The sequence below is a fragment of the Pipra filicauda genome, unplaced genomic scaffold (assembly GCF_003945595.2).
Source record: "Pipra filicauda isolate LSUMZ 115617 unplaced genomic scaffold, ASM394559v2 scaffold120_size2142806_pilon, whole genome shotgun sequence".
NCBI lineage: Eukaryota > Metazoa > Chordata > Aves > Passeriformes > Pipridae > Pipra > Pipra filicauda.
Window position 1 is genome coordinate 273,050 of NW_024103663.1, and position 119,905 is coordinate 392,954.

The 119,905-nt window shown below is 46.4% G+C and overlaps 1 protein-coding gene and 1 long non-coding RNA gene across 3 annotated transcripts; one reads left to right on the forward strand and one right to left on the reverse strand.

Moving 5' to 3' along the window:
• Window positions 1–18,969: 18,969 nt before the first annotated feature.
• On the reverse strand, window positions 18,970–45,582 carry WSCD1 (WSC domain containing 1). Of its 2 annotated transcripts, none has more exons than XM_027751654.2 (9): window positions 44,916–45,582; window positions 36,607–37,292; window positions 32,796–32,910; window positions 32,131–32,315; window positions 29,352–29,473; window positions 24,120–24,285; window positions 22,529–22,693; window positions 21,732–21,932; window positions 18,970–20,697 (listed from the first exon to the last, which is right to left on the reverse strand). In XM_027751654.2, the coding sequence occupies exons 2-9, from the start codon at window positions 37,031–37,033 to the stop codon at window positions 20,345–20,347; spliced, it is 1,734 nt and encodes a 577-aa protein (XP_027607455.1). In that variant the 5' UTR covers window positions 37,034–37,292; window positions 44,916–45,582; the 3' UTR covers window positions 18,970–20,344. The 2 variants fall into 2 exon arrangements, with proteins under 2 accessions (XP_027607455.1, XP_027607454.1); XM_027751653.2 differs by having other exon boundaries at window positions 44,866–45,582.
• A 26,881-nt stretch (window positions 45,583–72,463) lies between these two features.
• LOC114004050 lies at window positions 72,464–118,579 on the forward strand. The gene is made up of 5 exons (XR_003546438.2): window positions 72,464–72,484; window positions 72,735–72,778; window positions 104,832–105,104; window positions 110,133–110,424; window positions 115,287–118,579. It is a non-coding gene; the product is annotated as an uncharacterized LOC114004050 (long non-coding RNA).
• The last annotated feature ends 1,326 nt before the right edge of the window (window positions 118,580–119,905 follow it).

The following is a 119,905-nucleotide window of genomic DNA, read 5'->3' on the forward strand; positions in this document are numbered from 1 at the left end:
CCTGTGGTGCTGGGCTTGTTGGGTGGCCCTTGTCAGGTTCTCTAAGACTTTGCTTGGTACCCTGGCTGATGGTGTCACACTCACGGCACAAATGGTCCCTGTGGTCTGCAGTCAGACAGACCTGTGTGTGAGGATTTTCCCTCCCTCTCTCCTGCACAGTGGGGGTTGACCAGTATTTGCCAGCGTTTGGCAACACAGGACCATCTTGAATGCATTTTCTGGTATGAAAAGCATGTTTTCTTCTGTGGGCTGTGAATCAGGCTCTAATAGTTTCAGATTCAGTCAGAAGTGGAGAAGGAGGCCATTTGGAGAGGGGAAGCAGGTCTGTGTTTTTAATATCTTTATGCTAAATATATATAAAACCCTCTTTGCTATTCTAATTGAAGTGTACGCAACATGATAACACGGAGCTGTGCCTGGCCATCTCCTGATCATGCTGCTGCAGGGAAGCTTTAATTTAACCTTTTGCTATTATGAGTGTCACATAAGGACTGTTTCTGCTGGAATCTGTAACAGTTTTCTATCACTAAATTTTCCTAACAAGCCTGTGCTCTCATAAGAAGCTAAAAGCTTGGGTTCCCCCTGAGTTTTAGTGCATCACTGCCAGTCAGTAACCTGTCAGGTGCCACTGACGGTGCTCAGCTAAATCAGTCGATAGAGCCTGTGCTGGTATGTGACCAAGGGATGTAGAGAGAGCTCTGAGCCCAGTTCTGTGCAAGGAAAGGGGAGATGGTGCTGCCTGCAGGTGCTGAGGCTCTCGAGGCCAGGGCTGGGGTCCATAATGCTGCCCAGGGCAGCCCCTGCTGCCCAGCTCACCCCTGCGGGTGCCAGTAGCAGGAGACTCCCTCTTGTTTGGGTGCTCTGTGCTCACACCAGTGGTGCACAAGAAGAGACCATCCAATTCAAAATACCTACTAGGCCCAGAGGAAATACTACCCAGAGAGATGAAATCAAATTAAATTTGAAATTCACCACTGTCAGAATAACTTAGAACTCACTCCAGGACATAATTTAATTGAGATAACTGTAACAGCGTAGACGGTTTTTCTCTTGGATAATACTCTTCTTTTGCAATTCCTTTCCTCCAGTCTTGCAGTGTTTTGCAAATATGGGGAGACGCAGCAGAAGGGAGGAAAGCAAAGGGACAGCGTGGATCAGCCCCTGCAGAGCTGGTGCTGGTCTTTGGCAGGCTGGACTACTTTGTGTGCAGGTCACTGGCTCTGCCCACTCCTGGGTCCGGGTGGTGCTCAGGAACAGCAGCTGGAGTTGTGGGTGCTGCCATGGGTGTCAGCTCGCTCCAGGCAATGGATCCAGGGAGAATGGTGAGGAATGGCAGGAGACAGGGCAGGCTTGTGATTGATGGAGATAAGCCCATCTTCTCTCTGTTGCCCAAATCTGCCTGCAGCTGTGGGCCAGCTTTACTGACACAGTGACAGAGCTCAGATGGGACTATGCTTATGTGCTGGCTGACCTGTGCAAGCTGCTACAATCCACTGGGAGAACAGGGACAGAGAGCAAAATCAGCACATGAAAAAGGACTGTCCATGACTTTTCAGCTATTTTAAATCCTGGAAAGATGATAATTGGCAAAGACTTTTAAGCCCATGTTCACAGAAAATCCATGAAGGTCACATAAGACTTAGACCCAGGTCACGATGGTAACAGAGAGCAATGTCACAGTGCAAGTGACAGTAACTGGTTCTTTGCTTTTGCAGAAAACAGGAGACTGAAATTGCAGAGACAGGATTATGGTACAGTTGCAGTATCATGATCATTACTTATTCCTTTAGCATTCATTATTTTTAGATGAATCATAATGAACTCATCTTGCATTAATATAAATGTAAAATGCAAATCCATGCAAATTCCCCTGTAATTCAGCATCATTTAATGTACTGTTAAACTTCTTCATGAGCCTCCCCTGAACTGAGTGCTCTCTTCAAAAGAATCCGGCCATTCTTGAAGAATAAAGAAGCAATAATTTGGCTGTTGAGCACCCTATGGGACTAGCAGAAGGCAACAGTTAGTTGCCATGAGTGACTACTAGGAAGTGAAAATTTTAATTCAGAAATTAAAGCAGGGCACTTTGAGGACATGACACAATTCCAGCACCAATTAAAGGTCATTTGTTCTCTTTCACTGCTCAGTAACTGTGCCAGATCTGGGCTGGTTTAATTGAAGGTCCATTTACTGTTTCTTCTATTTTCTTGAGCTGTCGATGCAATTTTGAGATGCAGCTTCTTCAGGAGAAAGAGACAGAAACTCATTGGGCTCTCTTCCAGTCTTGCAAACCTGCTTTCAGATGCCCTTCCCCTTCCTGGGCAGCTGGGATGTGATGATGCTCAGAGTGAAACAGATTCAGTGCTGACATTTCTGCTGTTATTTCTGTTATTTTATCCAACTCTGCCTGGTTGTGACCTCAAGCAGTGGTCCTGGTTTAGCCAAAGTTCCCATGAAAGAAAAACCAACAAGCAGTGTCCTGTTCACAGGAATCCATAAAGTGCTGGCACCAAAACACGTGACTGAAGAGATTTTTTTCCCTTTTCATTCACAGATGTACATGGGATACTTTAGTGGAAGATGAATGTGTGGTTTCCACTGCTCAGTAAGACCCAGCTGTTAAGCATGGCCTGAAATTGCCTAATTTAAATTCAAAGCAAAATGTGATGGTTTGGTCCTAATTGGAAGAACCTACTTTAAATTGTGGAAAGGCTTCTGAAATGGAAATTGCCTTTCCCATCCCTGAGGTAAAGGTGCACTGAGAACTGCTTGGCATTTCTTCATGATATAAGATAACTTTCCTGCTTCTTTCACCTTTCAAAATCGCAGAGAAGCACCTGCCCGAGGGTTCACCAGAGCCTGTCCTTCCCAGAGGAGCAGCCTGTTGGCAGGGGAGGGGGCCATGGTCAGAACCTGTTATTTGCTTGTAGTAATTCACAAGTCTGTAATAGAGCTGTAATTCATTATTTACTGTCCTTCCAATCCAAAGCAGTGCAGAACAAAAGAAAAAATTATTTCCCTTCAGGAGGCAATGTCTTGGAAATCAAACCCCATGTCTTGGTTTAAAGACTGTATTCAGGTGGGAACTCAAATGAAATGAACCCATTGCCCTTTTATAGAGACCAAAAATGCAGGGAGATTTAAGTGAAAAAGAATAACAATTTTAGTAAAAGAAAATAACAATAAATACAAAAATACAGGGGAAACGGTTTACCCACAAAAGAGGGATCCACCAACCATGTGACCTCCCCCCACCCCTGGGAACAAAAGGAAAACAAAGGTGGTGGAGAGTCTTCCCCGCTGAAGCAATCCTCATGGCACTGGTCCTGCCTGTTGGGCAGCCTGCCTGACCTGCTGCCCTGGTGTGCCCTTCATCCTCCCTGCAGAGAGGCATTTACCACCAGGGCAGAGCCTGCCTCCCTGTGTCATTAATCATCCCTCCCTTAGGGAAGTGGGAGGCTATTTGAATGTGTTCTGAGCAGAGCCAAATTATAGTCAAAACATACTGTTCAAACCCTGCCTCTCACAAACCAGGCAGGATCCTCAGCTGTTGTAGGCACCCTTTTGATTATACATGTGGAAACAGATCCCCAGACTTCATCTGGTTTTCTTCACTTATGTCTAGAAACCTAGAATTACAATCAGCACTAAATTGTAGCTGGGATTGTATTAAACAATTGCTTAGATCCTTGGTGCTGCTTCTGAATTTTCATTTTCTACTTTCTTTCCTGAGGATGTGATATGTAGTGCTCAGATATATTCCTATAGCTGCAGGGTGAATATCACCTTCTCTAATACAATTTAAGGGGACTTTCTTTCTTTTCCTAGTCCTATGGAAATAGGAGTTGGGCTGGATAAGATCACACATGACTGTTACCATAATTTTGCTCTGTGTCAGATATGATCTCATCAGAGCTTGACAGTCTCACTAATTTGATAAAAGGGCACAAACATTAGAGCTGAGATACGCACCCTTTAGCAATCCTTCAGTTTGTGGGAAAGGTCTCTGAAATGGAAATCATTGGGCATTATGCTGAGAAACGTTCCAATAACTTTTGTTCTGCAAAATTATGTGACTGTCAGAATTGAGGTCACTTCTACTCCTCCTCCTCACCCTGCTTCTTTGCAGCAGACTACAAATCTGAAACACTGCTTGTAAGGGAAAGATGAATGCCATTAGTATTCCAATGGATTTCCTTTTCCATATGACAAATGAAGGCTTCATTTAAAAAGTAATTTTACGTTAAGTTACCTACTTATGGTGGGTCCTGCACTCAGCTTGTATGAAGCAGATGTATAAATATTCTTTCTAAGCAAGGGCTAAATCTTGGTCCTGGCTCTGAGATGGTGCATAGGGAATAGGTCCATGTGACTGGATAAAATGCCAACAGAGGAATTACTTCTCTGTTTTATTGGGTCCGTGGGGGTACCTAACTTCTGACAACTTTGGGAACTGAGAGGTAGAGCATTACCAAGCAATCCCAGGTACAATGTCTCCAGCTGGACACACAAAAGCCAAGGTATTTGAAATTGCACCTCATTTTTAGACAACACAGTCTGTAAAATAATTTCTTCAGCAGCTTGAGCCTATTGGATAAATCCCTCTTTGGCTGTGGTAGTTGCTGGCAATGCTTAGAGCTCTACATCTCTGGCCTGTGCTTTGGTTCATATTGTTTGTTGCACAATGCAGTCCTCTCAGGCATCTCTCCCAGCTTCCCCTCGGACCAAAGGAGGCTTCAGTCTTTCCCTGAAGAGTTCCAACAGCACCCTGAGCTTCACTGGAAGCAACACTGTGCCACGTGCGATGGGAGGTGTTTGCCCTCGAGCTCTGCAGAGTCCCACTCACTCCCCACTTGGGCCAGGCATGGTGGGCATGTCCCTCCTGGGCAATAAACCAGGATTTGCAGAAGGGCCTAAAGGACTTGTGATCCCAAATCCTATTGAGTTGTGTGTGGGATTCCCGGTGCTGATTTCCTGGGCTCCTGAGAGCCTCCAGTATTTGCTCCATGGGGGGCAGGTACCCCATCATGGCTCTGGACCTTCTATCTCCCAAGTGCTGTCCAAAAGGATGGGAAGGCTTTTTTGTTTCTTTCTCTCCTCAGGGAAACCAGCACTATAGAAAAGTTAATAGAGTTTATGGAAGTGGCTAAACATGATTGAAAGGGCACTTGTAAATGTGGGTAGAACTTGTCAGTGGCTCTTTAAAAGTGAGTAATACCATTTTAATTGTTATCCTTACTGTTATAGATCACAATAAGGTTATGTTGATGGAACCATCAAGCATAGTAAATGCTCTAAGTACAGTATGTTAGTACTAATTATAGTGTAATTTAACAACAGTATATATGGAGAGGGCAATTTTGCATGCCAATTCACTGTAGCAAATTTAATTGTATGGAAGAAGGGGAAGGCAAAATATTTTCAATAAAGAGTAAAATGATAGACACTGGGTGGCTTTTCCAGTCCTGGTGGTATTCCTGACTCCTTTTGGAAGGGTTGCTGCCACCTCGCCTCCCTGAGCATCCGTCTGGTATGTGAATATTCACAGGGCAAGGGAGATTCTGGGCAGATTTTGGCAACAGCTCTGAGTCTCCTCAGCCAAAGCAGAAGTGTGTTATTCTTCACTAAGGCAGGTAAGCTGCAAGTGGAAGTGATGTGAAATGGTAATGGAGAACATGCACAGGAATAACACCTTTGGAATGGAATGTTAAAATAGGCCCCTGGGTTGTTTCCTTTTTATCAGGCTGCAAGAACTCAGAAGCTGTTAGTCACTGAAATAAATTATCTAATAGCATTGACCTTTTTTTCCCTTCCAATTATTGCAACTTACAGACCTGCAAAAGGACTGAATTTAAGAGGAGTTTCATTGTTTTGGGTAAAAAGCTTCTCTTGCTCTTTGCCTGGAAGATTTTTTTTTTTTTTAATTTATATTGCAGTTACCTTTGACTGTTCTGGACCCACAAAGGGATGTTTGAGAGTATTTCTTTCTTCAGAGTGGTTACAAATTCTTCTTCCTGAAGTCTGGGAGTTGTTTTGGCAGTTATTATACTGTTACTCCCAACAGAGTTAGAAGGCTGTGGATATTAATAGATCCTAGTTTTAACATGGGAGGCTTTTCCATGTGAAACTTCATTCTTGTATTTGCCAACCTTTTGACAAACCTGCTCCAGTGTGAGGCTAACAATGTGGTGTCTGCTGATGGGAAAAGGCAGCTGAGAACTGTGACACTGCATTTCTCTTGCTAACCTGATTATCATGAAAAGCTCCTGAAATCTGTGCTACTTCAGTGCAGCACTTTCCCCTCTATTTGTCCTTTTGTATCCAAAACCAAATCACTTGATGAATCTCTTATCTGTTTTACTGCACAAATAGCAATAAAAAAATATCATCGAGGCATCTCTTCAGACTTGCAGCTTGAACTTAGAAATAGCTTTTAATATTTCCTTGCATGGACTGTTTATCAGTTGTAATGGGTTTTTTAAATAACCTTTTTATTACCCTGGAAAGGCTGAAGGAGATGATCCTCAGAAGTTGATAAACCAAAAGAAATCTGTTTGAAGTCAGCAGGATGATGCTAAGTGTTACTAGGTGAAGCAATGGTTCTTGTCAGTCCTGGAACGGCAGGATGACTGACTCCTGAGCCATGTAACTGCCTGGCAAAGCTCAGGTAAATTCTGTGGGGGTTCATCTCAGAGGATGAGCTGTGTCATTTGCTTCCCTGTAGGTGATACTGTACTGTGGTTTGTGAGATTTACTCCCAGAGACAGGTTAATAAAAAAAAAATAATCTTTTTGGCCTGCAGAGACTTTTGATTAAGATCTAATGCTGTCTGTTCCTTCAGGGATCCCTGGAGTGTCACGGAGATGACAGCTTCCTTGCAGGGAAAGCAAAGTGCTGCCAAAGCAATGACACGTTACAGGGGATGGGATTCTCCTCCACTGCTCCGCTCTCCGGAGTCAAACACTGCCAAAGCACTTTGCTTCAGAGGCTGCTTCTCTCTGCCTGTGGTCACTGGAGATTGGGCAGGAGTTTCTCCAAGGGGAGCTGCAGGCAGAGCTGCAGCAATCAGGTGAGGGTGGGTGCACCCACAGCGGCCCCGTGCCCCGGCCCTGCTTCGGGAGCAGCAGTCAGAGCTCTGCTCTGTGCCAGACCAGAGGTGCTGAGCACTGGCATCCTTGGGGCAAGGCTGGGTAGCAGCCCCTCTCTGTTACCCCTTGTCATCTGTCCTGTGTGAGCCTGCTGTGAGTGCTCATCTGGTGAGAACCAACTCCTGGGACACTGCTGGGAAGAGGGCAGAAATAGGCAACAAGGGAGCAGTGACGGGCCCCCAGCCCCAGGGGCTGTCTGGGGAGTATCCAGCATCCACTGAGTAGACAAGGATATTTGTAAAACCTGGTTTTGAGGTGAGAAGACTGCTCTTATTTCATTGACTGTGAAGTCAAGGGACTGGCTTTCTAAACCCTGCCAGTTTGACAAATCCCAGCTGTGCAGTGCCAGGCTGCCTGGCATTTTCCCTTTTTCCTGCTTTGCAGAATCCCAGCACCTCTGGTTGCTCCTGGTCTCATCCTGCAGCACCTTGCTGCTGCTAGATGGTTGGATGGGGGGTTGGAACAGTGACCCTGGTTATCCCAGCCTGTGTGGCATCCTTTATGAGTGTGACATCCTGAGGAAGGTTTTGTCCCTCTTGCCCATGGACTGGCAGGGTGAGACTCCAGCCCCGGTTCTGCAGTCTTTCAACTTCTGTATCAAACTGTTCCTTTGCAGAAGTTGCTCTCTCAGATTTCATTGTGGAAACAGCACTCAGATGTAAGATGAAAGCCAAGTAAGGATTAAATTGACAGATGCAGAATCAGGAGAAGAAAAAGCCTAAAGAAGCCGAAGGGGAGTGAACAATGGGTTTTTAAAGCCAAATTCAGAAGCAACCAAAGAGACCATTTTCAGTCCCAGAAAGGTCAGGCTGTGTTGTTGCTTCTTTGATGTTGCCTCTTAGTGGCTGTTAGGTTAGTTTAATTCCATTCCTATCTGGATACATCTCTCAAGCTGAAGACTTTTTCCTCAGGATCATTCTTCAAATGTATTTCCAAATGCTCCATTTACCCTTTATTGGTCGATGGCTGCCCCCTTCCATGTACCTCAGTGAGTACAGCCCATAGGGCACTTTCGTGTTACCTTTGGACTAATGGAGTTATCCTTTTGTGAGCTTCCTGGCTTCTTCCCAAAGCCCATTTGCTGCCCATATGATGCTCAAAGAGCATGTGCCTGCCTCGTAGGGAATCCAGCCCGATCATCTCCTGTGTTTGGAGTCTTTCCATGGCTACAAAAGCTTGTTTTATTGATTTCTGGAGACATGCTCATGACTTTTAAAAACCATTTATGGCTTTTGTTAAAAGTTATTTAATTCAGGTGTTGACAGGATGACTTCTGGCAGCATTACCCCAAGTCTAAACGCTGTATAGAGAGGAAATGACAGGCACTTTGGGAATGAAAAGTCCCCTGCAAAGGTTTATGTGGATGTGTAGCTCACACACTGTGAACAGTCCATGGGCTCCCGTGTTGATATTTAACATGAAAATGAAGGACATACAAATATCCTGATTTTTATCATGAGAGAACCACTCCCCTCCCCTGCCAGCACTACTAGGTACAGCACATGCTGGTAGCCACATGTGGTAGCAGGTGACAGTAGTGACAACCCTTCCTGCAGCCAGTGCCTGCACAGATTTTGGTCCCAATTCTTACCAAAAGAAAATACCAGATTGTCCTAAAACTGAATACTGATGAAGAGAATAGCATGCCAAAAAGTTCCCACTCCTGCTTTTATTCAGTCATCACAGGGGGTAGTATTTCCCTTTCTGTTCCCACCAGAATTAACAGACTCACTTTACAATGCCTCACCTGTCTCTGGCACAGCAGCTGTTTTTCAGAGGGGAGAATGGACCAGTGGCCTCCTCAGCTGTGGCACATCCTTTTCTCCTAAACAAGGGGCTAATGATGTCCAGCTGCCGAGGGGCTGGCCCAGCCCAGCGAGGGCGGGAGTGTGGATGGGGTGGAAGGAGGAGGTGGTGGGACTCAGAGCCCCCAGCTTCTATGCTCAAGCTCAATGGGTTGTTTCACTGCTGCTGGTGGATTTTGCTGTGGTGTGGGAACGGTGCCATGGCAGCTGCTGGTTTCTGCCCTGCTGCAGATAGGGGCTCATGTTGGCCTTTTTGTGGCATCTTGGGGCTCTGCTTGTCTGGACTGAGACAGAACGTGAGTGCTTTGGTGAAGGAAACTCCTGATGAAGTTGGAAACACTGAGGAGCTACAGGACTGCTGGCTCTTGGGGATTTGTCACTTGGCTCTGTAAGTAAAATGTCCTTGTTCCTTTGGTGCAGATTTGCTGGGGTAGCATAACAAAGCTTTCAGTGACTTTGTCAGCAAATGATTAGTGCTTAGAAATTCAGCTGTCTTGGGGAGACAGTTGTTACTGCATGTTCTGTGCCAGGGGATTTCTTGGCTGCTGACTGTAGCCATGGGGTTGGTGGAACCCTGGTACTTGCTAACAGTTGATGAGCTCGGTGTTGCTGGCTTTGGGGAAGCAGAGGGGTCCCTTGGAACTGCGTCCCCAGGGACCCCTCCTGCACACCCTGTTCCTGGGAGCTGCTCTGGCATTACTGGCTCATCCTGACTTTGTGTAAGAGCACACACAATGGCTCTGCTTCAACACCACAGGTGTGCTGCCATGGAAAACCTGTGCTTTCCATGAGTGTTTTGGTGTCAGTCCTGTTAATGGTGTTGTGCTGAAAGAACTTGAAACGTATTTGCTTGGTTAATACTGTATGTTCTCCTTTAAAATGTTGAACCAAACAAGAACAAGGCACCCTGCAGCTCAGGCATTATTTAAACCTGTTTGGAAACTTCATGCTACTATTTAAGTTGCTTCTCATTTTAATAGAAATATTTACTTCTGGAAGGGTAAAACATAGAGGTGTTGCTTGCAAACGTTCATGTCATTGAGACAGCCATGGTGGGCGATGAATACCAACTTGCAGAAAAAATAAATATGTAGAAGCATTTCTCTAGAGGCTCATCAATGAGAAAATAGTGAGCTGAAATGTGTTGGAAAAATTAGCAAGAGACTGCATTAATTGAAATTCCGTTCTTTATGTATAGCAGTTCCTTATCCTTCTGGGATTCTTAACAGCGAAAAAGAGACAGAGCAACAGATTAAGCTAAATGTTGGCAACAACAGAGATAAATTGAGGGTTTAAAGCCTGCATTGAGACAAATGGCTACAAAAAAACTGTTTGCTCTTTTTTCTTGACTTCTTGTAAGACCAAATACTCAGTTATACAACAGACCTACTGTTTGTTAACCTGGCAGTGGCAGAGAAAAAGTGGAATATAAGCTTAGTGGATCTGATGGTGTTAACATTTTCTTCCATGACTTGAAAGTGGGTACTGCCCCTCTGCCTGCTCCATCCAGCTCCTCCAGCACTGGTAGCAGCTGCAGAGCTGTGATTTGGAGCAGGGCTCTCATGCTGCTGTGGGCTCCAGGTTTAACAGCTGGGTTGAAATCAGGAGAAAGGTTTTTGTCCACTTTGGGTCAAAACCAATCCATTCTTAAGGTCTCTGTGGTGTGCTTGAAACAAGATATGTGTTTTATGTGTAACTCACACGGAATAAGCTACTTTGGCATCTTGTGGTATTGTTCTATTAATTACTGCTTCTTCTACCTTGCAGGTACTTGTTTAATTCACAAGTCTGCAACCAGGCTTGGTAATATTAGTAAATTGTAAATCAGCATAAATAATACTTAAATTAAATAAATTAATACATAAATTAAATTCTAAGAAAGCAGGAACGATTTGAATGTGGGCCCTGTCAGAAGCTGTAGCTGCTTCCTGAGCTTTCTGCATGTTGCTGACACATTGAAAGCTATTTATAGAGCATGTGTGTGCTATTGTTTCGTGTTTAAATCTGTGCAGTGACTGTGTTAGCGCCTGGAGGGCCCCGCTGTGGGCAGAAGGCTGTGCTGGGCTGGTGGGAATTCTGATGAAAGTGGACGTGGAGTCCAAATTATGTTGTAGTGGCAAAGGACGAGTTCTCCAGGGTTGGCACTGAAATGGTTCCTGGGTTTTTTTGGTGTTTTTTTTTTTTTTAATCAGTAAGTTGGTTGAAAATGAATTGGAATAATCAAAAGCTTATGGCCCTGAGACCTCTGCACCGATTAAGTTGTAGCAGTGAATTCAGAAGTTTAAGTCAAAGGTGCAGTGGATTCAATAGCCACAAATGGAGGGTCACTGGTCTCCAGCTCCTGTTGGTGTTTCTGTGGTGGCAGGTTGGCATCAGGGCAGTTCTCAGTGGCTCAGGGTGTTTGTGGAGCGAGCTGTTGGTGACTCTCTCATTAAACATGTTACACCAGGGGTGGGTGTTCCCACCTTCAGCAAGGTCCCAGCCTGCTTCAAACTGGGTACCGGGGAGGGGGAGGGAGCCTGGGGGGAAAGCAGGGCCTTGGGTGCCAACCCTGCTTCCCAGCACACTTGATTCTTCAGGGCTGAATAATCCACTAAAGCATCACCTCGTAGAATCCAGGTTCAGATGGAGTGTTTTGAGAAAAGCTGGACCGAGTCACAGCTGAGCACAGTGAAACACTGCCCGGGGTTAACTAATCCCAGGAGTAACTGCTTAGAGCTGGGGGTGCACTGGGCCCTCTGTGCCAGCATCTAGAACTTGCCTATAGACTCATTTCAAATTAAACAATAAGCATGTGCATTTGTAAGTAAACAGTTGTTAAATTTGTTCAAATAATCAATTTGTTCCATCCCAAGGGTTCCCAATCAATATTGCATCCTAGCAGAGAAATAATGTAATAAGCCATTATTAGAATTATGTTGTGTTCGTTTGTTGATGCTCATAACTGACAGCAAATCTTTATTTTAATTAATTCTTAGATTAGTTAAATAAAAGCCATTCTCATTTTTCATTCTGCTCGTTTCATGAAAGTTTTATTGTGCTCCTAGTACAGATAAAATTGGCAGAATTGATCAGAGGGGTATGTAACTTCTATTTCTCCACAATGGGGATGCAGACCTGCTTTTATTTTTGGTAGTGAGTTACAACTAGCAATATCAGTTTTTGTAAAATGCTGTGGAAACAAGTTGTTTTAGAAATTCCCCTCTGCATGGTTCTGATTAAAGGTATTTTACATATATGCTAATGCTTTAGCACTTTCCAACTCGGTTGTATTTACACTTAGCATATGTCTTGCAGTGAGGTGTATAAAATGAAGCATTTTGGTTTTTCTAACTTGAAAGAAGTGCGTTGCTCCCAGGTTTTGGGTGTCCTGTAAAACAAGAGTCTTCCTCATGCAGCTCTGGAGAATGACAGCGCGTGGTTCGCGTTTTCTTGTCTGATAATAATTCGCCATATATTTACAGCAATACTAAATCAAACATCATTAGCAATCCTTGGCTAAATAATGCAGAAAGCATGTTGAAAATAATCTTGTTGTGCCTCATTACATGGAGAATAGGTAGAGCTGGATTAAGCATTTTTAACAAACCTTTATGTTTGCAAAAGCTCAGAACTTAATGCTGCTGTAGATGTGAGCAGAAGATTTTGTTTCCTGTCCCAGAAGAAAATTGGAGTTTCCATTTATTTACCCTTTTTACTCTCTCATATTGCTGCCACATAAAGAAGAGACAATACTTGGGTGCATGAACATAATTAGTCTGAGGAACAAAACAGGCCCCAGAAGGATGTTGCTTCACCTACAGTCACTCAAAAACAACTAACCATGAGCTGAGCTTGTAAAGCTGAGATACTGTGAACTAAACTAAGTCTTTTTGAATGAATGCTGCCTTGGCAGTTGCAATTTTGTTTGTTTTTCCAAGGCTGTTTTCTCAATTTGGGACACTTTGAACATGGCTTTTTTCCATAAGCAGTTTTTGACAGCAGGAAGAGGATGCAGGATGCTCTTGTTGGCATCTAACATTTGATCCCTCACCGCTCCCCCAGTGTGCCTGAGTGACCTGAATTGAGAATTGAAGAGTCCATGAGGTTTTATTGATCCTTCTCAGCTATGTAATCAACTGGAGAAGTGCCTAGGTACTAGTTATGGGCATCCACACAAAATTGGAAGACAGGCTAAACAAAGCAATAGATAATAACCTAGAAGCCCGGGGGGAGTATCCTGTGCTATCAGAGAGCCAGGCTGGATAGTCTAACAGGATTTCTGTCCCTGGCAATTAGGATTAATCCTGTTTGCAGCCAGGAAGGAGTTGTCACAGAGGCAGAAGTTGTCTTTCTGCTTTCTGAGTGAACATTAGAAAAAATGAACTCTTGCTTAAAGCTCAGGCCTGCTTCATCCTTCAATAAGGAAATTTAATCATGACAGTGGTGGGTGCAATGATATCTTAGACATTGCCCAGAGAGCATGGAATTTGCATCTCTGGGTTATTCTGTGGTTCACAGCTGTATTCAGGTCCTGCACAGGTTTAAATTAGCCCAGACACTGTGTACAGGTATGCTCCAGGTGCCTCCTGTTTATTGTCATAGTAATCAAACACACACGCATAATTTAGCTTCTAATTGTGACTAAATGGTCATTATTATTCCTGAAAACTGAAATAATACTACTGCTTGATCCCCTATGACTATTACCCTGCCAGGAAATTCCTTGCAAATAGACATTTTGACAGACCATGTTCTTAGTCAATGGCAAACTGGCAGCTACGCTTCTATGCAAAATTAAAATGCTTAATTCTTCCCTCCTTTTTGGAAGACCTTATGCATGCTTCTAGTCTAGCAGTTTCCTGAGCAGTATATAAATGTTCCATACTGATGAGAAAAGGACATGCTCGTTTTAGGTCACTTTTTTCCCCCTATCTGCTGTTTAATATTAATGATGTAAGTTGCTGTCTCAAAATATTAAATAATTGTAACCTGTACATGAAAGGAGCTTTATTTTAACCTTTGAAAACTGTATTTATATGTTTTAGTACATATGAATAATGTATAAAGTTGGGCGCTAAGGTTATTTTCAAAGTCAGTCATTTCGGGATCAAGCTGTAGAAAACAATAAAAGAGAAGAGTGGTTTCTTTCGTCTTGCTCTCCCCCTTCCTTTAACTCTCCAGGATTCAGGCAATAGCACTGAAGTCAAATGCCATTAGGATTTCTCACTAACTTCAAAGCTTAATTTAGTCTCTACTGGAATGAAGAGAGGCATAAAACAGGCAGTGGAATCCATTTAAATGAGTGACTGTGAAAGAAAGTTTCTAGGAAAACAAATGTTCTGCACATTCTTTTAACAGAAATCCTCCACTGGAGTGTGGTGGCTCAAGTGCAGCCACCCCCTGTCCCCCAGGGCGGTGGGTGCTACCCCAGCTGTGCTCTCCCTGACGTGGGGTGGGGGTCCCACCCTGTGCACCCCAAGGCAGTGCAGAGGCTCCAGGGGACTCGAGGCAGGGACAGGCACCCTGGTCCCTGTGCAGAGGACATGGGACCAACTGCCCGTTCAGTCACACGTGCCTGTATTTGTGTGTGTTTGACAATTTTCCAGAACATCATTGTAATAGGGTAAGTCAGCATGGAAGATTTGGTTTATTTTCCAGCATATTTGATGCTTCATGAAGGATGCAGTTGTACTTTAGACTGCTCCTTTATAACCTCACTCGTCAAAGAAATGTTCTTGTCATTAGCAAGGTGTTGCCTTTAAATCACTTCCCTCTCTGTGTTTTTTATTCATTGTGACTTGAATTTTCTTCTGTGAAATGAGCTGTATAATTTTGCTAGGGCGGTACTAAGTGCTTTATTTCAGAAGCATTACAGGTTAATGCAGCTTCCAACATATCTTAAAAATCCAAAGGCTGTGGTAGTCTGTTCTGCCTCTGGGATAACTGCTCATAATCCAGTTGCTGTGTGTCTGCAGCAACTGCTCCAGAGATGCAGTTTGCTTCAGACCCACCCCACTGATGCTGAACCAGCCTGGAAAAGTCTCTCTACTATGGTTTGCATGAGGAAATTATTCTCCTCTTCAGTAATTGTGAGAGCTTGTGATTCCATTGCATCTCCTACTTGCAAACCTCAGCACTTTCCATTTGGCAGCCCTGGAAGGCAACAGTGGCAATGGCCAGATGGGCAGCTGGATGCTGTTCCCTGGACTGGGGCAGGACCTAAAGGAGCTCTAGCCAAGGCTGTGGTGAGCCTTGAACTGGACAAAAATCCCTCTTGGTTTGTTCAGGGTGGGCAGGAGGCAAGTTGGTAACTGCAGACCACCCTCCCCTGGGCAGGGAGGGGACAAGCAAGCTCCAAAATCAGGGGAGAGACACAGCTCTGCAGTAAGAGGGAGAGGAGAGACCAGACTGATGATATCTCATTTCCTCAATTAGAGCTGACCTAATTTAAAAATCTTTGGGCCTATCACACGATCTTAACTGTTGCATAAGACATTTCTTTTAATAATGCACTTCAGTCATATCTCTCTTTATTTGAGGGATTGTTTGAGGCCAGTTCATGTGACTAGGGACAGCCCTTCTCTTTGCTGCTCTTGGAGGTATCTTGGTCAAAAACATGCAGCCATCAGCGGTGACCATGCCCCACATGTAGAAATTATACACTTTCTGAAAAGTTTCCTACATTTTCTTGGACATGCCTGGGAGTTGCTCTATTTGTAACAGAAACAGCATCATGGTGCCACCTGAGGAGCCTGAAACCAGACCCCAGTGTTTGGGGGGAAGGTGGAGTCCTGCAATGGGAAAAGCTCCTGACCTGGAAACCACTAACTGAACATAAATAGGTACTGTGAAGAACAAGAGCTAAGAAGAGATAGATGTTTGATGGTCTGAGGATGCAGAAGGCCAAAAAATGCAACGTTGTGGTTCAAAGGGGAAGAGCTGATTTACAGTCCATTATAATTTGTACATCTGGAAATTTGTTACAGTAATTAAATGCTAATCTAAAAAGGAGATTCAAAGGGATAGCTTCCTTAAAGATTGCTCTCAACCACCAGGATCATAAGTAAATTGTAAGTAATGCAGTTGAAAAGTTGGATCTTTCTGACTGAGTAAATGTCATAACTGAAAAAAGCAGTAACTCAACTTTTTATATTTGAACATCTCATTATATTCCAGGCCATTGGAAGAGACATTAGGTTTCAGAGAGGTGACACATGAGGTCTGATGATGATAATCCATCCTTTAATTATTTAATGGAGGTTAATACTGCTGTGGTAGTGTAGTAGCTTGGTCTTAGAAGTGAGGAATGGGTTTTAAAAGAAATGAGTTTAATGGAAAATTAATAAAGCAGTGCAGAAAGACTGAATTGCTGGCAATGACGTTTATGCTTTTTTGGGCTTTAAAGGCTTTATTTTTCAGTTGGTTTCTGGGAAGCAAAACCATTTTCTCTCCTATTATATCCTCTCTTCCTAGTACGGTTTATCTGCTCTTTTTCTCTCTTTTTTTTTTTGTTTCCCTCTCCATAAGAGTGCAAGTGTACTTGAGGTGTGAGTAGATCTCTAATCGAGAGACCGACCCAGTCTCTCTCTGTCGAGAGGTTGTCTCTCACCTACATGTAAAAGTTTTCCAGGACCTTTGCTTTCCCAGGGCAGAGAGTTCCATCCTGCCAGGACTCAGTGTTGGCTGTGTGCTATTGCAGTGTCTGCAGCAAGCTCATGTGCCTGTGGTGATTCCTCGTGTGGCCTGGCTCACAGGGAATGACTCCACCTGCATTGTCATTGCCTGTCATCTTTGGGGATGCTTGTTTGAGCCACCTGGTTTTCGGTGCCAGAGCACCCAGGGCACATCATTTGTTGATGTGGTGGACTTTGTGCAGATGGCAGGGGAGAGGGTGTCTGCAAATGTAGGTCCTGGCAGTGGCTTTTCTGGAAGGAGAGAAATGCAAAACTTTAGCTACTTCTTTAAGAGAAAAGCCAGTTGAACTTGGTGGTGTGTCTGGGGGTTGGTTCTGAGGTCTTGAGTCAAGAGCAGGACAGTTGAGATCAAACAGGAGAGTGGTCGGAGTAACCTGAATCTGGGTGTGCAGCAGACAGAATGTAGCTGCAGTTCAGTGGAGAATGTGGATTACAACTTGTTTATTGTGACTGTTGTTCACTTTAAAAATCTCAAGTGTTAAACTCTTCTTCAAACATAGCATCTCTGTTTTGTTCTGGTTGCCTGCTCATGACTCACGACTTCCTGGGGAAAACTGAAAGCTTGAGGGAATTGCACGCGTACTTCTTCCATTTCTAGTATGCTGCTATGGAATACAAAATCAGAAGGAAACTGTACATGGAGTGAACATCAACATGGCTTTCAGTGGCATGATAGCGCTTTTTTTTTTTTTAACTAAAACATGCTGGTTAATTAAAGCTCAGTGTGATAAGCATGGGAAAACCTGCCTTGCAGGGAAGCTGGGTAGAGGACCACAGAATATTTGCCCTTGCAAAATGGAGCTCAAGAGAGGATGTGATCAATGTCTAGGAGCACATCTCAAGGCAAAGAAGAAGGGCTACTTCAGCTAAAAGACAATGCTGGCCAAAAAAAGTGTGGTGAGAAGAACAGTGTGAGCTCTGACTGTTCAGGCTGTTAGTCTGGAGATGGTTCCTGAGCAGTAGAGGAGAACATTCTGCAACCTTTTACCTAGGAGAGAAAGGGGTGAAAATACTGCAGCTATTTTTAAGATAGAAGTCAGTTTATTTGTGTGGGTGATTTGCATGTGGTGGTGCGGGCAGTGGCAGGGACTGTGTGCCACGACCCAAGAAGTCCTTCACTATTCCTATGGTCATAAAGGAACCCTGGCAGAACATACACAAGCTGATGTGTTCATGTGTCTGTTCATACAGATATATAATGTATATACATCTTTTGTATAAAATGTATAAAAATTAAGAGGGAGTCCCTGTACCTAAGCTCTTAAGAAATGGTTATCTACAACTTCTTTTTTCAAATGAGCTCATTTTTGGCATCACTGAGCTAATGCATATTCATAATTTTATGCCAGTTCTAATTTTAGCCACCTACAGCCTTCATTACAGGACATGCACATAATTAAATTGCCTTCTTGAGAGTTCACAGCCTGTCATTGCTCACCATTTACAGGGTTTGAAATGATCAAAGTATTTTTTAAATGGTCCTGTAAAGCTATACCAGGGTGGAAAGGCAATGTAATAAAATGTCATTCTCATCATCTTAATGTTTTGTGGTGGGCCCAAATTCTGGTCTGTGGTCTCAGGCACGTAATTCAGTGAGGCCATGAGCAATTTCTTTCTGTGAAGTATTTGTGCACCTTCCATAGGCTGGGCTCAAACTCTGTAGGACGTGGCCCATGTCCGTCAACAGCAACTGCTGCCCAAATGAACCTTGGAAGCAATTTAATGCATAATTTCAGAAAGAATCAACTCTTTACTAAGTCACAGTAGAGACGGTAATAGTCCTGTTTTGTAGCATCCTAATTTATCTACTTTATGGGGGTGTTTCTATACCTGGGTGTTTCCTTACTATCTGTGGTGTTTGTTACTGGCACATTGTTATTGGATTTTGGTGGTATTTGGGGTTTTTTTTGGTGTCCGTGTGTGTGAGCCATGCCCCTGTCTGGGGGCTGCATGGCATCCCAGGAAGGGCTGTGCTCTGTGCAGGCACGTCAGGGTCTTCCCATTGCCTTTATCTGGGCTTACAGCACCCAAACTCAGTTGGTTTTTCTGAGCTGTGCCCCTTGCATAAATGAAAAGAATTTCGGTTTTCCTTGTGAACCACTTCAGTCCACTGCAATCCCTCACCATTTCCCTTTGGCCCTCGGGGCCCTTACTGCTGGGGAGGCACTGGTGGTGGTGGGGACATGCCAGCCCTGCAAAAAGCCCCATGCCAGCCAGGTGGCACAGAGATGAGCTGTGTGTGGAGCGTAAAGCAGGGAGAGACTCAGACTGAAGTGTACTCTAGATCCTGGTTTGTTTTTTTTTTTAACACCAATGATACACAGGCAGAGGAAGTCCAACTTCCTTTATATAAACTTCTTGTTTTATTAAAACTAGTATTTTCACTCAAATTTTTAAGAAATCCTTTATTTCACATGAACAGAAGCATCTTGCAGCAGGGCAGCCCCTTCGGCTGCGATGTTTCACCATCTCCAAGCTGCCTGGTGGTCCAGGATCATGGGGCAGCTGCCCTGGGAGCCCCCCATGCCCCCACTCCCTCCCCACCACACACAGCCCCGGTGCAGGGTGAAAGGAGCCACAGGGAGCAGCAGGAGTTAGAAATCAAACCTTCGTGGCTGCTCTGGGTGGCTCCAGAGGGCAGCTTTAAGTAGCTGTGGTTTTTCAGGTCAGACTGCCTTGGAGTTCCTCCAGGGATGAGGGGCAAGGTGGGGCCATCCCCTTTGCCCCCGCTCCCAAGGCGGTCCAGGCTCATGTCAGTACTGCTTGGCCATGGCCACTTCTAGAACCAAGAGCACCAGCTGTGGTGACATTTGGCCCCGGTGTCTCCCCAGATCCACTGTGACTCTCCAGGTGCGGAGATGGAGGTGCAGAAACCTGCGCCAAGGCCCTAGCACAGGTGGAATCTGTCCTCTGCCACCCTCTGGGGTCTCATCCATGCCCCTGGGGCCAGGTTTGGGGCTGATAACACCCAGGGGATTCCCAACTGGCCATGCTGAATTTCTGTTCTCCTGCTGTGCACCTCACCATGGGGGATGCTGTGGCCACCCCGCCTCCCTGTGGAGTTCAGGTGGTCCTTAACTTCAGGCTGCTGTTCCTGCAGGGCAGTCTGGGGTTGGTCCAGAAGCACCTTTCTGCCCGGCATCCACGGCACCTCCGTGCCCCGGTGCAGCCCTGGCACTGCTGTGGCAGGTGACCTGACTAATGGGTTATACGAATAAGAAAGCAATCGATTTTCCTAAATGCTCAGATGAAAATTGCTGATCAGTGCTAAGACTCCCCGCTCTTCTCCCCCTTTAAGCACATCCATTTCCAACAGTTGCTGTGGAATCCCAAGCAGCCCCTGGCAGGTCTGTGGTGGCAGTAGGGCGAGCAGACAGGTGCCACAGGGGTGGGGATGTTTTGCTGGGATGCTCTGAGCTGCCTGGGCAGGGAGGGGCACACACAGGTAGACTAACTACTTTTTTGCACTGGTTTATAACCCAATTTCTATCATTCATTGCTTCCCTTCTGGAGCACTTAGTGCCCTGAAGAACCTCCCAAGAGTGGAGAGAATTTGCAGTTCTCAGCAGCCTCCACAAGTATCTTTGCTGTAACTGCTAGAGAGTACTGGGGTTTTTTCATTGTTGTTTTTCTTTTTGTTTTGTTTGTGGTTTGTTTTTTTTTTTTTAAGAAAAAAATACTTTATTTTTAACCACAGCAGTGTGATACCAGGCTATCATCTTGGCACGTACTCCCTGGGCAGCCCTGTGAAGTTTCTTCCCCTCAGGGCTTCATCCACCGTCAGGATGTATCTGTTGATAAGATCTTTCATTTCCTGGGTGAATGGCTCAAAATCCTTCTGCTTAGCACCTGACCGCTTGAAATTCCCATCCCTGTTGTTCTCCACACAGAGCAGCCGGTCCTCTGTCACTGTCACGTTCAGAAACTCCACCATCTCCCTGAGCTTGGGGATGAGGCTCTGCTTTAGGTCTTCGTAGTGGACAATGAGCAGGCGCTTCCCGTACTTCAGCCAGTCCAGGACGTGGGAGGCCCACCAGGAAGCATAGCTGTTCACGAAATCTGGCCACTCTGGATGACCAGAAAACCAGGAAAATGAGACACTGTTAGCCACGCTGCAATTCAGCAATTTTCCTTTGCCTTGGGCATTAATGATACCTTGATCTCTATTTGCTGTTTGTGCTAATTTAATTTCCGAAGGTCAGGATAGCCCTGCTGAAAGCTTTTGGGCTGGACAAAGAGCATTGTGGCCGAAATGTGACAATTTGCAGTATGGTAAAGCCATTCCCTCCAGACTTTTTTCTGAGGACTATTTTGTGTGGGTTTTGATGAATAGGTCTTGGGTGGTGACCAATGAAAGGTGATACATGGACTTGGGGAAGAAATGTGGTGTGACACAGGACAGTTCCCCCCCCTGCCCTGTGCCAAGCCACAGCTGTAATGCCTAAAATATGCACAAGGAGAAATGGAAGCCAAATGTCTTTCCTGCTGCAGAGTCTGAGTGCAGCAGCATATCCAGTGGGAAAATTGCAGTCACCAGCCAACTTGCCAGTCAAACACATGAAGCGTGGCGGGCAGGTTCTGAAGTCTTTTCATGTGTTCAGGGGACAGTGAATCTCAAGTCCCCTTATTGCTATTATTGTTATTTATCTGCAGTGCTGTAGCACCTGTACAGTGCTGTAAAATTTCCTTCAGGAAATGTCATGCTCCATTGGATCCTCCAAATCTTAAATTAGATTTTTCATGGTTATTACATGCTGCAGGGGCAAATTTTCTTCACCTCACATAGTCTGGCAAAAGGGCTGTGCACAGGAGTGTTGTACCTGGATATGTCTTCTCAGCCCAACAGTGCAATGGCAGTGGTGTTCCTGTGTGCCTGTGGCCATGGTGTTAGTGCTGTGCTCCCCCCCTCCCCATGGTGGTGGGTGTACAACAACTGCTCCCACAGGGCAGGTCTAAGTGCTTTTGGGGCTGATCTCGGGTGTGGTGGGACGCGGGTCCCGGTGAATTGGTTTGCAGTGCTCACTCAGGTCCCAGTGTGTCCCCCCTTCCCAGCATGCTGAGGAGGTGGGTTTCAAACCAGCCCATGTGGGCGTGGTGCTTACCTTTGCTCTTCCAGTTGCGGTCGGTGGCATAGCCCAGGTGCCCGGCATATTTTCTGTTGAACTCTGCCATCAGTGATTTGTAGGGGTTCCTTATCAACAGGATCGCCGAGTCGAACATTTCAATCTCTGTCTTGCCACTTTCGTGTGTTTTCACACAGATGGTCCTTCTGCTTCTCCAGTGGTCTTTTTCTCCTTTAAAACCTGTTTTACAAGACAGGATTGTTGGCTTTTTCACTTGATTGTATGTCTGTACCTTTTTGCACTAAATCATTCCCTACAGTAGTGTGAAGCTGGTGTGACAGTACCGAGCAGTTAAACCCACTGGCAGCCAGGCTCTCCCTCCCTGGGCAAGGCACCCTTGGCCCCACGCTGCCACAAGGCAGCTTTTCCCAGGGCCAGTGCTTGGTGCTTGCTAAATGTCTGCCCCCTCGGGATATGGCCCTCCCAGAATAATTAGTAACATTTGAAAATTTTAACCTTCATGTTTCCTGTGCTCGTGAAGGGTCTAACCCACAGGGTTTAGGCAACAGCCTGTCAGATGGGAACTGCACATGTGTGTGTGCACAGGGCACCAATGTGGGCAATATGCACATTTGCAAATGCAGAGCCTGGCTGTTCTCTCTGAGAGCAGCTGCTGCCATCTGCACCGTGGGAGGCTGCTTGGTCCAGGCATGTGTTTAAGTTTCACCAAATGTGCTGACAGTGACAGCCGTTGCTGGCTCAGGCAGAAGAATGCAATGAGTAAAGCCCTGTGCCTTGGAAGGGCTGCGTGTGTGCCATCCCCTGGGACGTGGTACCTTTGTTGTAGAGGGCTCCATCAAAGTAATAACTTCCCGTGTAGTATCCCGTGGCGTGCTCGATCAGGTGGCGAGCCCACGTGTTCCCAGCCCCAGGAAAGCTCGACAAAGCAACAAACACTTTGGATTTGGTGGTTAAGAATTTCCTGTCTGTGCAGCGAGTGTCTGTGAGTAGAGAAGATATTTCATTGTTAGCATTGTGGCTTTTTAATAATTCCACTGACAGCTCTTGATTACAGGGTTTATTGCTTCCTCCTCTCTCTTATGAATATAGGATATCAATTTGAGTCCGGTTGTGAGTCAGCTACTTCCCAAAATTAATTCAGCCATATGAGACCAAAGAGATTATCCTCAGAGAGGTTTCTGCTGGTTTTGTGTTAGGCAGTGTTTTTTTGATAAAGCTGCAGCAAGCCATTGTACTTGCCAGTAAGTTGTGCTAAAAGCCCCTAGGTGATGCCTGTTTGTTACCAGCTATTTGCCTGTCAGGTTGGCTGTGCAATGGAACTTGAAATGTGCCACTACACCTGGAAACTGGGAGTTTTATAACACAGGATAAAACCATCCTACTGAAAGGAGCTGCCTTTAGATAAATCTCTGCACTGCCATTCCTCTCTGAAGGGCCCAGGCACTGGCGAGCCCTGCAGCCATGCAGTCAGATACCTGGTTTCATATGTGCTTCTGTAAATCCTCACCTTGCTTCTTAACATGCCAATGAAACCAAGGATAGGATGAGAACCAATCTTGACCCTGTGTCATCATCTTGTGATGATTTATCAAGAAGCCAGCTCTCTTCATTCTTCAGAGCAAGCTCTAGATTTAAGCATGGCTAGAAAGTGCCTGCACAGCCCAGAGAAGGCAGTCTCCCACTACTACTGATCTCTACAGACCTGGGAAGTACCAGCACTTTCATGGAAACAAACATTCTTCTTGCATGGTCTTTCCACATGCTGGTGTCTGCAGGCTACCTCTGAACTGGGAGATGGGGATTAAAAAAAAAGGGTGTTAGGGGAAAAAAAGCCCAGCACCAATCCAGAAAAGCACTTAATTTGTTTATTTTAAGCTTAATAAGTCTATTTAAACTTCAGTGAGAAGTTTCACTGAACTCAATGTAAATCACTGCATGGATAAAGTTGCCAGAACCACCTAAATGGTTTTCTGGATTGGAAGCTTACTCTCTACCTTGTTTTCCAGCCTTAAACATGTATGCAGATGAATATTTTAGAGGAAGATGAGTAGAGCAGAATTAGAGTCTGCAGAGTTGCCTTGGTGGCTGCCTGTGTGGGAGCTGCGTGGTGGGGCAATACCTTCCCAGGCTCTGCCTCATTCTCTCCATCTGCAGAATAAAGTTGTTGTTCTGTGTTGAGGGGAGGCTGTGCTGTGCAGTGAGAGAATAGAAAGATGCATCTTCATGAGCATGATTGCAAAGGGGGAATTTAGATAACGTCCGTTTCCTGAATTCCTGCCTGTGTCACGATACCCACTGCTGTGGCTCAGACTGCTGTAAAGGAGATCACTTTTACCCGCTGCAGAAGGGGCACAGGGGCTGTTTCCAGCAGTGGTGGCCCTGGCACAGTGAGGCTGGAGCTTGTACCTTGCACGGGTGTCTGATAGACCAGGCAGTACTTTCCCTGGGCAGCGCTGCTGGTGTTGCGTGTCCCGCGGCAGCGCAGCCCGTCCGCGCCCTCGCGCAGGGAGAACCGCCCGGTGGGGTATCCACAGTAACACTCCTGCCCTTGGATCACTGCCAAGGGAAACTCCTACAGAAGAGAGAAAATGGATCAGTGCAGAAATGCCAGGGCATCAACAGTCTGTGGGGAATGCTGCTGCCATGCAAAGAAAATAAATCTTCACAAGGCCACTATCAAGATCAAAGCAGTGTTTGATATGTCATTCTAAAGCTAGTGCTCTTTTACTACTACTGTTTTCATACTGTAATTACCTAAAAAGTGGGTTTCAGACAAAAACCTCAAAAACTTTTAAAATTGACAATATTCTTTTTCATAATTCATAAAAAAAAAGTTATAACACTCCTGCAGCACCTAGTATGTAATTGCACCTGCAAAATATCAGTGTAGGAAAAGTTTGAACTTGCCTCCAAAAATGAGCATTTTGAATTGAAAGAACTTTAAAGTTCCATTTACATTCCCTCAAACCAAGTCAGCTGCCACAAGTTTGCCTTATTCAGTTGATTTTACCAAAGTTTGTGTAGAGGAAACTTGCTCTTAAAAGAATTAAAGGGAAGAAGGAACTGTGGACCCACTGACTGCTGCAATCATGTGTAAAGATAGAAAGAACAAAGTCAAGCCATAAAGAAAGTTTGCATCTTAGTGTGACCTCACAGTTTGCAGAAAAATGAATGTGCAGAGAGGGGCTGGTAGAGGGTTTGAGAGCTACTGGGTATAGTTTTGAAAGAGCTATTTAGAAATGCTCCACCCAGCGATTTTTGGCCCATTTTCAGAGGGACTGTGATGGCAGCAGGGGGGACCCGTGGTGCCCGCACGTGGCTCTGCCCCGGGTGCCATGGGGTGAGCTCAGCTGGTGCCTGGACTCTGCCCTCAGGCACAGACATGTCCAGCTCAGCAGATTCTGTGATTCTGTGTTTTGTGCTACTTTGCTTCTAGTAGATAGGAAACCTCCTAAGGTGTGCAACCATGAGGAAGTTACAGTCAGTGTTCCTTGCAAGGAATGACTTTCCAAGGAAAATTTTTGCCCATAAGAAATGTTTTCTTTAATGTATTTGATGCAGAATAATTCAGGTTTTGTTGTACTACTCTTATCTAGGATGGCTACAGGCTGCAAAGCTGCATTTGGGCTAATGGTGGTAAGAATTAAAGCAAGTTTGAGGGAAACATATGTTAATTATTTGCTGAAGAAATTAGCAGTTGCTTACTTACCCTAAAATTCAGGTTTTCTCCTGTTTTTGTAAGGAGTGGGCTTGTCCCAGAGTCCCCTGTGAGCTCATGTGGGGCTGTGTGAGTGGGCAGAAGTAAGTTCAGGGACTATTTGAGTGCAGAATGTTCAAGTCCCCCTATTCCATATCAACACTTTTTGTCTTATAAAAGTCTTTTTGAGTCTGGGAAAGCATGACAGGACTGCTGAGCAGCTTATCTCTTGCTCTTGCCCATGCGTTCATCCTCCGATAAGGAGGCAAATGCAACACGTGTGCTGTGTGTGCCCCAACAGCCAACATTTGCTTAGCGAATGAGATATGACATTGTCAAAAACTATTCACAGATTTGATCCAAGGGCAAAACAGTTCTGGGTTTGCCTGCAAACAGAAATCTTTCCTTTACAATCAAGCAGTGTTTCTCAGTTTGAGAAATTATTGTGTCCCTGCCCTCAAACACAGCCTAGAACAAAAATGTTCCTTGTATCTCACACCAAGTGGCCCCTGCAAGTGAAGGACTGTTCTGGAAGGCCCGGGCTTTTGTGAGGAGACATAAGCTACCACTTCTCCCTACCTCCTGTGTCTGCAGAAGCTGGTGGGTGCTCTGCAGCCCTTCAGCACACAGGGCTGACCCTCAGCTGTGCAGCCTTCCTCACATGGGTGAGGAAGAGGAGAAACTGAGAGTGGGCTTTGCAAGGGAAATCTCCATATTTTCCTAATATCCAGTATAAATCTCCCCCAGTGCAACTTGAGGGCTTTTCCTCATGCGCTGTGACTTGTTCCCTGGGAGAAGAGACTGACCAGGACCCACGGCCTTGGTGCAAAGTGCTGTGATCAGCCGGCTGATTAATCCAGCTGTGTGCCCGCTGCTCTGCCTGCCCGCTGCTCTGCCTGCCCGCTGCTCTGCCTGCCCGCTGCTCTGCCTGCCCACTGCTCTGCCTGCCCACTGCTCTGCCTGCCCACTGCTCTGCCTGCCCGCTGCTCTGCCTGCCTGATGCAGTGCAGAGTGACTGCAAAGTGACCTGTTCAGTCTTGACTTCCCATCAGTGTTTAAGCAAAACTCTGAGCTCACCTGTGTATTTAGGTGTGCCCCAAGCTGGGGTCATGGCTTGAAGTAACCATCTAACTTTGAAGTGAGGGACTAGTCCTGGAGCTCAGCACACACAGATCTGTGATGCTGTGCTTTGGTGAGACACCAGCACACAGCCAGAGAACTCTGTGGGGCTGTGGATAAGCATTTTCCTGGACTGAGCTGTAAAGCAGGCACTGACAGGCTCAGGTGTGCATCCTGTGAGTTGTAACTCAGGGAGAGGTGATTTCAATGGGACTATTTACACAAGAATTTGTGAGATGAAGCCTCAACAGGTAGCTTGAGTGGTGTAAGGAAAGCAAACATTCTCCAATAGCAACACAGTTGATATGATTCAATCACTGATTGTTTTGTAGTAGGTTGTATCCAAATTAAGAATTATGAATAGATTAAAAATACATTTTTCTGTTTTGCTCTGATTACTCTGCTAAATTAGTTCCTTTTCCAACTTCCTATGCTAACTCTCCTATCTGATGCAGTTAAATTCTTTCAATCTATCAGAAAGAATAAGAGATGGGGTCTAATTGCAGAAGGAAATTCCTCTCCCAAGTAAAACTGATGGGTTTGGTTAATTTAAAAATTGGCATGTTCATTTTGCAGCAAATCTAGAAGTCATTCTTCAAGTTGTCATTGCACTGGATATGCTAAAAGCAAAGTATAAATACCATAAAGTCAATCCTGTCCTTGTATAAAAATTACAGCTTGTTTTTCTCTGTGATCTGTTGAGCCAGGGGACATTTCTGCAGGGCAATGTTAGACCCAGTGTGACCCTATTTGGAATGTTCCCCTCTCACTGCTGCAGTAAAGTCAGCAAGGCTGTGATTATCTGTGTCAGTCAAGGTTCTGGCCTACTTATCTTTGTTTTATTGTGTTCAAAAAAATACTTAAATCAAGCTATGGAATCACTCTGTATGAATTCTACAATGGGATTTGAATCCAAATCCCAGGAGTCATTTGTTTATGGGTAGATAAGTGCATGTAGCTACATCTGGAATCCAAAATAGCAGGTCTGGTTTTGAATTGAGAAGATCACTGTGTTCTGTGTATTGCTCCATAAAAAAAAGAAAAGCACCTTAGAGGTGGAAATGTTCAAGTGTGCAGACTTGTTGCCATGGCTCGGATGCCATGAGGTACTGCAGCTCTCGAGAGAGAGAGTGTTCTTCCAGATTTTATTCATGTCATCACATGTTTGGGGTGTCATAACAGGTCTTGTTTAAGTATCTGGAGTTAAACCACAAATTGGTGTGTGACAATTGGACTTGTGGATATGCAATTCTGCTTCTGAAGCAGAGGGAGAAATTGCCAGTCTTTTGTAGGGAAATAGTCTCTTTGCAGAGGGTCTCACGGTGCCCAGCAGAGCTAACAGCGAGTTGTTACCTGCACCATTTCAAGGAAGGAATAAATGAGAGAGGTACCAAACCTGTTCTTCACCTTCCTTCAGTAGCTTTTCCTCTTCATGCTATCGTTTTTGCAGCCCTCTCTGTGCCTTCTGTGCGGAAAGAGTCTGTTTAGATAATCTTTTATAATATCTGGGTTGCTGATGACTTTCTCACTCAAGCTACATCAAGCAAATATGCATTAGCTCTAATTCCATCTCTATTGCTATTCCACAGAGATGGACAGTGTCCTCCATCCTAAACCTGTTTGGATGTCATGTTCATGTGGTACATTTTGGCTGTTATCTTTTCCTTGTCCTTCTCAGTCACCAGTAATTTCAGATGTCTGGAAAAACTTGAAGAAACTATGCTTCTGAAAACCTGTCTTTTCAGAAAAATCATCTCCCAAAAACAGAATGGCAGGACTGTGCTTAAAAACACTGACCTCATGAGCCCATCTGAAAACAGCTTCTCCACGTTTCATATCATTCTCCCAGACAGAGAAGCAATAATTAATTGCATTTCATCAGTAAATATTAATAGAATTATGTTACATGGGGTAAACTGACACAGATCAAGATTTTTTCCTCACCATTAAACAATAGACTGATAGCAGAGCTTGGAAATAATTGCTCACTAATTCCTGAACATTTCTATGCCTAGAGGATGAGAGTGTGTTGGGTTGTGTGTTTTGAGGTGCTGTACACAGGGTATGTGGGCAATTCACTGCACAGAGTTAATTCCACAGTGCATTCTTAAAACTGGTTTAGAGGATATGTTGACTGGGAAAAGCTTCCCCACTCTACCTAGTAATTAAGATTTGTTTTTCATGCCTTCATAGTTTTAATCGATTTTGTGATGCTGCAAAAAGCAATTGAATGTTGAGCTTAGTGCATGAGGCTGAATGTGGCTGCAGGCAAAATCTGACCACACAGTGAACCCTCTGTACAAAAAATCGGCCCCATCGGAGTGGGGAGGGAGGGAAGAGGACCAACAGCCACTAAAACAGAAGGTGCCCTGCCCACAGCTCCCTGAGAGCTGAGCAGGGCTGGCTCCCTGCAGGGCACTAGAGTTCTGGTTCAGATGCTGCCAGCCCACATCCACCCTCTGGCAGCGAGCCTCCCCATGAGCTGCAGCCACTGAGACCTCCCCCGGGGTCAGATCTGGCTCAGGGCTTGGCTGGAATGTGACATGGAGACAATATTGATTTCCTCATGGTCGATACTCATCACTTAGAGCAGCTTTTCTGTGTATCATGTGGCACCGCTCTCATGGCTTTCCCTCCTGCCATCCCCACTCGAGTGGCTGGACCAGATGCATCACTGGGTATTTACTCTGATGAGTTTTGTCCTTTAGAAACTCATTTACAAATTCAAAGCTCTAAGGCACTAATCTCTGCCCTTCCCTTAGTAGATTAGACTTTAAAATAACAAAAAAGAAGAAAGGATGTGAAATGAGAACTGTTCTTACTTTCTTGGAGCAAAATTCAGAGCACATCTCCACCGTCAAATTGGGCTGTATCAAAGAGGCTGGAAAGGTGTCTGTTAAATTTTCTGGAGCTCTAAAACATCCTCGATAGATAACATTCCTCCCTGCGGGGATATGAAATAGGTTTCTCTTAAGAATACGACGTCCGTAGTATCCTGCCTCTTTCACAAAGAACAATACTAGGTTCAGAAGCCAAAAATAATAAAATAAATTTTATATTACAAAGGCTACAGAAGTAAGAGAAACCCTGATATATGCTAGAAAAACGTGTTGCAAATCCTGTGGTATTGCAAGGAGCACACGCCTCCAGCTTTGTACAGACCATGGAAAGCAGGGCTGCAGCACAGGGTCTGGGTTAAATTCCACCAGTGGACAGCATTACTATTGTTTTGCAGGTCCCAGTTTCCTCTGAAGACTTGCTTTCCCCTCAAAGCCCTGATAAAAATCTACAAAGCTTCCCAAGATCTGCACCAGGAAAGGAAAGGAATGTAAATGAATCCTGAAAAAAACCTTCCCTGGACCCATTTTCCTGCTCAGCTGCCTCTCTCCTCCCTCTCCTGCTTTTCAGGCCAAGGGAATTTGCTGCAGCCTTCAGGCCCTAAACTGGGTTTTTGTCAACTGGTCTGGGAGAACAGCTTCCACCACATCTTTAGCACCAGCCTGTGATCTCACCTGCTTCTGTAGAAACACCACAAATCTTGGCAGAATTACAGGGTCTCCCTTGAACAGTATCACCAGAACTGACGTGGGAAGTGAGTTGGATGACAGGAGAGATGCGGTGCAGTTATGAAGAAAAAAACTGGTTCTGCATGAATTTCCTGGCAGAAAAGCCCAGATTTTCCAGGACGAGTCAAGAGTAATCTAAGGAGAAGCTGCTTAAATATTGTTCTAATAACTGTTCAAACCAGTTACTAGAAGCAGGGCTGGATCTCTGGGATCACTCAGGTGATGTGAAAATAAAATAACTTGACCCAAGCTGAGGGGAACAGGAGTCTCCCTGGGACCAGGTCACTGCAAGCACGGCACCAAAGAATGAAGGACCTGGGCATGTTTGGGCTTCTCAGGATGTTCTTGAAAGGCCTCCTACTAAACTTCACACTAATATTTAATTCCTGAAACAAAATGGTTATGAACATGTTTAGAGTTGTCTCAGTGGTCAGGAAGAAAGCTTGAGCAGCCCACACCAGCATTAGAGGGAGCAGATTCACAGGGAACCCACAGATCCCACTGGAAACAGCTGGGTTTGTGTGGTCTGCCTGCCTCTTGGGGAGTCCTGCCCCAAGGCAAGCTGCACTCTGCCACAGCCACCCCTGCTGCCATGTGGGCTTTGAGCTTTCTCGACATGATGTAGGGGTACCTGCAGCACAGGAGCTGCACAGCTCGGGGTGTCCAGGGGACTGCAGGGGGAAGGAGGAGGTGAGGGACGGACAGGGGAGACAGCAAGCCCCATCTCTCAGAAGATTTAAATGGAGATGCCACTGAACCTGCTCCGTGTAAGTCTTACGCAAGGTCTGTGCTCTACATTACACAGCGTAAATCACATGGGCTGTTACAGTCTCAGAGTTACTTTCCAACATACTTGTTCATTGTGATTAATACTTCTGTTGGCCCCTCAGCTGGCTTGCATCAGGGGGATTCTTCAGACAACTATCAGGTGTTACTAAGGGCAAAAAAAATACATATCTAGCTCCAGGCTAGACTAATTTGATGACTAATTCATTAATACTTTAAAAAAAATTAAATGCTGCCTTTTCCTGCCAAGTATGTATATATATTTTATGCTTGAGGTTTAAACAGTGATGCATGTCCTGGGAAACCTGCCAACGTGCCCATCAGCCTGACAGTGGCAATTTAAGTCTATGTACCTTTGATATATAATTTATATGTAGCTGGGTGGATTATTATACAAACCTTGACTTGTCTTTAAGAAGAAATGAAGTACCATCGATACTGGCACAACCTAAGGCCTTGGTGCTTCTTCTCGGCAAATAACATCCTTAAGGTCTTGTGAACTTGCCAATTGAAAAGACTGATCAGCTGTTTAGGTCTTTTATGTGCTTTGTGTTGGCCTAAAGGTTTATCCATTGTGTCCCCCATGGCAGCTAATTGAATGATGAGTAGAGTGTGTTGCCATCTAAAGATGAAACAAAAATCCCAACTGCCGCTGGAACAGAAGTCCTTGGAAAAGCAAAACTCTGTGGTCTCTTTTCTCTCAATTAGGAAAGGGATTGTTGTGGCTCTCTCTCTGGCCTCTATTTGCTCCCTGCTGCGGTCGCAGAGCACTCATTTTGTTTGGGATCATCTGAGCTTAGGGTGGCCTTGATCTGAGTGCTTGTCTGCCCTCCTGTTATAGGGCACCCACTTCCAAGGCTGTTTCTTAAACACGTGGGTTTGTCCGCCTGCAGTGGGTGCCAAAGGGAGTGGGTTTTCAGCTGAAATTCTGTTGCAGTTGCTCTGCACTGCATTGTGTTTCATCCCTGGTGACACCAACCTCCTCCATGGCAGTCCCGAGGCAGCTGTGCCAGGCAGTCTCCCTGCTCTGGGGCAGAGAGCAGCGCTGCTATTTTGGGGAGGGAGCCAGGGACCAGACCAGCAGCAAATGGACGCTGTGCCCTGCAGGCACCTTTGTCCTTTGCCATTTCAAACTCTAGTGACAAGCGGAGTGAGACAATCAGCGGGGACAACCCACGTGCTCAGCCCGGCCCTGACATCTCTCCCATGGGGTGAGTGGCCTCCCCTCTTCGGTCCCACACCCACTTACGTCTCCTGGCTCCTGCCCGCAGCTCCTCCACCCTGTAGACCGAGAGCCGGTTCACCCCTCCGCACACCGAGCCCTTCTCCCCCTTGCACTCGCTGTTGCACTCCTCGGGCCTGGAGGCGGTGGCCGGGAGGGTGTTCCCGCAGTAACACTCTGCTCCGTACACCAGCCCCGCGTAGGTGTAAGCCCTGCAAGGAGCAAAACCAGCCGTTGTCACAGAGGCACCCGTCTGCTCCCCACTTTGTACCTAAGGGAGGCAGGAGCATGTCCCTGTGTATGGTGTGAGCTTCTGCTGCCCCGCTCCAGAGCTGGGTCTGCCCCAGGGACCGCATGGCCTCCTTGACAGAGGCAGCCAGCTTGAGATTTGGGCTAGAGACCAGTATCTATCAAAAGACAGGTATCTAGCAAAGACTATTTAACCAAACGGTAATTTTTGTCAAGGACAACAGAAAATATATTGTAGGTAGCTATGCTGCCATAGAGAATAGGCAGCAGTGCAATGGTCTGCTTCAAGGAGGGTAGCAGAGCTACGCCATGCCTGAAGGTATGAGATAATTACCGTTTTTACAGATGCTGTATGTCTAATGTAGAAATGCTTTTCCCATTTCAAATTCAGTTCCACTTATTATCAGAAGAGAGAAAACTTGCAGTGAAAAAGTACCACTCACCTCTCAGCACAAGCTTCCTGACAGTGAGCTACTGTCATTTTTCTTAAGTCATAAAAGACAGCTCCCTTCAGTGTCCTCTCCCTCGAATCGTCGGTGAAGCATCCTATGTAGGTGCCTGTGTGCATGCAAGACCAGGGTTAGGCAACGCATTTGGGATGGAGAAGGGGGGAAGGGAAGAACCCATACGGGGCCGATCCAGCACCATACGCTGCAAGCAGGGCTGTGTTCAGTCAAGTCCCAACCTGCCTGGGGTCCCACCTGCTCTGCAGAGCTCTCCCTTGGTGCTGAATCTTGGCAGGTGTATTGAAGGGGTCAGTGTGACTGTCCCATGGAAACGGGACTTTCACCAGATTCCTTTCAGCAGACCTGCCTTTGCACACCTGGAGTCCACGATCCCCTGGAACCGCGGCTCCTGCAGGCAGATGCTGCCTGCTTGACTCCCTCCCTTGGGGGATGAAACATGGCACTTCTCTAAAGTAAAGGAGATTGTAGTCTTCAAAATGGTAAAAACTTCCAGAAATCTTGTTGGATTTCTCCCAAGTGCTCTTTAAATCTCTAGTTGGTAATGATATGGGGCAAGAAAAATATTAAGAAAATCAGTTTTCTTTGGGTATAGAGAGTAATATTAAAGCTGTAATGGAAAGAAAACTTCAGTCTTAACTAGGCAGTGCCATGCATTGAGCTGTCTCCTTCTCTCTGGTGCAAAGGAATCTCTTCGTCTTGCTTTACTTAGCATATGAAAGATGAATGTTTCTCTTAGACTGCATCCAATTCAGCCTATTTTTTGTTGTCGTGAACAAAATACTATAAAAATTCCAGCCTATTTTTGAATATACGATTGGAAGGATGATGTGGCATCCCACTATTACACAGCAATTGTGTGTCTGTAAGTACATTTTATCATTAAAATATGAAAGAAAAAAGGAAATTTGATTTTAAGAGTAGCAACATTGAGATGATAGCACAGGGAAATTAACTAATCTAAGCTGTGGACAAGAAAAGAATATACAATGAAAAATGAAACTAAAAAGCATAATATTAGCAATAAAATAATTCACAAGAAAAAGGAAGTTTCAGCCACTCTAACATGGATTTTGGAGCCAGGAATAATAAATCAAACATTTAAATATTACAAACGCAACAGTAGCTTCAAAGACCTACACTTAGTAATTTGCCAACATGCAATTAGAAAATTCACAAGCTGTGAACACACACTCCAGCACGCTGTTAATGAGGTGGGAGTCATGCACTTCCAAAGAGGGCGCTCCACATTTCACTACTGGCTTTTGATTTGGGTATTTCCATTCAAAGCAGTAGCAGCAGAAAACTGAGGCCGTGGGGCCAAAGAGCCCGAGTGGGGTTCCCGGGCAGGGCAGCCACTGTCCGCCCTCCTCCTGTGTCCCTCCCATGCCACTGCCAGCCCAGCAGTGGTTTCTCACTCACATCCTCCTATGAATGAGTCGTGGTCTTAGTGACATGTCATGTCATGTCAGCGATCCAGTCCCTGTCACCTCTGCATCCTGTGCAATGGCAGAACCAGGCCAGGAGAAACTGTAAAACTCCATCTGCTGTGAGCACTTGGAACAGAAAACTCTCATTTGTTGTACTGACAGTGTTTGCCAGTGTCCCTGGCAGGAAAAGATGAGGTCCCTACCCTAAGCTACTTGCAGTGTCAGCAGGTGGGAGCCTGACTTGGAGAAAAAAAAGGACTTGGATTTTCTCACCCAAGGCTGTGTGCTCCTGGGTGGAGTCAGAGCAAGGCAAAGTGAGCTGGGAGGTTCCCAATATGCTGGGTCAGATGCCATTGTTTTTGTCTTGGGTTAAGGGTCTGCCTGGGGAGGCACACGGAGGGCTGGCTGGCAGCCCCTGGGCAAGCAGGGGCAGAGCAGCTGTGCTGCATCAGAGCCAGGGTGTTTTTGGAGTGGCACCACTGAGGAGTGCACAAGCCCAGCCTCCAACAGTCAGGCAATGCTGCTTCACTGAGCAGGAACTACAGGGCATCACTGAAACTTTAATAAGCATTATAACCACGGAGGAGTTCATTAGATCTGGAAAGAGATAACAAAATAACAAGCATCTAAGTTTACTAGAAGTGAGTTGGGGAAGGTAACATGCTCTACGTAGGTAGTTAAATTTTAATCGATAATCTTCAAAGGCTGATCCAGCTTCTTAACAATAGTGTTATTAATAATGTCACTTCATGTTCAGTCAGATATTCAAATGATGCATATTTGAATCTACACTTCAATATGGTGGGTGGCTCCTCTCATCAGCAGTTAGAACCTGAGCAAGGCCCTGGCTGAGTGGCTCTCACTCTCTCCTCTGCCACCAAAACCTGCTACCAACAGGGTGTTCTAAAGTGTCCGTGGAGCAGCTCCACCTTGATTCTTCAGGTAGCTCCAGTGGTTCAGTCTGCATGACTCACACTGTGTGACTCATCTCCCATACAACCACCACTATTGCCTTCTCCCTCCCGTTTCTGACAATTCCCTCGGTAGGTATCACAATGTGGCACCCATTTTGTGGGATTTTTGGATTAGGTGCTCTTTTGTTTGAGTAAATTTATTCAACAAACTAAAAAGCAGTCTAGTAATGCGGTGTCTAGTCATCCAGATGCCATTCCTGCTTTATTATCAGTGAAACATCTCCAAGAACAACTAGTTCTTCTAAAAGGCAACGTGTCAAAGACTGCAAACTCACACTCTGATGCTGCAGCGAGGGCATGGCAGTCACCCAGGGCAGATCCTGGTGCTTCCTGTGGTGGGCTCCTCAGGGGGCTTGTCTGCTCCCTGGGAACGCTCAGCCATGGGGTGTGATGGCAGGTTTAGGGCTCCAGCTCAGCTGTGTGACAGCCCAACACCACGGGCTTTGTGCTGCCTGGGGGGCCGGTCGAGCTGTGCCGGCCCACACGTGCCTGGATGATGCAACTCTCAGAGGGGTCATGAGGGTGTAAAGCCATTCAGGAAATGTGAACAACTAGAGTCCTGTTTTGCTTCTTTGCTTGCTCTGGATAATAGTTTCTTAAAATTCTTCCCGCTGACCAACCCAAGGGGTATTTACCAGCAGTGCTTAGGGCAGCAGAGTCGGACTCACAGTGAACTCATGTTTCTGTCAAACTGGAATGCCTTTCTGTTTGAATTGGAATGGTACGGGTTTGTACCATGTTTTCTGGGCACTGCTGTGCTGTGCCCATGCAGCAGTGTGAATTCTCCTTGCGGTCCCTTGCCCTGTTGGACATTCTCAGCAAACTTGCCAAACCCCAGGAGTCTGTCTCCAGTTTGGGGGGGGTTGATGACTCACCTCATGTCCCCCAGAGGACAGAGTGTTTGCAGAGATGCTCACAGAGGGCAGGTCAGGAACAGTGAATGCATTTGCAATAGTAGAATTTAGCTTTAGCTTTAGCAGCAAGGAGGCACTTCTAGATTATGGTACTGTGTGGTCTTGGATAGTTAATTTGATAAAATCCACTTTTAAAGTGTTCCCTCTTCTGAGAAAGAAAATCAATTAAAATGGTCATCTCTGCCTGCTTGAAGAGAAAATAATTTAAATTAGGGAAGCACATTGCACTGTCTGGGCTTCCATTCAATCAATAAAATTACTTTTTTGGAGGAAGTTACAGCTCAGCATGACCAGGGAGGTTAGGTTTGTACTTTGGCATGTGCACGTGCCTAAGAACTGTTTTGAAAGTAGTGATGAGCGAGGAGGAAGGTACATCTGCAGGGACACATTGTGGTGCTCACCTGTGTCTGCCTGGGGTGTGCAAGGTGCAGTTTATGTGCGTGCCAGAAAATGTGCAAGGTACGTCCCTTACCTTTGTGTTCAGCAGTGTGTTTGATCACTTTAAATCCTGCTGTCTCCATGGGCTCCTGGTTGCTGATGAACCTGTGAAACCACCTTCTTCTCAGCTGCCTGAGCTCCGAATTGCGGGACACGAGCCAGCGTGGGCTGTGCCGCTGGTCCAGGGCCGGCTCCTGCAGCGCATCCATGCCCACCAGCAGCCTGGCAGCAGGGCGGGGGTTCTGCAGAGCCCTGGGCTCTGCCATCCCAACCCCGGGTGTCTCATCGGGCACTGTCAGGGCCTGGTTAGCGGAGGTCCCGTGTGAACCTTGCTGGATAACCAGGCGGGTCCGCTGCAGCAGCAGGAGGCTGCCAGCCATCAGGTAAGCTGCTGTGAGGAAGAAGAGCAGAAACTGGGTCCGACGGAGAAACTTCTGTAGCCTGAAGAAAGCTTTGGCCATGCCCTTACTGAAACTGGGCCCTTCACGCCTCCCGACGGGTCCCTGAATCTCCACCTGACCAGATGCTCATTCCTCCCATAAGTTCAGCCCATCACTTTGGTGCCTTCCTCCGATGAAAAGCTTCTTCCCAGCCAGCTGCAGCAGAGACCAGCTTGGTGCAGCACTGCCACCAGCCTCAGGCACCAGGCTGGCCCAGGGTCTCTGCACGTTCCCAGGCTGATGCCTTCATCATGTCCTGCCGAACAGCCGATGCTGAAACCTGAATTACCAAGGGGAGGAAGGTTGGTTCACATCCAAATTGAAAATATGCACCATCAGGGTCACTTTCCCCCATCTACCCACCCCTTTTGACTTTAGATGAGCATTTCTCCATCTGTTGTTTATAATTATGCACATTAAGAACTATAATCCAATGAGAACAATTGATTGAGTACAAGTGAGTTTCAGATCTTCAGACTTTTTTTCTTTCCTTTCTCTTTCCTTGGAATGCACAAAAAATACCTTTATGGTGAGGTTATTTATCTCAGGACGATTGGAAAGGAAGTTATTTTCTTTTGTCAGTAGCCAGCATCTCTATCCTTTGTCACTAGCTGAACAAGCAGCCACAGTACAGGCATCTTTTTTCAGAGGTATTACCAGATTCCTTCCTTTCAGCTAAACAGTAGCTAAGCTACAAATGCAGATCAGAAGGAAACTGAAGTGTGGGTGTGTGGGAGGAAAAAAGAAATTGCATTAACTCACAATAGATAAGATAATAATTATTAATCTCTGTGCAGCACAATGAAGTTGGGCTTTATGCTGGAAGGATACTTGGGGGTTCTGTATTTACAGAGCTGGGGGAGTTGTTGTGCATGTTGCTTTATCAAAAACCAGAGATCCTGCTTTTTTTTTTTTTTTAGTAGATTCATATTGCCAACTATTGATGTGCGGATGCGTGTGGATAAAAAGTAGTGAATGTTTGAAAAAATTTCATCTCAAGTTCAGCAGATCTCTCTTGACTGCTGCTGAGCTTTGCAGCTTTAGTTGTGCTGATGTGTATCACGATGAGATTGTCTGGGCAAGAAAAGCTCCTTTGTGCTCTAGGGAACCTTTAACCTCCCATGGCAAATAAAAGCTGGCATCTCCCCATAAGTTCCTGTTTTCCCAGTGCATCCCTTCTCTGTGGAGCCAGGCAAGTGTTGAGAAAATATGCAGTGTTTTCCAGAAAAGAAAATATTACGGCTTTTGTTTAGCTTGCAATTGGGGCACACTCCTGAAATCCACAGTCCTCTCAATGAACGTCTGCTTACTGGTATTTCTTGTTTCAGTATCTGACGGAAAGTTTTGTGGATATTCACTTATGCCTCTTTATTAAATAAATGTTGCCAATTAAATCTCCATCCATTCCCTTTTTCATTTGGTTGGGCAAATTCTTTCTGTCTTAAACAATAACCAAAACCAAAGGTTCAAAACTTGTAGGACAAAAACAAATTAAGGCTCAGCTGAGTCTTTTGTCAGTTGAGCCTGAATTCCTTTTGTGTGACCTTTCAGCCTTGATTCTTAAACACAGCTGTCACTAGGCAGGAGTCCCTGTCTCTAATCTTAAAATTTAGGTGGCCTTGAAGACCTGATTTAGGTATTTTTTTAAGTTGTTGTTGTTGTTGTTGTTGTTGTTGAAGTTCATGTATGCTGATTTTAGTTGTATGGGACTGAGTAAAAATATTCTATGTCCTAATTTCTCTAAGGGCTCGGGAGCATGAGCAGGTGAGAAGCACTGCCAGGCTGTACATCTGCAGTGAATTCTGACTGCTCTCACAACAGGAGAAGTTGCACACCTCCCTTCAAAGCCAAAGAAAATGCATTGATTTACACCAGCTGAAGAGCTGACCCTCAAACTTAAATTATTGAAAATCTCTGATCAATGTTGTGAGTGCTCAAGCATTGCAGTAAAAGGGTCAGAAGTACCAAGACAGATGAATGGAAAATTAGCCCTAATTAGATCCTGCAAGTTGTTACTGCGCTAATTCATCTGAAGAAATACTGTCTCTGAGCATAGGTGGGATTCGATTCACTAGTTGTTCCTGCCATGGGGCTGCTGGAAACTTGAGCTGTTCCCAATGGAGGCTGTCTGATCTGAAAGCAAGCTATGTGCAGATATTAGCTTGGAATTTGGGCTGGGAATGACCGTGCTCCGTGCAGCCAGCAGGACTTTGAGGGAAGGCTGGGTCAGTGGGCAGGTGGCTGTTTGCCTCAGCAGCCGAGGGCTGGGCACACCGTGCTCTTGCAGGTGTCATCTGCACTATAAAGTGGTGGTAAAACACTGCTGCAAAGCCTCATCGGGGAGATGGCAATGGCTGCAGTCACACAGGACTTCACAAGGTTTAAGATTCCCCCCCCAGCAGCAAGATGAGGCCAGATAAACTGATCAGATTTGCAGTAATTCAGGGTTTCACAGCTCTTTTGGTTTATTCACAAAGTGAGAGATGCTTCAAGCCCAGGTTCTCAGATGCACTGTTGCTGGCACTGGAGAGGCTGTGCTGCAGCAGCCACAGCCTTTGGGCTCATCAAGCCGTGCCCAGAGTGGCAGCTCGGCTGGAGAAGGGCCACTGAGGCCGTGTAGCAGAGGTTGGGCATGTTAGGCTTCACTGGCCCAGTTCAGTCTCTTTTAACACCACTGTGTGCTTGGTCAGTGGATTTGGGGAGTTTGTCCATGTTTGCAGTGGTGTAGAGTGGAACAGCTGGAGGCTGCACCATCCCCAGGATGAGAGGATCTGCCACTTGCCCAGGCAGCATGTGGCAATGTTTCCTGGAGCCAGGGGAGGCCAGTCTGGCCACCACCTGCCCAAAGAGCGCTGTGGTAGGGTGTGATGTTCCACCTCCACATGAGCAGGATGGAAAACTTGCTGTGCATCAGCAGAACTGGAGAAAACACCCAAGGTATCAGACCTAATTTAACTGTGCAGCAGGCTCTGTGTCCAAACACAAAGAAATGTTTGGCATTGCTCCTGTTGCTCCGCCAAGTTTGTTTATTTATTTATTTTTTTACTAAGGAAAAGCTGCTTCTATGTCTCAAAAGGGTAACTTTGCCCTTGCCCAGTGGCTGAAAAAGTTTAAATGGTATAAGGCAATTTTGCTGCATTCAACATGATGTGTATGAATTACCTCCAGATGCACTTGCCCTTAGAGCAGTTGCCATGACAGTGCATTGTAGTAAAATCCAACCAAATAAATAAGGAGACTCTCTGCCCACAGACTGCTACGAATGTGCAACTCAAAAATTAAATGTTGCTTTTTAGTAGGGAAATAGCAGAGGGTGCTACTGACATAAAAACTGTCATTTGATTTTTCCATAAACTGCATATTGCAATATCATCAAAGTATGCCTAGAAGAATTCAAGTGCATCACTTTTGATGATGATATTAAACAGGAAAGAGTAAGAAGGAAAGAACTAGTATCTGGTAATAGAAAATGCATCATTTATCTTTTTCATGCATGTTTCACTTAAAATGAATGAAGTGAAACAGAAGAAAAGCAGTCCTCTGTTCATCAGTTCTCACAGCCAAAGGTGTTTAGGACCATATTAATTAGGAATTGTTTGTAAAATCATAAAATTGTAATTGAAAGGAGTTTGAGATGAGCAATGAGAACTGTGAAATGGCAGAGATCTCTAGGTGAAGAAGGTGATGAAAGGGTTAATGCTGCACAGGCTGCAGGGTGGGGGGCCAGGGAGAAGGGCAGTAATTAGCACTGGCAAGTATCAGCTTGGGGGATGGTGAGTGGAAGCATGGAGATCCACTGGGTCCTGGGCCTTCAGCGGGGAAAGAATTCCTTGCCACCAGAAAGTTGCTATAAGGAAAAGCAGGTACCTTGCTTCCAAAATGATCTTGCAAAGTGTAACAGAGGATATCACACTAGGCAGCTGTGTTAATGCATTCGTAAAGAGAAATAAAAGAAACATGGTAAAGCTCTTGGCAATTCTGCTCTCCTAGCTCAAGGAGCAGTTACAGAATTCTTAAGGGAAGGCTGAATACTTTCAGTGATGCCAAGAATGCTGGTAAAGGCTGAAGACACTGAAAAACAGCCCCAGACTTGAAGGTGAAGAGTTGCTTATGTGAGGGCTTTCCCTTGATATGTGCTCAATGCAGAAGCTCAGGTCAGTGCTGCATTGATGGCTGCAGCTCATCAAGAGTTGGTCTTGTCTAAAGAGCAGCAGGATTTTGCAAATTCAGAGTTCTTGGCATGGAAGCAAGATGTTTTCTATTGTAAACTGAAGGGAATTGGACTCACGTACACTATTTTTAGAAAAATCCATCCCTCTTCCACATTTCTCCTTTCTTTTGTCAGCTTTCTTTGAGGACAAGTGCAGTCAGTTAGGCCCCAGCTGAAGGATTCTGGCTCACAGCCTTTTCTTTGGATACACACTGCCTTTTTCTCAAGGCAGTTTGGAAAGTCAAGGGAAACATCATACTGTGTGAATGCACATAGGAAGTAAAACTCTTAAGAAGCCACAAATTCGATGCTGGGACCCTGTCAAGTATTTACAGTTCCCTTTATTCCGATACCTGAAATCATCCTGAGAAACTGAGACAGCTGACAGTGAGTGTTCCTTGTAGCCGTGCTTTCATATGTGCCCAGAGCATCTCTCCAGGTTTGAGAAAGGGGTTAGAAAAGACAACAAAGTTGAGTGGAGCTCTTCCCTCATACCTTGAGTGGAATCGACAGAGAAATTCTTTATTATTCCAGTTTCCAAATATTGGGAAAAGAGAGAAAAATGAAACTGTGGATCATTTTTGTGTGGAAAGTGGCAGATGCTGAAAGTGAAGCTTAGAAGAAACATCCTCATGCTCTACTGTCTTCAGCCAAAATCCACCCAAATCAGGGTACAGGTTGACGCTGATTGATTTTGGTTCAGGTCCATTGTTACTTTTTCTAGCTCCTTAAGAAAGTGTCATGTGGAATTGTCTCAGTGACAACATAATTGGGGAATTCAGGCAAAGGAAAGAAAGGTGATTTTGTAATTCCATCACCTTTCCTCGGATATTCTTTCACCAAAAAGAAGGGAAATTTTTGATGAAGAGTTACTATAATATTCATGTCCTTCATGTCGCTGTGGACGACAACCCGGTTGCTGACCTTTCTGGCAGTTATGGTGCAGTGCTCGAGTGAGACCCATCCAGAATTCACAATCTGGCCTTTCAAGAGCATTTGGCTTCAGCTGGAGGCAGAAGCACCCTCCAGCTCTGGCCCTGGGCAGGCATCTCTTCCGACAGCCCTACGTGTGTGGGTTCTGTCGCAGGGCACGGGCTGTGCTGCGCAGGCAGGGCCAGGGCACAGCCCTGGTGTGCCCCACGTCCCACTCACTCCTGCTATGCCCCATGTCCTGCTCCTGCTGTGCCCCATGTCCTGCTCCTGCTGCCACTGTGCCCGCTCTGCTGCTCTCTGTTCTTCTCATCCCTGCCCTTTCTGCAAGGTAAGGGGAAAACTCAGGTTGCTTTTGTTCTTTGCTCCGAGGCAGGAACATCCAGCTTGGGCCCACAAGGCTGAGGATGAGTTAGTGCCCCTGCTTTGCTCAGGCACAGCCTGTGTCACCCTCCACGTGGAACACACATCAGTCAGTTCTGCTGCTGCAGAACCTGCTGAGGGTTTGCATCTAAATATGAGAAAAGGTGTTTTCCTTGTTTCCTTTCAAGTCACCTCCAACACTGTGATTTAGAAAATAATTTGGCTTTTAAATATTTCTAGAAACTAACTCTTTCACCCCTTTTCCATCAAAATGAAGCTTATGGTCTAGGGATTTTCAGTAAAGTAATGGAGTGACCGATGAGACAGAAGGGAAGGGACCTTCAGGCAGCCCTGATGTGCCATGCCAGCTGCCTTCCCAAAGGATCTGGCCTCATCCTCAGGGCTGCTGGAAGCAGTAGGTACTTCTTCAAGTACTTCTTCCAACTTAGAAAGTTCTTCTTGCTAGAGGATGGGTTTGTACTGACCCGACGCACGTATCTCCCTGTAAGGTCTGTCAACAAGCTAGAAATGAGGTAAAAGCACCCCTTTCTCCACATGCTGTGGTGGCAAGCGTTGCAGCTTGAGAGGGCTTTCCAGCAAGTTTACCATTGCTTGCTACAAGTGTGTTTGCTACAATATGTAATCAAATTGCAAAGTTATCTTTGATGCTGAGATTGTGTTAAAACTTTTAAATAATACTGAATGGTGATAAATAAGGCAGGAAAAAAATCTTTATGCTGAATTAGCAGGAAGACAGAGAAAAAACTCTGTAGTCCATAAACTAGTCAAATCAAGTTGAAAATAACACAAAACATACATTATACCCCCTGTATTCAATATGGGAGGTGTTTTACAGTGACAGATAATTCAGCTTTGGAAGGGAAAGGTAATGTCACAGAGCAGAGCTGCAGCCTGAGGCTGGAGAGTCAGCACTAACTTGTGCAAATTCAGTCCCAGCAGCTCTTTCACCAGATAGTCCACTTTTTGAGACCAATTTTTTATCATAAATAGGTGTAAATCTGGACAATAATGTTGGTGAGCGCAGAGCCTGAGGTGAGGGATGCAGAGGAGTCTGTGGGAGGCAGCTGGTCCAGCAAGGCTTGTTGTGGAACAGTGTGACTTGGAAAGTGCTCAGAGACAGCTTGAGTAGAGAGCACACTGTGGTGACATGGTATTTCTGCACTAATCCCATACGTTTTACTTAGCTCAGTGATAATGCAGGAATCAGGAGAACTGATTCCACACCAGTATGGAAAAGATGTGGGCATATGCAAACCCCTATTTCAGAGGTAGACGTGCACACACACACGTGTGTGTGCATTCTCTACACAGAGGGATGTGTGCTCCAGAGGTGATATACAGGCTGATAAACCAAGAGCTTTCAGCAAACTATTCCTGAGCCTTGAAAGTATTTTGTCAATAGTAAAGCATTCATGCATGATATATATCCTTTGATATTAAAAGTTTAAGTACCCAGCAAATGATGATCTGTAGTTTCCAAAAGCCCCTATATGGTCTGTGGCTGAAGTTTTGCATGAGAATGTTATAACAAATCTACCATATATTGATGTCTGCTTTAGCCCACAGGAGCTAGAGATGAGATCTTTCCTGTGTGCAAGGAAATCTACTTGAATTAAAATAACATACAGCTTTGTAACTAAATCATCGGTGTTTAAAAAGTATCTTCCATAAACCCTTCAATATATGAATTCCTGCAACATTCACGTTGTTAAGAGTGTATTTGTTCAGCACAGTGATGTTCCAGAAACTGTTTGGAGAAGCTGAGCATTCCAGCCTGCCTGATCAGGCTGACAGAAACATACTCGCAGTATCCATGCTGACTTTTCAAGCATAATGTTCCGTGGATGCTTGGGGAAAGGGCATCTCGAGACCAAACTGAAGTCTTTATAAATAATGCCACTAAGCCCCGTCTACTTAGGTGCTGTGGATAAATTTAATAAATCAAACAGCCATTGAGACTGCAATGAACGCTGATACCTCAGCCTCTGCAAAAAGTTGTCCGGTTTTTGCTCGTGCCTAGGCCAGCTGGCACACGGCTCGAAGAGGCAGGTACTGCAACCGTGAGAAAAAGAAGAAAAACCTCACCTTTCTTTTATGGCCGAGGAACCCCTGTTGTAGCCAGGCAAAGTCCTGGACAATCCAGTGAAATATTATAAAAAGCCGTAATGCATGTCTGAAAAGCTGGTAAATCCCGCTCCCTCTGCCCTTCCCTACTAATCCTTCTCCCGCCTCCCGGTTCCAGCGCGCAGACCGTAATCCCGCGCACCGCTCCGTGCGGGCTCTGCGGCTCTCGGGTCCCCCCTGTCCGCCCTCCCCCGGCCCCGCTCACCGCTGCCGTCCCCGCGGTCCCTGCGGCTCGCCGGGGTCCCCGTGTCTCACCGGGCCGGGGCTCCGGGGTCCCGCGCCCCGCGGGGGCCGGCGGGAGGGAACCGCTCCATGGCCTCCTGCGCCAACAGGCTGGATGGAAGCAGCCTCCGCGCTGCGCTGCCAAAATCCTCAGGCACGGCCGGTGCACTCGTGTTTCATAACGCTCCCCTGCTCGGGGAAACAGCCTCTCTACGGCTGCTCCACGGCAGAGCTCTGCAGCCTTCTGCAGCTGCAGACGTTTCCAGACCTAGCCATTCCCTCTGCCTGGATGTTTGTCCAAGCGCACGGATGGCTGCATCGGCAGAGGGCTGAGTGGCGGCAGCAGCGTGAAGCCCTAATGCGATCAGCTGAACGGATGCTCAGTGTTTGTTTCTCGGTGCCTCTTCCCACTAGGGGCAGATCCTTCTGAAGCCGCTCCTCTGGAGACCCGGGCCCCTTCCCAACAGGTCGAGAGGGTCCCGGGAAAGCGAGTCCCTGACAGCCTCCCGGCACCAGCTTGGAGATTTCAGGCAGAAAATTGTTATTCTGGGCACAGTTGGCTGGAAGTAAAATATTTATAAATGTGAGAGCTGAAAGGCAGTTGCTGGTGTCCTCAGGACTGCCTGTGCTGCCGCCTTCCCTGCACGTTTCAGCTCTGTTCTGCTGCTGCTTCACATGGAGATTGAGCAATTTATAATTATTCTTAAATCATCTGCGTTTAAGTGGGGGCAGGCTGCACCCTTGTAACTGCACGGGGTTTTAAAGCACCCCACAGTCTAAGCATATTTAATGAAACCTGTGAAGATTTGTCTCTTGGAGGCAAAGTCTAATGCAGTAGTGGAACCCTTGGTTCCTCCCCGTGCCAGGGAGTGTGAGTCAGATACATCAGACCCAACACCTGCCTGGCTGTGAGAAAGCAGCACTCAGGGGCTTTTTTTGGATCTAAGAGGAAAGAGGGAATTGGGATGCCACGTGGGGCTGATCCTGTTTCCTCTCTGTATGCTCCACAGTGCTTCAGACTCTGAAGCCCCGTGGGCTTTGGTGATCAGGTGTGTGGATCTCTCCATGCAGTGCACCCTGTGAGTGGGGGCTGAACCCCACAGTGCGATGCTGACACTTGAATCACACTTGGTTTTCCCATCTCCACATGATTTAGAAGAGGGATCTGGTTGTTCAGCTCAATGTGAACAACTGTTCAATGTGCTTTTGCTCCTAACAAATGTACTCTCTGACCTGTACTGATAGGGCTGCAATCCTACAGTGATTTGGTGAATTTTGATTAATGGAGAATTCTGAGACTTAGCAGTGTAACATTCAAATTTAAAAATACTGATAGGTGGAGGCGTATTGTCACCCCAAGAAGTTGTGCATCTGTTAGATTGCAACCTTTATGTGTGTGTACACCTTTAAGGCTGTAATGGTGTGAAGTTAATTTAGTTTTACTGAAATTAAATTAATCAACTGTTAAGTGTAACAAAATTTTTAAATGTTGTGCTGGGTTGGGGCTTAAATCAATAGAATTGCAGGACTATGCCCAGGTGGAGCAGTGGCAGGAAATGCCTGTTCAGCATTCTCAGCAAGAAAAACTATGCTGAAAATGTACCAAACTCCGGCTGTGTCCCACGGTGTGTGTGTGGGGATGAAGTGTGTGCGGGCAGGTGCAGCCTCTTGGGACCTTCGCTGCAGGAGCAGCACGGGCTGGGGCTGCAGCCCCTGGCACCAGCCAGACCTGCCGGGTGTGGGAGCGTCCCAGGGACACGCTGTCACTTTGACATATGAGCTGTTTGCACAGTTTTGACATGAAAACAACCACTATCGTTTGGGGGTCTCGCAGCTGCTCTGCCTTGATATCTGAATATAGATGAAGCCCAGACAAACTGCCAGGGTTGGTAAAACAACACCCCTGCTGCACTGAGCCCTCTTTAATGCCAGCTTGTTTCCAGGACTTTGTGTACAAAATGCCACATGGGGAGTTACAAGACCCAGTTCATCCCTGGGCACGAGCCCTGCTGCCACAAGGTGACTGGGCTGAGGGGTTACAGTCTGCAAACAGCAGTGCCAGGCCACTGCTTGAGACTCAAACCAGACCCATTCTGGGGAGATCAGCAAGGTAAATAAAGGAAGAGTAGTGTTGTATGCAAGGAAGATGGCAACAGTCCCTCTCCTGAAATTATTGCCGTGGAGTATTTTGGGGTGGGGGTAGGAGATGCTCTGTGTCCCCTGCTGATGCTGCTCACATGGCAGGTCACCATCGAGGCAGCACCACTGGGGGCACAGCCAGCCTGGCTCCTCGGAGTGAGCACTGGCAGCTCCGTGTCCTGGCCACAATATCTCCACTCCCTAATTTCCTGTCTGGTTAGTAATACTGGTTTTCTCCCACTCCCTGGGGAATTTTTCTGTCCCTCACGAGGAGCAGAGGAACTCTTGGGAACACCCACTGTTGGGATGGAGAAGCTGGAAATGTGATGCACTGTATGGGAAAAGGCATGAGCGGTGTTGATGATGAAGAGGGATGTGTGAGACTGTTTCAGATGTTTTCAGGCTCAGACCGACAGGAAATTATTCTTGTGATTTAGTGGCACTGTTTTCTCGCCTGTGTTACCCCATTGTCTACAGAAAAGTTGTACCTTGACAGGACCTGCCTGTCCACTGCAGCTCCTACTAAATTAAGAGGGAAATGGATCAGACTGTAATTCAAAGGATGATCTGTGCAGGATGCAGACATTGAAAAATGATATCTAATAACACTAAGAGAAAGGGGGCGAAACTTTGAAAATGAAGCCTCCGTGTGTTATGGTCGTGTTGTGAAATCAGTCACTGATGGGAGGAGTGGCAGCTGGAGGCAGTCTGCGACTCAGGAAAATCCTGGGCACTTCCTTTCTCTGCTTGATGGTTCTGCATGGTTGTTGAACAAAATACAGCACAGAAATTGTGGATACAGCACAGAAATTGTGGAATGAGTGGCATTACTTTTAGAATCCTGTTGTGGGAGCATTTTTGTGCTAAATGACTCAAACTTTCAGTCACTGCAGAAAATAGGCTCAATTGTAACGGTGAGGATGAGTTCAGAAAAGTGACAGGTTTTGCCAGTGTAGTTTCAAGACGAAATCTCTTAAAGACTGTGAAGTTTCATAAAGGAATGTAATGTAGCAAATAGTTTTCCTGTCCTTTTCATATAATAATCCTAAATATTCGGGGGTTAGGCATTCCATGTAATGCCTACCTACAATTTTCAGTTATTTCATGAAACAACTGAGCAAAACAGCTGTTTAGAGCAGGGGTTGACAACGTCACTCTCTTTTTGCAATGACTGTGTTCATAACATAAATGCCGTATCAGGTGCAACCATTTATCAGACAAAATGGTTGGGTCTAATACGATTATTGTCAAAACTCCCCATGATCTTAGAGCACCCAATAAATATGTCAAGTGCCATGCACAGAGCATTTGTTGAAAATTGTGCAGATCAGTGAAGGCTCTTACATTCCTAAGATATGTCTCAGAGTTTGCTTTAGCTGTGGGAATACAGGCAGCTGCCACAGAGGTGGTGCTCTGCCTGCAGGACTGTGTGCTCTGCACGATGATGCTCAGCACAGGGGCTGACGCTGCTCCATCTGCTTCAGGGGATGGTTGAGGGTCGTTCAAAGTGGTGGGAAGAGGTGCTGGAAGGTGCAGCCCAAATCAACTCATCTGAGTCTGGAGCCTCCAGCTTCAGTTTCCTCTTTCTTACTGTCATTGCTGCTAAGGGAGGGCAGAGCTTTGGAAGCAGCTGATTGCACTTTGCACTTTTGGGGTCTGAAAGGACAGAAGCGGCTCCCAGTAATGAGGGCTTGAAGAAACAACCCCTTAAAAGATAAATGAACAAACAGATCACATAGATGAGGGTGTTGAACACAATCCTGGTGAAGGTGAGATAACATTTGAAAATGTAAGAGATGTAACACAGAAAAGCCAAATTAATTTCCAAATTCAGAAGGGATTTGAAAGGTAAAGGTAAACTTTAAGCATAAGTAATCAAGGATTGCTGTAACTAGAGCTGTTTCTGCTGTTCAGTGTCCAGTTTATTAAAGAGAAGTGAAAAAGGAACAGGTAAATAGGATAAATTTTGGTCAGGATGTTACTGTTGGTTCCTTGTGCTGGGTGTATTTAAGCTGTGCAGCTCCTTACTGTTTCCGTGATCATTCCCTGGCACCAGCACAGAAATGGTTTAATCCAGCTGAAAATGGAAAAGGTTTGTGGAAAGCAGCTCCTATGTTCTCATTTTGGGAACAGGCGTGCTCTGACACAAGTGGGTGCGGAGGGAGTTCTGGCAAACTGGTGGGAGATGGGACTCTGAGCACTTGGACAGAGATTTTTCCCATTTCAAACATCATGAATTTACTCCAGGGGGACATTATGTTGTGTTACAGTTTTTGTTTCATTTGCACTATTGTAAGTTCCACCGATATTTAAATATTTTTTGAAGAAGTGCCAGCAAAACAGATGGCAGTTGCACATCCTGCTGCACGGGAAGGTGGTGGTGCTGGGGTTAACAGCCCTGGGAAAAGGAATGCAATGGGTAGGACAAAACTCAGATGTCAACATGGCTTTTCTGTCCTGTTGGCAAGGACCAAAGCAGCTGGGTGTTGTCCTTAGGCAGGATGGGATTTGAGGGAATCAGCTGCAGGCACCAAGCAGAGTCAATAGGCACGTGTACGTGAGTTTTGGGGTAGAATGAATGGTTAGTTTTGTAGTGAAAATCAGCATTTTGCTGATGTCTGCTGGTCTCTGTGCTTACAACTTCATGCAAAAGCAGTTAAATTGAGGGTGTCATTTGACCTGACTGTGAAGAGGTGATGGTGATGTGAAGGAATAGTTTCTAAGTGGCTGCTAAAGGTAAGTTTGCTAAAAATACCACTCAAAGATTGGGACTCGCAGAACACAGTACTAGTTCTGGTTGGGAACGCATTGATCATATTGCAGTTTGTGTGCAGAAATGGTTTTATGTCCTGTAATCCTCGAGGTGATTTGATTATGATCTGGGGACTAACATTCTAAGTCCTAGGGGACAGTCTGAGATACAGGAAGGCCATTTGCAGCGTGCTGTGGGAGCGGCTGCGCTTCCTGCGATTCAGCTGCTTCAGATGTTACCTGAACGTGTGTTCCTTCCTGGAGTTGTGTGCAACTGTGGGATCCCTTTGTGCTGAGCTCAGGGCAGATGGACAGCCCTTGGCCAAGTCAGCTTTGTCCTTCCTATTCGAGTGTTTTTCAGCCTCAGAAAACACATTTAGCCTAAAGTCCTGGTGTTTTTCCGAGTATGGCCTTTTGATGTTTGTGACTGGTATTATCTTCTAAATGCAGCTGTTTGTTTGGAAAGAAGAAAGGCCAATATACTGGCAGTTTGACCAGCACCTTGGGTCACTGCTTAGTCAGGTCTCTAGAGGGTCCTGCACCACACCAGGCTCTGGAGGTACTGCCCCCCCCCCCCCATTCTGATCCAGAGCTGGATTTCAAGAGGGACTTTACTGTCACTTCTCAGCCAGACTGTGTGAAGGCACAGTGTGAATGATAACACCTTACCCTGCAGTAATCATAAAGCAACACCAGCTAACATCTCCAGTCAAATAAGTCTGGGTTTTTTTCTGCTTGAAGGTTTTGTCTTTTGACAAGTGGCAGTAATGTCTTGTTCTTTATTTTAGTGGACCACAGTAAACCGTAATGGATAGTAAGTCACCTGAGCCATAAGTATTTGAATGTCTCCAGTGCACCCATCTCGTAAAACAGCAGCACCAACACCTCTCAGAAACCTTGACAGAGTCCACTTCAGACTCTGTACAGTGAGATTGCTGGAGTGTTATACTGGGGATTTGTCCAGTGCTGGCTCACTCCTTCGTTACCAGGAACCAACAGCAGCAATTAGAGAGCTCTGAACACAATCCAGAGACTAAAGGAGAGTTAGGATGCCGTGCAGTGCTCTTTGCAAGCTGGCCTCACTCACCACCTTTTCCCAGCTTTGAAAGGAGAAGGAGTTGAGCCATGGCAATTAGTCTGCTGGCTCTGCTGACCAGATTCCTTTATTGTCTGACAGCACCACTGAGTTGGCCAATTAGGTTTTTAATGGCAAAAGCTGCCCCCTCCCTCCAGTTTTAAGTTCATCACCAATAACAAACATGGCAAAGCACTAGAGGTGAATCCAGAGAGTCAGGGATCACACAGGAAGAACAAGGCAAAACCACAGAGGAATGCAGGGAGAGGAATGATAGAGAAATGGTGAACTTGAGGTGCTCAGTTTACTTTTCTTGTACCATTGGAACAAGCGGGTGTTCAGCTACGCAGAAAGTGAGTTTCATGACTTAAAAAACTCTTTGCAGAGTTGTCTGGTGGCACACAAAGAGTGAAATGTGAGGAGATAATACCAATCCCATTAGTGATAGCTCACGGAATGAAGTAGAGGAGTGCCACAAAATCTTTCTTTTCTCACTTGTCCCCAGCACACTCCTCAGGTGAGGTTTTTTTTCTCCACTCACCAAGTTTCTGCAAGCCATCAGCATAAGTGACAGGAAGCTGAAGTGTGTGGACAACTGGTTTATGCCCTCAGTTCTTATTTTTTATGGGATGAACAGAACACATGTAGATGGGCATCTTTGGTGTTGGCATCCTCAGCAGTCTCAAACAACATTTAATCCCAGTCTTTTTGCTTTGAGCCAAGAGATTTGGACCCAGCCCTGAGCCCCAGGCAGCTCAGGGCATTTGGGGATGGAGGCTGCCAGAAGACTTTTGGGGCAGTGTGAGGCTGTGAGGTTTTGTGGCCAGTTCTCTTCACCAAACTGGTGGAAATAAAACCCCTCAGCTATTTGTACAGTTTGGATATAAGCTTAGATTTTTGCCAGCTCAATTCATAGCCTGAATTAAGCACATGTTGTGTCTAATTCTCATTTAGAACAATAATGGAGGTAACAAAACAGCTTGTGACTAGAAAAGTGTAATGATATCCTTGTGTGGAGTTACTGGGATGAAACGTGGTGGAGCTCTGGACCCAGCTGGAGTTGTGGGGTTTTCAGCCTGGAAAGGTAGGGTACCCAAGGATTTATTTTCTTCTTTCCATTGTTGATCTCTGAACTGTAGAAAATCCTTCAAAGCACTACAAAGTGTCCAATGCGTATGAGAATTGTGAAAATTAATTTAAAATTTTATTTGCTGTTTGCCTTAGTTTTAGTAATATACATCAAATTAAGCTCATAGTCATGCCCATATGAACCCAGGACTCTTCTGCTGCAGTTACTGGGATGATTTCAGGTTTCCTTTCTCCCTGTTCCTCCATCCTCTGTCAGTGCAGTGCCTCCATCAGTTCGCCATCCTCGGTACTTCCAAAGGCCCAGCTTGCTCTGGAGCAGGGCTGGCTGTGGTCACTCTACTTGGAGGGTCCTGGCTTCACACCCCATGATGTGCCAGCTCTCTGGCCTGCCTGGCTGCACTCCCTGTGCTGGGGGCAGAGCTGTGGGTTTGCCTCCCCCGAATTCGGAGGCGCCGCTGGCAGTGGAGCAGGGGCTCGGCTGTTGCTTGGTAACTGAAGCCACGTTTCAAAAATGTACCCGTTTACAGCCAGCTTCCCAAACTAATGGCTTTGAAAGGAAGAGTTGTTCTTTCAGAATCGTTTTCATTTTGTACTTTCTTAAAAAAAAGGAAAAAGAAAAAAAAAAGCCTTTCAGCTCCAGCTTTGCTTTTCTTCTGTGCTCTCTTTCCTCGCATCTGGTCCCACAAAGGGGAGCAGTGTCACATGCCTGGGAGCAAAGTCCTTTCATCCCCCCCTCCTTAGGGTTCAGCTGTTATCATTCTGAATTTCAGGCTGAACGGAAGGAAACATTGAGCACTTCCCATAACATTGCATTTGGCATTTGCTGAGCGTGGCTTTCCTCTTGTAAGAGTTCTACCTGTCAACTACACACCCCCCACCTGGAGGACAGGTCAGTGGAAGGTGGGACAGGTGTTACAGAAGTGTTTGGTGTCTGTTCTCAGCTCTCATGGTGGTTTGCTGGATGTCCCTCTTGGACACACCACTTGCTCCTCAGGCCTTGCTGTCCCTTCCACAGAGCAGCCCGGTGAGCTGGTGCAGGGCCCTGTGCCCCATGGGCAGCCAGGCTTTAGGCAACTTAGCCATTGCATTTCCATCACCAATGTTGGTTGAGGCTGTCAGGTCTGGCTGGGTCTGCACCTGGAAGAGTTGCATCCATGGTAGACCACAGGCAACCAAAAATCTTAACTGCTCTGAGACCAAACTGCTGCTGTTCAGCTACTGGCAGCCATCCGTTCCTCATTAGCCTACTGGACAGCCAGCTCATCCCTGTGGGATGCAGCTGGGAGCCAAGGCAGCATCCACTGAGGGCAGCAGGCAGGTGTGAGCAGTGGCTCTAGCTTTAATCTCTGTGTTCCTGCCTCTGGAGCACCTCAGCCATGGATGGAGCAAGGGCTTTGATCTAGCAGAAGCTGAACAGCCTCTGTATGTCATTGACATTGCAGTTATTCCCAAAGACACAGTATGGAACTGTCCTTAGTAACTAATTTCTATCCAATCTTAAGTTTTTGTGTGGCATCAATACCAGGATGTCTTCCACATAATTGCTCTAATGGTGCTGGTAATAAATCCCAGGAAGATGATTGCTCTGTCCTGATCCCTTGATGAGCAAATTAAAAACATTCCAGATTGTATACACAAGGGCACAAATTCTCACACCCTTTAAATTGCTGGGAATGGAAAGTGGCTCTGCAAAATAACCAGAGTTCACTGGTGTAATGAAATATAAACCTTTATCATCAGAGCAGTGAGAAGGTGTGTTTGCTGTTTTGATGCCAAGGCAGGTTTTTTTAGGTTTTAGTGATAGTTCCACAAGCTGTAATGTTCCTTGGCTGCCCAGGCCCTCCTCCTGCCTCTGAAAACATCAAAGGCTGTAACTGTTGTTTTGAATTTCAGTCCAGCTGTGAGAAGAGGCTGTCAGATAACAGCAGCTGAGAAGGCTGGTCACATCACCAGCAAAAGAAAGCAGTGAGGTGTCTTTCTGTGCTGCTGGCAGAATATTGTCAAATAGTCCTGGCCCAGTTGAAAGAGTGACAGAGCAGATTGTAGCCATTCCATCCCCATGACCTGCAGGTTGCTGCAGTGCTCTGTGAGCAAGGTGTCAGCCATACCATTATGTGGTACAGGAAACCAGGACAATTTTTCTTGGTCCTTGTTGCTGTAGACTCTCAGACTTGAGCAGGTGATCCCACGTGGGGATAGGTCAGGTTCTTCATACAGAGTCAGTGCTGGGTGGCTGGTGGAATAGGCCAAGGTTGTTCCTTGTGTACAGGACCACAAAACCTCCCAGGATGTCCAGGGAGCAGCAGTTCTGGTGTCAGTGCTGTGCTGAGAGGGCTCCTGAGCAGAGATCATGGCCCCTTTCCAGTGGTACCCAGATCGCTGCCTGAGGGCAGGAGGTGGTGGTAGGACAAGTGAGATCATCCCTTGTGCTTTGAATGGCAGTGCCATGTCTTGGGCTCAGAGGTCAGTTCCACCATCATGCTGAAGCCTTTTAGTGTGTCCAGAGAGATGCACCCAATTTGTGCCGGCTCCATCTGTTTGAAAATTGAAATGACAGCATCATAACAACACTTGATGTAGGCTGTCACCTTTTATTTCACCACTGCTGCCCCTAGAAACACACACAGTTGCAAAAGAAGTCAGCATCCAGAGGAATGTGCTGCTAACACAGTGGGAGTAGAAGACACAAAGAACGTACGATAACGTGGGCTGGGCCGGCTGGGCACGGGAACAGGAAAACTGGGATGGTGAACGTGGTGTGAAAACAGAGCTGGCAGAAATCACGAGGAGAGGACTCAGTGCTAATAAATACTGCATTAATAACAGGAAAGGATGACTCACAACTCGAGCGGACTATAATGCTCATCTCATCTTTTCCAACAAGTTCAGAACCGAGCACTCGTTACTGGGCTTTGTTCTCCCTGATTGCTTTTAATTTCTGACTCTCTGTTCTGGATGGCTGCAGCCATCTGAACCTTTGGGTGTATTAATATTTTAGCAGGATGGGCAACAGGAGGCTGTGAAATGTCAGTTGTCTCTGAAAATCAAAAGGGATTTAGAAGTAGATGATGGGTAGGTGGCTGTCTTAATTCAGCAGTGTAACAGCAGAGCTAACACAAACTCCCTCCTCTCTTTCATCCCCTCCCACGTGCACTCGCTGAAAGGAAAATAAAAGATGTTTGCGTTCATTGACAGCTGGTGATGTGTTCAAAAGGATCTTTACTGAGCTGGTAAACAGTCATGACTCCCTCCCCTTCCCCAAATTCTGGTTTGATGACTACTTTCTCTTTGCTTTTGAGATGGAAAAGGCTCTTGAAAACATGAGCCACTATGTAATAAATCAGAGGAAGGGGGGAAAAACGTGCACACTCATACTTCTGTATCTCAGGGCTGAAGTCAAACAGCAGCTGCTCAGAGCTGGCCTTCTCAGAAACTTGGAGTCAGACCTTCCTAGTCTGCCGTTAGTGTCCTTTTAAGAGCTGTTCATTCATCAGGGTATTTCATATAATCTGACAGGAAATTATATTTACGATGCTTTTAGCTCCATTTGGGACATTTTTTTAACACTACTTCTGGGATGTAAATTATTTAAAAATCATCAATTTAGTTCTTTACATAAAGAGATGAAAGCTTACCAAAAAGCTTTCCTGTTCATGGCAGTCTTAAATTCTCCAGCAGAACTCTGGATTTTTGCTTAATTGAACACCTAAAGAATAAAAAGAGCTTGGCCTCGTAACATTTTTAGTAGAAGTAAATTTTAGATTTATTTAGCCCCGTTGACTTTTGAAATACAACCACTAACAGCATCTGTTTAAATATTGTCCTTCAGAATGGATAAAGTGCTTTTATCACCAGGCATTAAAGTCACTGATGGAGCATTTTATGTACCCCTCTGCCCCTTGCACAGCTCTTCCAGCGGCTCCAGCCCTGTATTCCCATTCCAAAGAGATGGATAAAGATGGGCTCCCCCATGGGAGGGGCGTTGGGAGTGCAGCAGGCAGGAGAGGCACAGGGGAGGCCTGGGGACTGGAGGTCCTGGTGGTGCAGGTCAGAGCCCAGGAGCCCTCCTGCTCCTGCTTCACCTCACCTGTCCACAGGTGAGGTGCCTGTGGCTGCTCTGGCCCGGGAGGGGTGGCTGTGGCTCCTGACCCCCCTCTTAGCCAGCTGGGCACAGTGAACCTCACACATCCCCAGCCTGTGGCTCTGGCTGTGGCACAGGGCAGGGCTTTGTGCCAGCCCTGACAGCCAGGCTGGTCAGGATGCCAGCAGGACTTGTCCTCTGGTGTAACTCAAGTGACACTGGTGGTTGTGTGTGATTCCTTTGGCCTGGCAGTCCTTTCAAAGAACTAATGGGAGCAGTGACTAGGAAATACTTGAACTCCTGGCAGATACATAGCAGATGTAAACAACCTCAAAGCCCAAAGATAAATGTAATCGAAAAGTCTCCAAATAAAAGATGTCTGTATGGATGCCATTTGCCTCTCTGATCAGCTCCAGCCCCAAACCAGTCCTCAGGAATGAAGTGCAGGATGGAGCCACAAAAAGGAACTGCTCCTAGAAAAGGGACCCCTCCAATCCCACAAGGGAACTGCAGTGAATGGTTTTGACACTTTTAAAACCAAAATACATCTGTCATGCGTAAAAGTGTGGAAACTTGCTAAATATTCATGAATCTGGGGTTTCTTTTGTTCCCATTATGCCTGGGGAGTATGGGATGTTTCCCCCCTACCAATTACTGTCTGTCTGATCCCTGTCGGTGCAAATCTGAGGGCAGAGGGGCACGTTCTACATCAAGGTGCTGTGCCTGATGCTAACCTTAAAATCGATATGTGAAAAGTTGGTGGTTGCAGGTGAGTGACACTACAGATTCACTGAAGACACTGGGATTCCCTGTCGTAATTAGCATTGATTCCCCTCTCGTTCTGGGGCTTTGTTGTCTGTGAACTCATTAAATTGTGACCTGCATGTAGGACTTGCATTTATGCCCTGGAAAAGTCAGCAGATTTGCTATCAGTTATTACACTCCTGAGGCTGCAGTTGTTTAAATGCATGTGATGAGAGGACTGTTGAGAAATATTTCAAGAAAGAACTATAAAAGCAGGTTCCAAGGGTACTTTTTTTACAGCCAGAATCTGTTCTTTTGCCTAAATGTGACATACTAAAAAAACAGCACTCTGTTTATCAAACCAGTGTGGAATTTCAATGTCTGCACTCATTGTTCCTGATGAATAGGGGGTGGCAACAGCACTGATGAAGCTTACTTGGAGGTTGATTTGGCTCAGTTCTTGCTTTCTGTTAGGAGGACGTGACTCTTTTTTTGTGCTTCTTTGACTTGTGAGAGATGCTGGAAAACCAAGGTCCAGCATCAGTGAGGCTCTGCAAGATGCTCTCCCTCAGCCTCCAGAAAAGTAACAGCCTTTGTAGAAGCTAAAGTAATACAGTTTCCAAACACTTCTGATCTACTGAAACAGTGAGCTCAAACACTCAGTCACCACTGCTGGTTTGCTGCTGAGGCCGGTGGAGTTTGCCTGCCCATCACTGTGTGGCAGTGCTGGCTGGACACACAGAGAGCCCTTGCCAGACCTGGTGCTTTCAGTTCTCACCGAGTGCTCAGGGAGAATATGGTGCACTTCAGTGGTTTTCCTGGGTTTGAGGGACTTTTTTTACTGTTGGATTGAAAACAGAAATTTCAGAGAGTAAGGCAATTTATTGTCCCTACGCTTAGGCCGGTATTCACCAGGGGGCCAATTAAAATAGTGCAGTGCTTGTTAATAATAATTCAAAGTGGCTTTTCAGTTCAGTTTTGGTTTATTTAGGGATGCATGCTGGGACACAGCCAGCACTCTTCAAAGGACCAAGTGCACAGACCTGGCACAGCTCAGGATCTTCACTCTTTTAACCATGACTTACCAGGGCAGCTAAAGGTCACTTTTACTGATTCTCAGTGGGAATATTGATAATTTAAGGAGAAATTAGCACAAACTTTATATATTGTTTTTGTCCCTGGACACTTATCTCCTGGGCATTGAAGTGGAATTTCAGTTAAAAAGCTGTTCTGGTTTTTGCAGCTCTGATGGACGGAGTCTCTACATTAGTCATTACACCACCTAATAAAACCCTGGCATGATTTACATACTTTAGTAAGTAAATGGACACCCACCCATTGGCCTCATAAACTAGTGAAGCTCCAGTGACTTCACTCTTACAGTTAATGAGTTGCTGGAATTACTTACAAATTCGGTTGATGATATTCTTCTATATATAGCTCTATTTAAAGCTCTCTCCTCCAAAACGTAAGCATGTGCTTGTCCTCAAGAAAACTCTGACTTGTGTTTAAATTTAGAGTACTGATTAAATCTCAGTGATCTCAGTGGGGTTCTTTATTGGGAAGAGGTGGTGTTGCCTTTAAACACACTGTAAGGTGAGTTCTTAAATGTGGGTGTCCCTGTATAGCGATACTTTTGAAGTAACTGTGTAAGATCAGAAGTTAAAGAGATTTTGAAGGGTTAAAAAATTTTCTTTTAGGCCTACTGGTACAGCTGGAAAATGCAGATGGTTTTGGGGTGCTCCAGGTCCCCCTGACCTGGAGCAGGACCCTGAGGCTTGTGGTGGAGCTGCATTGTAACTGCTGAGGCTGCCCAGCAGACAGGGCTGGGGCTCATTTTTTTCCCACGTGGGAGCATCTGGAGCCTGGGAGGAACCTGCCAAAGATCTGCTGTGCAGTGGAAATGGCACCTCCAGGTTAGGTCTGGGTGCAGCTGGAGGCAGTGCCTCGGGGTGCAGGGCCAGGCTGCCCAGGATGTGGTGCAGGGACAGTACTGGCACTAGAGGAGCACCTCGTGCTTGGGGAACAGGGTTAGGGTGTGCAATAATAGGGTTCTGTATTTGTGAAACCCTGTGAGAAGGCACTCAGGCTGGATGTGTAGGGTGCACTGTGGTGTAATAACATCATGTGCCTGGGTGGGCATTGCAGAGCAGGCTGTTTAAATGCAGAAGGACCCCTGTGTGTGCCTGACAGCTCAGTCCTCTGAGAAATGTGGACTCTGTGTCAAATACTACTTGCAAAAACTGAAAGGATGCCTCTACCCCTAGTCCAACACCTGCAATGACTTGGGAAGCCTCCTTTGTGCATTCCAACCCGATGACAGGGGCAGGTGTCTCCTCACCAGCCCTGTGTGGGTGCCCTGCTGCAGAACAGGGCCTGATGCTGGGTGGCTGTGGGGGACAGAAGCCCTGTCAGGGCAGGAAGCAGCAGGTTTCCAAAGCTGGAATTTGTGGTATATTTGGATGAAATGTCAACTTTTTGCTTCCCTGAAAGCCCAGCCTCCCATAAGGGCTGTGACCTGACCCCTTGGAGCCCTGTGTCCATAAGGCTTATACAATGTTTGCTCTGGGAGCTGGTGTTTAGTTACTCCATATTGACATATCACAAACTCCACCATTTTGGTACACTGGTAATTTTCTTTACAAAGTGGCTGTAAGTGTGAATTTAATCTACTTATTTTTGATGTCCACTGAAGCTTTAGACAGCAGTTTAGTCATTATTATTGCTATTGTACAGCTGCTCTCTGGAGGAGCTTAAACCATGTCAGAAAGGGAACCAACATAATGAGTCTGACAGAAATTCAGAAGAAGAGATTAAATTTAGGATAATGAGTTCTGTTGAATTTTTAATGTTATTGTAACAATTCACACCACTGCAGCCTGTTCATCTCTGGACTCAAAACTGAAATGTGTGATTGGGAATTGGGCTGTGCAGATATGTCCTTCTCCAAGTCTTTTCCTCTTAAAAAGAAAGAAAAAGCAAGATAAAAAAAAACACTACAAGTTCTCCTCCCTCTTCCCCTTCAGTTTTCTCAGATCGTTTGCTCTGTTGCTGCCAGCCATTCTTCCCAGACCCACTGCCTGCCACGTGCAGACCACCAGCCCCAGGTGAGGGCACACGTGTCTGTCCTTCTTTCCTACAGCTGCAGAAAAGATGCCAGACCAGCTGGGGGCCACACGGGCAGAGGTAAATCCAACCTCATTAAATTGGCTTGTTTTCACTGGTTCCTTGGAAATGTGATGAGTTCCGAGGTGAGGAGGATGGGGCTTGTTTGTTGGTTGTTGTGTTGCCCTGATGGTGCTGGGCAGGTGCAGGTTTGCAGGGAGCAGCGCCGGGGCCGCAGGACTCACACCCGTCCCGGTGCCTCTCCTGTGCTGACCTGATGGGATAATTGCAGCAGGGTGGGCAATGCAGGAGCCTTGCTGGGCATTGTAAGAGGGTTCTGTTCTGGAGGTCAACAAATATGAGAAGATGGACGGAGTTTTGTGTGCTGAAGAGGAGGAGATCATTGAATCATGGTATCACAGACTGGTTTGGGTTGGAAGATCATCTTGTGCCAACCCCCCTGCCATTGGCAAGAACACCTTTCACTAGACAAGGTTGCTCAATGCCCTATCCAACCTGGCCTTGAATTAGAGAAATTTTGTGCCTCTTCTGGATGGTGCCAATAGAACAAAAAAAAAAAAAAAAAAAAGAGAAAATGTTTGTCCAACACATGAAAATGTCCGGAATTTAAGGCTTCTCCAGATGTGCTATGGGTCCTTCCTGCCCCTTGGACACTGAATCTTTTTTCAGATATAGTCCAGTTCCTGTATCTTCTAAGCAGTCTCTGAACAAAATCTTTGCCTCTTCTGAGATGGCGTTGAATAAATTCTGTCTGCGTAGGAGCTGGAGCAGCCTGTTCTTGCTTCCCTGAATCAGAGACCAAGATACAGATTAACTTGAGCTTTGTGAACTCCTACCTGTGGAATTTTAAAGCTCAGTGGTACCTTCAGAGCCTGGGTTGCAGTACTGCACACACTGCAGTGTGCCAGTGATGCAGTGACAAGTGTGTGCTCACACAGCAGGGAGCAGTCGGACAGGGGGGTGCCTGGGAAGCTGGTTGCTCCAGCTGAGAGTGTTGTTCCAGGTTCCCAAAGTAGAGTTTGGGGCTCAGAAGTACTGATAAAAGTTGCATTTCACTAGTGAAACATTAATTCTGGAGTTTTTACCTGTTCCTCTCATCCTTCTCTCCTGACAGGAACAGCATCGCTGTTTGGTATTGAGAACAGTAATTCCCTTATCTTAGTTGCTGAACAATGTGATATAGTTAAGAAAAGTAATGACAGTTTATTCACTGAAAACCAATTAGTGTTCAACTTTCTAAGGGAATGGAAATCAGGAATAGAAAACAGATTAGATGATACCACATAAAGAAATAATTTATTTGATGGAAAGGACATTAAGAAGGTGTTTCATCCATGGCAGGATGAAAAATGAAGCAAGTTTTGTGGCAACCATAAATATTTTCATCTGTCAGTGGTTTGTTCTTTAATGGAGACGTGAGGGAGCATAGTCCCACACAAGCATTGTGGTGCTCATGGCTTCTCTTGTGCTCTGCTCTGGGGATTCTGACACTGGAACTGGATTTCTTCTGTCGAAAAAGATGCACTGGTGACAGAAAGGAAAAAGCACAAACCAACTCAAACTTATTACAATAGAACAGAAGAAGCACCCCCAGATTATGTCGTTATTCTGGTTTAATCAGCCCATTGTGCTGCTCCTGCCCATGCAGAACATCAGTTGCTAAACCCATCTGTGAAATGTGGCATTGGAGCTTCACTGGCTGAGAATGAACGACAGAGCTAATGGTTGCTTAATCTGTTGTGGATTTTTTTATGGTGTGCTGAAACACCAGGGTGGAATCTAGAATTCCTCAATTATTAGCTTAGTATTAGGAAGAATAAGGATGCAATTAGGGTTTGAAAAAATTAGGTTAAATCCCCATTTCCTGATACAGAGATAATAAGACTCCTCCTGTTTCACATTAGTCTCCAGACTGGTAGGCAGGCTGGACAGCAGCCCTGTAATTGGTGCAAATGGTACTGGACATGCTTGGAAGCACCTCAAGAATTCAACTTCAGCTCATCTGACTCCTGGAGAGCTGCAGTTTCACATCCTCATGCTTTCACTTCATTCTGGATTGCCTTTGTCCTTGCTTCTGCTCTTTGGCCAAGTCCTGTTTCCAGCTCAGTTCTCTACAGCTTCGTGGCAAAAGGAATGATCTCTCCTGCTGCCTGTCCTGCCCTGGCTCCTCTGGTTCTTCATCACCCCTTTCCCAGTCTCTCACTTATCCTTTAGAACTGTTCCTGTTTGATGCTCTGCACACAAAGGGAACTTGATGCTGTTATGAGAGGTGAATGCTGCCCCCCTTCAGAACTGTGTCATGGCTTCCAGGAGTCAGGAGCCATCAAAGTGCAGCAAAGAACCATCCTCTGGGAATATCCAATTTCCTTTGAAATACTGATGAGTTGGCACAGCGTTGTCTTACTGATGAAGTTCTGCAGCTAATTGGTCCTCAGATAATTAGCCTTCCCAGTAAGGCAAAGCCTTTGTCCCAGATAGCACTCTTAGAAAATATTTTTTTTCTTGAAACAATGATTATAAAAATATCCCTACTTTCCACTGTGTGTCCCCCTGGCAAATGGAGCATTATGTTGTTTAACTGCTCTTTGAAAAGCATTCCTGAGATAAGATCATTATTAGACAAAAATGGTTTAACAGAGGCAGCTTTGTTGGAAAACCTTCATTGGTGGTAGACTGGGAGTAATTAAGTGAAATGTAATGACTCAAAGCAACAAACAAGCTTTGGCATAGCTGTTTATGAACACGCAGTTCTCCTGGGGAAACCTAATCTGACACGAGCAGGGCACATGGGCTGCAGGGGGCAGGGGTGGCATTTCTGAGCTGCAAAACTGTGCCAGGCTGGCAGCTCCTGGGGGGGTTCCATGAATTCACTTGTCCCACAGGTGTTCAGTTTGATCCCAGCTGCGTGATTCCCCTTTTTGTCTCCTGTTCATAGCCCTGGGGACAGTGACCTTCATCTAGCTCTGGCTTTGCATGTGGCTGTTGGTGTTAGTTGTCGATCTGAGTCGTGTTGTCACTAGCACTCATGTATATGTATCTATATCTATATATCCTCTCTGTGTACCTCCCAATCCATCATGTTCTGCTAAGTGCAAGTAGTGGAGTTTCTACACCAAAGTGGAAAATACAAATGCAAAGGAGAAATAGCTTTTACAGTGATTTATAGAGAAAGTGAATCTCCAGAGGGTGCATTTGACTCCAGTTGTACAGTGGCATCCCAGGGGATGGGAAGAAGTCCTGTGGTGATTTTTAAAACCTCTTAGAGACACATGAAGATCAGAACTTAATTTTCATGTCTCTTCTATAGCTGCCTTGTAATTAATTTCTCTGAAACAGTTTGTTTTTATGCTGCCAAACACTTCAACACTTATATGTAAATTATCAACATCTGAAGCCTCCTTTCCTTAGAAAGAATACAGAGCAATCATCAGATAAAAGTCATTACATATTCACAGCTATTCTGCTCCACTGATAATAAGACATTCTTAAGGGAAAGTGACCTTTTTACAATAGTTATTAGTGTCAGGACTTCAGAATTGTCTTTTCTTATTACAAGTCCTACCAAAAACATAAAAAAGAGTGAGGTTTATGATCTTAAAGATGTGTCAAAGCACAACCATTAAGGACATTTTCACACAGTGTTATTTATATAACCCATTTCTGTGGGGTTTTTATGGCAAATATTGAGTGTTGACAGAACTCTGCATTCATGACTTCTTTTGACTTCTGACCATATTCTAGAGATTCCAGATAGGGTTTCCAGCACTATGTTTATGGCCTTGGAAATCTCCCTAGCTCCAAGAAAAAGATATTCCCATACACATGAGAACATCAGCTCCTTCAAATGCAGAAACATTTTTGTGCTGTCCTGAGTTTGTTCCCTGAGTGGAGGGCAGCTCCATTAAAACACTATCCCACAATTTCCCTCTGCTTTTCCTGGTCTCCATCCCATCCAACGCAGCCAGGGATGCTCATCCTCAAGCTGCTGTGCCAGCAGGATTCAGCCCCATGTGCCTGCACTTTGGTATCTTTCCAAAATCAATATTTTAAAGAAACTTAAATTATTCCTCCTACTGGAATCATGATTCATGCAATGATAGCATCAATATTAATACAATAATCGAACTTTAATGTCGGTTGCTAAGCAACCTGTCATGCCCACAGAGCAAACTGGACTCAAACCAGAACAACTGGAACTGGGGAAAATTTAATGCGAAAATGAAAATATTAAAGGATGGGAAACGTCAAGTACCAGATTCTGCAGAACCATCCTCTGGGCTCAGCTGGAGGCTGAGATCTGCCTTTTTGGGATGTTCCCTTTCTGCCTGGTCTCCAGTCTGGAGCTCAGCCCCAGTGCTGGGGGCACCCCGTGACTGGCAGTGCCAGCGCTGCTCCTGGGGAAGGGCCACATCCTCTCTGCTCAGGCTCTGTGGAAACAGAGAGTCAAGAGGAAATAGTTAAAGAAAAAACCTGATTCTCTTGCTTTTTCCTTCCCACACACTTCTGAAGACCCATTCAGTGTTTTCCTTCTGGCAAACTATTTAGTCAGAGCAATCCCCAGAGAGCTCTGTTTCTGCCCTGTGAAGGTTATCAGCCCTATGAAGGCTTTCAGTATGGCTAGTTTAGGATGTGTCTTGATGTTCAGGGAGCTGGGATTAACGGAATAGAGGGAAATGACTTATTCCAATAGCTCTTTAAATGAAGAAGTAAGTCCATTTAAAAGAGGGAAGCCCATGCAAAGTATTTCCATTATGCTGTTTTTTTCTTTAAGCATTATCTCGAGAAGCCTGAAGAAGTCTGTTTATCTGGGAAATGAGATTCTGTTTTGGTAGATGATGCAAGTGGACGTTGGGAAAGGGTATCAGAGCCAGCTGGTGCAGAAGAAAAAGAGAAAAGAGGTCATTCATTATGATTTTTTCCTCATGGTTGCCAGCAAAACAGAGGAAGAACCATGTCCTCTGGGATATCCCAGCTGGCAAGAACATCCTTGCAGGCTGACTTCCAACCACACCAGCAAACAGAAAAAAATAAATTAAAAATCCCTGGAGACCTACATGTTTGTGGATTCACCAGCACGCTGGCAAGTGCCCTAGTTGTTTTCCTCTGAAGAGTGATGTAAAGTAGAAAAAAAATAGGATCTCAGCTCTAGGAACAGACCCAAATTGCTGTTGTTTTTGTGTTTCAGGGCTCAGCAGTGTTTCTTTGCCTTTTCTCTCTGCCTTGCTCTGCTTTCCTCCTCCTAAAAAACACTTCTGCCTGTTGGCTTGCAAGGTTCCTGTACTGAGCATGGCCATGGCCGTGGAGAGATGCCTGGCAGGTCTGGTATGGTCAACAGGATGTTTTTTTCCATTCCCAGATATCAACTACCTCATTTTCCTCTGACCATAATATCCTTCTTGTCTCTTTAATTAGCTCACCTAATGCATTGGCTGCAAACAGCAACCCAGGCTGCTCTTTCTTCTTTTTACATATCAATACCTCATTTGCTGTGACTAATAATTTATGCAGCCCCAGCTGTCCCGCTCCCTTGTCTTTCCACTCACTCCCTGAGGTTTGGAACTGCTGGACAGAAGCTGCCTGGCAGCAGGGCTGTCAGCTTGTGCTCAACACCGAACACGCTGGGCTGGACCTTGACCTGCATGAGTCCATTTCTGGGTCAAAAGTTGCCAAAGGGCAAGAACTGTCTCTGTCACCTATTTGTAAAAAAGGCAGTTGAGGCGAGTGTCTGTTGCTCTTGAGAATCTCCTGGTGTTTATGCAGAACTGCATTAAATGACCTTCAAATAGTCATTGCTTGGAAACCTCGACCTCACCAGCATGTGAGGTCAATGTTCACCCAGATTCATTGCCACTACAAACAGATGAAACACTGTGGAACTCTTCCTCTCTGTCGTGCTGCCATGCAGTTGATGAGCATTATAGGTGGCTGTCAATCCAATGTGGACATTTTTGTGCTGTTCATCAGACCTTAGATGCTTTTTTCTGCATGTCATTGGCCTGTTCTCACTGTGCAGCCCCAGCGTGGCTGTTGGCAGAGGTGCTCAGTGCCATCCCTTGGGTCAGGCAGGATGTGCAACCTGCCATCGAGTGAGAGCCCAGGGACCTTTTCCCCAGGCAGCTCTCAGGGACATTCTCCTTCCCAGCAACCCTCGTAGGCTCCACTCTTACCTCTGTGCTCTGCAGAGGTTTCCCTGCTCTGCTCTGATTTAGCATCAACGTGGCTTTGCCACAGCTGGAGCTCACAGGTCTCATTTTTCCTTAAAGACATGATACATGTTTTATCACTGCCAACACAAGGTCCTCAGGAACCACTCCAAGCCCACTGCTACCCTCAGGTTGGTTGCTGTGGTGTCTGCTCTTGGCTGAATGCTGGTACTTCATTGCAAATCCCAGTCCTGTTTGTGAGATTTGGTCCAAAGAAATGAGAAAAGCTTGCAAAAATTTATTTGATTTTGAAAAAAATTTTCATTTTAATGTCTCAAAGTATTGAAATTCAAATTAAAGAAAGAAGGAGGATTAAACTCACTTTCTCTGGGAAGTACCCTATTAGTTTTGGTTTGTTTTTTTCACCTGATTTGGTAATTTTTATTTGAAAGCACAGTCCAGGAGCACTGAAGCCAATGAAAATTTTGCTGTTGACTTCAGGGACAGCAAGCAAAGGCAAACCCTTGAGGCAAATTTGGGTTACTTGAGGCTGGAAATAGGGCTGCTGCAGCACAGATGAGCCTTGCAGAGAGCCAGGTTTGCCTCCATTGCCTGGGCACTGTATCAGTCTTGCAGCCCTCAGTGTGGCACCTGAACTTAGAACTGATCCAGTGTCCTGATGACCTGAGCTGCTGGAGGTGCTGGAGGCAGCAAGGGCAAAGGCACAAATTGCTATGAAGCACAAATTTTGCTGACTTTCCATGGGTGTCAGGTCCTCCAGTGCCTCTTGTGCTTTCCAAAATATAAAGGGCTTTGATTAAAGCAATCACGAGAGTAAGCCAGGATTTTGAAATTGTAGGAGGCCTTGACATTGTCTTTTGAACATTGCGGGTAAATTATCCATGGGAAATTACTTCCATTGCTGCCTCCATTATTTGACCTTAATCCTAACTTGATACCTTTGGCTAGACGATAAAATTCTCCAGTTACAAACAAATGATACATTTTTCCCCCCTTCCTGCTGAGGGTTTGGGTCATTCTTGCCGATATGAATTTTGGAGGTGGTCTTTTACACCATTCTTTCTGCCAAATGCTGTATGTTTTGTGGTTCCAGTTTTTCTGCAGCTATTTATTTTTCCTTTGGTGGAAGTAGAAATCAGACCTAAATAATTTGCTTGATTTTTATCTGAGGCAGCTGTGCTGGGACAGAATCTATTGTTCAGATCTGTTACCTTTTACACAACAGAGATAAATTAATTAAAGGGTTTTCCCCTGACATTCAGACTCTTGCCTGCATATGTTCACATAAAAGATGAATGACAATGAGGTTCTCATTACAGCGTGATGAATTAGCCTTTTCACTTCAGTTCCAGCAAAGTCTACTTCATGGTCAACGCTCTTGTTTAGGCCCAGACTTTTTTTTTCTCTCTTTGAATTGCAATCGTGATCATAAAGTGACCAGAGGCAGCCCATATTAAAAATAATCTGGGAAATATAGTGTGTTATAATGACCTTTGCCTCATGGCACTTCCCTCCTGGCATTCGGAGGGACCCTCTCTTATGTCTGAGATGCAGAAACATCCCTTCTTGCCATTCTTCAGGGAGGGGCACAGCCAAATTTGAGGAGACGTTTTGCTCAGCTCAGACTCCCAGGTCTGGCTCTCTGTGGAGATTCCCTTCCTGCTGCACCAGCACTTCTTTGAGGAGTTGTCCTCAGCCCCTGCACAATCCTGTGTCCTGGCACATCACTGCCTCTCCAGAGCCCTCTCATTCACAAGAGCCCTGCAGGGACTCCTCTCCTTGCAGTTTGCTGCTAGAACAGGAAAATACCATGGGAATACTGACTGCTCTTCAAGGAAAACTCTGATCTCTCCAACCATGACATAAAATTGAGCAAAATCTCACTGAGCCATATGGACACTGAGAAGAGTAACACCCCAGTGGAGAGTCCTCCCTGCTGTCTCCAGTCTGATTATCAACGCGGCTTAGAGCAAAGCTGAGACTCTTAATGCCCCAAGTGTGATGCACTGCCCTGACCTTGGGAATTATTTTTATTGCTGTTTTGGCTGGCTGTGTCCTTGGCAGGTTGCTGGGCCACGAGCAGATGCAACAGAATGGTGCAAACAGCTAATTTCAAAGGTACACGGTGTTCTTCCACAGCACATGGGAAATGTGTTTAATGTTTGGAAATCTTGTGGCAGAGGCTAAACTTGGAACTGCCAATGGTACAACAGAAATTCCTTCAGTCACTTGTTCTGACAGAAAATGTACAAGTGGCCATGATCACACTGTTCTGTGGTATCTGTGTTCTTGGTGCCTGGGCTTCTATGTGTTGTTTTACTCCAGTAGTGGGGATGGATGGAGTGTTTTGGTCACAGGAGCACATGGCTGAGCTGGGGCTGATCAGGCTGGAACGCTCTCTCCCTGGGCTGCAGAAGCAAGCCATGTGCTTTATTGAAGGTTGCTTTGCCTCCAAGCTTTTGCACTTCTTTATTTCCTCTTAAATGAATGTTTTACCTAAAGACAGTCTTTTTAAAGCAGTTCAAACAGGTTTCCAATTACTTTTTGTCACATTAGTCTTCTGTTCTAAAAATCTCAATCTGAACATAGAGTCCATTTCAAGAAATTGGGAAAGAGTTTTCTTCTTCCTGTTTGTTCTATTTTTGTAAGATGAGTTTTCAACAAAGAGCTTTCCCAAACCTCTCTCTCCTTTTGAATTGGTCAAAAATAGGACCAGCCTTTCTGCTCTAATAACAAGGTGCTTTTACCCCTCCCAGTTTGTGCTCTGGACAGTTGCTGACAAAGGGCTTCATGTGAGAGGACACTCAAACTTTGGGTTAGGAAAATATTTAAATCCAGGAACTTCAGAGAAGAGCCTTATGTGGAGCAGGTCCTTAACCTGTGCTTATGCTGAGTTATATCTCAGACCGCATTTAAACAGGTTTTCTGAAATCAAGGCTCACAGAGCAGGTATTAACTTTTAATTAATGCAGAGGTGCATTAACTTTTGGGTATCAGTCAGGCTGATAATAACTTACATCCCATTGTTTTAAATCCTGAGACGAGCTGAGAGTTAAACACATTACTGCATGTGGTTTTTTTAATATGATAAAATCAACTGTAGAATGGTATCATAAATGGATAGAGGAGGTCATCTGCTCTCCTGCCCCTGGTTTTTTATTATGATGATGTTCTGCTGTAGTCCTCTGCAATCTGAATTTGGAAACACTTAGGATTTTTAGGGTATTTATCTTGCCAGAGTTGGGGCTTTGTTGGGTTTGTTTATTTGCAAGCCCTGGAGAATTGAAGTTCAGTGGTACTGATGTTTTTTAGAAGTCAGTTTTGGTTATTGCTCTGGAAGTGCTTGTACTCCTGTCCAGACATGGAATGAAGTCAGCTCCACATCACTCTGATAGTCAGTCTCATGCAGAATATTCAAATAATTCCCTGGAGTGCAATGTAAGGAAAAAAGCAGAAAGAAAAAAAAAAAGTAATTGTAATTTGCTGTTGGAATTCACACAAATTGGAAGATGATCTGCCCTTCAAACCTCTGTTTTGATCAAGCCTTGTCTTCACGAGGGTGACGGGCACTGGAGCAGTGCAGCTGTAAGAAGGAACCCCCCATTTGGGCACATGCCAGGGTCCACATGCCCCTGGGCCAGGAGCTTACTGGGGGTCACTGACCTAAGGACACATCCTCTCTGGGTTCTCACACTGTTTTCTGAAACCTGTTAAATGGTTAATATTTGAAATGCTTTTGATTTCATTGTTTAATGTAATTTTATTCAGTAAAGCTGCCACATTGCATAAGGGTATTGGTATTTAATATTTAATAGCATAAATCCCATGTGAGTCCCAGGCAGAGGATAAAAATTACATTTTAAATTAATGTGCACTCAAAGCCTGATGCTCTTTCTGCATTTAAAGGCCAATGGCCATTTCAAGCCCAGTGCCAGCTTCCAGGGACGATGCCCGTGTTCTCCTCTGTCAGAATGGCCTGTCACCATCGCAAGTTGTGTGGCAGTAACTATTTGTGTGCTGAAACAGGATGAGCAGGAAGGTTCTGGTGGCACTGATGGTGTGAGGGCAGGTGCTGATCTGCTCTCCTGCAGTCGGGGTCCTGCTCCCCGATGGTGCTGCGAGAGGGCCGGCACTGCCCTGCACCACATCACCCACTGAGGGGACACACACGGCCCAGTGGGGAGGTCCCCAGTCACTGGTGACTCAAAGAGCTCATCAGTCCAAAATGGTGTGACTGTGGTCCCCGTGGGTGCCCAGGGCACTGTCTGAGCATGGATGGAGCAGGAGCGAGGGGTCCCTGTCAGCGCTGCTGTTCTTGAGCAAATGAATCTTATCATGAGGTCAACAGACCTCTGGCTTTTGACCTGAGGGCCAGGGAGCTCCTGGGACTGTGGCCATGAGTGACACAGTCCAGCTCCTCAGCGTGTCTTCAGCTGTTACAAGCGTTATGTGTGGGACACTTGCTCTGTTTTGGGGGACAGGACACACAGCAGCACTGAAGTGGGCCACTTTTTCTGAAAACATGGGGCAAAGCTTTTTTTCCTCCTGTACAAGTGCAGTCAGGTACCTCCAGCTGGGAGCCCTGTGCTCCATGGGAATTTCAGCACACCTGGGATCCATCCACACACTCTTTTGTCATCCTTTGGTCTGTCAGCGGGTGACGAAGGACCCCAGAGCAGTGCCCACAGCATGGCCTCAGGTCTCCGTGGTGCTCAGCCTGCTGACACCAGCACAGGACAGCCCAGGACATGCAGCAGCACAGTGTGAACACAGCTCTGGCTGCAGAGTACTGATCCTGTAAACACTTGATGAAGCAAAGTGATGATAATATCTTTACTTTTTCTCTGATGGCTTTCAGCACAAATTATTTCCTTTTTTTATCTTCTGGGAGAAGACTTGAGATGGAAATCTGCACCTAAATTTGTTCTCTTGAGATGTAGCAGCCAAAAATATGTTCAACTTGTCACATGGTTTGTAGACCCACACCTCAACTAGCAATAGGCATTGTCCCTGAGATGTAATGTCCTATGGCCTCAGTGAAAGTGATATATAAATATATCAATTATACATTATAATATACATATCTAACATTTCAGATTATGTAATGCCACCATCTGCTGCTTTACATAAACAGTGCTCAGCTTCCACCTCTGCTGCTTTACATAACCCTGTCCCAGCCATGCCACTGTGTCTGTGCTGCACAGGGCAGGGGATGGAGGAGGGACTGTGCTGCTTGTTCTCCTCTAGCTAAATGCCTCTCCCTTCACGCAGGGCAGAGGTGGGGAACTTGCAGCCATGAACACCACATAAACTTGCCCATTTGTTTCCCACTTATTGTTCTTGTTCTTCCATATTCAAACCAGGCAGCTTGTTTACTTTGATACTCAAAGTTACTGCAGGGTCAAGTAGAAAGAGAAGATTGGCAGGAAAGGAGCAAATCCTCCTTAAACAAAAATGTCTGCAATAATTAGCAAATGTGACAAGAGAGAGCTGATAAGCAAAAGGTAAGAAGGGAAAAGTAAGCTTCAGGGCAATTAATTAAGATTGTGAATGAAAAACAACCCAAAATTCCTGCAAGCACTTAGCAGATGGGAGAGTATTCTGAGACCATGGTAGTTGTTCAAGCAGTGAGGAAAAGCTGGAAATACAGGGATTTGGGACCATTTTCTAAAGGAGTTGCTTTGTTTTCCAGGAAATAGCCATGAGGAAGGCAAGGCAGTGTTTGGTTTCTTTGCCCAAATCTGTACTTCTGCTGTTCAGGGAGCCTAAAGAAATAAAGGTTCCTTTGCAAAACTGGAGACCCACACCCAGCTCTGCTCTTCAATTGCAGATGCCAAAACAGTGCTTTGATTAACCTGCAGTGCAGCACACCTCAGCTGATGGTTTGGGATGTAACCTGTATCCCACTGTGCAGCTGAGCCCTACTGCCCTTCCATCCTTTGGTAGTCCCTTCCCACCCACCCACCCTCAGCTCCAGAAGAAGCCAAGTGCTGGTGCCTGAGCTCCCTCTGTACCACAGGAGTGTGAGAAGTCTCTCTAGGCCCAGCCCCAAGCCCTCAGGTGGGCTCAGTTACCCTCCCCACCTGTCAGGGTCAGTAGAGCAGGTGAGGCACTCCAGGAGGGGAGGGATTAGTGGGTGGATAAATGCAGGAAGGTGACTCCTCTTTTGCTTTTGTCCCTGTTTGTCTTGGGGTTCTGTAGCTGGCTGAGCCTAGGCAAGAGATTTGGGTTTTTGGAATCTGGCTGTGGAGGGATGATGGGCTGACATCATCGTCAACATCAAAAGCTCTCCTGAGGACTCCTGAAAGACTCAGCTCTGGGCTGTCTCCAGAGCTTTTCTGCTCCTAACACCAGGAGAAGTCTTGCTTTAGTGGCTACGTCATCACCCCCGTTTATGTTCTTTTCAGGACTGAAGCAAGCTCGACTCCTTGGGGTGAGCAGCTTTGTAATAGTTATTGTTGGGGGGTTTAGGGGTTTGGGAGGGAAAGGGTTGGGAGTGCTCCATAGAGGCAGGACTGCCTTCTGTGTTTCAATTCTTGGTGGGTTTAGTTTTGATGAGGAGCAAGGGACTGATGTATGTTATGAGGAAGTGATGAATTACCTGGCATGTTTGGAGCACTGGGGATTTTCTCACATCAGGATGATGGTGATTGATTTTTCTTTTTTTTTTTTCTTTCTTTCAGATCTGCAGCAGAGGAATCTCTGGATGCCTGATTGCAGCTGACAGGTAAGCTGTGGAGTGAGCTCACCAGTGACTGTGACAGGCCTCCCTGTCTCCTGTCCCCACTGCTTTTCAGACTGTAATGGCTTGCTGAAGACATGCTGTCAGGGTGATGGAGGTGTGGAGATTATTAAATGAGGACACCTTTGACTTGGTAAATTGCTTCAATCTCACAGGAGGCTCTGTTATCTCCTACTGCCCCCCCTTTGTAGGGATTAAAGAAGGAAGCAAAGAAGGGGGACTGCAAAACTGCAGTAGTGTTTGTTTTCCTGCAAAGCTGTGGCAGAGCCCAGGGAGGAAGGTGGGAGTGTCACCTGGCTTTGCTTCTGCCACCCTGCTGGGCAGTGGAGGCAGAGGGTTGATTAATTGATCCCAGCAGGTCCTGGGTGCAGAGAGCTGTCATTGCCTTTGGGGAGGTGTGAAGCACAGCACATCTGGTGTCTTGTCCCTTGCTGGCCCTGGGAATTTTGGGGAAATTATTCTGTGTCAGGCTGCTCTTCCCTGCACTCTGCTGTGTAGGCTCCATCCTGCTCCAAGGGAGGAGAGGACTGTAGCATGGGGGCTGGAGTCTGGATCCAAAACTTGAGTATCTGTTCCTCTGGAAATGAGGCTGCAGTTCCAATTTATATAAAATCACTCTTCACCAGAAGTGATGGAGCTGGTTTGGACTAATGACAGACCCTTGGCATGACAGTGTGACTTGAAGTCCCGTGTGCTCTGTTTGTGGTCAGCTGTGAGTTGGAGAGGGAAGGAGGCAGAAAACAGCAAAATGAGCTGAAATTAGGCAGAAAGGTGCTGAAAAAGGAATGAAGCAAAACAGGAGAAGGGTAGAGGTCTGTTTGAGGTGCAACCAATGCAGAAATGCTGCTGTCCTTGGATGACAATCACTATGGATGGGAAGGCATGTACCTACATTCCTGAAATAAAGTGGGAATAGTCTGTGAGCGGTTGGTGATTTGTTACATTTGGTAGTTGCTTGCTGAAGTAAGTTCTCTGTTGGTTGGATGTCACAGCAGAAAGGGTGGTAGTCAGAGCTGTAACTGGATTGTGAATGTCTGAGCAGGATTGCCATGCTCTACATGAGAAAGGTGTGCTGGACGAGAGGGACTCTTGTTGCCATGTAGGACTGGCTGTGCAGACCATTCACTGGGAATGGTCCCAGCTCCTGAGACCTGTGCGTGTTTCAGGGTAAATGCTTTCTTGTGAGTGAACTTCCCTGAGTGCACTGAACGTGGCAACTGAACGGAAAGAAATATTCCCATGTGGTCCCATCTCTCTTCCTCTTCCCTAGGGCTTATACAACTTAAAAAAAAAAAAAAAAAAAAAAAAAAAAACAACAACAACAAAAATCAAAAAAACAAGAAGTAAAATTAAACTACTCACTGCTGAATAACCTTCTCTAAAAAGACTGGAGTTAACCAAGCTGAATTTACTAAGATCTTTGCAATGAAATGAGCTGATTACCAGTAGGAAGAAACTTAGTTTATTATCTGATTTTTAAAGGCTTGAATAATTTTAGCCATTGGCTTTTTTGTCAGGCAAAAGAACTATTTCAATTATTATCTCTAATAACTTTGGAGGGCATCTTTAAAGTTCTTTTCCATGAATCCTACTTCAAATGCTACTGCAGAGATAAAAGTAGCGAGCTTAACCCAATGAATAACTGATAAACCAGAAATATCACTGCCTTGCCTCGGAAAATCACAGCTCAGAGCTCGTCTCATGGATGTAATCAGAGTCTGGGCTCTCGCTGGCCTCTATTGGCAGCAAAGCTCTCTTATGATATTCTGTCATTTATGACAGTTCCTCCAGAGAGTTCATTAGGGTGAACATTAATGTGGCTGAATCCAGGAAACTGCTTTTCCTGACATAATGCCAACATCTATTACAATGCTGTGCGGTGCAGGGGGGAGCTTTATGGTTGTTTAATGTGTGTGTGTGTGTTGCAAATGGTATCACTTTTTAACTCTCCATAAAGCAGTGTCTGTTTTCTGAATTGCCACCACTATAAATATATTTAATGGGGAGCCTGAGCAGCTGTTGTGTTCAGCAGTTGTCTGTGATGATTATGGATTTGTGGTTACAGTTCTCAGTCCTGGAGAGCTGCAATTAATCCATACCATCCTTCAGACCATCATCAGCATGAGCACTTAGGTCTCCCCTGCTCTATTGGCATTTCTTAGAGTTCTTTGTACATAAAATCTGTATTAGGAATTGAGGCAAAGGAAAGAAGCAATGGCAAAGAAATAACCAATGGCTTTCCCTTCTTGCATCTGTCTCCAGCAGCCGTGTTGTGCAGGAGCAGCTACTCTGAGCCTGAAGCTGAGTCACTTGTTTCAAGCACAGCCACGGTGCAGTGTGGAGGGCTGGTGGGGTGGACTCTATGGGCTCGCTGCTTCCATGCATGGCAGAGCATGCGTGTGTACGGTTTGAAAAGAAAAACGAGAAAAACCAAAACAAAACCCCTCAAATCCACAGAAAAAAAACCCTGTGCTTATGATAGTAGGAGCAACATCAGGCTGAGGCTTATCATTATTCATTGCACACTTGGCTCAGAGGGAGAACACTGGAGCTGTAAACTACCTCATGCTTTTTCCCACAGCCTTATTCTAATCTCCTTTCTGGGTCAATTCCCAGGTAAGAGAGCCATGCCATTCCATTTTTAATTGTTTTCAGCTCAGGCTCCTGATTGCCAGCACAGGACTGGCAGAGCTGCCAGGATACACTGAAACACGTTGAGTACAAGCACCTTCTCTGGTCGGTGCTGCTGTGGGCACTGTGCTGAGGAGACTGCCATGGATATGGGCATTCATCTTAGTCAGCTGTAAAGGGCCATGTCTGCCAGGTGGGGGAAGAGGAGAAGACAGCTGCACTGGATCCAGCTGGCTCTGTCTGCCTGCCCTGTGGGCTGGGACAGGGGGTCTGAGGAGTGTGAGTTGGACACTCAGCCAGCAGGCAGGGGTATGACTTTGGGGAAGGACCTTGGGGGCTACTGAGTGAGTTGCTCTGCTCAGTAGGAAATCAACTTGGAGCCCCAGTAGCCTTGTGGGGTGCAGGGGACCCCAGGAATATTCATTTGAGGTTTATCAAGTTCAGATCAAAGAAGCAGAGCATTAGGAACTGCTGATGGCTGCATTGGAACAGGAGTCCTTATACCTGTGCAGTGGTAGGAGGTCAAGCACGGTGAGTCACGTAGAGTTGCCTAAGAGATGGGATTGGAATGTTGGACTGGAAGAGAAAATCTCCAAATCCTGCTGCAAGATGTGAACCCAGGACAGGATTGTCCCTGGCTGATGCCAGGGAACACACAGCTTGTATGGGGTTGTAGCTGGAAGGGAGGCAGAGCACCTGGGAAACAAGAATGGTAATGGATGAAGAAATGAAATCTCAAAGGAGCACAAAGTAGTTCTGTGCCTGTTCCTGGCCTGTGCTGGTCTCCAGCACCAAGGCTGCAGGAGCCAGTGTGGGCACTGCTGCCAGGAACTGGGCTGGGGACATGGCCAGGAGTGTCCCTGTGTTGGGAAGGAAGACCATGCTTGGTTTTCTACCTGCCCTCTGCAGCACTTCTGAGTTTATCAAATGGATTTTGTTTGCTTTTTCAAGTCTAATGATGTCAGAGACAGCCAGGTTATAGCTATGTTTTTAATAATTAGGAAGATTGGTGCAGTTAACAGCAGTTAACAGCTAGTTATTTCCTTAAGCAGCCTGGGTTAGTAAACCTATAGCTGATGAATATGCTGGAGTGACTGGATTGATTGATGGTAATTTCAGGATGTGACTGGGAATTCAGTTGTCTCTTAAAAAACATTGAAACAAACAGCTTACTCTGAGTTGGTTTTGTGGGGCTTTAACAGCCTTGAGATTTTGTTCCAGTCTGGAACAAAACAACAACAAAACAGATTTACTAGGCTAATAATGTTTTTAAATGGTTTTGCTTTGCTGCAGTAAAATAATTTCTGTTCAGCTAAATCAGTGCTTCAGTTGATTCTGTTTTACATGAATATTGATATCTGCCCAACACAGGGGTCTGGCTTGTACCATCTTGTGTTCTCTGATGGATTGAGTGATAACTAACAGCACAATTAACTTCAAAATAAGAAATGCTTCAAAGCCAGCCCCCTCCAAGTCTCCTTTCCAATAAAATCCAAACAAAACAATTTGAGAGGTTCGAAGTGCTGCATTTTGAGGGCCTTCTTTCCTAAACAGGTTTGTTTCAATCCTCACTAGCAGGAGGGGTGCTCAGTGGGCTCTGCACCATTCCAGGCATATGGCAAAGGTGGCTCTGGGATGCTCAGGGGATGCACAAGTGTAGGTGTGGTTGAGTCACACGTTGTCAGTGCTGCTGCCAGGCTGGGGGAGGAGGAGAGACACAGCCCCACATGTTGCAGTGTCATCATTCCCACGCAGGCTGCAAGAGGAGCCTGTGGTCCCTGCCCCTGCCGTCCCCGAGGGCAGCAGAAACGGGGCTGGGGGAGAGGGAGAGAGGAAAAATACCAGAATAAAGAAACTTGATCAGCTAATTGGTGAAATCCTCTTTCTCTGGTTGACTGTATTCATGTTGACAGGAGCCTCTCCTCCTTCCCTGGAGTGCTCTGGCAAGTGAGACTCTAGCAAATAAAGCAAAGGATCTGCTGGATGCACAGCCATGCATAATTTAGGAACACTAGAGCCTTCTCATCACAAACTGGCATTCAGTAAGTGCTAACACAACTCCTTTGTGAATAGGAATTTTTGTGAATTTCTTCTTTTTTTTGGTGAGATTTGGACATCAGACCCCTGCCAGGAATTAAAAATTGACTGTCAGGAAGTGCATTAGCAGAACTAACACTTAATAGACACATCCGTTCGTGCCTGCACGCGGTTCAAATAAAGAAATGGTTGTGGATTCTTGAGTGGGGTAACTTTGAAGGATAGTATGAATAAATAATGGAAGACTACGTTTTCCTTGAATTCACACTTTTCACCCATAAGTCATAAAACCAAACTTGACACTAGAGAAAATAGCTGGAGTGGGTAGACAAGGAAAACTCTTTCACTCTAAGGATGTGGAGGGAACGTGTTTTATGTCTCTGGACCTGGTGTGTGAAGGGAAAGAGCTGTAACTCTGTAACTGTGTGTCTGTTCCCATCAGGTAGGTGTTTCATGCAGGGAGAAAGACAAAAAATTATTAAAACTGATGTTGATGTTTACTTGGACTAATAGAATGTTGTGCAGCATCACCCAAATGAAAATCAGGTTTGTAATTAGTAGGTGGTTCATCCTGTTCTAACAATGCAGAATAATTAATTCTTCTTTTTCATGCCACAAATCGTAATTAAAGAGAAATATTACATAGCTGCACCTGGTTTTCATTATATGGCTGCAACAGTGAGTAAACTAAATCTTTTATTGATGATAACAGCCATAAGTTTGAAAACTGAGTGAAGAGCGTGGAAACCCCTCTGAGGTTCCCTAGAGACATGTGAGAAATCTGAAATTATTAAAACATATGGTGGCACATACTGATTACCAACAGCTCCCGCTGTGGTTGTGAGTCCTCATTTCTCTTTGACTTTCAGTTTTTCTAAGGATTCTCAGCTTGGTTGGTTCTTCGCCTTCCTTTGGTGAATCTCCTGTGACAGGGAAGCCCTGTCCTGTGCCGTGGGGGACGGACAGTCCTGCTGCAGGGATGGTTCGCTTGTGTCCATTCAGCACCATCCCCTGAGCCCCATCCCTGTCAGGTGTTGGGGCAGTTTCAAATCCCGTTCACCTCCACAGCCCCTGAATCACAAGGTTTTATTGTGCTGTAGTTTTAAAAAAGCATTGTTGTGTAGCTGATATTCATGTTGAGTGTTTACACCTGGCATTTGAGACCCGGAGAGGGAGGGAGTGTATTTGTACGTCTGCTTGATGTATTTATACTGTTTGCCAAGTCCCTGAGTGCAAGGACATTCACCACCAGTCAGTGGCCATCATCCATTGCCGTTCTTCTTTATGCATGCATAAATATTTATTCATATTGATTAATATTTATTTCTCATAAATAATACATCACTGCGATCCCGTGTGTGCCGTTGCAAACAATGAAGGAATACACAAAGGGTAATGAGCATGGTGTAAAGCTGCTCCATCCCTGTGGAGCTGCTTGGAGTGGGACACATCTGCTCCTGCCCTCGGTTCAGACCCAGCTGAGTGGAACCTGCTGCTGTCTGGGCACTGCTGCTGCCTGCTTTGGGAGGAAAAACTGTCCTCTGCCCCAACTAGAGACAGCCAAGATGAAGCACATGACAGCAGCTTGCTCCGTTGGCTGCAGGTGCCTGGTGCCAGGCTGCAGGGATGCCAGGGATGGAGTGCTGTCACCCACAGGGGCACAAGTCAGGTGCTGCCATACCAGTGCCTCAGCAGTGCCATGCCCTGCTGGCATGTGGGGATGGAGAGCTCCAGGTGCCAGGGCTGAAAGCATGATGTTAACTGTTGCTTCTCTGAACAACTCAAGTTATTAATGTCAGTAATTTTTACCAGTCTTGTCATGACTAAGCAAGATAAAAGCTGAGCCCCAACAGGAGGGAAGGAGGGAAATAACATTAGAGGTGAGCACATCTGCAGCTCCTCCACCAGGAAAGATGGGTCATTTTGAAGCAACAAACAGCAGAAACATAAAAGGAATAAACAAAAGAAAGAGAAAATAGGGAGATGGGATTAGGATAAAGCTTCTGGTTTCTCAAGTTCCATTTGAACAGTGATATGGGTTCTGGGGGCACTCTGTGGTGCGTTGGCACCGCACCCAGTGCTGGGGCAGGGACCGGCCCCACTCTCCCCAGTGAGCAGCTGTGTGTGCCTAGGTAGGGAAATCTGGAGAAAACTGGCTGTTGCTAATGGCCTTTCAGGGAACCCACATCCTCGTTCAGCTCACAGCTGAATCCTGTCCATCCCTGGGAGTCCTCAGCTGAGTGATTATTTGCCAGCAAACCCCAGTCAGTCAAGTGCAGCCCAGTCCTCTATCCTGGTGGTTGATATTGCTGTGCAAACCTTGGCATTCTGGCTGATGCCAGAATGGCTTGTTTTAGGCAAAGTCCCTGATAAAAGGGACTATCTTCTTTGAGTACCATGGTGGGGCTGGGGGTACAGCTGGAGCCTCTCACCATGGCAGGGGGAAGGCTGACCTTGCTGCAGCACGGTGACCTTGCTGGCAGGTTCATTTTTCCTCCCCTTTCCTTTCCTCCTGTGCCAGAGGCAGGATGCTGTTTTGGGCCATGCCCTAATCCTACTGATCTGGTGTTAAGGGTGTGCTTTGATGATCAAAAGGCAATTCAGCTACCAAACAGCACTTTGCTACCTCAGGTCTCCAAGTGCTTTTTAAAGAGGACAGGAACATGTGCAATGCTTCCAACAGAGGCTCAGGGAGCTGGTTGCTGTGGGAAGTCACAGTCAGACCTGAGGCGGGATGGGCTCTGAGGGTGTCTGTGCTGCAAATGTGGGCAAGCAGCTCAGTGGGGCAGGGAGAAGCTCAGCAAGCCCAGGCTGCCTGTGTGCACATGGGATCCTCTCTCTGCTGCTCCTTTTTCCGACAGAGCACTTGCCCCCTTTTTGCACCACTCAGGCTTTCTCTTGGTCATGGACAATGGAAAGACTTGATTATCCCAAATTTCTACTGTTAATTGTGTCCCCCCTGGTTTCCTGGGTTTGTCCTTGTACATTTGTCTTGTTACACTTGTCCTTAGTAACCTGACCCAGTTTCCACTTGTTGTATATTTACTCCCTATGGCAAACCCCAGAGTCCACAAAGACAGTATGTATCCTCTTCCAAATTTGTTGTGAAATGATTGTCTGGAGGCAAACTATAATTTCCTAAGATTGCAAAAGTTGAGAAACCCCCATTTCAGATGGCAGCCGCCTCAGCTCCGCAGAAATCGCTGTCTTTGCCCACTCAGCACCAGTTCCCCACGGTCTCTGCTCCTGTTGTTTTTCTGAACCACTGGCTAATAATCACAGCATGTCTGCTTGCATTAGTGTCGTGATGCAGGGGAGGAGCTGGATGAGACACTTCTGTTGGTGTACAAGGCAGGTGTGATGGGGGTGACATGGGGCAGGTTTGCAGTGCTCCAGCTTTGTCCCTGCCCCCTGGCCACAGAGGGGGTTCTTGCCTGGGAGGGGTGGCACAGAGCCCTCAGTGTTACCTTGCCCAACGTAAGGAGCATTTTAAGGGTTGGGTCCAGAGGGGCAGTGTTAAAAGTCTAATGAGTAGGAGGAGATTTTACACCAGTGGGAGTCTCTTAATGTATCTGATGTTATTTAGGAAAAAATCCAGAGAGAGATTCTCTATTTTTAAATAGAGTTGCATATTTTATCTATCAAGAGAGCAAGTCTGGTGTGTCAGAATATGTAAATACATTGGGTAGCTCTGAGGTGGAGAAAAGAGCCAATATTAAAAAAAAACCACCAAAACAGACTTGAATCTCTGGCTGCCTCATATCCTCTGCTGCAGATCCCTGCCTCCTTAGGAAATAAAAGATATTGTGTAACACAGTCTGAGCTGTCACAGTTAAGTTCTATAGCTCCAGTGTTTAGTACTCCTGGATGTAATTGGGATGCTGTACATTTTCCTAGTCATTACTTGGGAATGACGCTCTACAAAGTCAGGCTGAAAATCGATTGGAAAGCTGACTTCTTGCAACTTCCACAGCTTCTTTTCTTTTCTTGATAGTTGAAGTATTTTCTCTCAAGAAAATTGCATCTACTGAATCACTGCGCTGCTCTGTCATGTCTTGCTTTCCGTTCATAGCTGCTCCATCTTATCAGAGTGGAGATTTCATTAGGGAAATTTTGAGGGTTTTTCTTTTAATTAAAGGAGGTATCACACTTCCTTGGTCAAACTACAGCTGCTAATTCCCAGCTGTCATTGTGGCATTTGTTTAATTAAGAACAAAATTATCTGCATGACTGGAGAACCATGAGACATGAGACAGACTATTTGAACATTTGCAGGGTGGGAGCTGTCGCTGGGGTAAATCATCACTGTGCCAGGTCTGTGGAAAACGAGCACCTTCTGTCGACTGGGGACAGATTGGAGCAGCAGGAGAGGGGGAAACAATCTCACCTCTTCCTTGGCTCTGAACTGCCAGTTAGACATCACTAATGATGCTGATAAGGATGTCTCCCCACAGACCTCTTCCTGTCCAAGGGTGCCTTTCCTCTTGTTCCCATTCAAGACAAACTTTTTGTAGGAAGAAATCCTTACAAAAGTCCTAACAAACCTCCGGTGGTGGCTGGGTGCTACAGGGCTGCTGGGGTGGGTAGCCCAGAGGATGGCCCAGCTCTCCCCTGCCTCCAGCAGTGCCTTGGGTTCATGGGATTCATTTGGGCACAGGCAGGACTGGCAGGTTGAGCTGAATGAGTTGTGACACCAGGAGAGTCTGAGATGTTCATCACAGCTGTGTTAAATGGTGACCTGGGTGGCAATTTCCCCCAATCTTTTTTTTTTTTTTTGAATGACAAAATGGATAATTGATGAGTGCAAACCACACTTCCTACCCTGTTTCTGAGCAGACTGCTGAATCCACTTGACAGCAACACAGCCATGGGGCTTCTGCTGTGAGAGTCCCCTTGGCTGCTCTTCACTCTCTGGGGCATCCTGTCCCATGTAGGGGCACAGGAATTTAGGCATAATCCTCTTTTGTGAGTGCCAACAGATGGAAATAGCACAGCAGTAAGAGCTGGGTTCCTCAGGGGCTGTGTCCCCCTCCCTTGAGGAGTTTTTAAAGCCCAGGAAGGTATAAACCCATTAAAAATCTCATAACAAAAGGTGAAAAATTCAGAGAAAACTTGACCTGTTAATAAAGGATTTAGTCAAATGCTTGTGTAAATATTTATACTGCACTATACCATTAGCTTTTCCAGTTAATCTGTTTTCTGTGCTAAAGGCTCTGAGTAAAATATGTTCCCAGAGTTGTTTACGATAAAAATTAGTGCTGTATCTGGCCTATTACTCTTCCATAAATTATTAAAAAGGGGTAGATGCAAAAGTCCATTTCTGAGTGGCCTTTTTTTCCCCCCAACCACAGATCATTCTTTTCTCATCTGGAAAATAAAACCGTGAGAAGGCAACAGAAAGGGCCAGTTTCTGGGAAGTCTGTTTGGTTTGCTTGTTGTTTTGCAAGGCAACTTCTATTTGCAAATGGAAAATTCTTAAGAATTTAAAATGTCACTTAGAGCGTCTGCAATTGCCCTGTAGAAGAGTTTGTTCACCTGTCAGCCTTTATAAGCATATGAACATGGATTTCTTTTACTCCTGGGAAATCTTGTCCAATTCTAACACTTTTCAGTGAGGTTGTCAAGGGGGTAGCCTGAAGTTAAACACAGGAATATATTATTGCATTTGACACTTTTCACAAACATTGTGCTTAGTGTATTTTGAATATTGAACACGGACAGTGGGCCCTTCAGCACATGGATAAACCTGATTCATGCCAGGAGTCCACTTAGAACCAGCAGAGCAGCTTCTGGATGAGAGGCTGCTGAGGACCAGTTCTGGGCTTCTGCCCCGGAATAATGAGATGCTGCTTCACTTGTGTGAGGAGCAGAGTTGAGCACTGGCCCCTTTGCCTCTCTCTTGGTCTGTGCTCAGCTGCCTTGTAAAGCAGATACTGATCGAACAGGAGTAAATATTTATACAAATTCTGAGACTTATAAAAATCCTGCCTCACAGGGGTGAGGTACCCAGGGGTGCTCACCAGGAAGACTTGCTTGTGGCCCCAGTAGCATGTGAGGTGAGTGCAGCCAAGGTTCCTGGGGTGGTAGGGACACATCCATATGAGAGAGAGCACCAAGAGATCCCAAAACAAGACATCAAGACGTTTTCCTCCTCCTTTGTCAGCTGGAGGGACCACCAGTGCAAACACCATAGCACTGTACAGACCTGGTTGAAAGCAAAAGGTGTTGCTCAGTCTGCCTGGAGCTGGAGCATTTAGGGAGGGGGACAAGCAGGGAAGGATAAAGACAAGGAATTTGTGGACCTTCAGGTTTGAAATGCTCAATTTTTAAATATCAAAATATTCTCAGAACTGTTGTGTTTCCCTTGGCTGCATCCACAGCCCTTGGGTACTGCAGCTCCCTCACCATCGGTTGGGTTGTTGCAGCCGAGCCTGGATTTCCCCCTCTGCCAAAACCTCTCCAGACAGAGGCTTTCAGTTATACCTATCTGTGCTGCAAGGGTTCATCCTGCAGATCCTAACAGCAAGAACATGTGCTAAAAACAAATGCTCAGTTTGAGTTGTCATTGAAAGCAAATGCCGAAGCTGCATCTGCAAGAGCCGCCCTCCGTGTGGTGCTGGAGGGATCCGCGCTGGATAAACACGTAACTTAGCAACAGACAGCAAATCGTGCGGGTTTGCAGGGAAATGTCAGCACAGCGTTTACATCAACTTGTACCTGTGCAAGCAGATCGCCCAACCTGCCGTGGTGCCCCCCTGCCCACCCACCCAGGAGGCTGCCCTGGACTGTCCCACAGCACTCAAGCATTCGGGACTTCAGCTTCACTGGCTGCTGTTTCCCTGGACTTGTTCAGTCACTTCCACTTTTCCACAGATCTGATAAAAAGTGATTATGTCCATTTGTTGCCAAAGGGAGCCATCACGAGCAAAACCCTCTATGTCTTTATCCATCTCTTTCTCAAAGTGATGAACAGTCCATTGAGCCAACAGCGTTGCACCATGTATCTGCAGGAATTCTTGTAACAGATGTGCTGAGGCTTGGAAAAACTTATTTTAGATAAGCCAAATAATCTTTTCAATTATCTTTTGCTGAAAATATTGTATTTTTATAGGCATTCAAGAGTGTTATGGCATAAAATACCAGCCTAATTAGCATTATCTTCTCTATTATGTTTGCTGAAATATTTTTTTGGAGTTGTCAAATACGTGGCTATTTTGTTATTTGGGAAGAAGGCTTTAGCAGCTGGATAGTTTATTTCTTGGTTGTGTAGTTTGATCTACATATTTGATTGCAAGATGTTATCCAAAAGGATAGCAGCAGCCCATACTCGTTTATCAGGATTATTCCATCATGGCAGGAACAGATTCCTCAGATGGGTCCTGCAGCTCCCACGGCTGGCACGGCGGGTGCTGGGGGGCTGGGGCAGCGTTACCCCCTCCTGGCCCCTGCTCGGTGCCCCTGTCTGGGTGAGCTGTGGGCAGTGTCTGACACAGGTACGGGATCTCCTTGGAGCCAGTGAGGCAGTGAGGCTGTGCCCTCGCTTCACAGAACATGCACACGTGAGACCCCCTGAGCTCCTGCCCAGCTCCTTGAGCACTGAGCTCCTCATGCTGAAAAACAGGTTTTTCCCACAAATTTGGTGATGAAGTGCAAGGCTGATAGAAAATCCCTCCAGCTGCTGTTGCAAAACACCATTCACCTGAAATGAAGGGAAATTTTATTGCACCAGGGAGCCAGCAGAGGGGATGCATCTACAATTCTTCCCGGTTCCTCCAGGAAATGCTATTTGGTTCTGCCGGACTGGAGCCGTGACTGCTCTGGGGCTGCTTAGAACTGTGAGAGAGATGCTGCGTGTGTGGGTTTGCAGCCGAGATGGGGGGTGAAGCATTGTGCTTCGAGCATCGGTGTAGCCATTTACTTAAATTATCGCTAAACCTAATGTCACCCCGGCTCCTCCATCGCCTGTTATTGAGTGCTCCAGCTGAGTAATCTCATTAGAATTTGTGTCGTTCTCACCTCTGGCAGCATATACACAGCCTCGGAAAAGGTTATTCACACGATATTGCATGACCTTGATGAAAGGCTAATTTGATAAGAATTCAATTTAAAATTCCATTTGTACTGACAAACCAGGATTTTATTGATGTCACAAATTTTCAGCAGTGGAAGCGACATTAGGAGCGAGACTGCCTTGTTTGCAGGCCTGGAGGTGGAGAAAGTGGAGGATTTATATCAATGGATCGACGTACCTTGCAGCAGTTTAAATGCTTCAGTAAACTGTTCTTAAGTTTTCTTTATTGTCTTATTTTTCTTTCTGGTTTACTTAAAGAGACCTTGGCAGTGGCAGGGACAAAGCAGTGGCTGATAAGGAAGGATATTTCCTTGTGCATTTTGAAGCTCATTTCCTACTTGCCCTTTCATCCTTGGGTCTCTACCAGGTTGAGGCAATAGATAGAATAAATAGCCCAATCTGCTCTCTGAGTGGGGGGTTCATGCTGTGAGTGCAGGTTCCCCTTCTCCCTGGCAGAAGCCACAAGGTGGCTGTGGGCACAACAGGCTGAGCTGGGCGGGGGGATCCGGACTCTGCTCGCTGTGCCTGCACCACAGGGAGTGGGCACTGGCATTGGTCCTGTGCTAGGAGCAGATGGGGAGTCCCTTGTCCAGCCAGCGCCAGTGTCCAGCAGCTTGGTTTGATGCTGAGAACCATGTTTAATGCTTACCATGTGTGATCAGTAGCTGCTGAACCCACGTACTGCCTGTGCCCATCACACTGCCTGCTGTGCCTCATTAACATCTCCTAATGAGAACCCCATGCAAGGTGTGGCAGAATGAAGGTGGGGCTGTGGTAGCCCATTGCCAAGGGCACAGGGAGTGCCGTGCCCAGGGAGGTGATGGGGGCACAGAGAATAAGGTGGCAGGGGCTGTGGGAGTCAGCGTAGGCAGAAGAAAGTAGCAACTGCTGAGTGGCAGCAGCCCCGTCACCGTGAGCTCCAAACCCAGCAGGGCTCAGCAATCTGTTGTTTGTGTGAAATGTGTCAGTGTACGGCAGGGTGGGAGAGTCTGCCTGGAAAAGGCACTTGGAAATAACAGTGCTCCAGTGTGGAGACACACCTGGAGGAAGGGTGCTGGCATCTGGCACGGGTTCCCCAGGTCTGCACGTGCTGCATGTGGCAGCCTGGCTGGGCCAGCCCTCAGGGACAGGGCCTGTGCTGCCCACAGGTGACACCCGAGGCTGAGCCAGGCTCTGTGCAGCAGTTCCAGGTGCCAGGAGATGGCACAGAGCAGGATACAGGATGGGGCTCCCACCCAAGAATGACAGGTCATGGCCCATAAGCTGCTCATTGGCACATGCTGCAGTTACAGCACTCGGAGAGCCACAGCACTACAGCAGATCCAGTTATAATTACTCTGAGTTAGTACCTTGGAAAAATCAAATGGGCTCTGAAAGGAACGATAGCCTCAGAAAAAACCCCCATGCAAAATAAAAAGCCAGCCTTATCTGGCTTAATTTCCGTTTGCTTTGATAGATTTTGCAATACATTAGTTATTTAATGGATAGCATGAAACATCACACAGTTATATTTCAAACATTCAAATGCCCTGATCATTTAATACTATTTTCCCTGTTTTATTATGCCATAGGCAGAATTTTAATTATAATATTTATGCAAATTATGTTTTTATAATCGTATTTGAAAGACTGTGTGGATCAAATTTTCCAGCCAATTTATCTAAATACAAGCCTTAAACTTTCCCTTTATCACTGTCACAAACACTCTTTCTCCTAATTTGTCATTTCAGGCACTTCCTATTACAGTATCACAGAAGGCTCAGTGTCATTCGTGGCCTCCAAAAAACATAAGGACTTAGGAGCCGTAGTCAGAAAACCCAAGCCCATGTTTGTGTATATGGGGGTGTAGAAAATCTCAGCTCTGTACTTAAAATTATTTATTTTTGAACCGTTTAGTTTTCCCTTTCCCTGCTGGCTATCCAGAGCCTTGTCTCAAAAGGGGAACTTGGCTCAGGTGTGAGGGAAGTGACAGTGCTGTCTGAGGGGAGGGTCAGGGTGAGTGGAATGTAAACCACCCCACTGTACGGCAGTGATGGCCCGAGCCCCCCCTGCTTCCCCAGCACACAGGTGTGTGCACAGCTCTGAGCTGCCATGGGGAGCTCCCCATGGGATGGCACAGGCATGAGCACAGCTCTGAGCTGCCATGGGGAGCTCTCCATGGGATGGCACAGGCATGAGCACAGCTCTGAGCTGCCATGGGGAGCTCCCCATGGGATGGCACAGGCATGAGCACAGCTCTGAGCTGCCATGGGGAGCTCTCCATGGGATGGCACAGGCATGAGCACAGCTCTGAGCTGCCATGGGGAGCTCTCCATGGGATGGCACAGGCATGAGCACAGCTCTGAGCTGCCATGGGGAGCTCCCCATGGGATGGCACAGGCATGAGCACAGCTCTGAGCTGCCATGGGGAGCTCTCCCTGTGTGTTCTCCAGCTGGGCAGTTGAGCTCAAAGCTCAGGATCTTGCGCCTGTAACAATGGACTTGATGTCTTTCTCCTTCTAAATCTGCTCAGGGCACCGTGTAAATCCTCCCATCCATGTTAGTGGGTGATAGTGTTCCTTAGCAAATGACTGTGTAAATGAGAAAAGCAATTAGACAGATTTGTGAAAGACAAAACATGTATTGATTAATGTAATGACAACACATGCAGAATAATTTTGGACTCAAACGAAAAGTAAAAATCAAAAGGGTGAGGATAAAACCAGGTGTCTTTCTTTCAATTAGGGCATAAATCAACAATTAGGAGCTTTCTCTGACTGCCTTCTGAAAATCCTGGCATTAATCACTGCTACTCTGTGCATAACATTCCAAAGAAAGGAAGCAACCAATATTGTCACATAATTAAAGGAAATTATATATCCAATACCTTTTAATGTGATTAACAGCAATAGGATGAAAATGTTTAAAAGCAGCAGTTAAGTGGAATATTAGCTGCCATTTAGGCTGAGCTAAATATCCAAGGTTATATCTACCCAGCTGTGAATTCGGAAGGTTTGCCTGATGGGTAAGATAAAACTCTTCGCTCAGATAATGAGGCAAATAGTACCTGGGAAAGATCATAATTGGTGCCGTGAAACAGGGTCATGGTGGTATTCAGTTACTAGCTTTCCCTGGGATGAGAACTGAATGTGCACGAAATGTCAGTATATCACACAGATACCAATATATAAACCAGACATATTATTCTGCAATAAAAAATAGATCCGCTCCTAAATGTATTATGCAAAAGAGAGAGATGAATAGGACTGAGCTGTTCCCTTGGTCACAGCCCAGTGCTCTGCACTGATTTCTGAGAGCGGGTGGGATGACAGATGGAAACCAGCCTGGGAAGGGCTTTTCCCAGGGCTGTTTTGGGGAGGGGCTGCTGCCCTGGGGAAGCACACTGGGAAGTCCCTGCAAGCCACTGTTGGAATACAGAGGGCTGTGGGGAGAAAGGTTGAAGGGTGGACAGACTGTCTGTACCTGGTGCTGTGTGGATGCTCGTGCTCCTCTCTCATGCCCTGTGCCCAGGCCAGGGGTGGCCATGCCCTGGCAGTGCTGGGCTCTGCAGGTGGCTGTCCCAGGAGCAAGGGAGGTTCCCCTGTGCCCTGTGGAGCCCGTGAGTCTGTCCAGGCCCTGCTGAGGGAAGCTGAACCAGAAGCACAGGGTACTGTGAGTCCTCGCTCCAGTGGCTGCCAGCAGCTCTCCTCCCTGCTGGAGTGCTGGCTCTGCTCTGTGTCTGACCCTGTGCTCAATCCCATCCCCCTGCTAGGCAGGCAGGAAAGAAAGCGTGCCATTAGATGAAAGTGGACTTCTGGAGGATACATTTGTATTTTCTTTTTAACTGTCTGCTTGAAAGGACACATCATGGAGGGGGAAAAGAGCACTAATGTGCATGAGAATTTCTGTTAATGTGGAGCACATGACAGCACATATATAGATGGGGTTCCATGGTGCAGTGGGTGTATTAAATGGAGCAGTTATGTCCTGGCACCAGCACAGTTTTCTGGAGCGATAATTTATTGTATGAATGTAGGGACCTGTTAAATTAACTAAGACCCAGTAGAGAAGTGTAAATTAAGAACTCTTATGTGCCCTCCTGTTCTGTCTCCAGAAGGCACCAGTGATCTCACACAGTAAAGTGCTCCATTGGAGCTTGTGCTTCAGTGAGGCAAGTGGACAACAGTGCTGGTAAATCTGGGTTGGAAGATAATTGTTTTCCTGCTTCCAATGCTCAGCAGCATTATCAAAATCCCGGGTAATGAGCTGTTCCCCAAGTGACCCGTGTGGAGTGTTATAGTTCGGTCTTTGGTGTCTTGAAGAGTTCAGTGAGGAGGTTTCTGTCCCCTTGCAGCAGCACTGGGTAAAGCCATTAGCCCCAGCCCTGGCAGGTGGGAGAGCACCTTGGCAGTGGGTTGGGAACATGGGCACGGGGCTGGGAAGGAAAGAGCAGCAGAGAACTGCCTCATGCAGAAATGCCTGTTTTTGCTGGATCCTAATGACAGCAGCCAAAATACCAGTGTCTTTAGTTATTTCCTCGTTTAATTTAGCAGAACCAGACAGCTGATGCTTTTTATTTTAATTCAAGCAGAAAGCCTTCCCCCATGCCTGAATTAATACCAGCCCAGTGGCTGGCCTCGCAGATACCAGAGTGCTGGTTTGTTTATCCAGACACAAAGCCTCCATAGACTGGGTGTGGATCTAGTGACTGCAAATCTTCATTCTAAAAGGAAATCTTCTGTATAGTTTCCTCTTGTCTCCAGAAGTCTGAGTGGAGGACCCGGGGGCTGAGCTGTGGAATGCTGCAGCCCTGTGTCAGCAGTCCTGCCCCCCAGCACGTGCTCTGATGGGCACTGAGCTGGGCACTGACTGAGCGCCTGTGAGGGAGGTGTACAAACCACCTCCCTCCTGTTGATGAGAGGCATGAAGGAGGGTAATGCTGATGCTGCTGAAAAAATCCAGTGTGACTAAATGTGTGCTCTCCACGGCTGCTCAGCTGCCCCTGGGGTGACACTGCAGGTCCACGCAGCAATTGGGAACGGCCTTCCCTTCCCTGCTCTGCTTGGGGACAGCCCTGCACCAGGCTGCTGTAGCTCAGGGTTCCCTGAAGGACCCCAGTGACAAGGGGAGCCTCCATGGCATGCTCAGCAGTGACTGGCTTCAGTTTTCCTTTTCACTTCTGAGTCTAAAATACCCTGAACACGTGTCCTTCCAGGAACCACAGTAAAAGACAGGTGAGGAGGAGCAGGGCTGCCTTAAATCCGGAGGCTTCAAGCACCCCCAGTTTTTCTCATGTCCTTTAAAGTACTGTGTCAGCTTAATGAATGTTTTGATATGTCCCACTAAATAACTTTTGCAAGCCCCCCACTAAAATACGGCCTAAAAAGATGGAAATCAATACTGGAGTGGTGGAATTTGCCCAGTTGTCTTCTTGAAAGCAGTTAAATGACTGGGTAATAGATCCATAAATGAACATCTTATTAGCCTAATCCTGAATGGAAGAATACACAAATCAGCCATTTGTTCAGTGGATATCATTTAAGCTTGCCATCCATCTTAGTCAAAGGAGGTGCCGGGTTTAATTTATCAGTGCCTGGGCAAGAACTCCCGGAGAGGGAAGGGGGGAGCAGCAGTCTCCCACTGGTGCTCTCCTGCTGTGCATTAGCAAAGCTGTTGTTTAATTCCAACACACCTAAATGCAGCAGTTCCTGCCGTGGGCTGTCCCACTTCCATGGGAGGAGCAGTGGGGTGAGCAGGACCATCCAGTTGTCAGAGGGTTGGGCTTGTGCTGTGAGGGCAGCCAGGGAAGAGGAGCAAGCCCTGTTTAAGCAGGGTGACCACCATGGCAAGTGCTTTCTGCTGCATCAGGTGGCAGAGGTGTGGGGCAGGAGCTGCTGCAGGTGCTGTGGGACCCAGCAGTCCTTCCCCACCTCCCGAGGAGCAAATCGCCTGGACTCTGTGGTGTCCTTGTCAAAGCCTGAAGCTGAACAAGAGACTTGTGCTCTCTTTAAAATTGACTGATTGAGACATCATTTGGATGCAAAAGTTGTCATCAGTATTCATGTCCTCGGTCTCAGATGGCTTTTATTGAGCCAGATTTGAAATGATCGGAAGTGGAAGAGTGGCAGGTTTTGAGCCAAGATTTGGGAGGTCATGCTGGGCTTTGCAGAGGTCTCTCTGAGGAGAGCCAGAGCCTGGTCATGGAGGGGGTTCCTGGGTTTCTGGGTTTTTATTAAGCTGCGTGCTGCGAAGAAGTGGTTGTACAAGAGGGACAGGACAATCACCTTTGGTCAGTGTTGGTAGCTCCAAGTAAATCAGCATGCAATTGTTCTCCAGAATTAGTATTTCATCAGGCATGATTTAAATACTGCTGGTTAAAGTAACCCCTGACCCATGCCACTCCCTGTCCCGTGACTATGGAGCCAACGTAGCTCTGTTGTGTCCAATGGCACAGCCTGTGGTTGGTGGTTCCAGGTGATTGTTCCTGTTCCTTCCACCGAGGCAGGAGCAGGACAGAGATCCCACAGTTCTCACAGGCATCCTGGGTGGAACAGACAAGCCCCTCTGCCAGACACTGGTGCTCTGGGCTCATTTGCAGGGCATGTTCTGGACACAATGGCTCCTGTCCAGGGCAGGCAGGCAGCAGTTCTGTGCCAGGTGACAGGACCTGTCACCAGAGCTTTTCTCTGCAGCCCCTGACCTCCCTGAACCATCCAACCCATGTGCTCCTTAGCACAAACACACTTTAGGCATTGGAGGCTTGTGACACAAAGATGTGCTCATTCCCCAAACTCACAGTGTTCCACTGGGACACTGCTGGAAACAGAGCTCAAGTGTGGTTTCAAAAATACCTCTGCAAACAGGCAATGCTGGTTGGGTTTGTTGCCCATTTAAAACCCGAGTGAGACAAACCTGACAGCTGTGTTTTGGGGAAAAGAGCACCAACTGGTGTGCACAGGCTGCAGCTCCCACACAGCCAGAGTGGTTGAAGTTGTTGGAAACAGGATGAAATCCTGTCTTGGGCTGTGTGGGCTGGGATCAGAGCCGGAGCTGGGTGTGACTGCTGGGCTCCCAGCACAGCCCTGCCAGCGCCGCTGGGCTTCCCTCGCTTCTCAAGTGGCTTTATCCAGATATAACTCAAATCATAATATAGCTCCTTAATGTTGCTAACTGTGTGATTTAGGCTTTTGATCAGCGGAATAGAGCGATCCCAAACACTTCTAATGAACTATATATTTATCTGGGGAGTCATACCACTTTCATCCTGCACACAGCTAATAACCATAGCTCAAAAGAGCCCGCTGGCTCCGCATCTCATTTTCAATTCATGCCTTTTTAAAGGAGATAATTATGGAAAGAAAAATGCAGGAGTTCAGGGAAACGGCTGTGCTGTGTCCATTAGTGGGAGAGGTGTGCAGGAGGTGGTGAGAGCTGGCCAGATCCTCTGCAAACCCCACACAGCCTCAGAAGAGGTGGGTGGAGTGTGGGGGCTGCAGGTAGTCACTGTGACAGTCTGTGACACTCCAGTTGCTCTTCCTCTGTGTGAGCCACAGTGGCCATCAGTGGGCAAAGTACCAGAGAACCAGGGACATTTCGCTTCCAGGTCCAAACACTCCTCAGGAGCCACCCAAGCAGGAGGCTCCACCCTCCTGCTGCTTTCAACGCCACAGAGCTGCTGGAGTCTCCAATGTCTTGTTTTGACTTTTCCTTTCTCTCTGAAACATTTTTTAGTGCAAGTTAGAAGTTGTTCAAGTCAGGCCAAGAGTTTTAAACCATACTATCAGAGCCACAAAGAGGCATGGAATTATTCTCATCATTATTTTCATTTTAATACATTGTTGTTCCCAAATTGGCTACTGAATCGAGGTAGTTCTTGGCTTGCATTTGCAACAGACGTGAGTTCATGACAGTGCCACGTGCAGAGGGGGCTGAAATTCCTCCCTGTCCCAAGTAGCCACCTCCCAGCAGTTGTGGCACAGTGGCTGCCATCCCAAGGGCCTCCTGCAGCCCCTCGGCTTTGCAGAACAGAACAGGAAGTCCAGAGGTGGGGGAGGCAACTATTGTGGGTCACCTTAAGACCATGTCACAATGCTTCAGTTCTTTATATATTAAGCTTATTTGAACAATGTGCTTTATTCATGAATCACTTGTGGCAGAAAATGTACAACAATGTATATCACATGCTGCAGAGGGTGATAAACAGGAGGTTTTAAGTATCTGAGAAAATTTCATCCCTCTGGCTGCTCTGATATTTGGGGCCATTTTAAAAATTGTTCTTTGCCAGTAAGAGCTGCAAAGAAATTATCATCAATCTAAAGTGTCCAGGGCCTGAGCTCAGGCTGGGGTTAGTGGCTATTTTGCATTATATTGACGTGGTGAAATGCTGGTTGGTTTTTCTGAAATAAAAATGGCAACAGCCAATAATTAATGTTCCCATAGTTAATTAAATTGGTCCAGCTGGGAAAGTGAAGCCATAAACTCTGGCCTCAGAGATTTCTGCTGCAGGTCACATCCATTTGCTTCTCCATGTGACTGCAGAGGGCTTGTGTTCAGCCCTTCCCACAGCAGCTCCAGTAACACCAGTGACATGCCCCAGACCACCCTGGGGACTTTCTTCTTTCCCTTTCTGGAGCAGACTGGAGTGGCTGAGCACCACTCTGACCTCTCCTCCTCCTGTGCCAAGTCATCACTCATTTGTGGGTTTATTAGCTGTTTATGAACATGCTCTAATATTTTAGGGGACAAGGCTGACCTTGGCTGTGAGCAATGACCCCAGCTGGGTGCTGTGTGTGACCGTGTAGGGGGATGTGTGGCCTCGGGGACACGTCCCCTCCCCTCAGGGGCATGAGGTCTTGACCAAAAGAGATGGATGAAATAATGACAGTAAGTTTAATGGGCTGTTGTCAGTAGTACACAAGCAACTCAGCAGTTCCCTTAAAACCCCTGTTTAAGCACAGTGGGACAGTTTCTGCTCTAGCAATGGTCTGGTGCCACTGGACTATGGTTTGGCCCATTTCTGTTTAGGTTTTAGCTTTAAATCTCTTTTTTTTATTATTTTCTTCTTGTCTGTCAGGGCTGTGTTCTTGTGCTGTGAGGATGGGACTTCACAGAGCCACTACAAGGCTTTTGGTTCATCAGTTTTTAATTAAATTTCAATTGAAGATTCTTTTTCCTCTAGGCTAATTTTCAAATGACAAACAAAATCCCCTTAAGTGCCTTTTCTTTTCTGCTATAAACTAGTAAAGCTGCTGTCAAATTCCTTTAGAAAGTGAACTCCTCCAGCCCCATAAGAGTGCAGATTATTGTTCCATCAGAAATAGAGCAGAGCTGTTCTTAATAAACAGGTGAAATAAAAACATTTATGCTCTGTGCAGAGCCCAGGTGTTAGGGGTGGAGTAGAGGTGTGCAGCAGAGCACAGGTGACTCGTCCTGGTGCTGATCTCCTGGGAGATTTCCTGGGAGGAATTACAGTGTCATCCAGCTGAGAAGCTGAATTGTGCACCAGAACTGCTTGTAAGGAGAGTGTCCAGGGCTGGGGTGCTGCTCCCAAGGCCCCTCTGCCACTGCCCTGTTGGCAGCTGCTCCGTGGGGCTGCATCCAGAGCCCCCAGGGCTTGCTCCAGGCAACAGTCCCAGGGCTGGCCCTACATCAATGGACCCCTCTGACAGGCATCACTCCCGAGACCATCCTGCTCTGAGCAGTCTCCTGTGATTAACTTCAATTAGAGAGAACAAGCTTGATTAGACTGCAAGACTGACTTCTGGGGAAGCCACTCGCTATTCTTTATGGGGCAAGGGAAAGGTGTGGGGCTTAGTGAAGAAATAAGCTCTGCAGAATTAACTTACTGCTCTTCTCAAGTGAGTTTTCAGGCCCTTTAAAGCCTGGGTTGTAGATGTTCCTCTGCAGCCCTTAACCTCTCCAAATGGGCTCTGGAGCTTTGCCCTCCTTTGGGTGAAGTGCTTTACATCAAACCCTGAGGGATGAATTGTTTTCTGATTAATGTTATATATTAATCTAGGATATGATATGCAAAACAAAAGAAGAGAAGGGGAAGGTATTACTTGGTTTTCAGAGGGATTTGATAATAATAATGCTCCTATAGCCAGTCTATGAAAAGCATGATAATGAATTTTAGCTTGTTCGTGCCAGTTGCTTTTACGAATATGCCACTCCTGTAGACTTAGAGGTAATTTTAAGTCTTTTATTCCCTTCCCTGTGATGGCTGTGCAGGATCCACCAGTGTCTTGCTCAAAAGCAGAGGTAATTTCAGCTTTTTCTCCCTTAAAGGCTTAATTTTTTTTGTTCTTGAATTCTCTCATTCTAAGAATAAACAGCAGCTGCAGTGCAGGTGTGGGCAGGGGAAGGCAGGAGTGTGCAGAGGAGACAGAAGACAAATCCTGCCTGAGCCGGGCTCCCTTGGGCACTTGGATGCTCTGTCTGCAGTTCATACAACCCTCCCTCAGGACACTGCATGTGCAAAGGCCACCCATGGGGTTCTGCCCCCCTTGTGCCTCTGCTGCAGCCAGGGAAGCTGAGGCTGCACACAAACTGGGAATGCAGTGAGTTGGTTCTGCCTTTCTGTCAGGGTTGTTGGAGGGATGCAAGTCCCTTTCCCAAACATCTCAAGACACCTTCCTGTGAGTCTGAGTTCCCAAATAACTGCAAAATCTGGGCCTGTAACTGTGATGGGCAGCTCTACTAGGGAGGCAGAGGATGTGAGCAGCAGAGTTCTCTGCTGGGAGTTTGGCCAGGTGGCCATCCCTCCATCCACATCTCAGTGACCTGGGAAGCTGCAGCTGCCCAGAGCCTTACAGCTAATGTGTAGCTCAGATCTAAATACAGTGCTGATAGAATGATGTATTTTTGCATCATTATGGTGGAATTAATCAGCGCTTCTGAGTCCTCAAAGTGAGTTCATGCCGTGGTCACATCCCTCCTCAGGGGGTTTAATTCTTCTGCATCAAACACAATTTTCCCACAATAAACCAGGTGACATAAAAGTGCTCTCTTCATGGAATTATGATCACCTTGCAGAAAGAAGCAGAGAAGGGGCCATTTACTCTCATTAATTCTCCCAAAATAGTGTCAGCAAGAGGTATCATGTCACTGGAACTCCATTCTAGTTTGCCCCTCATATAACTTCTTTTCCTGTCATTTATTAAATGACCCAGAAAGTTAATCTGCAGCCTGAACATGGAGATCATTTGTCACAGGATGTCACACAACCTACCAATCCATCAATCAGACAACGGTGCTGTACATCATGTTCTGGTACCATCCTGTCTTAAGGTCCATCTCAATGTCAAAAAAGGATTTACAAAATATTTTGGCATGTATTTCATGTGCTGACTCATGCTTGATGTCCCCTATTAGATTAATCAGCACAAGTAGGAGTTTCAGCTGAGGGCTCTTAGATTTTTTGCTGTGTAACTCCCTTTCCTGCTTTCTAAAACCTCCCCTGCTCTAGTGCTAGTTCTTTTTGGGTTCTTTCCTTTTCCTCACAAAATTATGACTAAACATATCGACCCTCTCCTTTCTGGGCCTTAAGCACAAAACTGCTTTTCATTGGCTAGTCTGGTCCTCTTTTGTCCATATCAAGGAGTTTCTAGCAGCCATGAACATCACTTCCCCAAAATGTTGGCCTCCAAGCACCCCTGTATGGATCCTATGAGAGATAAGGAGTTTGCTTTGGACTGAAAATCATGTTTGGTATCTCTCCTGTACCTCCTCCCCATTGGTGTGCTATGTTACAGCATCGATGCATCTGGTACAGTCATGTTAAAATTGCTGATAATTACCTTCATCTCATTGTGTTTCGGCTCTTGATAACAATGAGCAACAGCTCCGTGTCATTTCCTTTCTTCTCTGTACACACCAATCTGCTGGATTCATCTTTCTAGAAATCCACGTTGAAGATGATAAGGATAATTGATGATTCCCTTCAGGACTGGGGTCATTATTAATAGCTGTGTTCACTTTGGCTGTCAGCTAATCTCTCCTGCAAAGAGCTTATCTTTGTGCCTGTGCACAGAGCACGTGCTGCCTGCTGTGCTCTCTGCTCAGTGTTGGAGTGTCAGGGGGGAACACGTGCTGTGCAAAAGCAACACAAAATTTTAAGCTCCCATGTTGTATTAAAATTTGTAATTTTTGCTTCAGCCAAACAAACCCAAACTCTCAAACTCATCCCACCAGCATGGTCAGCACCACGGGCAGTTTCCATGCGGGAGTCCAGTGGCTTTTATGGTGCTTGGATAACCCACGTTCCCATGGCATCCCAGTACCTCCCAGTGCTTGGTCTGATCTCCTCCCCGGAGTGCTGGAGGCAGGACATTGTGCCCTGCAGTGCTGCTGGGATGTGCCCTCGCTGAGCAGGGCTGAAGTTCAAAGCTGCAGCTCTCAGCTCAGTGTCCCCCCAGCCTGCAGTGTGGGCGCAGATGCTGGTTTGGGGGTGTGGGCACAACCTGGGCTTGGCTGTGGGGCAGAGCTGGCACCCACGGGTGGAGGACACTGATGGGGGAGACAGCACCTCACAGTGGGAAAATAGGGAATGAGAGTGAAGCAGGGAGTTGCCCTTGGAATATGTGTCGATACTCGCAGAGCACTCTTCCCCAGGGACATTTATTCTTTGGCTTCTGCTAAAATTGAACTGGTTGAGATTTTCATTTTTTTAATTTGAACTATTAAAGAAAAAATCTGTTTATAGGGGGAGAAAGAAAACAATAAACATTTTTCCACACAAAATATTGATCTTTTGTCATAGGTCTTCATCTATCAGTCATTAGAAAGAGTTCCCAAACCCTTTGCTGAGGCTGCCTTTGTCCCCAGGTGATGCTTTGATTCTTGAACCAACTGTTGCAACTGGGGCAGACCTGGTGTCCCTTGGGTGGGCTCCCCCCTTCAGTGCCTGCCCCGTTCACCCACAGACCAAGTGCACCCACAGAGGGACCTCAAGCCTTTTTCATAGTTGAGGGGCAGCACTTTCAGATTTTGAACTGCCCATTGTGATAAATCTCCTTTCCTCCCTCCCTTTGCACCTGAAAGAGTTTGTTCTTTTTATTTGCAAAGTAGAAAAGTGATTTTTAAGAGGTGAAAGAGTATTTCTGACTTTGATAGCATGATTAGCTGGGCTCAGAATATTGTTATAGCTTATTTTGCTCCTCTGTGATAACTCAGAAAAACAATAAATGTCTTCTTACAGCAGACTGGCATTCAGTATTGAAATTGGTCTCCTAATCTTTATGTGATTGCTTTCTTTGTGATAGAAATATTGCCTCTTGTAGGGTATTTATTGTCTAGTTCTTTCCAAAGTATTGACTTTATGTAACAGTTTGATATACATCAAATCCTTTAGAGATTTAATAAACTCTTCTGGTCAGTCTCCTGTTGTAAACACATTGAGATTTATGGTCATCTTAGTGGAAAGCCCTTTTTCGCTGAAATTCTCTACTTTCAGATATCAAAAGATATGAATGGGAGCATAGATCACCGTGGGAATTTTAACTCCCAGCTGTCCCGTGTTAGTCAGGAGCTGTTGGTGGTTAAAGGTTGACGTTTGTGTGTCAGGTGATGGTGCAGCTGCCAGGGCCGGGACAGGGGCACCACGACCCCCTTTGCTCCCTGGGGAGCCATTTCTCCACAGCCAGGGCTGCAGGGGCCAGGCAGCCAGCTGGGCTGGTCCATCCCTGGCACAGATCGACTCCCAGAGTGTTCCCATGAAAGAGCAGAGGGAAAGGAAAAACATACTGTTATTCAGTGAGGCATGAAGTTAATGTATTGGTGCTATGCTGCAGCACTTGGAATTGAAAAAAAAAGGAAAACTGGGAAGAGAAACATACAAGCCTCATAAACAGTTGCATGTGGGTTCTCTCCCTGCCAGGCTCCTTGTGGTTTCCCACCCTCCCATTCTCCAGAGATGTTATTTTTTAGTCTGGCACCAGACCAAAGGTGTTTCAGTATGATACTTAAATAAGTGTCTTGTGCTTTGGGATTGGAGAGGGGAGGAAAACCTTTGTTTTTAAGAAGAAACTTTTTTCCATACAAGAATCAACTTTCCAGGGACAGCCTGCAGGAAATCCAGCTGAGCTCTTCAAATTCACTCATTAAATGCAAATATTCTTTTCTTCATCTTACATTAACCTTCCTTTAATGGCGTGAAAGTGTCTTTTCATTTCACAGCTCAGCATTTAAAGACTATATGGTGAGAGGTTTCCAAAGTGGTACAAATCAATACTAGCTGGGGAACAGAGCAGGTTCCTGCTTTGCTTGCACTGGGGAGGGGCTGTCCTTTCTAATCGGTCCCCTTGGGCTGGCAATGCATCCAAACTCTGCTCCTGCCGGCTGCTGGGGATTGGAGCCTGGGGTCTGGCTGTAGAAAGTAAGTTCCAGATTGAGGCTTTCCTTTTATTTTGGTGAGATGAATTTAGATTTCCCTTCTGACAACAGAATTTGATGGAAAATGCGGTTTGTGGACACCTCTCAATGGACTTTGCATTTCCTGTTGTTGTTACATTTCCTGTTGTTGGGCTCCTTGCCCAGGAAAGGATGAGAGTCAGCAGTGAAAGTAAAATGCTGTTTCCCACTTGCCTGTTGCAGAAGGTACCTGTATCGCTTTTCTGTCTGCTTCATGGCCTGGGGACAGGTGATTAGCTGGGGTGGTGATGGAATCTCAAATAAATGGTGTGCGTCCACTGCTTCTCTGCTGATGGGACACTTAACGGGAAACTTACTGGGAATGATGAAGTGATGTATTTAGGAAAGCTGGCAGGAGAATTTGGGTCGTGTTTTGAGGCAGGATGACAAGCACAGCTCTCTGGCAGCTCACTATTTCCCACTCTGCAACCCCAGCCCTGGAACTGAAGCCTGGTGTGCCCATGGCTGCACCCGGAGCTGGACCTGAGCACCAGCAGGGAGGAGACTGTCCTTGTCCCTCATTTGTGCACAGTATTGCACCAGGCTGGAATCCTGCTCAGAGCACATTTCTGGACCAACTCCCAGGGTGCTGCCAGCCACCCAGTTTGCTCCTTTGTGCACCAGGTTGTTGCCAGCAGAGCAGAGATGTGGAGCTGAAATCTTGCAGCATTATTTCATCTCCATTATTTTTCTCTCCTGATCTATTGAGATATAACCCCTTCCAAAGACAGGGACAGATTATGGTGATGGAGATGGCTTAGCTGGGACACAGCTAGTCATTTTTCCTTGCTGATATTTTATTAATATATGTTATTAACCTTGATTCTCCTTCCCCATGGTGCCTTATCATCTGAACTAATTAGTTCTTCTTGCAAGAGGTACAGGGAAGGGATGGGCATGTAAACGAGGCAGGTCTCCAGGTGGTACTACCTGGCATCTGCAGTGAGGGGTGATCCCAGCTAAGGAGGAGACTGGCACACAGCAAACAAAACCCAGACACATCTACCTGTAGATTGGCTGAATTTGTACTGTCCCTTTTAACTGGAACAGACACTGACAGAGATGATACCTTAAGGAAAAACAGAGCTGGTTTTCTACTTTTTTAATGAACATGAGATATCCAGGAAAAATAACCAGTTTATTTGGTCTCTCTCTCCCAGCCAGCACAGTGCCAGGATGGACAGCACTGACCAGTGCCTCCAGCTCCCACTGTCCCTGAGCCACTCTCCCTGAGCTGCTGTGGGTGATGCTCATCCCCAGTTCAGCCCAGTGGGCACAACAGGATGCAAACAGGGCTGCTTCCTTCAGCCTCTTTCGTTCCCTTGCCCCTCCCTGTTCCACGGCTGACATTTACTAATAGCTGTGAGTGCGTGAGAGAAGCAGTGGAAGTCTGAATGAAACTGGGTGCCTGGTACAGCCTAGCAGGGTAAATGTGATCCTGTTAGCAAGATGAAAATACCATATGCCAGGGAGAGATGGAAATAGATCAGAAAGGATGATTGTGCTTGTAGAGGGCAAAAAAAAACCCCGTACACAAACCCATTCAAAACTAAATGAAAATTGACTGAATTTGTAAACAATATTCATATCCTGAAAATGGCTCCTCTGACTCATCTCAGCCAGATATTTTATTACACTGGGTGTCCTCCGTGTCCCCAGTTTGCTGGTCTTTATCTCCAAGGTTGCTGGTGCTGGTGGGAAATGGCATTTCCAAAATGATGCATTTGTTCCTGAGCTATGGCAGGGCTGTGGAGCAGGGGGGAGTCATGTATCCTGTTCTCAGGGACTGTTTGTCCATCCATGCTGGGAAATTTGGAATCTCTAAATGCTGAAGAGAAGAGAAGCTCCAGGGAGATGTTCCTGAGCCCTTCAGTACTACTTTGTATGCAGCAATGAAGTGTTCACTTGGATAAGCCAATGCCATCAGCCCTGCCTACAGCCGGGTCAGCGAGGGCGGGTGTCGGTCAGGACAGCAGAGCCAGGGGCTGTCCCGGGCTGGGGACGGGGCCATCCCTGGCTGGGGACAGGGACCATCCCCCTCCTCAGGGCCTGGGGGTGCCCAAGTGCCATCACAGGCTGGTGCAGCTGGGAAGAGGGAGCGGGAGAGTATTGTCCTTGATGCCAGGAGGGATCTGAAATCCAAATGTTGTTACAGGGAGAGCATCTCTGAGAGCAGCCTGCAGTGTTTTACAGGCATTTGAGTGTTCTTCCCTTTGAACTAAGCTGCAATTTGTCTTTGTAGATGTCTCTAATACATTAATACAAATGGTGTAGTGGTGGAAATGCATTATAATACTGCGCAGTGTTGCTCTTAGTAATTCTCCTCCTTCAGCAAGTGAACACTTCCTCACTCATTTGTATTCATTGTTTTGATGCTTAACTTGAAAAATGTATATTATACAACAGGCTGAAACCCATGACGAATAAAAGAAAAGAACCCAAGGGGATAATAAGCATCTCAGCACTGCTGTGATGTCTCCTGCTGCTAACATCAAAGCAAGCAAAGGCATCACTGCTGTGCACAGAGGACAGGGTGCATTCCATGGAGCTCCATCCTGCCATGGGGATGGTGGCCCTGACACCAGGGAGGCTGAGGAGCACCACTGGGATCACCACTCACAGGGGCTGGTCCTTCCTGTCCCGGTGTCACCGCAGTCAGGTCACAGCTCTGAGCTCGCCTGCCATGCAGGCAGCCTGGGATGGCACCGGCCTCTGTGACACAGCAACCAGGGGATGGGATGTGTGCATGTACATACCTTCAGATATGGAGAAGTATAACCCACTTTGGAGGCCCAGGGCGGCACATGTGCTTTGTAGGGAGCTTGGGTTGTGAGCTACGCCTGGGAAAAGTGGACCTGTCAAGTGATGGTGAAATTCTCAACAGTCATTACCAAATGACAGGGTTTGTGAGAAAGCAGTGAGGGTTCCCTCACCCTCACGTGAGGAGGGCTGTGGGAATATAAACCTAGATGGAAGTGGAAATCAAGGTGCTTTTGAGCACAAAATGTGGGTTCTGCCCCTTTATGTTTCCAGCATATCACACCTTGTTGCAGCAGTTTAACAGGTGTTTTCCTGAGCTGTAATACATGTGACACCTGGTTCCTACAGAGCTGTCTGCAGGCTGAGCTGACCTGTTTGATGTTTAAAGAGAGCTGAGCCTGTTCCCTGGGGATGTTCATAAAGGATTTCTGAGGCATCTGGCCACTTACCAACATTAAGCTCACAGGAGCTTCACATCTTCACCATCCCAACCCCATGGCTGAAATCAGCCCAGGAGAAATAAACTCATGTGGATACTCACAGGACACACATGAGTACACAGAGGGATCTCGAGAGCTCTGGTTCTGTACCAAAAGAGACTAAAAATAAACCCTGAAGTGGGTCAGGCTGCAGCAGAAATGACAGTCTTTGGCAAGTTCCTCTGTGGAATTCAGTTTGTTGGGGTGTTTGTGCTGGCTGGTCTTTCATCTTCTGCCCTTCTAGAATAAACACCTTCCTCTTTGGAGAAGTGCCCTGCAAAAGCCATCAGCTAGCCAGGCCAAGGGAACCTGGGTCCCACACACATCCCTCCAATCCTTCTTGTTTCCACCATCCCTTTTGTTTCCTCCAGCTCTCCCGTGTACCACTGCCTCTTGCACTCCCTTCCTGCAGCTGAAGGCGAGGAGCTCTGAGGGAAGGGCAGGAGTGAGGTTGTCTCAGACCCTGTGGTTTGGTGGAATGGGCCTGCTGGGGCTCTTGCCTGTGCCCACCTGTCTCCCTGATTCTCACCTGCCAGGGGTTCAGGTGCAGCCATGTGTGCCCTTGAAACACAGGGAAACATTTGTGTACCACGATGCTGCACGGGTGGGGCTTTGCAAGGAGGGTCATTGGGCAGGACCAGGGTGAGCCTGTGAGGCAGCACTGTCTGGGTGAGCACCTGCACCCACCCCGGCTCGGCAGATGCAGGGGAGCAGCCTGCACCCACATCCACAGGAGAACAGGCCAGGTGCCAAGGGGGTTGTTTTCTCAGTGAGAACCAACTGACTAAAACTAAAACCAAGTGGCCAAAACGAAAGCCAGAAATCAAAGGAGAATCAAGGCAAGCCTGGTTTTTAAACGTCTTTTCACGGCAGCTGTGACCGTGAGGTGCAGCCGTGGTGGCTCTGCAGCTCCTGAGTTCTCACCCTGAGACCTGCTGCCTCCAGGGCAGCCGTGCTCCAGCAAAGCAGATCTGCCTGGGCTCGTCCCAGCACAACCTGGCTGTGTCCCACACCCCAGCACGACCTCCCTGTGCCCCACACTGTGCCTGACACTGCGCCCCTGCCCTTCCTCTGGCTGCAGTCGTGGGATCAGTTGTCTGCTCTGAGTGATCTGGGTGTCAGTGCTCACGAGGAGCAGAGAAGGTTTCAGTTATTCCATATATTGTTGTCCCCAATAACCTCATCCACATCGTGCCTTGTGATCCAGACCATCGAATCCTGGATTTAGTTTTGGGGTATTATTGTTAAGGATTTTTACCCTGTGGGTGTACCTGTAAAAACCATTAATATTCAAATAACTTTGCTAAATAAGCAACTACACCAGAGTAGTTATTTATTACTATTTATGATGACAGACTTATCTTACTGATTTCTCCAACACATTTCTCCAGAGGAAATTAGATACACTGCTTAGTTAGAGGTGTGCCAGGAAGAAAATACTTCTATAAATACTTACCAACTCATCTGGAGAGATGACAAGTGTTGGTGTGTCCTTCACAATGTCATGTTGGTCGCTGGGTCTGGTTTAAAATTCAGTTGTTTATGTTCTCCAGGAGAAAGAAAACCTGATGGTTCTAAAGCAGGGAACAAAGTACATGCACAAAAATCAGTTTTGAACTCTGAAACCTTGAATCTAAGGCTTTTTTGCTTTTTTTTTTTTCTCTTCTGATAGAATCAGTGGAAAATAAATTGCCAGACAGCCTAAGGCATTCTGTTTGTGTACCTGGCACTGGAGGACAAAATGGTGATGCCAGCCAAGGTGTGTGCCACCAGTGCAGTGGTGAGAGCAGTGTCTGTGCCCAGCAATGAGATGCCCTGTGTCCTGTGCCCGCTCCAGGCAGAGGATCTGCACAGGGACCCCCCCCAGGGCACAGTGTGGGACCAGAAGGAGATCGGCAAGAGGTGGGACCGTGCTGCCCATGGGACTGCAGCACCCTGACAACAGGTGAGTGGGAAATTTCACTTCAATTATCTTGAAAATTATGTTACAGAAGCAGAAGTTCTGGTGGGAATAAGGCTGACGTGCTGTATGAAATGCATTCAAATAAGCAAATTGCTTGTCTAAATCTCAGATTTTGCCAGTTATGAAACTTCCTGTGGTTTGCAGCAGGTTCCTGGGAAACAGAAACAGCTGGCAAATAATGAAAAATGTTCCTATAGGCTTCTGCCTATGGATTGCAGGAGGGATGCAGGAAAATTGCACCTGGTTTACCTGGAATAACACGTGAGGATCTGGAATGGATGAGTGAGACTGGGGTAAAATCTCAGCATTCCTTCTTAAGTGCACAGAACCTCTGGTTTCCAGAGCTGGCCCTTGGTCAAGGTGACCCCTCAGTTCTGTTGCTGATCCTGATTCAGGCACAGAAGAGGCCCAGGGGCACCCAGTGATTTTTTTGTAATAACTGACGATTCAGAAGGAGCTGTGGGTACCTGCAGAGCCGGGTGAGGCTGGGGGGATGCCAGTGGTCCCAGCTGTCCCCTGGGGCCTTTCTGTGGGTGCTGGTGCTGTTCCCAGTGCAGTGGCACAGCTCTCACCGAGCCATGGTGATGATGATGATGGCACAGCTCTCACTGAGCCATGGTGATGATGATGATGGCACAGCTCTCACCGAGCCATGGTGATGATGATGATGGCACAGCTCTCACCGAGCCATGGTGATGATGATGATGGCACAGCTCTCACTGAGCCATGGTGATGATGATGATGGCACAGCTCTCACTGAGCCATGGTGATGATGATGATGGCACAGCTCTCACTGAGCCATGGTGATGATGATGATGGCACAGCTCTCACTGAGCCATGGTGATGATGATGATGGCACAGCTCTCGCCCAGCCATGGTGATGATGATGATGGCACAGCTCTCACCGAGCCATGGTGATGATGATGATGGCACAGCTCTCACCGAGCCATGGTGATGATGATGATGGCACAGCTCTCACCGAGCCATGGTGATGATGATGATGGCACAGCTCTCGCCCAGCCATGGTGATGATGATGATGGCACAGCTCTCACCCAGCCATGGTGATGATGATGATGGCACAGCTCTCACCCAGCCATGGTGATGATGATGATGGCACAGCTCTCGCCCAGCCATGGTGATGATGATGATGGCACAGCTCTCGCTGAGCCATGGTGATGATGATGATGGCACAGCTCTCACTGAGCCATGGTGATGATGATGATGGCACAGCTCTCACTGAGCCATGGTGATGATGATGATGGCACAGCTCTCACTGAGCCATGGTGATGATGATGATGGCACAGCTCTCAGAGCCCGGGCACAGCCCTGCAGCTGCGCCGGCAGAGCCAGTGAGCAGGAGAGCTCCTCACACACAGATGGCTTTGATTTACTTATTTCTTTGAGTATCTTTCCTATTGATTTGTAAAGACTCAAATACGAATGCTGTTTTGCTGCTGACTCCAAGGTAATGGAGTTTTTTTGGCAGTTACCTTGTTATCCAATCTCATATGTCAAGAAATCCACCTACCAGCCTGTCTCTGCATTAATAACTCTATTACCAGCTCTAGCTAGTTTCAGAATAAACTCTAAAATTATGGCTAAACACATACATTGCATCTAGCTGCACTAGTCAAACAAGCTAATTCTCTGCCCTGCTTGGAAAAACGTTCACTCAACAGCTCTTGGGACATGTCGGGATTCTTTTAGTCACAATTAACACACCAATATATAATGTTACAGCACCAGTTCTGTTAACTGATGTGCCAGCACTTTTTTATTCAGTAGACTATAAAAAACTTTGGTTTTTAGTATTTGGAGCCTTGTAGGAGAAAGCCCCCCTAACATTGATGCCTGATGACATTTAGTCAATGAATTAAGAAAAAAAAACAGTGGTGGTTCTGTCTGTCTCCCAGCTCTTGCTAGCACTAAATTACAGAATTAATAGGCTTTTAGAAGAGAGTGACACACAGTTACTGTGACAAAGACAATTAAATGTGGAAAGCCACTTTTCTCACCACATTTAATTTTAACTGGAGGCTTTGAGAGTCAATAAATCTTTTTCTTATTTCATTCTCACATTTTCCACAGGTATTCAAGTCTTTAAGGAAAGTTCCTAGTATAAGCAAATTAATTTTTCCTTCCCCTTGATCTTTTGCTTTTCTCTTTATCCCCTTCTTCAAAAAAGAGCTGAAGTGCTTTCCCATCACCAGTACTTTGCTTTGTTTGGGATTGCTGTTACTGAGATGTGGCTCAGGTGTTGTGAAAATACAGTGGAGCAGGAGTCCCAGTCCCTTCTGGGATTTTTATGGCAAATCCAACTAGGGGGGGAAAAAGCAGATGAGGCCACTTGTCTGTGGGAACATCTTGGGGCAGTGGGACTGGGGTGCAGGATTTATTTTTTTTTTAAGAAAAAAACAGCATCATGAAAATGCAGATTTTTGTGACAGCTTTAGAAACAGACTCAGAAAATCTTTCTATTCCTAGAGCTTGGGCTTAATTAGCCTGCCTTTAAGCTAATGGTATGGAACAGAACTTTATATTTGGGTTAAAATCAATTTTTGAAGAAACGCTTCTTTAAGAAGTTGCTAAGAATGGATTTATCCAGCCCCAATGGCCATTCAGAGGAAGCAGCAATGATTCAGCATTTCCCCCCCGATGGCTCTGCACAGGGTTTATTAGCACAGCCTATTCCAATGCCTCACAGAAAGCTGTTGGCACAGCACACTGTAAATCTCTTCACTTGCCCAGAGCTGGTTTAGGCTCCTGTTCAGTATCAAGTTCAGTAGATCTGGTGACCTTGAGTGGAAGCACCAGGAGATGTAGTGTTGTTGCTTCTACGAGTCAGTACCAAACAGTCAGATAAAGCCATTACTTTAGGGGGGTCAGTTGTGCATCAGCCACATCTCCTGGGCTGGAAGCATCACGGTCCCCCTCAGTCAGACACAGCCAGCCCAGTCTCTGACCAGTCTGAGGGCTGCAGAGCCCAGCACGGGGAGGTTAATGGAGATATCCCCACATTTAGCAGTTTGAACAGTTCTGATGGCAGCTTTTGCAGAGGCAGCAGGACTCTGGAAGACAGGAGAGCTTTAACACCCTACATCCTCTGCTCCTTTTGGCAGGTCTCTCCTGGCAGGACCATCATAGCTTGTGGTTGTCTTCCATCTTCCTCAGTTCCCTGCCGCTGATCTGCCCTGAGATGATTCAGAGCAGCTTCCCTTGCAGTGCAGAGGCAGCACCACTAATGTCAGGTGACATTTATACCTCTCTCCCCACTGGCTTAACATCATGATTCTCATGGTTCAATGTTTCTGCACAGACTGATGGAGCAAATCACCCTTCTGAAGGACCCGTGTCCTTCTGACTGTAGGGACTGGCTTGACTAATCTCAGCCTGACATGTCCCTTCCCGATGGCAGCAGCACTGAGACATGTCCTGGCCATGCCCTCATTGCTGCTTCCCAGTTGACTGGCTGATGAACACCCTGGCCTTGCCACTGGCAGGAGTGGGGATGGATGCACTGCTTGGCTCTCTGGCTGTGCCTGGCCAGGATCTGGTGCATCCTGCCCTGCCTGCCACTGCCACCTGCTCCCCGGCCACCTCACCACCCTCAGAGCAGTCCCACGTCCCCATGGGGACTCGTCAGGAGGCCGAGGGGCTAAAGGGGCTCTGCAGCTGGGACCCTGTGGCCACATGGCTCACACTCTGCTGCATTATAATCAATCCCATTATGATATTGTTGATGAGGGTGAAATGAACTTGCAGTAGCTTAAAGCAAGGTAGGTTAATTAAAAACCTTGATCAAAGCATCATAAACCACATAAAAGTTCCATCTTTTAATTATTTTTGAATGGTCTCTCAGGCTGTATGACCAAAAAGAAGTCCCTGTTCCCAGGGCCCACAAGCTGTGAAATTGTGTCATCACGTCAGATTCGGTTAACACTTGCTGTGTTAATGAGAGAAAGGCAAAGCCCAGGACAGACCCCTTTTTCAGGATGAAAAAGAGGAACTGGTGATGATTCGTTAGTGCTCCTGTGACAGAGCAACCAGGGTCAGACTGGGGAGCTGCACAGACCCTCCCCAGCCTGGGCAGAAGCTGTGCCAAGAAAAGCTCTGGCCAAACTGGCCCCCACAGCCTGTAATTGTCTCAAGCTACAAATCTCACACTTTGGGAATAAGGTTTCAGCACCTGCTGGATGTTTAAGTTCTCACAAGCACTTTCTGCTGTTGGATTGAAATCAAACCAGTCAGCCCAGCAGCTGAGCTTCCCAAGCTCCCTGTTTGACCCAAACCAGCTCACCATCCTTCCCAGATCCATCATCCAGCAGTGAGGCGTGACCTGGTCTGGGACACGATGAAAGCACTGACTGCAGAGAGGGCAGAGAGCACAGAAACGTTTCTGTGAGGAAAACTTCAGTGGGAATTTTAGGTTACAAATGATAATTGTGCAGTCTGTTGCAGGGCAGCTGGGAGATGCAAGTTCAAGTCCTCCCCAGCACAGCACGGTGCCCTGGGTGAGCACAGGTATCAAGGGTGGCAGTGCAGGGATGTTCTGCAGCACAGGTATCAAGAGTGGCAGTGCAGGGATGTTCTGCAGCACAGGTATCAAGAGTGGCAGTGCAGGGATGTTCTGTGGCGAGCACAGCAAAGGTGCTTCCAAATCCCTCCTTCTGGCATATGAGATGGGACCAGAGTAGTGTGTGCTTCCTCCTGCCCTTTGGCTTCTGTACCTTTCTGTGCTGTCAGAGGCTTGTATTTACTATACATTATATACTTAGAAAATGACAGACTTGTAATGCTAACTGAAGGTAGTTAAGTGGTGGTGTGAATACAAATAAATAGCATTTCCAAGCTTAATGCAGAAGTGGTGTGGGCTCTCTTGGGTAGGGTACTGCGATTGCAAAGACTTTCTTTCTTGTGCTGGTTTTGGATTTCATGCAATTGTTGTTTCTATCCTATTATTTAGCCCCTGGGATATGATTTTTGGAATACAATGATTTCTTGTATAACAGGTTTCATCCCAGGTTTGAACCCAGCAGTGCTCCCTTCCTGTCCTATGGTTTTGCTATGAGAGGGGGAAGAAGTGCCTGGAGAAAAGAGCAACACCTGCACGTGCAGCTGATGAGACCAGGGTGTGAAAACATCCTGTCTTCCCTTCCCACCCCGCAGTGATGGGCTCCACAGGTGGACTGAAGCCCCGGGAAACGTGGAAGGTGTCAACACATGGTTTGTGCACCACCCCATTTGCTGCAGGAACAGACGATTGCATCTCCCCAGAACAAAGGAGAAGGACAAAGTGTCCAGGTTAGAGGGTTTGTTTGACCTCGGTGACCCTGGGCTGGAGCAGTGGCCACTGTGCCTCTGGATACAGCCAGCACTGGGTGGTGCAGGTGACAGCTCCATGGCAAGGTTGGGGGGAGCTGGGACCATCACAGCCCCACGGAGGGAGGGGGGAGAGTCTCAGCTGTGCTACTCCTGGCACAGCTCTGAGCACACCCACCAGCTCTCAGCTGAGCTGGATTTTTGAGAACCAAGTCCTGTGTTCTGCAGTGAGTGAGAGGGGCTGTTCACGGTGTCCTGACATGAACTGGCTTCAAGTGGCCCCTTGGGCTCTGTCAATTAATTAGTTTGATGAGGAGCCGGGTTAGTTACCAAGCACAGGAGCCTCAGAAGCCAAGTTACAGAGCAGCTGCAAACTTGTCTGTGCTCCTGGGCCAGCACAACCAGGGCTGCTCTGCGTCTCCCACATATTCCAACACACCCTCGTGCCCTTTTCCTTTTCTTTCTTATCAAATCCTGTTCCATGGGCTGCACTCCCTCCTTCACCAGTGCTGCAGAGGACAGCTTTTCCTACTCCCAGGATGGATCTGTACAGCCCACTCACCTCTCAGTGTCAGTATGATTTGTATTACAGAGACATCAAAGCACAGCATCCTCTGGGAAAAGGAGAGATAAAGGGAGGAGAAAATGTTCCAGAAGCACCGACAAGCAGAAGTTGTGGTTAGTCCCTTCGTGGAAGAATAATCTCCCCACAGGTGTGCTGAGCACTCCAGCAGCACACAGCAGGAGCAGCCAGGGCTTTGTGCACAGCGTAATCTCATCATGCTCTGTTTGGATAAGAGGCATAGCTTCATGCTTTTCCCCTTCTAGGAAAGAGATTTATTATGAAAAGCAGGTCTCTGCCTCAGAGCACATACAAAAACAGTTGGCTTCATAACCTTGGGAAAAAAAGATAAATAAAGAAATCCCATGAGACACATGTGAGAACTGAGGAAGTATTAAAACATATGTTGGAACATATTGATCCCTGAAAGCCTCCTGCAGCAGACATGAATCTTTTTCATTTCCAGCCACACTGATACTTTAATGAGGATGGTGTGTGCTGCTCACCTGGATCCATCATTTATGCAGATTCTTGCCAAGCCCCCCCACAGCCATCTCTCAGCCTGGCAGAGGGGATGGGGCTGTTTCAACTGGGGGATGTCAGACCCCTGCAGGGAGCAGAGCTGCAGCCTGTGGCCAGGGCTCAAGTTCCCAGGGTCCGAGGGCTGCCACCTTTGTCACATCAGAAGGATGTCCAGGGACCTGCAATCTGCCTTGCAGGTCAGTGTCCCTCTTGCTGGTGTTTGTCCCCTGCAATGTCCCAGTGACACCAGGCTCAGTGTGAGCAGAGGCTTGGAACTGACTCTTTTATTCCTATTTCAAGTACACCAGATTTTTCCTTTTTCTTCCCCCAAAGTGTATGTGCAATAAATACAGCACAGGCCTAAGAGGATGAGAAGATGAATCACAGCTATGAAAATATTGGCTGTATTTTAAGCAGGACTCCCAGCAGGTACAGCCATAGCCATCTCCTGCTGACATGCTTCAGAGGCATCAAAAGACTTTTTTTCCACTGTTGAGTTATCGTTAATTATTCTTAAAATAAAGTGCTACCATGCAGTATTAATTCAGGAGAAACTGTAAATTCCTTGCTATTCTCTAAGGCTTGTTTTCTCAATGAATTAATGTGAGTTAATTTAGCACTACACAACAAACAGGACCATTGCAGGAATACAAACTAGGTGTTGCCTCCTGAATTCTTCCTCCCTCTTGTTCTGCCCCTCTCTGATTTTTATTCAGTGTGGTACAAAAGGTCTTAGCCTGGCAGAGAGCAAATTTGCTGAAAAAGCAGAAATCAGGAAAAAATCCAGCCTGATTCCCTCCTCTTGTGTGTAGTTACAATTTGGCACAGATACATTGCTCTCATGATGGAAGAGAATGGTAAAAAATGGGCTCTAATTTTTTGTGGTATGTTAATATTAGTATCTGTGAACAGCATTTGTGTTATTATGTCTATGTAGCATGTCCTTCATCCAAGAGTGATCCCAGTTTTCTGGAGCAAGCACTGCTTCAGCCCACGGATGGCACTTTGAGCTGTTGATCTCTTCCTCTAAAAATGCAGGAGGTTTTAGTCCTTACTGAGAGATAGAAAACTAAAATAAGCAATTTGGAAAGCATTCTGCATCTTGGAGAGGCTTTATATAATCTATTCAAACTCAGCTTGAAATAGAGAAATGGTTTTACCTCCAGAAGCATCCAAAAATATGTCATGTCAGCATGTGCATTGTGTAGGAAAATCACCAGATCCTCAAAAGCTGGAGGTCAAGGTCCCCTGTGCTAATGAAGGGCTTGTTTAGTGCTGCAGCTCCTGCAGATGCCTGTGGAAGTTGGATTCTGGTGAGTGTTGGGTGTGTAACCAAAAGGCTCTTCACTAGTAATGGCCACACAGCCTGAGGTGGATCTTGGGGGCCCTCTCAGCCAGTCCCGAAGCTGGAGGGATGCCCAGCAGTTCCTTGGGCATCCCAAGAGAGTGGGATGGTCCTGCCTGCTGGCTCAGGCTTCTTTCTCTGTGGGGCCAGAGATGGGGGCTAATTTTTACTGCAGTGGGCTTCCTCTCTAGGAGGTCACAAGGGACAAGAGCAAATAGCCTCAAGTTGTTCCAGGGGAGGTTTAGACTGGATATAGGGGAAAATTTCATGAGGGAAAGGGTGTCCAGCCCTGGAACAGGCTGCCCATGGCAGTGGTGGAGTCCCCATTCCTGGATGGATTTAAAAGACATGCAGATGTGGCACCTGGGGACAGGGTTTAGTGATGGCCTTGGCAGTGCTGGGTGAATGGTTGGACTCAATGGTCTGGGCAGTCTTTCCAACCTCATTGATTCTGTGATTCTATAAAGCTGTTGCTTGCTTTTTTTTCTTGGAAGATGCTCCCATCCTTCTGGGAGACCACTGGCAGAGCAAGCTGGGGTCTCATTTGCATGATGAACAAGGCAATTCAGTCCTGAAGGTGCCTGGGTGGTTTTAAAGTTCTGCAGCAGCAGTTGTGGAGAGTGGGGGTGGGGAAGCACAGGAGAAGGGAATGGCACACAGAGAAAATTTCATTCAAGCAATTAAGGAATCACCACACTTTTATGATTAACTTCTTTTCCCAGGTTGAATGCAGAAGCTGTTAGTAGGAGCATTGCTATTCCATACCTGACACGAACAATGGGAATATTTGTTCTGCCCAGGAGGATTACACCTCCCATTAATCTAAGTTTTATTGAAAGTTTAAATAACAGACAGACAAAATCTGATCAATTAGCAGTGCAATTCCAAGGAGATGTCACAGTGAAATTAAATCTCAGGCATTTTTAATGCAAAGAAGCCTAGAAGCTCCCTCCAGTTTTCTTTCTTAGTACAGTGTTTAGATTTTAATTGAAAGTTTATTCTGCTTTGTGCATCTTCTACTAAATTTTAATTTCAGACTGAAATGAGAACAGTTTTATATTACAGTGTTTGTAGCACTTCACAGATAAGTCAAAGATGTCTCATAGATGAGGGAAACAAACAGGTTTGTGTAGAGTGGAAATCTCTGGGAGAAAGTACATTTTATAAGATGTGGTGAAAATGAGGGGGAATTGATTCTGTGATGAGGAAGGATGCACAGAGGGAACCAGACAGCTGTGATTATTGTGCTCACCTGCTCAGACCCTGGGGAGACATGCTCAGGGATCCCCCCAGGTCCCCATCAGTGCCAGACAGCCAGGGCAGTTCTCTTGCTCGTTCCACCTCAGACAGAAGCTGCTCCCCGAGCCCACCTTGGCACTGCTGCTCCTCAGCTCCCTGGCCATCCCCTTCCTGCCATCTCACATTTCAGCTTTCACTGCCTTATATAATCTCTTTGTCCGTGGCAAAATGTGATTGCCATCGTTACTGCTCCACACATCTTCCGTTTTTATTATCCTAAATGTCATTCTCCTACAGCAAATACCAGGAGTGCCACAACCTTGCTGTGAATTCATCTCAGCGCTATCTTTGGAGACATACCTCATCTGAAAATGAGGAATACTGAGAATAGCTGTATATTTTTGGATGTATATTTTTGTCTGAATGGATGTCAGGGATCAGCTTTTAGGGCGTGTGAAGAGATGCAAATCACTGACATGCACAGTTCTAGTTTTGTTTACACAATAAGAGTTTCTGGTCAAACCTGGGCCTTGATACTCTTACAAAAAGCTCCCCAAAAGGGACAGACACTTCAAATTTAACAGAAAATATTGGTGAGGAAAGGTTTCTCAGTGATAACAGTGGCACAGAACACAGTAGCAGGGACTGAGCTGCCTGGTGTGCAGCTTTGATGGCGAAGCACTTCAGACCATTCCTCTGTCAATCACCATCAGATGAGCAAATACCAGGAGAAACTGGTGTTTATGAAAATTAATAGATGTGGCTGCACATACCCAGCATCTGATTATCTGTAACTGTACCTACAGAGCCGACCTGTTTGTGAATCTTGGGGCACCAGGCAGTCTGTGTTCTGGCTGGGGCACACCAGCTCTCTGTGGCATAAACCTGCCTGTTTGGAAGGTGAGGATTTGGGATTTCTCAAGTAATTTTTCTCAGTAAAAGCAGTGATTAACCTCCCTTCAGTTATGAGCAGCAGTATTTAAAACAACAGAAAAAAAGGCGGCTGAGAGCTGCCTGCAGCTTGGCTCAGGCAGCCTCTCCTCCATATGGCTTGTGAGATGCCAGCACATGAAATTAACTCTCATAAATAAGTAATAAGGGATGATTTGCCCAGATCTGGATGGGCTGGCTTCCCACAGAACACAGTCCTTAACCGTGGCATCGTTGTAACTGCAGGTGTTTGAGACCATGGAGTTCCAACACAACGTGTATTCTGGGGAGAACTTGGAAGGAAAAAACCACTTTGGGGAGGCTGCAGCATTCCAGCCTGGTTCCAGGATCCTGGAGGAGGAGTCCCTGTTTGTGTTTTCAGAATTGAATGTTTCAGTTTTCTGACATTTTCCACAAGTCAGGCTCAAGTAAAACTATATTTTGTTCAAACAGACCCTTTTAAATAAGAGAGATTTTTGCTCTTCCAGATGACTTCTTGGATGGGAATTCTTCTTCATTTCAAGAACATAGGAAAATTGAAATAATGAAACTTCCTCTGAAAAATCAAAGCCATTTGTCACACATCACACGGCTCGTGTCATCTTTCACTGACAGTACAGGGGCTTCAGACTGAAAGTCCTGTGCCTGCTGGAGCAGAAATTCAGCATGTGAGAAGGAGGCAAGGTTTTAAGTAGAACACCAGGAGAGTTTCCCATCTCTGACAAAAATAATTAAACACAGTAGTCAAATTCTCGCAGACCCTGAGGATTTGGGATGGTGGTTTTTCAGCTCATCTGCAAGGGGCCCACCCAAGCACCTGGTGCCCACTGGCAGGGCATCGGTTCAGATGCTGACCCAGCTCAAAGGGCCGAGCACCAACGTCTGAATCCCCCTTTCCAGCAGCACTGGGGGCTCCTCGAAGCCTGACTCTGCCTCGTTTCTGAGCCCTGTGTCAGGAGGGACTGGGAAGCAGCAGAAACAATGGAAGTTCTCCTCTGTCTCCATCAGTGGAAAGGAAGCAGCGTTGCTGGAGTGACAGGGATTGATGGATGGGACCCGGGGAGCGGCACAGTCTGTCAGAGCCGAGGTTAATGAGGGGGAATGGGAATAGCCTGTGCCTGGACAGCTGACATCATCTGCTAAATTAACTGCAAACCTACTCACACGGTACTCCTGCTCCTCACTCCACTGTCATTAACCCCAGGAACCAGCTGCAGCAGGGATGTGCCTGGAATCCACACAGAGCTCCGGGCAGCTGTCGGGGCCCGTGTGCTGGGCTGGCACAGCCGGGCTCTGCCAGGGCTGGGGCGTCACCCCGGGACACCCCCATGGCACGAGGGGACAGGGGACCCAGTCCTCATTGCAGTGGGACACCAGGCTTAGTTTCAGTTTGTCCCTGGCCGCACTTAGGGCACAGAGAGGCAATCATAAATAAGGTGAAGATTCCCTTCAGAATTCGTTCCCACGTGTTGAATGGAGCGTCTCACAGGTGAGGACAACCTCTGCATCCCTGCTGCTTCTCCAGGATCTGGTTCCTGGGTAGGGCTGATACCACTGTGGCCTCCAGAACCAAGCTGGCTCTGCTGCTGGGTGGGAACACTTCAGAAGTGTTCCAAATGCATTTGGTACTCGACTGCAAAGTGTTACCTGTGCTGGAAACCAAATTAACCTACAGCTGAATGCTGGAAAACCTGGCATTAAATTATTTAATAGCTTCAAATCCTTTCCTACTTAATTCTCATTTACAGCATAAATATTGAAGTAAATTAAGTGATTTAAGGGCAAACCCAGGTCCTAATTTCCACTGATGCCTTGTTCTCACCTTGCAGGAAGAAAGTTACACTGAGAGGCTGGTTTCTACTCAGCAGACACTGCTCTGCAATAGGAGGCTCCAGTTCTTCCCAGCAGTGTGATAATTCACAGTTTTAATAAGTTTTTGCCTGTCCTGGAAGTAAAATACAACATTGAAACTGCCAGGAGCAGTTTTCTTAGTTTGTCGTTCCAGTATGGCCTTTCCTGACCTTTGGACATATGCCATGAATGCTCTAATCCTCAGCAAGGGTTTTATCTTAAGCAGATATGATGAAGGATCTAAAAAGTAGGTCAGGAGACATTAGAGGCTGTTTGATTCATTGTGAACTGTGGGTACAGCATGGCTTTTAAGCCTGAAATGTCATTACTTGGATTCAATGAAGCTGCTGTTTTGCTTTAGAAAATAGTCAAATGGATGGTTGGTAGGAAAAAAGAACCAGGAGGGACTGGGACTTCTGGGCACCAATTGCCCATTTCAAGCAGAAACCACCACCAAGCCTTTCCTTGTGTTTTGGGGTGGCAGCATCCCCTGTCCATGGCACAGCAGTGCTGAGGGTCCCTCAGCAAGGACCTGCAGTCCCCAAAAAGTGCAGGGCAGGGTTCTGCCCCAGCACTGTCAGCTCACCCTTGGCCAGGTGGCATCTAGGACGGTGAGAGCGTCATGGAAATGGAAACGTGAAAGCTCGGCCTGCCCCTCCTGCTGGGTGAGCCACTGCTCTGGGGACACTCCTTGTATCTTTTCCTAAGTATTGCCAATATTTTTCCATCCCTTGCAGTGCTTTCCCAGCCTGTGTCTGTCCAGGGCACATAGTTTTCATTTCTTTTAATGATTCCCAAGACATTTTTGAGAAATCAAAAATGCATTTCAGAGTTATCTTCAAGGCTTACTGTGGTTCTAATGGTTTAAATCCACAGTACAAATGGTATTTTTCGAAGCTTTACTGGTCCTCATGATTGTAATGGTGGCTTTACTGGTGCCCTGGGAGTTTAGAAAAGAAAAAAGTAGCTTATCAAGTGAAATCCCTTAAAATATACATTCTCTCACACACGCACGCACGTATACATATATATATGAAAGTTTTCAAAGTTCATCTAATCTATCTCTGATTTGGGTATTTGTGAACCAGACACTGTCATTAAGGTTCCCAACCCTTTTCCCTTCCTGGGGATGTTGCAGCAGTCGGTTGACTGGAGCTCCCTCATGCCTGAAAGAAAAACTCACTCAGCTCACAGGGCTGGGGCACCCACCCTGCTCCAGAAAATGCTGCCAGGAGCAAGAGCTTGGCCTCCCAGCACTTCCCTGCAATTGCTGGAGCACCTGGGATCCTGAAATATCTGTGTAACAGCATTAGTGCAAGATGAATATAGCTCCATACCCTGGATCTGTTTAACCTAATAAATAGTTTCAGTTAATGGACAGCAAACGGAATGATGCTCAGTAAATTTGATTTTATGAGCCTTTTACTTATTTACTGTGCCCATTAGGTCAGAAGTTAGGTAATGGTAAGTGTCCATTAGTGCATTAGCTCAGTGATGAGGGAGCTGAATTGGGGGAAAAAAAAAAAAAAAGGTTGAAAAACCCCCAAAACCACAGGCATTTATTAAATCTTCATTCATTAGTGGTGACTGCAATGGATGCTGAGCTGGAGGGACACTGGACCCTGGTCTTCAGGAAGAAAGTACAGCAACCTGTGAAGCCTCTTCTTCCTTCCACGTTTGCTCCATGTCTCTCCTGCCATGGGGAGCCTGGGGCAGTGAGACAGGGATGGGGCTACCCATGTTTTCCCATCCCAGGAAAGTCTCAGTGTGGTGCGGGTGGTACAGGTGGCCTGGGACTGCTCCTTCCAATCATGACTACATCACTGGGCTAATAACAATCAAATTAATTGTTTCATTGATAACCCGTTTTGTTACTTATTTCCTTAAAAATTTTTTCTCTGCCCAGGCAAATTAATTTTTAAAATCTCTTTTCCCAGTTTTCTGGTTACCCTGGGATTATTTACACACCTCACAAAGAGCTGTTTACTGCTCTGGGTAATTCAGTGAACATTCACATGCTTTGAATTAATATGCAGCATCATTCTGAGTGCTGGCAATTTACTGGTAATTGGAACATCTCCTTACCCTGGAAGAAACATCCAACCTCCCAGGTTAGTTTTCACAAGTGGCATTAATTCAGCTGGAGAGCTGAACTCCCTTGTTTGTGTACCAGCAAGGAAAGACAGGGCTCGTTAGCAATTAGTGGGTAAATTTTCTTCCCCTCACTCCCTAATGGTCCTTCCCCCATAGCTGTAAGGGGTGTTGTGAGGGCAGCCCCCAGTGCCTTCTCTGTTCCTGTTCCTCGGAGTTGGTGACATCTGATGTGGAGTTGGGGTGGTGGAGCCCTCGTCCCACGGCCCCAGGGCTGGGTGAGCCCACGCTGTGGTGTTTGAGTGGATTGCCCACGGTGTGCTGCAGATCCTGGAAAAGAGTTCAGTGGGTGGAAGGGGTTTGCATGAGCATGTGGGGAAGCAGGGCAGGAGGAACCTTTCCAGCAGCAGTTTGATCTCCCCTGGATCTGCATCAGAGGTATGTCCCATGAGCTGTTTGTGCACCAGGTGATCGTTGCAGAGACCTTTGCCCCCAGTTTACTTACAGGATTTGGTTGGAATGTCCCTGAGACTGGTGCCTGATGAATTGCATTATCCCTTGCTCAGCTGGTGATTGAGAGTTAAATCCAGTAAGAGGCTCCTCAGCAGACACGTTCCTGTTTCCATCTGTTGGGTGCACTCTGACCGTGGACGGGCCGTGGCTGTGATAGAGACCTGCCTGTGAGACTAATGGAACCTGATAGATAGAAAATGAGATCTATTTTCTCTACTGTGTTGTCTGCTTGCTTCCCTAATTCTGTTCCACTTACAAGGCTCACTTAGGATGCTAACACTTCTCCAGGGGTTTCCTCGATAATGAAAACAACTTTGTTAGGGTCTGAAGACAGGGAAAGAGACCAAGTTGCATTTGTTTGACACAGTTTTGAGGCCCCAGTGAGAACACTTAGAATCTATGCTGTGCAA

Coding starts and splice junctions, on each gene's coding strand:
- WSCD1 (XM_027751654.2), bottom strand. CDS start 37,033: ATGGCCAAAGCTTTCTTCAGGCTACAGAAGTTTCTCCGTCGGACCCAG. Junction 29,474..32,130: donor GCGGGCAGGAGCCAGGAGAC/GTAAGTGGGTGT, acceptor ATATCCCCGCAG/GGAGGAATGTTATCTATCGA. Junction 24,286..29,351: donor CTGAATTTTGCTCCAAGAAA/GTAAGAACAGTT, acceptor TCTCTTCTGTAG/GAGTTTCCCTTGGCAGTGAT.